The 117,922-nt window shown below is 40.8% G+C and overlaps 1 protein-coding gene across 1 annotated transcript; it reads right to left on the reverse strand.

The window, feature by feature from the left end:
- Positions 1 to 30,251: 30,251 nt before the first annotated feature.
- LOC122670935 (4-alpha-glucanotransferase DPE2) lies at positions 30,252 to 93,607 on the reverse strand. Its single transcript, XM_043867979.1, has 23 exons — positions 93,528 to 93,607; positions 93,093 to 93,489; positions 89,485 to 89,602; positions 89,303 to 89,358; positions 89,033 to 89,160; positions 88,807 to 88,930; positions 88,521 to 88,717; positions 78,174 to 78,252; positions 77,973 to 78,011; positions 76,623 to 76,742; positions 64,079 to 64,180; positions 63,787 to 63,870; positions 63,440 to 63,682; positions 63,205 to 63,330; positions 62,973 to 63,047; positions 62,794 to 62,865; positions 33,780 to 33,899; positions 33,507 to 33,604; positions 33,029 to 33,188; positions 32,831 to 32,929; positions 31,330 to 31,527; positions 31,092 to 31,185; positions 30,252 to 30,459 (listed from the first exon to the last, which is right to left on the reverse strand). The coding sequence occupies exons 2-23, from the start codon at positions 93,444 to 93,446 to the stop codon at positions 30,311 to 30,313; spliced, it is 2,835 nt and encodes a 944-aa protein (XP_043723914.1). The 5' UTR covers positions 93,447 to 93,489; positions 93,528 to 93,607; the 3' UTR covers positions 30,252 to 30,310.
- Positions 93,608 to 117,922: the final 24,315 nt, after the last annotated feature.

Below are 117,922 nucleotides of genomic sequence, written 5' to 3' on the forward strand. Positions count from 1 at the left end.
CGCCATTAATAACATCTTATCTTAATATATATATATATATATATATATATATATATATATATATATATTACAATATTAACCATTATAAACCCCATCATTATTATTTTATAAACAATTAAGGGACCATTTGTTTTCCTACTCAGTTTGTGTTGGAGAATTAATGGACCATTCGTTTCCCTATTCAATTTTGTATTTTAAAAATGAAACATCACGATCAAGATATAGAGAAAAAATAGATAATTAACTTTTCCTTTTCCATATGTATTTTTCGTTCTCCTATTTCCTCTTCTACTCGCTATTATAAAACACTTACCTCTCCTTATTTTTCAATAGTCTTACGTCTTTTACATGTCTTAATATTTTCTTTGTTCTTTTTACTGCTATGTTCAACTTTTCTCTTTCACCGTCTGTCGACGAAAAACAAGATCATCATCACCTTTTCGTTGTTCACTTTCTTCTTCACTATTATCATTGAGCCGCAAATATATTCTCTCATATTAGGTGTGACTTCCTTCATATTGTCTGTAATGACTCACAACCATTGTTTGATGTGATTGACGTATTTCTATTATTCTAAACAGCTTTCTAGAATACCAAACCCATGGCATGTGTTTATCTTTATTTTTGTTATCACGTTGCACATTTTATGAATTTATCATTTTCTGTTTTGATATGATTTTTATTTAAATTTAACCATTTGATTTTTATTTCATATATTGTTTACCAAATCCATGTCACGTGTTTATCTTTCTTTTTGTTATAACGTTGCACATGCATGTTTATGAGTTTATCACTTTCTGTTTTTATATGATTTCTATTCTATTGTGATTTTTATTTCAGATATTCTTTATTTTTTGTTTTGTTTTATTTTTTTTTAATTGAAATAGAGAACAATTTATAAAACTGTACAAAAAAGTGGAACAAAACAGAATTCTAAACTATCCTAAACTCCCCACGTTGACTTCTATTGGAGGAGACCCTTACTAATTCAACTAACTAAATAATAAAGAAATAAGAGACCCAAACCAAAAGGAGAGTACTCTCCATGGCAAGCTGGCTTGGAGAGTCATTCCTTGTCTAGAACCCTTAGAAAAATAAAGAAAAGATAACCCAAACAAAAAAGGGAACCTCCTCCCAGCCACAGGCTATGATTAGGTGTCCTAAACTATATTAATAAGTTAACCCATGAAGGTTGGATTTTTGTTATATTGGACAGCAATTAGTAAAAGAGATGTACTCCTAAAATCTAGCCACGACTTGTCAGAGACAAAAGATTCAAGAAAATTTGGAAAGTCTGGTGCACATGGTGTTGAAGCTTTCAAACTAGGCCCCACGGATTGGATAAAAGCTTTATCTAAGTAAACTACTAACAAATTAAATTATACCACCCCTATACGTCTAACCATTGGACCACAAACAAATTGAAACTTAATCTACTTCTAATATAAAAAATTATCCTATAGTTTAGGCCCATGGTTCTATAATGTTGCTAATAAAAAAAAGGTGTACCCAGTGCATGAGGCTACGGCAACTGTGGGGTCTGGGGAGGGTCATAATGTACACAGCCTTACCCCTTGCTTTGCAGAGAGGCTATTTCCAGAGACTCGAACCTGTGACCACTTGATCATAATGGAGCAACCTAACCGTCGCACCAAGGTCTAACCTCTTTTATAACGCAGCCAATAATGGATACAAATCCATGATGTTGATTTCAAAATCAAACCACATCAAACACAACTGATATTTTTTCTGAATTTGTCCCTCTTATGGGATTTTTAGCTAATAGTTTGATTTTGACCTATTCCACCTGAAACTCTTAAGCAAAGAATGCACCCATGAACCATTGGTATGTTGGGATATCTTCTTAAGTATTAATTCCTTTTCTAAAATTTCAACCAAAACAAAAGCTTTGAAATGTGGTTACTGTTAGGGTTAGGGTTTTAAGCACAAGGTTGCTTAAAGCATTACACCCTGAGTATCTAGTTTGGAATACCCAGACTGCTGTCTCCAGTTAGTATATATAGGGAAACTAGGGTTTAAGTTAGATGGGCTAATTACTAGATTGCTCCTCACAGCCTGGGCATTAACACAAGTAGGATTATATTAGAACATATGAAGGGATATTACATAAATATCCTTACAATCTCCTCCTATGTTCTACATATATCCATTACACATGTATAGGAACCATTGTTCAATCAGTAATTGAATCAATATAAATTGAATAAATTGAATATCAATAATCCAATAAATCAAATAAGAAATAAGTAAACTTCAAGAAATAAAACTAGGGTTTTAGATCAAAACTAAACCCAACAATAAATCCGAAGTTCCACATGCAAGTGGCTAAACCAAAAGAAATAATCAAAAGAAAAAGTCCTTGCAATCCATGTGACTTTACTAATCAAGTAAGTCATCCTCATCGAGATCCAGATTCAACCGTTCTCCTCCATCTTCGTCATTCTCTGTAATTTGTCAAATATAAATTTCATAAGATATTATGAATTCAATCATTTGCACAATAGTATCTAGTTCAACAATAAGAACTTAGTACATTTCATATATGGCTGAAGATAAATCAAAAAACAATAAGCATCATCATCAAGTATCTTTACAAGAACTCGATCCTATATAGTCTCTATCATAAGGACTATACCATGTTTTCATTTGGAATACTGCGTTCGTCATATCAATCATAGATTTATGTTGTATCATCAAATTTGGAATGGTACACCATACTATGAAAGACATGTCATCAAATTTGGAATGACATAAAGACTAGCACAATATCATTGAAACATATCAGACATTTTCCATATTCCTTTGTGGAATAACAACGTAAGGAGACTTCATATGAAAATTTACTACACCATAAAGTTTGGAATGGTTTCATATACGCCCATACTTAGTAACCTAACTAAGTTATCTGAAACATATAAACTGTCCCGAATGCTTACCAAGGCTAGATGAGATTCGAATAATTCAAAATAATACTGGGTTAGGTTAGGACCTGACTAAATGGTCTTTAACCCCATCTCTCCTGTAGTTTTGAATGTTCGATCTTTGTTCAATCCCTTTGTAAGGACATCTGCCGTATTATCCTTCGATCTCACATCAATCAAAGTGATAATCCCTTGTTCTGTTCTATAATTCAGCATGGCCTATTTCAACCTGATGTGTCTCCTCTTACCATTAAAGAGTGAGTTATTCACAATCGTCTTTGTTACTTGATTATCACAGAATATAGCTATAGAGTTTAACTTAAAACTCCTCAATGGAATATCCATGATCAGATCCTTTATCCACTCTGCTTCATCTCCCGCAGAAACTAGAGCATAAAGTTTCGATTCCATAGATGACAAAGCAATACTAGTCTGTCTCTTGGATTTTCATGCTACAGCTGCTCCTCCTAGTGTAAATACACAACCACTGGTGGATCCGCTGTCTCCTAAATCTGAGCACCAAGATGCATCAAAATATCCTTTCAAAGTTGGAGGATGTCCAGTATAACATAAAGCATAACCTTGAGTACCCTTAAGGTATCTCATCAGCCTCGATAGGGCATCCCAATGCTCTTTTCCAGGATTACTAGTGAAACGACTCAGCATGCCTACCGTAAAGGCTATGTCTAACCTAGTGTAACTCATTGCATACATGAGACTACCAATCAGTTTAGAATAATCTAACTGATTCACGGTGTCACCTGTGTTAGGTTTTAACCGTTTGTTATAGTCATAGGGTGTCTCAATCGGTTTACAATCACTATATCCCCAACTAGAAAGTAGCTTCTCAATGTAATGAGTTTGACTAAGGGTGATCCCTTGCTCACTGAAGCTTACTCTCATCCCAAGAATGGTGTCTACCACACCAAGATCTTTCATATCGAATTCTTTGGACAAGGTTTCTTTAATGTCACTCACTACAGAGAGATCAGAACCAAGAGTCAACATGTCGTCTACATACAAGCAAATAATCGCGACCTTGTTTGACTCAGACAAAAAATAAAGGCACTTATCCGAGTTGCTGATTTGAAAACCAAGGCTCTTTACTATCTTGTCAAACTTCTCATGCCACAATTTAGGTGCTTGTTTAAGACCATAGAGAAATTTGTTTAATTTACAAACTCTTTTTTCAGAACCTTCCATGACAAACCCTTCAGGTTGGTTCATGTAGATTTCTTCTGTTAGGTCTCCATTAAGGAAAGCCATTTTTACATCCATTTGATGCACAACATAATGCTCAATAAATGCTATGGCAAGAAGAATCCTTATTGTTGCCAAATGGCAGACCGGGGAGTAGATGTCAAAATAATCTATCCCTCTCACCTATTTATAGCTCTTAGCTACTAATCGTGCTTTATACCTGATTATAGACCCATCCGGATTAAGTTTCTTCTTCAGTACCCATTTACACCCTATTGTCTTGGCCCCTCTAGGCAGATCAATAAGGTGCCAGGTCTCATTCTGCATTAAAGAGCTCATTTTCTCATCAATGGCTTCTTTCCATAACAGTGAGTCCCTAGATCTCATCGCTTCCTTATAGGTGGATGGATCAGCCTCTAAATGGTAGGTCACAAAATCCTCATCAAAATTCTTGGGTACTCGATCTCTAGTAAATACTCTTCTAGATTCTGATTCAAGGAGCATTGTGGGAGTAGTGTCAGAAACAATTGGTTCAGATTCTAAAGGTGATTCTGTAACCACTTCAGTCAAACCAGGCAAGGTCAGGCCTTTATCTCTAAGGAATTTATCCTCAAAGAATATAACATTCCTAGATTCTATCACCACATTGGTTGATAGATCCAAAAATCGGTCTGCAGTACTGTCTCCTGCACAACCTAGATATACACAAGTGTTTGTTCTAGTTCCCACCTTAGGTCTCCTAGGGTCTTGTATCCTAACATAAGCTATACAGCCCCAAACTTTAAGAGTGTCATATCTACAGGGATGATTATGCCATAGTTCATAAGGTGTAAAAGTCAATTTTGAACGTGGTAGTCTATTTAGAATGTGATTTGCAGTCAACATTGCTTCTTCCCAATAGCAAGAGGGCATGCCAACTGTCAATAACATGGAGTTTAACATCTCTGTTAACATCCTGTTCTTTCTTTTAGCTATGCCATTTGATTGAGGTGAGTAAGGAGCAGTAGTTTCAAGGATTATGCCTGCAGAGGCACAGAATTCCTTGAACTCTGTCAATTTGTATTCTCCTCCTCTATCACTTCTAAATATTTTAATTTTCAAGTTCAACTGATTTTCTACCCTATTCTTAAAAATTTTAAAATTTTCAAATGCTTCATCTTTAGATTTTAACAGATATAAATGACAATATCTAAAAAAATCGTCTATAAATGTTATCAAATACTTCCGACCTCCTCTAGTTGTGTAGCTTTTAAAGTCACAAATGTCAGAATGTATAAGTTCAAGAAGTTGAGTGCTCCTAGAAATCGGTCTGAACGGTTTTCTAGTTATTTTGGTTTGAGCACACACTTCACATCTGTTAAATCTAATTGAAGTGTCTAATGATAAATTATGAGTTTTAGCTAGTTTGAGCATTTTCCTATAGTTCACATGTCCTAACCTACAATGTAGTATTTTGGGATCAAGTGAATTATGGTTAATCTGGTTTATTGTCTCATTAGCTAAACTCAACCTAAACATACCATTCAAATTATAAGCACATCCAAAATAAAAGGAGTTAACAGACAATGTTACTCTACCACTACTAAAAGTAATAGATATGCCAGCATCAAACAAAATTCCAATGAAAATTAAATTCTTTTCAAAACCAGGAAAGATTTTAACATTTTTCAAAGTTAATATTTTACCTGATGATAGAACCAAGTTCGCTGTCCCTTGTTGAGCCACTTCCACGACGTCTCCATTTGCAACGTGATGACAGTCTCTGCTACTTGAACAACATCAGTGAGGGCAGGTCCTTGCTATTGCAAACATGACAAGTCGCTCCAGAGTCTAACCACCAATTTGAAGATGTACTAGTCAACCCCTTATCCTTGCCAAGCATGGCAACAAAGTTAGTAGGCTCAGTCTTGTCCACCAGCATGTGAATTTCCTTCTGTGGTGTGTCAGTGTTCCCTTTCTTAGGACCCCTACACTCAGATGCATAGTGACCCCACTTTCCACAGTTGCGGCACTTGCCCCTCTTTTTAAAATTAGTCTTTTTGACCTCCAACTATTGGGGTTCTTTCTTAGGTGGCTTGGACTGCCTAGGATATTTCTTGGGTTGTGAAACCAAATTGGCAGATGCATGTTATTGTTTCACCATCTCCAAGTTATTCCTGGCTCTGTTCTCATCTTCGATTCTAATGAACCGTTTGAGATCATCCAGCCCCACTTGTGTTTTCTTTCTGTGCATCTCAGTTTTAAAGGAATGCCAAGTAGAGGGTAACTTAAAGATAATTGCACCCACTAAGAATGCATCAACAACAGGGATGCTTTCTTGGTTTAATTTTGTTCTCAAGTTCTCAAAATCTGTTACTTGTGGAAGTATCTCCTTATCTTCTTGAAACTTGAAGTCCATAAACTTGTCAACCAAGTGAGTTTTTGATAGGTCCTCCTCCTTTTTGAATTGGGCTTCTAGGTTTTCCCAAATCTCTTTTGTAGTCTCATATTTACTATAGGTCTCTACCAGCCTATCTGACAGGCAGTTCAATAGGTAGTCTTTGCAAAAGTCCTCATCACTTATCCATTGGGCTTCAGTCAGGTCCGTACAATCAAAAAATTTATTTACTACAGTGTAGAAAATATTGAGGTGCTTCAGTGCAAACTGAGTCCTCCTTTTCCAAGAACTGAACTCAGAGCCACTAAAGCTTTCCAATTTGATCATCTCAATTGGAACAGTGTGTTTCTCCATATTTATGTGATTTGTTTATATGCCCAAGCAAAAATTAAAATAAAAATAAATACTTCAAAGAACAATCACACCTGATATGAAGAACCCTGGATTTAGATGACGGAGGAAAGGATGGCGGCGGTGCAGCGACGTCGACAGTCGTGGTGGGCACCCTAGTGCTGGCAGGCACGGGTCTCTGGCTGCTGTTTGGTGACGACTGACACTGATCGCAACCCATAGGTAGTGACCGATCTAAAAAATAAATCAAAAGTTAAAGCCTTTTGTCTTCTTCTACTTCTTTTCTTTTTTTTTTTTTAATAGTCAAATCAAGGAAGTAGAAAAGAGCTTTGAAAAATAGAAACTCCCTGCCAAAAGGTAAACTCCAAAACTTCTTTTGATTTGGTTTTTTTTTTTTTTTTTTTCAAACCAATCAAATCAAAATGGATTAATTGCTTTTGTCTTTGTAATCAAACAACCAAATAAAAAACCTTTGATAAAGGTTCTCTGCCAAGGTCTGCAAACGTTGCAGCTTTGTTTTAAAACCAAATCAAAGCAAAACTTTGAGAAACGAAAGCCGTGACACACGTTCGAACAAAATCGTGAAGACAGATCTCCAAGCTTGATTGATCGTTTGATAAAGAATTACCTCTCAAACTGGAACCGTGATGCGAGAGCTTTGATCGATGTCATCTTTGATAAAATAGTAACCGTGATCAGATTCCGTGATCACCAAAAGGTCGATCAAATAAAAACTCTAAAGTCGATCAGAAAATCAGAATTGAGACAAAGTCGAATGTGAATCCAAAATCTAAAGCCGATCTTGATCGCAGAGAAATGAAAATCCCAATGCTTTAAGATTGTTAGGGTTAGGGTTTTAAGCACAAGGTTGCTTAAAGCATTACACCCTGAGTATCTAGTTTGGAATACCCAAGCTGCTGCCTCCAGCTAGTATATATAGGGAAACTAGGGTTTAGGTCAGATGGGCTAATTACTAGATTGCCCCTCACAACCTGGACATTAACACAAGTAGGATTATATTAGAACATATGAAGGGATATTACATAAATACCCTTATAGTTATATCTAGGCAAGAGAAATGTTGTATAGGTATGGTAGTGGTTGCTAAGATCATTATCATCGTGACAAATGTTGTTGCTTGCACAAATTCAAAGTTCCAAAAGGATTACACAAAATAAGGGGACTTTTATCATGTGATGTAGCTTCAATGCCTTAATTGGGTTATTCCTTTGAGAAAGCTCAATGATACCGACTGGATGACTTTTGTCAGTTATTCTAGGGCTGGGTCTCATTCATGTATAGACTGTACAGTTGTTATGTCACATATTTTCTTTTGAAGGATACTATTATCTTGTATACCGTTATTTGGAACAAGGTTTGGAATTTGGACTGCTGATAATACAAAGTGGGCCACCAAATTTGACAAATTAAAAGACTGATCCAATGGTTCACCAATATATCCAATGGTTGGAATGACCAGGTCAGCCTCTATTTGGCAGGAAATAGATCTACCCAGAAAGCTTGGATATATGGACCACCAACCTGAATTTTCCAGAGCAGATATAGTTAGTCACCAAGGATGTAGAAGCTACAATAGGACTTGTGAGGGACAGTTAACAAAATCTTGTTGTGCAGACATTCAGAAAATTGATTTTTAAATTTGCTTCCAAATGTTTGTTTTTGTTTTATGTTTTAGAGTCTGGATCACAGTTTTAGAAACAAGATAGCAGTGACGGAAAAGCTAATGAATAACAAGAGCTAATTACAGGCTAATTCTGCCATGTGGAGGCTATTTTGACCAAGATTATTCACTGGTAAAATTTCATGGACTATGTCAACTATAGTCTCAACCATATTTATTAAACTATTTCGCATTGTATTAGCAACCATGTTGAGGCTTATTTCAAAACAGAGAAAGCTATTGTTTTAGTTCACGATATTGGATCTCAAAACATAATTCAAGAACTGTTAACAAATTGGGAAACCCACCTTATATGATCGGTATATTTATTTTATTTATTTTTCTTTTTTACACTTTATGATATTCTTGTTTTCTTGATATATCCTGCTAGTTAGTACTTTTACTTTTACAATCATCTACTGATATTTTTTCATAAACTATCTATTTCTTTTTTACATTAATCATATGATGGTCATAGGTCTCATGTAGAAGGACGACTATTCTGCATAGTAAAAATAAAGAAATTAATTTCAAATTTCCTTGTTGTTGTACAATAAACAAATTAATTTCTAATTAATCTGTGTAGGAAAAATGTCAAATTTACTCTACATTAATCAATTAAAGCCGTACAAAAAAGATTGGAAACTGAAGCTGATAGTATTGCAAAAGTACATCACATATTATGACAACCTAAAAGGATCAGGAAAAGTACAAAAGATTATTTTCATGGACAATGAGGTATGTTCATTTAATATGTAAAAATAAAAATTTGGACACATTCCAAAAAAAAAAATTCATGTTAAATTAATTGATTAAAACTTTGATTTTTTTGCAGGGAATAAAAATATAAGGTGTAATGTTCAATGAAATTTTAGAAAGATTTGACAGCACACTTGAACAGAAAAAGACATACTACAAATCAGATGAAGTCATAAAAAAAGTTAATCCAAATTTCAACAACATACACAAAGAGTTTGAGTTGACATTCACCAAATTCACAAAGATAGAAGAGGCTGATGAAATGATAAATCCAAACATTTTTCTGCACAACTTCAAGAAGTTGAGTGAAGTACATAAAGCGGATAATAAGGAAGAAACTATATTTGGTAAGTTATTATATTCAAACTATGAATAATAATACAAATTTATTTCAAATTTAAAAAAGAATATCTAATATTATTAAAGTAATTGAATTTTATTGTGCAGATGTTATTAGAGTGATCACAAATGTTCAAAAGGTCATCCCCATTGCAACAAGAAAAGGAAAATGAGAGATATATATTACAAGCATAGAGTAAGATTACAAAATATTATAAATTTTTATAAATTATATTACCAAAAAAAGACTAACAATATTATTTTTAATCTTGAATAATAGTATGGATTAAATGATGCTGACATTATGGGGGAACTACGCAACAAATGAAGGGGAAAAACAGAAAGAAATTGTATTACAAAAGCCCGTGGTTGCTTTCATGTCGATTAAAATATCGACATATAAAAGTAAATCTATTACATATTCAATTTACTTACTGTTGCACAAAGAATGTTGCCGGAGGAAAATCGTCAAGCAATGCAACTCTCAAGCTAGCCCTAGGTTAGGATGAATATGGAAAATGAAGATTGCTCTATAGTATTTCTTGATTTCTTTATTGATAGAAGAATGATCAGCTCTCTTTACATGAGCAACAGGGCTCTTATTTATGCAAGTTCATGCCCAAACCCTTTCCTATTCCATCTTTTCGATATGCCAAAGGACCTTTCCTTTCTGATGAGGTGGTCCCTACATGCTCGAATTAGGAAAACCTTACAAGAATCGAGATTCTCCCCTCAAATCTGGGGATCCTTCTGGAATTTGGCACGTGAAATACGGTTATCAGGGTATACCCACTTAGAAGTTTACAACTGTCTTTGCTGACGTGTCTAGGCTGGTATAACTGTCTTGAGCGTAATTTTCCAGACTTCTGGCTGGGAACCGATTTTTTTGTAGCCCAAGCAGGGCCACGTGTAAAGCAGGGATTGGATATACAAAAGTGGTGTATCATTTGCCCCCTAATCCCCTTATCTGGAATGAGTTATGGGGAGGATTATTGAATCATCTCAGGTGAAGGCTCCTTGGTTTGTATGCTCGGTCGCTCTTTAATCTTCATTGATTTATCATCTCCTGATAATGATCGGTTTTAGTATCCGACCGTGCTGAGTACCGATCATTAGCCATTTTTCCTATGAATTGCTTTTCTCCTTTGGACGACGTTATCCTCCTAGGGCATTTTATGATCGCGTCGCCAATCGCCAATGTTTGTATGTGGGTCTGAAATATCTTTTAGTTTTCACACCTTTTGAGGGAAGTTTGATGGAATGTCATAAAGTTCAAATTTAAACTTTCTTGCTTTCCCGGTGTTTTCCTTGTAGAGGTAGCTTTTTTCACTTTCGAAACATGTGTCTTTTTTTCTTCTTCTTCTTCTTCTTTACATCTCGACCATTCAAGCAAAATGGATGGTTGGATTAGGGGCTTTGTTTCATTGCCCCCAAGAGTATAAAGCGTTCTAACTTCCCTTGTCTTTCCTTTCTCATCGTCTTCAAGTTTTCTTGCTAAAAAACCAATTGAGTTTTTGAAGCCATCTCGCTCAGTGCCTCTTCTTTTCTTCAACCGCATCCCTTTTTGCTCAAGTAAGTTTTCCCCTTCTCTTTCCTCTTTATTTCTTCATTCGCTTTGCTTTTCTGTTTAGTCGAAGAGATGGGGAAATCTAAGAAAACTTCAGCCTCTGGGCCTGATCGAGAGGTGGACTCCTTGTTAAAAGAGGCTGAGCATTTGTTCCATGGGGAAGGGGTGAGAAGTAATCGAGGGGCTCCTCCCCGATCGTCCATGGAGGGTGTCGTAACTTCTAGGGTTCCCATTTTAATTCCTCGAAGTACCTCTAGTGCTTCTGCCAGTACTTCCAGTCGTGCCTCCACCAGTAAATCATCGGCTTCCCGTGGAAAAAGGGGTTATCGTGTTCGTCAACCCTAATTTGATTCCTCCATAGGGAAAGGGATGGACGAGATCCCCTCGGCATTGATAGTGTACAACCTGGTGGAGATCCGAGAAGTTTATTCGATCCCAGAATCTGTAGACCTTAGAGTCCCTTCTCCCGAGGATAGGCTGAATGATGCACCTCCCAACGAGGTCGGCCTTATCTTAGATGCTTTTGAGGCTGGGCTCCGTTACCCCCTTCCTACCTTTATCTCTTATCTTCTTAAGTATTATGGGGTTTCCCCCAGCCAACTGGTCCCTAACTGCTGGAGATGTATAGGATCCTTCATAGTTAGATGTTCTCAGTTAAGCAGACGTCCCTCTCCCGCTCTGTTCATTAGGTGCTTCATCTTGACCTCAAATAGTGCTTACCCTGGGTGGTATTACTTTCGTCAGTGCGACATTCCTATCATGGGTAAGATCCCGACTGCCATTCAAGGTTAGAAACAAAGATTCTTGTGGGCTTCATATACGGGGCCTAAGTGTCCTACTACATGGGGCTACTCGAACACCTTTGCTCGAAACAGAACCCCCTGTCTTGACGCCGAGGATCTGTTCACTTTGGAAAGGATGGTGACCGAACGAGAGCGTGTGGAAGTGGATGCTCTTAACGCTCTAGACATGAATGACTTGGAGAGGGGTGAGCGCCCCTAGAATTTGCCTCTTCCTGTCTCCTTCCCGTGGACCTTTACTTTGTACTAACCTTCTCTGTCATGTTTGTTGCAGTGGAGTTTACTTTGGTCTCTCTTACCAGTTTTATGGAGACGGAGAATCTTCAAGTCGCTGGAGATACTGTTCTTTCTCCCAAGATAAAGGCAAGAAGAGAAAGGAGAGCCTAACCGACCATAAGAAGGATCTACCGAGGAAGGAACCCAAGAAGAATGTCCCTCCTCCATCTTCCCAGGGTCTCAAAACTCAGGGGCAACATTCAAGCAAGAAGAGGACATCTTCTTCCTCTGATCATTCAGCACGGGAGCAGAGCTCTCTTACAATCTTCGAGGATTCCCCATCCTTGGAAGTTGCTGGGAAGGATAAGGGGAAGGAGAAGATAAGCCTGGATGTGTTCGTCCCCAAGTGGTTGGTTCGTACCAACCAAAAAGTGATCGGCGATGTGGGAGCCGCCGAGCATCTGGTGTTAAACTGCATTCCTCCAATTGATCAGGATTTGCTCTCGGATATGGATGATGACACACTGGAGAGTTCCACCCTTGCACGGGTTTATGAGGTGACACTTTTTCTCTTCATAGAACTCGATTTTCAGGTGATCTTTGCTAATCTTTCCTTGTTCCAAGCTTTGACTTTTGCTTTCGGGTTGGTGGAGCGCAAGAGAAAGATAGCTTCAGTGTATAGTGAGCTGGAGAAGGAGTGCATTGAGCTGAAGAGAACCAGCCTTGATAGGAATGAACGGATTCATCTCCTGGCCACCTAGGTGAAAGAACTAACGGTGGGGAAGAAGGCCGCGGAGAAGGCTCACGCTGATGCGGATGCAAAGCTTGCTGTGGTTGAGGAGCGTGTGGATACTCTCCTCTCTTCTTATGAGAAGGTTAAGGAAAAACTGCGTGAGAAGGAGCAGCTGATCAAGGACCAAAAGAAAGAAATCGCCGGCTTGAAGTCCAAACTTGAGAATTCTAGTGCCAAGGTCGTGGAAGATTATCTCTACTAGGAGGCCAACACTAAGGAGCATCTAAAGACGGCCTCAAAGGTTTATCTGCAAGTGTCTCATTCCATCTGGGAGCAAGTGAAGGAAAAGCAGCCTGACTTTGATTTTGATAACATATCTAAGGTGCAATACATGCTCACTTCGTTAAAATTGGGTGCTTATGACCCCACTTCGTCTAGGGGTCAATTGGTGATTCCCCAGCCGCGTCCTTCTTCTGTGGCTCCCCCTGTGGTTAGTGTTGAGGTTGGGGGATCAACTTCTTCGGCAGGCGTGGTGGAGACCGAGAACGTTGCTTCTGAGCAAACCGAGGCAGCTGCAAGGATTCCTAAGCAAGTCACCGAGTAGGGTACTGAGCTGGGAGAGGAGAATCCTTCGTCGGTATCGGCGGAGGGTGTAGTTTCCAACCCGAATGGGCAGAATCCAATGGATGCTTCTGCAGTTTAGCTCTTCCCCTTTTTCTTTCTGATTTTTTGTCACGTTCTTTTTTGTCTTTTGTTCTCTCCAAAAATGTAACTCTCCTCCGGGGCTTCCAATAAAGAATAATTACTTTCTCATTACTTTATGCACCTCTTATCCTGTGTTGATTTCTTTAATTTTGCATCATCCGACCATAACCTTTGTACATTGTCTATAAGGTTATCCTCTCATGCCCAGTAGCACACAATCTGATGCTGCGAAGCTAGAAAAGGAGTTACCAAGCTCAGATAACGACATATGCAAAAGCTAATGTCGTCCTGTAGAAGTGCAATTCTCATCTTGAGAATGAATTGATCTATTCTCAGTCTCTTGAAAGTTGGGAGAGAGATTTGTTGGAAAGACTGGAGTTTGCTCGAGACATTGTAGATAACGTCGCTGACTATCTCTGGGTGGAGAAGTATGTTGCTGCCAACTTTACTATCGAGCACCTTGTGAAGTCGGCGGTCTTCCAACGCTTTAGTGCTTGTATGATAAGATAAGGGAAGCTCCCCCCCCCCCACTTTAAATGGGGGAAGATTAAGTTGGAGTTTAATCCTTGAATTCCTGTACGGGAGGTGGTGTTGGATCCATCTTCCATCTTGATTCCTTTCTTTCCTCCTCCCCAGAATGTTCCAGGACCTTTGCTCCCTAATCCTCCACGCCCTAAGCGTGTGTATTTGTAGCCAATTTCATTGTATCTCAGGCAGCGACTACTGTCATATTTTATTTATGGAATCTTCATTTTGCTCGGTACTTTTTTGGTTCATACTGCTTAGTCTTTCTGTCTTAGATGAAAGGTTATCTCCTTTTTATAGTGCTCGTCCTACTTTTTGGCAAAAAAATTACCTTCATGACGAATATCTTTTTCCAGGGGATTTTGTTTGTAATTTCCAACGTGGAACATTTATTGCTTATGCCATACTCAACGCTTCTTTTACTGAGCCATAAATGGAACTTAAGTAGGAGCCGAATCATTGCCTCCGTAGTTGGACTCTTTCACATTTTTTAAAGAGTATAAGTGCAATGGGGCTTGGCCACGTGGCTCGTAATTATTCCTCTTAAATTTGGTGGTTGCTTTTTTTATATTCCTCTCTTGATCTGGACCGTCGATTTCTCTTTAAATAATGCCTCTGCTCTCTACTTCTGTTGTTCATGGCGAAGCCATGAGTTCTTTCTGTAGATGTTCTTTCTGCATCTCTGTTGAAGCTCTTATACTTCTCTGGTACTTCGGTTGTCGTTGCCTTTATGGCTATACAGGATGCATATATTAGGAGGCTGATTTTTCAGTAGGTGACATTGTTTTCGACTCCGATCTTCAATCGACATTGGCCCTTATAGCTTCGATCCTCAATCGACACATAGTGCCCTTTGGGGTTCTAGGCTTTTGGGCTGTCTTTCTGTGTAGCGTGCCCTTGCCAACGCTTGGTGAGGTTATGTTATTGCTGAGAGGATGAGAGTCTTGAGGGGGCTGTTTTCTGCCGTCCCTAACCTCTTCAAAATTTGAGGTATTGAGGTTTTGCAATCGAGAACCTAAACCGGTGCACTGGAGAACCTAAACCGGTGCCTTGTTCGTCGTCTTCATCCTTGTCATCTTTGGCAGGTTTAGGAGACCGGCAATGGAGTCATTTAGGCTTTGAAGGAGCTCATAGATGCCGGGATGGTGATTCCCATTTGGTGAAGCAGTCCTCCAAGGGCTTCTCGGGGTCACTTTGGGACAAGTCGTATTGCATCATGAATGTTGGGGTTGATCATGATCGACCTGGCATTCTAGTTATGGCTACACCTGTTTCACATTTCTCATCCCCTGGTTCATTCACGCCTCAATGCTCTTCCCTGGTGGATCAAGACAAGGCATATCGGGCTTGTGGGTTCTCATGACCATTGTCTTCATTAAAAAAATGCCCCTATCGGGCTTGTGGTTATGGCTACACCTATTGCACCATAGGGGCGTTTCCCCAATGCTTTTCTAATGACCAATGTCTTCATTAGAAAAAGGCTCCTATGGTGCAACTCACCATTATGGTTAGATGACCATGATTTTCATTGGGGAAACACCCCTATGGTGTAACTCACGATTATGGTCGGATAACCATGATCTTTATTGGGGAAACGCTCCTTTGTTACAACTCACCATTATGGTTGGATGACCATTATCTTCATTGGGTAAACGCCCTTATGGTGTAACTCACCATTATGGTCGGATGACCATGATCTTCATTGGAGAAACGCCCTTATGGTGCAACTCACCATTATGGTCAGATGACTATGACCTTCATTGGGGAAACGCCCCTATGATGCAACTCACTATTATGGTCGAATGACCATTGTCTTCATTGAGGAAACGCCCCTATGGTGCAACTCACCATTATGGTCGGATGACCATTGTCCTCACTGGGGAAACGCTCCTATGGTGCAACTCACCATTATGGTCGGATGACCATTGTCCTCATTGGGGAAACGCTTCTATGGTGCAACTCACCATTATTGTTGAATGACCATGATCTTCATTGGAGAAACGCCCCTATGGTGCAACTCACCATTATGGTCAGATGACCATGATCTTCATTGGGGAAATGCCCATATGGTGCAACTCACCATTATGGTCCGACAACTATGATCTTCATTGGGGAAACGCCCCTATGGTGCAATTCACCATTATGGTAGGATAACCATTGTCTTCATTGGGGAAACGCCCCTATAGTGTAACTCACCATTATGGTCGTATGACCATTGTCCTCATTAGGGAAACACCCCTATGGTGCAACTCACCATTATGGTCGACTGACCATGATCTTCCTTAGGGAAATGTCCCTATGGTTCAAATCACCATTATGATCGGATGACCATGATCTTCATTGGGTAAACGTCCCTATGGTGTAACTGACCATTATGGTCGAATGACCATAATCTTCATTGGGAAAATGCCCCTATGGTGTAACTCACCGTTATGGTCGGATGACCATGATCTTCATTGGGAAAACGCCCCTATGGTGTAACTCACCATTATGGTCGGATGACCATGATCTTCATTGGGGAAACGCCCCTATGGTGCAACTTGCTATTATGGTCGGATAACCATTGTCTTCATTGGGGAAACGTCTCTATGGTGCAACTTACCATTATGGTCAGATGACCATTGTCCTCAGTGGGGAAACGCCCCTATGGTGCAACTTGCTATTATGGTCGGATGACCATTGTCTTCATTGGGGAAACGTCTCTATGGTGCAACTTACCATTATGGTCAGATGACCATTGTCCTCATTGGGGAAACGCCCCTATGGTGCAACTCACCATTATGGTCAGATGACCATGATCTTTATTAGGGAAACGCCCCTATGGTGCATGATCTTCATTAGAGAAATGCCCCTATGGTGCAACTCACCATTATGGTCGGATGACCATTGTCTTCATTGGGGAAACACCCCTATGGTGCAACTCACCATTATAGTCGGATGACCATTGTCCTCATTGGGGAAACACCCCTATAGTGCAACTCACCATTATGGTCGAATGACCATGATCTTCCTTGGGGAAACACCCCTATGGTGCAACTCACCATTATAGTCGGATGACCATGATCTTCAATGGAAAAATACCCCTATGGTGCAACTCATTATTATGGTCGGATGACCATTGAATTTTTGGCACATCGTTAATAATAACATGTGAAATTTGCTTAGAAGAATGATTACAAAGTTTTGATTGCAAGAATAAACCATTGCTATAGTTTGATGAGTAAGCATTGATATGTTTATTAGTCATAGTCACTTGAAACTTTTGGAACAATCTCAATTTTGATTCAAAACAAATGGGAACTGACCTCATTGATAAAAATTTTGTAAATTTTTTTGCATTCCAAGACCGTGGTATGGGTACTCCCTCCAAAGTCTCCAAATGAAAAGCCCTCGGTGCCACTTGTTTGGAGATTGTGTATGGTCCTTCCTAATTGGGCGCTAACTTTCCCATGGATCTCGGGTCAGAGGCTTCTACCTTGCAAAGTACCAATTCTCCTCGGTGAAATTTTCTTGGTTTCAATTTTGCATTATAATGGTGTGCCATCCGCTGTTGATGAGCAGTGTTCTTTACCCGAGCTGTTTCTCGAATTTCTTCCAACAGATCCAGATTAGCTCTTAACTCTTCATCATTAGCTTCTGGATTGTATAATTGCACCCTCATTGATGTTTCCCCTATCTCCACGGGATTACTACCTCGGTTTCATATGCTTGCATGAAGGGTGTTTCACCTGTTGCAATTCTTGTTATTGTTCGGCATGCCCACAAAATGCTGGGCAATTCCTTTGCCCATAATCCTTTGGCTGTTTACAACTTCTTTTTTATTTCGTCTAGTAGGATTTTATTCATGGCCTCTACCATTGGATTGCGGGTGCGCTATTAAGGTCTTTTGCAGCTGAATTTCATATTGATCACTGAATTCTTTGAATTTTTGCTCAAATTGCTTTGGAATTCCATATCTGTATATGACGGAGTGGAGGAAGAATCTCCATATCTTCGCAGCTGAAATTACTGCTAAAGCTTCTGCCTCTACCCATTTGGTAAAGTAATCCACGACCACAACCACAAATTGTCTACCTCCTGATGCCTTTGGGAAGGGACCTAGAAAATCCATCCCCCACCATACAAAAGGTAAGGGACTGGAGATTGAAGTGAGCTCTGTGGCTGGCTGACGCGTGATCGATGCAAACGTTTGGCATCTGATGCATTTGCACACAAAACTTATTGCTTCCTTCTGTAGGTATGTCCAAAAGTATCCCTGCCTAATGACTTTGTGAGCCAGTGCTATGCCCCCCAAGTGTTGTCCGCAAATGCTTGTGTTTATTTCCCTTAGAATGTGTTCTGCTTCGGATGGCCTTAGACATTTCAAGTAGGGCATGGCATACTCTTTCTTGTAAAGCACTCCCCCAATCATCGTGTACCGTGCTGCTCTCATTCTTATCTTTTTGGCTTCTTCCTTGTCCATTGGAATTGTGTCCCTTTGGAGATAAGCTATGAGGGGGTCCATCCAGCAGGGTTCAATCTTAATGGGTAGTATGTCTTCGATTTCTTCTATACTTGGCGCACCGAGCACGTCTATGTATACAGTTCTACCCAAATCTTGAAATTCTGAGGTGGCTAGCCTAAAAAGCGTGTCTACCGAGGCGTTCTGTGCTCGGGGTACCTATAATATTTGAAAGCTGGTGAACTCATCAATTAAGTTGTGCACTTTTCCCAGATATTATGCCATGTGCGGTTCTTTCGCCTCGTATTCTGCATTAACTTGATTGACCACCAACTAGGAATTGCTATGCACGGTGATGTTCTTTACTACCAAACTCTTCGCCAGATTCAGACCTGCAATTAGGGCTTCATATTGTACTCCGGTGTTTGTGGTTTAGAATTCAAATCTCAGCGCGTACTACACTAAGAATCCCCCTGGGCTTGTCAATATTAAGCCAGCGGCACATCCGTTAGCATTAGATGAACCGTCCACGAACAAAGTTTAGGTTTTTGTTACCTCCCTAGCTTCAGCCTCTGGTGCTATCTCCTCATCTGGTAAGGTGCATTCGATGACAAAGTCTGCAAGGACCTGAGCCTTAATGGCAGTGTGAGGTTTATACTAAATGTCAAATTCTCCCAGCTCCATCGACTATTCTACTAGTCTCCCAGAATGGTCGCGCTTGGCTAGGATTTTCTTTAGAGGATAGTTTATTATTACTTCTATGGTATAGGCTTGAAAATAAGGTCTTAACTTCTGAGAAGCCGTTATCAGAGCATAGGCGTACTTCTCCACATTGCTGTATCTAGTTTCTACATCTAGGAGCACCTTGCTGACATAGTAAATTGGTCTCTGTACCCGTCCATCTTCTCAGATCAAAACTACGGTTACCGCCACCGCAGTAATAGCCAAATAGAGCTGGAGAGTATCCCCTGGTTTCGGCTTGGTCAAGAGTGGTGGTTGGGCCAAATATCTCTTCAATTTTGTGAATGCTTTCTGGCATTCTTCCGTCCACTCGAAAGTGAGTCTAGTTCCCTTGGTTTGTACCTCCCGTGCTCAGTTTTTTAATGCTTTGAAGAAGAGTAGGCAGCGGTCATCGAAAGTCGAGATAAACCTTCCTAGCTCCGCTACTCTCCTTGTCAACTTTTGCAAGTCCTTGACTCTGTCTAGTGGATGCATCTCTAGTATAGCCTTGATTTTAGCTGGATTAGCCTCTATTCCTCTTCTTGAGACCATGAACCGGAGGAACTTCCCTAAGGTGACACCAAAGGTGCATTTTGTAGGATTCAACTTCATTTTACTTTCCCTTAAGACCTGGAATGCCTCATCTAGGTCGGAGATATGGTGTTCTGCCTTCAAACTTTTTACCAACATATCATCCACATACACTTCCATATTGCGCCCTATTTGACCTTTGAAGATGTGGTTTACTAGTTGTTGATAGGTGGCTCCTACATTTTTCAATACGAAGGGCATACAGGTATAACAGTACGTATCCCTCCCAGCAATGAAGGAAGTTTTTAGAATATTAGGCTTGTAAATTTTAATGTGATTATATCCTGAATAGGCGTCCATGAAACTCAACATTTCAGGGCTGGCCGTTGTATCTATCAGTAAATCAATTCGAGGCAAAGGGTAGTAGTCTTTAGGGTATGTTTTATTCAAATCAGTAAAATCAATACACATCCGCCATTTGCTATTAGGCTTTGGCACCATTACAACATTGGAAAGCTATTTTGGATAGATGGCCTCTTCTATGAAGCCTGCTTCTAACAGCTTGGCTACCTCTTCAATCACTTTCTCTTGTCACTCTGGGGTGAAAGTCCCCTTCTTCTGAAAAACTGGCTTAGATGTAAGGTCCACGCTGAGCCTATGCTCGGTTAATTCCTGATCTACCCCAGGCATGTCAGATGCCGACCATGTAAATATATCAGCGTTGGCTCTCAAGAAATTCACGAGGGCACTCGTCTGCTTGCCACTCAGACTCGCCCCAATTTGCACGGTACGTTTTGCATCACCTTCAACAATCTCAAGGGGGACCAAATCCTCCGCTGGCTCTGTTCTTTTATGCTTGGTGGTATCCCGGTTGTTGTCCAAGTTGATTAAGAGCATTTGTGGCTCCTTACCTTGGCTCTTAGATACCCTCATAGCATCTCCTGGCAGTTATCTAACTTCCTCTACACTCTCCCACTCCTTGATCGGTTGGGAACTTCATTACCAGGTGGGGGGTGGAGACCACAGCTTGTACGGCGTTAAGACCTGGTCGTCCCAGTATCCCGTTGTGGGTAAAATTTACCTTCACCACCAAAGAGTTCATCTTCACTGTGGCGAGCTTGGGCTCTGTCCCTACCGTCACCAATAGTTTGATTGACCCTTCTACGTGCACCGGGGCTCCATTGAATCCAAACAAGGGGGACTTAACTCTTTTCAGCATCTCGGGTTTCAAAAGCATTTTCTCGAACGCATCGTATTGTAAGATATCAACCGAGCTCCCATTATCCACAAGGATCCTTCCTACCGTGCAATTGGCAATAGTCATCTTAATTACCAGAGCATCATTGTGAGGAGACTGTATGTCAGATAGATCTTCGTCTGATAATTTAATCTGATGCTCGGTCCTCCTCCTCTTGTCTGGCACTTCTATTTGGAATACGCTCTGAGCATGGTTTTTTCTAGAGTTGGAGGACTCGCCTCCTAGCCCTGGGCCCCCATATATTGTGGCAATTTCCCTCATAGGGCATTCTCGGCATGTTGTTTCCCTCTTGTATGGTCTTCTCTATCCAACTAAGCTGGTGATTTGGGCTTCGACTTGGGGTCCCGGGCGCGGTAGTCTTGTCTCCTATCATGGCCATCTTTCTTGATGAACGGCCTAGACGGCCTCTTTGGATGAGCACTTCTATCTCGTCCTTCAGTTTCCTACAGTCCTCGATGTCGTGGTCATGGTCTTGGTGAAATCGGTAGTATTTATTCTTATTGCGCTCGTGTGCGGGTTTCACCATCTTAGCTAGACAGCGCAAGGTCACCTGATCCTTTATCTCGTTTAAGATATAGGCTCAATTGTGCGTGAGAGCCATGTAAATAGGTTCTGGGTCTGTGTCGCTCTTGGCCACCCACGCCTTCTTGTCATCTCTCTTCTTCCTTCCCTCCTTCTCATCTCTGCCACGCTTTGAACCGCTCTTCCCGACCTGGACGTCTTTCTTTTCTTGACCTTTCTTCTTGGGTTTATCTTCTTTTTCTTGCTCGACCGCCAGAACTTCAGCCAGATTGATATATTTCTCATAGCATGAGAAAAGTTCATACGTACATATCTCCTGGTGCATCCATGATCAGGGATTTCTTTAACTCGACATCTCGGATACTGTTGCGCAACGCCTGAAACTTCACCATCTGATCTAGGTTTCGCACCTCCAGGGCCTCCTTATTGAATCTTGTAAGAAAGTTTCTGATTGACTCATCGGGGCGTTGCTTTATGGCCAGCAGATTGGCATCAATCTTCTTGTGGACCCTACTGCTCATAAAGTGGGCCAGAAAGGCCCACCCCAGATCCACAAAATTGGAGAGAGAGCGCAGCTGAAGGAGCGAGAACCATTGTCTCGTCGCCCCCTTTAGGGTGGAGGGGAACGCTCTACACATTAAGGGCTTAAAGGTTTCCAAGTGATCTTCTGGATCCATCGTGCCTGCATACTGCTCTATAGTCGACATCTTGAACCCCTTCGGCAGAGGTTCCGAGCGAATCTCGTCTGTAAACGCTAGATCAATAGTGAAGTAGAAGTCATGCTTAGGGGTGAGGTTCTTTCCCCTCATGACCTCTTGGATCTGATCCTGCAGTTCCAGTACCTTGTCGTTCAGAGCTTGCTCCACTTTGGTCATCTGGAAATCCTGATTCTTGTCATTCCCTAGCACTTCTTTGTCCTTCTGCTTGGCATTATTCTTGTTGCTGTGGTTCTCGCTATGCTCTAGGGAATGAGTTCTTTCTCTATCTCGCGACGGGTGTGGGGGTATCTGGATCCCCTATAAGAAATCACGCTATAGCTCCACCATCTAGTCCATCTTCTCCTACCAACGAGCCTGCAGTGCGTCAAACTGCTCCACTGTTACGTACCGCGGTGGGTCTCCCGAGAGTCTTGGATGGGATTCCTCCTGCTGTGATTCATTCACCTCGAGGATTGGATCCTGTGCCGCCTGGCGAGAGCCTGCTGGTTCGCCTAATGCTCCTCCCTGACCAATGGGGGGAGTTGCAGTTGGAGCAGCGGCTGCGACGGCGGTCCTTGTGACCTTTGACTGATTTCTGGTATTAGTCATGGTGGGATCTTCGCAGGTCTCTGTTCTTCGCTTCCCACAGACGACGTAAAAAATGTTGCACAAAAAATGTTGCCGGCGGAAAATCCTCAAGCAATGCAACTCTCAAGCTAGCGCTGGGCTAGGATGAATATTGAAAGCGAAGATTGGTCTATAGTGTTTCTTGATTTCTCTATTGATAGAAGAATGAGCTCTCTTTACATAAGCAATGGGGCTCTAATTTATACAAGTTCATGCCCAATCCCTTTCCTATTCCATCTTTTCGATTTGCCAGAGGACCTTTCCTTTCTGGTGAGGTGGTCCCTACATGCTCGAATTAGGAAAACCTTACAAGAATCGAGATTCTCCTCCTCAAATCTGGGGGTCCTTCCGGATTTGGCATGTGAAATACGGTTATCAGGGTATACCCACTTGAAAGTTTACAACTATCTTTACTGACGTGTCTAGGCTGGTATAACTGTCTTGAGCGTGATTTTCCAAACTTCTGGTTGGGAACTGGTTTTCTTGTAGCCCAAGCGGGGCCACGTGTAAAGTAGGGACTGGATATACAAAAGTGGTGTATCACTTACTATTATTTTTAAATGTAAATAATACTAAATTATAATTTCAAATTTCAGGTACATCACCATTATCTACAACTGGATCGACAACAATTGAAATAAATTCAAAAATTCCAGAGGCGGAAGAATTTAAAATATGGTAAAGCTATACTTCTTATATATTAAATTAATATATAATTACAAATAAATTTAAAAAACTAACATCACGTTTGCAATTGTGCAGGTCAACAATAAATATTGAAATGAAGAAAACCAATCCTATGATAGCAAAATATGTGAAATTCAAAGAAGCTGAGCATATCAAAATAAAAAATCTCACTGAACAAGAATACCTTCAATTCAGGTACAAAAAAAAATTATAACTTTTAAATTATTAAATAAAAATATTAAATTCGAAACTTATTTAACAATCAAATTTTTTTTTTGGCAGAAACAATATTACTATATCAAAGGCATAATATTAAGTTTCCGCAGTAGGACAGATACCTTTTTTTATCTGTGCAATTGGTAGGACAGCCGTGTAAGCCTTCAGTCACTGAGATTTCAAATCTAGAGGTAAAGCGTACTCTGGAAACTTTACGTAAGGCAGAGTTTGGTTTTTCGCTCTTTATGGTCGAGATCCGGATTACTCTATGATTAGAACTAAACAGCTAAGTAAGGTAATTGAGCTTAAGTAATAGAGCTAGGTTAGGGAACTGTAGCTCACTCGTTTCACTCCAGTAGTTGTGTCGAGTGAAGGCTAACGAAGTGAAAGTAACAGTAGTTGTTGCTTGGCATGGTCAGTGAGTTAGCGAAGCGAAGCTGTTGTTCAGGAGGAGGGGATTTGGGCTAATTTTATATGGAAGAAGTTTCTTTATAATCTACACCCAAGTGCAACGGAGGTCGGTCTTACTGATGAGCACATTTATGTGTGAAATCTTAGGGCATAAAGCATACATTTTACCGCATTGGACAGAGTTACTTTGGTGCTTTCTTATGCTTTTAAGGTTTTGAGCTATTTTGGGCTATTCTGGACTATCGGGAGCTACATGTCCCAAGTTACACGTAAAGTTATCATTTTTCTTTCCATGGCTGTAAAGAGGACTAAATTTGGAGCAAGTTGGACGTGACGGAACGCAAGTACGCATTCATCTAGCCCACCGTACAGTTGATTATTCTTTTCAGCCCAAGAAAGGATAATAGGTCAGAAAGGAGCCGTAGTGCAAGTCCATAGTCAGTCTACCACTGCCCAAGGACATTTTTTACATTGTAGAAGATATTTCTAAGCAATGGTGGAGATCTACTGCAAGTACAGGGTCGTTTTGGCAATTTTGCATTCGAAGAGAGAGAAGGACTACTACCCACATGGAGGGACCCACATTGCCATTAGATTCCCTTAATTTTGAAGGCCCACAAGGTGTCCATGATTTTTATGGGCTGCATTTAAAGCCCCACGATTTTTAGAGGACACATTGGGGATTTTGTTATTTGGTTGAGTGGAATCCTAGTCATCACTCTCTCTCTCTCCTTCAACTTTTCAAGGCCATTCTTGGAATTTCACTTGGGATAGATTTATTTTGAAAGATATTTTCTCATCTATGGAAGGTTGAAAAATCAAAGATGCTTTGATTTTATTACTTGAAGAAGATATCTACAAAGAAAAGGAAGCACAAGTTAGAATTAGAAATTTACTTTTCTAGAAATAGAAGGTTTATGTAAACAATATTCTTTTCTCTCCCTCTTTTTATCTTTTTCTTTTTTCTTGGGATTCAAGGCAATGTAAAGGAGGAAGGAGAAGAGAATATTCTCTTTTCTTAGGGAATATTTCTCCTACACTTCCCTCTTCTCTCTTCTCCCCTTTCCCTTATAAATATTCCCTACCTCTCTTGTAAATTTGGCTCATTCACTTTGTGAAATTTCTTCTCTTCTTCTCCTTCTAATTTGTGATTTTTGGCTTTTCTAAGTTCTAGTTTGTTTTTTTATTTATTTTCATTTAATGGTTATAATAGGTTTAGTTTATACTTTAATTTCAATTTAAGTCTTCAATTGGGTTGTAATTTCTTAATTCTAGTTTAGGTTTTAAGCCTTCTAGTCTAAGTTCTTAAGTTGATGACAAGACTTGAAGATTTAGAAGAGGAGGCCATGGTAAGTTTATGCAAGTATTCAAGCTTTTCAATTACATTCATGCAAGCACATCCAGGTTTTACTATCTAAACTCTCAATCTCATTCTCCATCTCCTCTATCTCTCTCTATCTTCTTCTTCTTCTCCCTCTATTTCTTTTATTTTAATTTTATATGGTTGTGGTTTGTGGATGCATTTTTATTCCCTTATTTCTTTTTATGTGGTTAGTATGTGTGGCTGCATTTTTATTCCTTTCAATTCGCTTTAGTTTGATAGGTTAGATGCTCATTTGTTAGGACGCCGATTTAATCCCTTAATTTTGTTAGATGCTTATGAGTTAGGATGCATTGATTTTCGTTAGTTTAATTAGTTTAATTTAACACTTTAATTTGGTTCACTTTGCATTACTTTTAAGTTAGTTAAATAGAGTGGCGTATATCTCCTCATGTTCGACCTGTAGCTACGATTGACCCGTACGCTTGCGGTTTTATTTTAACTTAATCAAGTTTTTGGCGCCGTTGCTGGGGAGATTATTGTCCATTTTATTTATCTGATTTTTAAGTAGTTCGAAGTGTTTTAGTTTATTATTTTCTCTTCTTTTTCTAAAAAAAAAATCAGTTTTTGAAAACCTCTTCTTGTTTATCTTCTGTTTCAAATAGTGTGCGCTCAATCTAAAGTCCATCATATGCTTCAACCCTCCATCTTTTGGTGTCCCTCATAGGATTAAGTTACCTATGACGCTACATCTTGACTTGGTTGGGTGGATTGGCATGTGACTTATCCTTGGAGGTGACCACTCTTGATAACAGGAAAGTGACATAGTGAGAGCGTTGGAAACATAAACGTATAGTAGACCTCCACTCTACATCAGAATCCATTTGGAGTCGACCGTAGGTGGCTATAGAAGACTATACGGGTTCCCTTGCTGTCAACCTATATGGCATCCTTATAGCTTTTGAACCATTGTTTCGATTTTTGAGGGATAGATGCACTATCTGCCTTGGGCTCCCTCTTGTTTTTAGTACTTTTTCTTAAGTCTTTTATTTTTCTTCAATTTTTCTAAAGGAGACCTCATATCTATTTAGGTGGCTATGGTGTGGACTCGTGATTCATCTAATCGTCTTATTAGAATACCACCTTCTCCATTACCCTTAACCCCACCTTTGACTATGGGTGACCAATAACCCAAGACTCTTAAGGTTAGGTTTTACCCTACTAAGGCTGCACAACCTTCTTGCATCAACTTACCACCTATTACAGGAATCAATTATGAACTCAAGACCAACTTCATTAGCATGCTACCCCACTTCCATGGGATGGCCAATGAAAATGCATATCTCTTCCTTAGGAATTCGAGGAGGTCTGTGGTCTAATTAAGGTCCAGAATTTGACTGATGATGCAGTTAGGCTTAGGTTTATACCCTTTGCCCTGAAAGACCATGCTAAGAAATGGCTCTATGGACTGCCTATAAATTCCATTAATACATGGGATGAGTTCATCATTGTCTTTTTGAGAAAATTCTTCCCTCTTCACAAAACCAATAAGCTTAAGAGTGACATCCTCCAGTTCAGGCAGAAACCACATGAGTCCTTTTCTAAATTCATGGAAAGACTTAAGGACCTCCTCTTAGAATACCCTCACCATGGTTTCGATTTGTGGTAGCTATGCCAAATTATTTATGAGGGTATTGATTATCAGACCAAGCAACTTGTAGAGTCCATGTGTCCTGCAGGTTTTACTTCTTTTTCTGAAAAAAATGATGCATGGACATTCTTAACCAACTTGGCTGATAAGACTAGGGAATGAGAATCTTCCCAAAAGACTGAAAGGACCACTAAGGGGTATCTCATTGAGGGTATGCCAACCAAGGAGGCCAAACTTGACAGCCTCATAAAAAGGTTGAAGTCCATAGTTCTTAAAGAGTCTATACCGGTTAACTAGGTCAACCAGGTGACAATATGCAGTTGGTGCCAAACACCTGGACATATTTTGGAGGAATGCCCCAACACCTTGGTGAGCAATTCCAATACTGAGAATGTAAGTGCTCTCTACCAAAATAACCCATATAGCAATACTTACAATCCAGGATGGAGAAATCACCCCAATTTCTCCTGGAATCAAGGGAACCAAGCAGGCACATCCAACTTTAACCATCAAGGCCAGCTTGGTGTCCAAATGCCCAACTATACACCACAAAGCCAAAGAATGTCTCCTAACCCCTTTCCCCCTCGTCCTCATCTAGGACCTTCTGTGAATTCTGCTAGGCCTCCTCTCCTTGCACCCTATCAGCCACCCCTAGGGTTCATCAATACAGGAGAGGCACCAAGAATAGGTGAGATTGAGAAAAGAATGACCGTTATGGAGAAGCAACTCACCCAACTTATCACAATTTTTCCTGAGAGAGAAACAGGGAAGTTACCTAGCCAACCTGAACCAAATCCTAAGCATCAGGTTTTTATTCAACAAGGTACCCAAGTTCCTCCACTCAACCCGGTACAAGGCCAACAGCTTCAAGGGCCCTCCAGCCAGGTTAATGTTGTCTATGCTTTAAGGAGTGGCCGTGAGTATCAACAGGCTAGTATACCTCAGTCTTTACCATCTCATACTCCTATTGACTCTCCCCCTTCTGAAGAGGCCATTGAAGTGCCTACTATTCCTGGTTCGTCTGATGAACCTGAAGAGATCCCAGATGATTTGGTTAAGGAAACCAAAGATGATTCTGTTGAGAAAGTAAAAGAGACAACCCCTGAAAGAGTTTATACCCCACCTGCCCCTTTCCCAAATAGGTTGGTTAGCAAGAACTCTCCTTTTGTGGAAAAAATTTTAGATGTTTTTAAACTGGTTCAGGTGAATATCCCCTTGTTGGATGCTATTGCCCAGATCCCCGCTTATGCTAAAGTCCTCAAAGACTTATCCACCCAAAAGCGGCCCACCAATGTGCCCAAAAAGGTATTCTTGGCTGCTAACATTAGTTCTCTCATCTCACAGCCAGTAGCAGCCAAGTATGAGGATCCTGGAAGCCCCACCATCTCTTGAACTATAGGCAATACCACTATTGATCATGCCTTATTGGACCTTGGTGCAAGTGTGAATCTCTTACCCTTTCATGTCTACCAACAACTGGGATTGGGAGAACTGAAATCGACCAAAATTATTCTTCAACTTGCAGATCGATCGGTTAAAGTTCCTAAGGGAATGATTGAGGATGTCCTGTTGAAGGTTGAGGAATTTATTTTTCCTGTGAATTTTATTGTTTTAGATACCCAATCTACTGCCAACTTCAAGGACCAAATCCCTATCATCTTGGGTAAACCATTCCTAGCTACCAGTAATGCTTTAATCAATTGTAGGAATAGTCTCATGAAATTATCTTTTAACAATACTTCTGTTGACTTCAATGTGTTTAGGTTGGGCAAATAGCCTGATATGGATGAAGATGTGCATATGCTTCAACGATTTTTTTATGATATTGATACGTTCTTTGAGATTGATTTTGATTCGGGATTTCAAAAATGTATGCAGGAATTGGAGGGTATTGATGATACCCCCTTATCTGAGGTCTGGAGCATCCAACTACCTTTGGAGCCCCTTGGACCCCTATCCACCTCCATTCCCAAATCCTCTATTATTGAGCCTCCCACATTAGAGTTGAAGGCATTGCCCTCCACCCTCAAGTATGTCTTCCTAGGGCCAGATCATACTCTCCCTGTTATTATTGCTTCTGATTTAACTTCTATTCAGAAAGAAGAGTTGATTAAACTTTTGAAATTATTTCTCTAATATAATAAAACTTATTCTGCAAATTAGTATATGTTAAAATCCTTAAAGCAAAATTGAAAACAGTTGTTATATTTTATATTTTACTAACCTTAAGTTACAACATAATAATTTATCGAAACAAATCGTTCCGGACAGGTATCAGTGGAGATGGAGATCGGTATCGATTCCTAGCCGATCCTGTATCGATGGATCTATACAGACAAGGGTAAAAATATAATTTTTTTAAAAAAGAAAACAATGGTAAACCTAACTGATCCTGACCGACACAGATCGTTATCTACTGAGGCCGATACTGATTCCTGACCAATCCCATATCGATGGCTTAGTACGGACAAGGATAAAAATATTTAAAAAATAATAATTTTTTTGAAAGAAAATAGGGTAATCTAACCAATAAATTTTTTTTAATCATTCAAGAATACACAATTGACCTGGAATGCGTTCCAAGAATGAAACCAAACACAGCATAAATCTTCCATTAGACAGAGACCATAACATAGCCCACATTTTAAGTTCCATGATCCACCTTAATAAAGGGGCCCACCAGATGTTATACATTCATCTTAATATTTATCAGCCTTGGGAGGTCCAGCAATATGATCCCTCACTTAAACGAAAAAAACAAAAGGCAAAAGAAATTATTTCCACATGGTATGCTTTCCTGTTAAAATGCCACAGATCCAGATTTCTATTTGACCGTAAAATTTGAAATCAAATAGTTCGGAATCACATGACTTCACTCCTACCCATATAGCAAGGAAATGTCCTAAAGGGGATGGGATGGACACATGCAAGAAGTAAATCATACATTTATGACCGATCATGAATTCTATGTTTTTCTCGGAGCTTACAGCATTAAGTCTTCTTCCGTGGAATTCTATTTAACTGGGCTGCTGCTACACTTGCCCATTAGTGACCTGCTGCTTCTTTGAACCCTCAGCTCGTCCAATAGAAGGATGTGATCTCCCACTACCATGCACAAGATCCGATATGATCTGTTCAAGCTCCTTATCTTTCAGCAAGGATTCCAAATTCACATGCACACCTGTATGATAATAGATAACATGAGAAGGGGGAAAAGCAAAAGAGAGAAAAAAGAATCGAGTCCCAAAACAGAATCAAAATGCAGATAGCAGATCTTCAATACTTGTTTAGACAATTTGCAGGATGCAATAACTCATTTAAGTTCGAACATAATCTTTGTTGCATGATTCAGGTACAAATGTAACAGAGCTCCATAATTGTTCAGGCAAATCTAATGTGTTCTCTCACATTTTCCCATGTTCCTATAACCTGTAGGCTGTGTTCGGTTGTCAAGAGAATGCAAGGAGTGTGTGAAAGTGAAGTGTAAGCCAATGAAAGAACGTAGGATATCAAGGTGAAGCGAAGAGAAAGAAAGTGAGACATTTGAACAAATTCTCAGAACAGTCACCCACATGGAAAATGTGAGAAAGTTATTAAAAAATGTACTTTTCACACATTATCTGAGTCTCTTGTATTTTCTAAACAAAACAGACAGCTGTAATATCCAAAAAACAACATATTAAATTTCAGAGTTCCTTACATACTTTAGCAGGGCATGCCCAAAATAGAGAGATTCTACATAAAAGGATTGAAAAATTTTACAAGTATGCATATGACATTCTAAAATGAATCAAATGTACAATATTTACGTACGATATCTCCAGTAATGTTTGGGATTTGTAGGATCATTAATTGTTTCCTCTGGTGCAGGTCGTGTCGTGTATTCTTCTTTCAGTGCTAACAAGTCCTGACCAGTTAAAAAGAAAATGAAGAAGTTATAAGACAAGTGTAAGGCCTGAACTCTGTAATCAATCTATCCATGCCTACCCATTTGTACCGTCCAAGTGACAAATGGAGGGAAACCTAACTGCAATAAATGGGTTACCCCTACCTGGAGAGGTAAAATTGCCCACATTGATGGAGCTTCAACATGCTGTCGAAGGATGAAGTGTGCAACATCAGGAACACATTGACTAGGTGGAACATCATCAGACCCCACAACAGTCTTATAAAATCGACGTCTTCTTTCCTCATCTTCTTCCCACCAAGCACGCAGTGTGGAGCAGTCATGGCATGATGGAGCACATACCTAGAATTCAAACAGCCAACACAATTTCAATGCCTTCAGAAGAAAATTCTCTAAAGAATTACATAGATGTACTGTATGAACCAAATTAGGAAGTCAAATGAGAAATATGAAGTAACTCAACACCCATATTGTGATATCAGGAACATTAGAACTGAGAGACTTAGTGACTAGGAAGATCTGGAAGGTGATCTTCTGGATTGTGTTTCAAATATGGTTCACATTGAAAACTGGGCTGCTATCAAGTCACTGGAAATGATGGCATGATTTAAGTAGTCATTTCTGATCCAATAGATAAAAGAGTTGTGGGTGAATGCTGTGCATACAAGGACTTCTACTAGTGAAAGATAACTTGTTCTGTCAAATACGCTTTGTTCAGAACAAACCATAACTTAATGTGAAAACCAGGTTGAATAAAGACAAAATGGAACTGTTGGATCTGGCTAGTGGGAGGATTTTAATGATTGTCAAGGAGGGTAGGAAGTACAAAGGACTGGGTGGTCACAGAAAACATTGGATTGACAGCTCTTTGCTGCCGATTCAGTTCGACTTAAGAGTAATTACGACTTCTCCATCTCTTTTAAGAAGATCAAAATAGCATATACTTAGTGGATGCAACTGCTCATCCTTAAGTGTGGATTCATAACTCTGATTAGGCTCAATTTGGACCATGAGAGTCTACACAGCGAGGAATTGCCCCAATTTACTTTAGAAAACACAGACAACAGTGCATTATACAAATTACATCCTCCAACTTCACGTTTCAATTCCCATGAACAACAACAGGAATCAGGATCTCCACCTAGAATTGTGGATTTTGATTTCTATGAGATGCAGGAATTAGTTGCCTTCTTGGAAACCTAATCTGCTAGCCGGACAACTCATCATTAAAAAATTCAGTGCCAAAACAGACCAATTCAGAACTGTTTGGACTCTTAAGATCAAAACTGAACCATAAAGCTAAGGAAAATAACACAACAATGGAATACTCTTATATTGAACATAACATGGATACACAATAAACTAATTATTTTTATATAGGGACTGGGAATGAGTTCAGATCCAATACTGTAGCAGTGGAAATATCTCCAATGCCAACTTTATCACAAGCACTAGTGTGTAAATTCAATGGATTATACAGAGGTTCTACTATTAAAGTGTATTTAATAGAGGAATGGATAAAGCACAAAGGAGCGATATCCCTACTTCCTGAGAAATAAAGGAACTCCAAAATTATGCCTATCTTTCACCTTCCCTCCAAGGGGATCCATGGACAACAGAGAGGGCCATGAATATAGGGGCTTACCGTCATAGAACTGTATTGAGAAGGAATACCAAACTCCAGACCAGGTTCACTTGGCATACGTTGAATCCGAAGACCTATTAACCCCAATTCTTGCATAACCTGGATTAAAGTTCCCATGTCATAATTCAGTAACCATGTGCATATTATTTATGTGTAGAGTGTAGGAAGATAAAATATACAGAATAAAAGAGAACATACAGGATGTACACAAGAAGGAATTAAACCAAGATCTTCACCACAGGCCAACATATCCGACGAGTTCAAAAGGACAGGCAGAGTCTTCCGTGCATTTTGGCTCCAGAGAGTTTCTTGCCGATAGAAATAGTAATCATAGTATAATCTTTTCAATACATTTTTACTGTATCAAAGAACAGCCAATGAGAGACCTTTTACAGAAAGTTGATAAAGGTAGTGGTGCTCCATATTCCCTCAATATGAAAGAAATATATAAAGAAATACCAAAAAATATTATAATTGGGGGAGAAATGCATGCACATATGCCTTTTAAATTATGAAAACATTAGACCACATCATTTGGCGAACCCCTTTAGTTGGGATAAGGCTTTGTTGTTGTTGTTGTTGTTGTTGTGATTAGACCACATCACCAGATTAAATAACGGTTTCAGAAATGAAAGTCAATAACCTAGAATTGAAATAAATTCTATGATTCAAATACCTGTGATCATCTAGATCTTTAAAACTTGAAGTATCTTCAAGATTAAAACGAGGATAAAATTTCCTTGAATCTTCTGGGTCTCTGATTAGAACAATGTTCTGCGAAGTCAATCAAATAAATACATATTTCAAAATCTATGACCATTCATAACAAGTGAATGAAATATTCCATCAGGAAAGACCCTTGAAAAGCAACCATAATAAATCAGGAGCAACTCAAAAATCCACAAGGAAAGACCATAAGTTTACAGTCAACCCTGACAATATACTCTACCTGCAGAAGATCAAAGAGATCACGTCGTATTTTATCTTCTCCCTCCGACCACAAGGACCTTTCAGCATGTGATCTAAGTTTTGAAGCAATCTTTTTCTCTGTGTTGCAGTCCTCCTTGAACTATAATTAGAACTCCAAAATTTCAATTCAGTGTTTAAGAACCAAGCTCGATTACTAAATGATCCATATAAAAGTAAAATTACTAACAACAATATACCATTGAAGTCTAAATGAAATTCATAGAGGCTCCATCCGATTGGATGTGAAATGATGAAAACTGAAAAGAAATGTAAAAATTTAAAAAGAAAACACTAATAGTGTAACAGAAAATAGTTACATTTAGTGGTTGAAAAGTTAACTGTAATTTCCACATTCTCATACTTAACTCTAAGCAATTTGGTTGAAATTCGGCTACCCTACTAAGTAAATCGTTGAGTTAGTTACACAAATTTTATTGGCAATGGTTTGAAAATGTTTCCATCTTAGTTCTGTTTCAAGATTACATTATTGCACAAATATTCCATGATTTGCATCCACCAAGACACAGCCAGAGGAGAGTGGCAATGTGGAATTCAAGAGGCAGTACAATAAGGTTAAAAGAAAAATAATGAAGCAATAGAAAAACAAATATCAAGTTGCAGTAAGCCCAGACCAATAAAAAGGTCGTACCCAGTGCACAAGGCTCCCGCCGCTGCGGGGTCTGGGAAGGGTCATAATGTACGCAGCATTACCCCTGCTTTTGCAGAGAGGCTGTTTCCTCAAACCCGTGACCACTTGATCACCATCGAGCAACCTTACCGTTGCAGCAAGGCCCGCCCTCTAGTAAGCCCAGACCAATAACCAAGATAAAATAGCACTAAGAAAGAAAAACCTGAGAATTTTAGGGATCACTGTTTACATCTGAATTGGAATATCAAAGTAGACCCAGGCAAGGTGAAGGCGGTTCTCGAATGGGAAAATCCATAGAGTGCCACTGAGATTCGAAGTTTCTTAGGTTTGGCCGGTTACTACCGACAGTTTATTGAAAATTTCTCATGAATTTTGGCACCTATGACAAAACTTACAAAGAAGGGAGCCAAGTTTGAATGGAATGAAGCATGCGAGAAGAGTTTTCAGGAATTGCAAAATCGTTTGGTAATAGCTCCAGTTCTGACTATTTCGGATGGCACTTGAGGAATGGTGGTATACACCGACACATCCAGAACAAGATTGGGTGGCATCCTGATGCAGAGAGGTAAAGTAGTCCCCTATGCCTCCAGACAATTAAAAGAGCACGAGAAGAACTACCCCACACATGACTTAGAATTGGCGGTCGTAGTTTTTGCATTGAAGATATGGCGGCATTACCTATATAGTGAAAAGAGTGAAATCTTCAACGATCATAAAAGTCTGAAGTATTTCTTCACCCAGAAGGAGTTGAACATGAGATAGAGGCGGTGGTTGGAATTGGTGAAAGACTACGATTGTGAAATATGTCTTTGGCAGTCTCCTTGCCCATAAACCTTCTTCCAATCTCAGGCTTCATTGAGAAAAGAAGCCAAGCCATTACAAGAGAATTCTCAGTGTCCCATTTGGAGTACCCTTGCTCGGTAGGGAGAGGGGCCTTAATGCTACCATTTATGTACCCCATCTTCCCTCTACACCAAAGAATAAATTTCATGGATCGGGATCGAGACCAATCCAAATAGTTGTGGTTCTCAAGCTTGGCAATAGGAAGTTGGATATTGGGGCTCTCAAAGGAAGAAGAGAGAGATGGAGCTGTTTCCACAAGGGGCAGGGGTGTTTCAACATTTTTTTCACCCATATTTGATCACAAATCAGCCACTTACAAGGAGGGAAGAGTAGCACTTCAAGCAAACAGGTTTGTCCCAAAACAGTAGGCACAAAACAGGGCAAACAATAGCCAAAAAAGGCTTGAAACACTTGTAGATCTTCAGAAAATAATCAAATAGCAGCGGAGTAAAAATGAGTAATGCTCCTTACCCAAACACGATGCAAATGAACCATAAAAAGTGGCCAAACAAGGCTCCATTGAAGAGCAGGTGCAAACAAAACTCGGTCGGAAATTCAGGGGCGAATAGCCAAGCCGAGATGCAATCCTGATGAATGGATGCTTGCAGAAGGTTGGAGAGAAGTAAAGGAGATCAAAGAGGACCCCCAGACGAAACTAGAGCACCAAGAAGCACTCCATTTGGATTCCAAACGAGAGAGAAACAAAATGGAGAAGATGACCTAACCAGTCCTTCGAACAGCAGCAACAACAGGTGAATGAAACCCTTCTTCACCCTCCAAACTTCCTTCGAACACTTGCAAAAAGCAGGATCAATGCTCTGATACCATGTTAGCTTTTAGAGTAGGAGGAGAAGAGAAGAGAGTTCAAGAGAGAAGCCACGGTTTTGGTATTGTGTGTGTTGTCTCAAACTAGAGACAAAACAGGTTTATATTCCAAAGAATAAATAATTATAGAGAGGCCTCTGGCCTTATACAAATAACATGAGAAATATAAAAACATGGGGATATGTACAAGTATACCCCTGAAACTAAACTACCATTCTCAACAGATTGTGTATGCTTTGGCATCGAAGTATAGGCCATCCTTCTTTTGTTGTTATGAAAAAACAATTGCCCCATTTGTTTTCTTCTATTTCTTCTTCCCATTTATTTCAGTGTGAACCATGTTTGTTTGCTTAACATTGTCGTTCTTCTTATCCTTATGGTAATAGTGTTAAGAATAGGAGTTTCAGGGGTATTCTTGTACATAACCCCATGTATTTTATGTTTTTTCTGTTATTTGTATAAGGCCAGGGGCCTCTGTGTAATTTCTAATTCTTTTCATTATAAGCAAGTTTGTCTCTAGTTTGAGACATAACAGATTAAGCACCAAACCGTGTTTGCTCCTCTCTTCTCTCTTCTTCTCCTTCTTCTTCCTTTCTAAAACTGAACATGGTATCAGAGCATCTTGCTCCTGGAGTTTGAAAGTGATAGAAGGCGGCTTGGAAGGTGAAGAGCAAATCCTTTTCCTCATTTCTTGTTGGTCTTTGAAGGAAAACCTAGAATACCTTCTCAGATCTGTTTCTCTAGAGCAACCAAGTGCTCTAGTTTCATTTGGAAGACCTCTTCCTTCCCCTTATATCCCCTCAAGCCTCTTGGAAGCTGCTGAAGGTCAAAACTGCATTTCGGCCAGGCCATTTCTGCTATTTTTTCCGCCAGCCAGAGTTGTTGATTCAACAGAGCACTTCAATAGAGCTTGGATTGGGAGGTTTTTTTTTTTACTATCGTTTTTTGGTAAGGAAGGTTATTCCTTTTTACTCCGCTGCTGTTTGATGATTGTGTGAAGTTCTACAAGCTATTTCAAGATTTTTGGTCTAGTTTGCCTCTGTTTTTTGCTGCTGTTTCTTCGGAACCAACTGTTTTTGCTTGTGGTGCTATTGTTTGCTCCTCCCAAGTATTTGTTTTGAAGTCACAATAGGTGAAAAAACTGAGACAGCTGAAATCCCAACTGTTGCAGCAGCCTTGCCTTTAACCCCCTCATATGAGAATCCAAATGTTCAACTCCCCATTGTCAAGCTTGACAATCATAATTACTTAGATTGGTCACAGTCTATGAAGCTCATTCTTTGGAGTAGGGGGAAGTTGGGATATATATCTAGGAGCTTTAAGGCCCCTTCCTCCACTGATCCAAGTTACTCCAAATGGGAAACCGAGAACTCCCTTGTGATGACTTGGCTTATTTTTTCGATGAAGCCGGAGATTGAAAGAAGGTTTATGAGCAAGGAGACTGTCAAAGACATTTGGGATTAGTGTTGCTCGTATTTTCGATAGAGTGGGGGATTCTACAAAGGTTTATCAACTTCTCTAACAGGTTGTTAGCCTGCGCCAGGGAGACAAAAGTATCTCTGAGTACTATAGTCTTGTTGTGGGACTTTGGGAGGAGTATGATCACTACAGAGACCTCCAGCTGTGTCCTGTTGATGAGCCTAAAGTGCATCAGTTGTTTGAGAAGGAGAGAGTCTTGTTCCTTCTTGGAGGTCTTAACCCTGAATTTGAACCCTTAAGGGTGCAGATCCTTGGCCGACCAAGTCTTCCCTCCTTGGAGGAGGTGTGTGGTTATTTACAGAGTGAGGAGACCCGTAGGGGTGCTATGGAGACCACTCCCATTGTTGAGCGCTCTGCTCTAGTTTCTTCCACTCCACAGGACCGTCCTCCCTTCACTAAGGGAGCCGGTAAAGGTCGTTTTTCCTGTGACTATTGTGGCAAGTCTGGGCATAAGAAGGAGTTTTGCTGGGATCTTCATGAGAAACCATCCTCTACTGCATCTGGAGGCCAGAGCGGACAGAAGAAGAATGGGCCCAAGGCCCATGTTGGGGTTCATGAGTCTAATCCATCCTCCCTCTCCAAGGAAGACATAGCTGCTTTTCGTCGGATTGTAGCTCACTTGGATGGTTCTTCCTCTACTGCTACCACTACTTCCACTGCTCTACAGGTCTCTACCTCTTCTGGCACCACTCCATGGGTCATTGACTCAGGGGCCACAGACCATATAACTGGTAGGTCTCAACTTTTTAATTCCTACTCTGTTTGTTCTGGGAAAGATAAGGTAAAAATTGCTAATGGTTCTCTTTCTTCCATCTCGGGTAAGGGAGATGTCCAAGTTACTCCATTTATCCCTTTGAAGTCTGTCTTTCATGTTCCCAACTTTGCTACTAATCTTCTTTCCGTTAGCCAATTGACTAAATCTTTGAACTGCTTTGTCACCTTTTTTCCTACCCATTGTCTCTTTCAGGATTTGGTGACGAAGAGGGTGATTGGCAGTGGACGTGAGGCTGATGGATTATATGTTCTAGACACTTGTGCTTCCCCTGTGGCGAAAGCTCAATCTTATGTGTGTGGGCAACATGGCGGACGTACACAGGAGGATATTTTGCTTTGGCATCAGCGTTTGGGACACCCTTCCTTTTTTGTTATGAGGAAACTGTTGCCACATTTATTTACCTCTTTTCCTGTCAATCATGTTTTTCATTGTGAACCTTGTCTTTTTGCAAAAAGTTGTAAGACAGTTTATCCATCTTCTAATAATAGATCTATTTCACCTTTTCACATTGTTCACACTGATGTTTGGGGTCCTTCCCCCGTTACTTCTTTACGTGGCTTCCGTTACTTTGTCTCCTTTATTGATGACTTCTCTCGGGTTACTTGGGTTTATCTCTTGAAACAAAAGAGTAATGTCTACGCTGCGTTTAAAAATTTTTATGAGTTGGTGTATACCCAGTTTCAAACTCGTATTCAGATTGTCCGTTCAGATAAAGGTGGAGAGTATATGTATGGTGGTTTGGAGTCCTTTTTTTCTGACCATGGCATTATCCATCAGGTGGCTTGTGTTGATACTCCTCAACAAAATGGGGTTGCTGAAAGAAAAAGCCGCCACCTGCTGGAAGTGGCCCGATCCCTTTGGTTTAAAATGCCTGTTCCAAAAACCTTTTGGTCCGATGCCTTACTCACTGCTGTTTTTCTTATCAATAATATGCCCTCCAGTGTCTTGAATTTTAGAGTCCCTCTTGAGGTATTACCCTCACTTTCTTCTTCTTTTTCCCTTCCCCCAAGGGTCTTTGGTTGCATCTGCTATGTCCATATTAGCAAATCTGCCCGCACTAAATTGGGTCCTAAGTCCTTGAAGTGCCCCTTTCTTAGGTATTCCTCTACCTCCAAAGGATACTCATGTTATCACCCTCCTACCCATCGGTGGCTTATCTCCAAAGATGTCCATTTCTTTGAAACCATCCCATATTTTCAGTCACCTCTTCAGGGGGAGTGTTCATCTCTTGGTGGTGAGGTGGAAGAGGTTCCTGAGTTTGTTTCCTTTCCTTCCTCCTCTCTTGTTCCTATTTTCCCATTTCAGATTGACAAGGGAAAGAAAAGTTCTGAGGATACTGTTGTTGAGGGGGAGTCTCCGAGTGCACAGGTGAACAGAGAACAGGGGGAGCTACTGGTGTATACAAAGGACAAGAGAAACCCTTCTTCATGGCTTCCTATAAAGAAGACCTGCCAAAATCCTTCTTCGTCTCCTCATCCTGAGCCTCCATCCATTGAGACAGGCATACCTTCCTCTACTCTTACATCCTCAGACTTAGATCTTCCTATTGCTCACCGCAAGGGAACTCGGGCTTGTACTAATCCCATTGCCAAGTTTGTCTCCTATGATTCTATCTCCTCTACAGGTGTTGCCTTCACTGTGGCTATCTCCTCCATCTCTATTCCTAAGAATGTAACAGAGGCTATGGCTGATCCAAAATGGAGAGAAGCAATGAATACAGAGATGGTGGCCCTTGAGAAGAATCACACTTGGGATCTTGTTGAACTCCCAAAGGGGAGAGTTCCTGTTGGATGCAGATCGGTATTCACAGTCAAGTTCAAGTCTGATGGTACTGTAGAAAGATATAAGGCAAGACTGGTTGCCAAGGGCTATACCCAGGTGTATGGCATTGATTATCAGGAAACCTTTGCTCCAGTGGCCAAGCATAACTCCATTCGGGTACTCCTCTCAATGGCTGCAAATCTTGATTGGTCATTGTACCAGCTTGATGTAAGGAATGCATTCTTACATGGTGACTTAAAAGAAGAGGTCTACATGCACTCTCCTCCTAGGTTCAAGCATCCTAGTGGCAATGGAAAAGTGTGTCGTCTTAGGAAGGCTCTTTATGGCCTTAAACAATCTCCTAAGGCTTGGTTTGAGAGGTTTAGATAAGCTATCCTACAGAATGGATATACCCAAAGTCAAGTCGATCACACTTTGTTTATACAAAGGAAGGGCAGCACTATTACAGCTCTTATTGTATATGTTGATGACATTGTGGTCACGGGAAACAGCGAGGCTGAAATCTCAAAGCTTAAACTTTACTTGGCTCGGCAGTTTGAGATCAAAGATCTTGGTCCATTGAAGTATTTTATGGGGATTGAAGTTTTAAGATCCAAGCAAGGGATCAATGTTTGTCAGAGGAAGTTTGTCCTTGATCTACTTACAGAGACAGGGTACTTAGGATGTAAACCAGTCTCCTCCCCTATTGATCAGAACCACAAACTAGGGGAAGATTGTGGTGAACCTCTTGTGGATGCTGAAAAATATCAGAGATCAGTAGGCAAGCTAATCTATCTTTCCCTTACCCGACCTGACATAGCCTATGCTATTGGAGTGGTAAATCAGTTTATGCATGCACCCAAAAGGGGACATCTTGATGCAGTTTATAGGATCCTCAGATATTTAAAGTCATGTCCTGGAAAAGGTCTTCTCTTCTCTAGAAATGGTCACTTGAGGATTGAAGCATACACTGATGCTGACTGGGCTGGATCTATTTCTGTCGAAGATCCACTTCAGGATACTGTACTTTTGTTGGTGGAAATTTGGTTACTTAGAGAAGTAAGAAGCAACTTGTGGTGGCTAGGTCGAGCGTTGAGGCAGAATTTAGAGCCGTGGCTCACGAAGTATGTGAAATATTGTGGCTGAAGAGACTGTTAAACCTATGAGTTTATATTGTGACAACAAGGCAGCCATAAGTATTGCCCACAACCCAATGCAACATGACAGGACAAAGCATGTTGAGGTTGATAGACATTTTATCAAGGAAAAGATTGAGTCAAAGACCATCTGCACTCCTTTTGTGAAGACAAATGAATAAGTGGCCGACATCTTCACCAAAGGACTTAGCACTCATCACTTTGACTGTTTGTTGAACAAGCTGGGCATGTATGACATATACCACCCAGCTTGAGGGGGAGTGTTAAGAATAGGAGTTTCAAGGGTATTCTTGTACATAACCCCATGTATTTTATGTTTCTTTTGTTATTTGTATAAGGTCAGGGGCCTCTGTGTAATTTCTAATTCTTTTCAATATAAGCAAGTTTGTCTCTAGTTTGAGACATAACAGATTAAGCACCAAACCGTGTTTGCTCCTCTCTTCTTCTCTCTTCTTCTCCTTCTTCTTCCTTTCTAAAACTGAACAAATAGATCCACTATTCCTTTTCATATTGTGTATATTGATGTTTGGGGACTTTCTCCCACTACCACTTTATTTAGCTATCATTATTTTGTCTCTTTTGTTGATGATTGTTCTCACACTATATGGACTTTTTTGCTGAAAAAGTAAGGTCTATGATGCTTTCAAGAATTTCTATCAAATGATTTGCACTCAATTTGATAGTAAGATTAAAATATTGCTTTCTGATAAAAGGGGGGTTACATTTATGGAGGACTCCAACACTTTTTTACCAATAATGGCATTATCCATTAACTTGTTTGTGTTGATACAGCCTAACAGAATGGGGTAGCTGAAAGGAAAAAAATCGCCATTTATTGGAAGTCACTAAGAGTGCTATTTGGCATGCATGTCCATCAAACCTTTTGGTTTAATGCCCTTCATATTGCCGCCTTCATAATCAACAGTGTCTAGTCAACTTTTATCCTTAACAAAGGTTGACAAAGAAAATGAACTACTTTTATACACAAGAAGGGAAAGAAGACCTGCCAAGAATCCTCATCTTAAGCCGCACCTTTCCGAGTTGAGTAATACTCCTCTTCCAATGAGTTAGATTTTCCCATTGTTGTTTGAAAAGGAACTAGAGCTTGTACTAATCCCATAGCCAAGTTTGTTTCCTCTGATGAAATCTCTTCTATAGGTGTTGCCTTCTCAGTTGCGCTTTCCTCAACTCATATTCCCAAAAATGTCACTAAGGCCATGTCAAACCCAAAGTGGAAGGCAGCTATAAGTGAGGAAATGATGGTCTTTGAGAAGAGCTGTACCTGGAAGCTTGTTGATCTTCCAATGGGGATATAAGGACAGATGGGTTTACTCATGGGTCCCGGTTAGATACAGATGGGTTTACTCAATCAAGTACCGGTCAGATGGCACTATTGAGAGATATAAGGACAGGTTGGTGGCCAAAGGATATAGTCACAAATGTACAGAATTGACTATCAAGAGACATTTTCCCCTATAGCCAAACATAGTTCAATAAGAGCCCTCTTATCATTAGCAGCCAATCGAGACTGGCCACTGTATCAGTTGGATGTGAAGAATGGATTCCTACATAGTGACTTAGAAGAAGTGTACATGAAGATCCCTCCAGGCTTCAAGTTTCCCACTGCTAAAGGGAATGCATGTCATCTTATGAAAGCTACATATGGCCTCAAACAGCCCCCAAAAGCTTGGTTCGAGAGGACTCGACAAGCTATACTAAAGAATGGATACACTCAAAGTCAGGCTGACCAAACTATATTTACCCAACGAAGTAATGATACCATCACATCTCTAATCGTTTATGTGGAAGACATTGTGGTGACTGGAAATGATTAGGAAGAGACAAAGAGACTGAAGTCTTACTTAGCTCAACCATTTGAGATTAAGAACCTTGGACCCTTGAAATATTTCTTGGGAATTAAATTTTCAAGGTCACAGAATAGAATAAATATTTGTCAAAGGAAGTTTGTGTTGGATTTTTTGAAGAAGACCGTATTGTTGGGCTGTAAACCGGACTCTCCCATTAATCAAAACAACAATTTAGGTGATGACTGTGTACAACCCTTAATCAATGCAGGGAAGTATTAAAGCTTAGTGGGAAAGTTGATCTATCTATTACTGACTTGCTCTGATATTGTTTACGCTATTGGGGTTGTGAGTCAGTTTATGCATGCTCCTAAGAGAGGGCATTTGGATGTTGTGTATCGCATCCTCTAAGTATTTGAAATCCAGCCCAAGAAAAAGGTTGTTGTACACTAGAAAATCATTTGAGGATTGAAGGCTACACTGATGCTGATTGGGTCGGATATGTTTCTGACAGAAGGTCTACATCAAGATATTGCACACTTGTAGGTAGTAACCTAGTTACATGGAGAAGCAAAAAATAATTTGTTGTGGCTAGATCAAGTGCAGAGGCAGAATTAAGAGCCATGGCTCATGGAGTTTGCGAGCTTCTATGGTTGAAAAGGTTAATTCAAGAATTGGGGTTTGACAATGAGGGCCCCATGAGGTTGTATTTTGACAACAAGGTTGCTATAAATTTAGCTCACAATCCTATGCAACACAAACGTACAAAGCACATTGAGGTTGATCAGCATTTTATTAAAGAAAAAATTGACTATGGGTACATCCACACTCTTCTTGTTAAGACATGAGACCAGTTGGCTGATATCTTCACCAAAGGAATTAACTCTCTCCAGTTCAGTACCCTCTTGAGCAAGCTGGGATGTATGACATTATTCTCCAGCTTGAGGGGGAGTGTTTGAGTTCATTTAGTAAGGGTATCATGGTTACTTTGTAAAATAGCCGTGTTATTTTTACCTTCTTAGGTATTCTTATGTTAGTGTGGGGGTATTAATGTAATTACATGTTATTTGAAGTAAGTAAATATAGGGGAAAGAAATCGATTCACTCCCCAAGTGTTCCTTCCGTCTCTCTCCATCCTCTTTTTTCTCTTGTTATTTTCCCTTCATTACTTTGAACTGGTTTTAAGGAAACCAGACATTCCACCCACAAGGAGTTGTGGTGGAATCAAACCAAGCCCAACTTGAACTGAACCAGTCCAGCATTATCTTCCTTACAGCTCTCAAAACCTTAGAAACCAAAGATCCATCCCCCTCTCATTAGTTTCAACTTTTGCTTTAGAGAGATTACTTAGTTGAGTTGAAAAAATAGGTCTAGATTCGAGGAGCTACAAGAAAAATGAATAGGTGTAAAATGATCCACAGAGAAGACAGAAAAAGATATGTATGGCTTTGTGTTAACAACAAATATAACTGCAAGGAGAGTTGAATAGGAAAACAGAATCATGTAGGTACTCCATTAGTTGGGATAAGGCTTTTAAATGAGTTGAGCAATACTTCAAAACCTTGACCACCACCCATATCCCTTTCTTGGGTGGGGGGGGGGGGGGAGGAAAGAAAAAGAAAAACTAGACCTACTCAAGTATGTGACTCAGTTGCATATGAAATTCCATCCTTCACAATCAAGAATACGAGAAAGAAAATTGTTGAACTGCTTCCTCTAAAAGGCCGACCTTATAGGAAAGGGAGGAAATGATATGTATATCATACATTACAGGAGCTCTAACACGGTGGACTATCCAAAGGTGGACAAGGGTGGATAAATAATTTAACACCTGCCCACTCCCAGCCTCCCAGGGGGAATCGATGTTGAGTTGTTAGAAGTTATATGATAAGGCTAGTTCCCAAACTAGCCTTTTGTCTAGTTGCCCTATTGTGTATTTTCTCCTTTTTTACCTTTTCTTATCTTTTACCTCCCTAGGGAGGTGTATGTAATGTTCTTAACTCTATTAGTGAAGTAATATAGGTGTGGAGAGATCTCTCTCACACACAACCCATTACAATCGATCTCTTCTCCTCTCTACTCTCTTGTCTACATCTTCTTCTTCTTTCTTCTTCATCTTCCTCTCCTTCTATCACCCACATTCACAACCTAAAACTCAACTTGGTATCAGAGCACTCTCAGGTTTGAGAATCGTATCCCTTTTTTTTCTGCTCTTCTCGTCCTCCCTTTGGAATCCCTTCAACCCTAGGATTCCAAAGAGGAGACCTCTATGTAAACAAACTGTGAAGGAGCATGGAATAGGTTTCTTACAATCTATTTAGATGATTGAAACCTATCTCTGAGCTCTATCAAAGTACCCTTGCAGATATGAAGCTGTTTTGAAGTTTTGGAGCTTCCTCTAAAGTTACCGCCAGCTCCTCTTTGCAGATCTTGTATCTCCTCTTCTCGGCCTATGTTTGGCACTTGGAATGGCTGCTTAGAATTGTACAAGGGTGCTGGTTAGTCCCCATCTGCTCCCCTTTGATGAATGAGGACCTTATTAGAGCATAGCTCTTTTTCGTGGAGCCTCCCTTCTGCCCAGGTAAAATCGTGACTGCTGCTACCTCTGTTTCTTGCATTTGGAGTGCCATGGGTACCTTTATTTGAAGTCTTGGAGCTTGTTTAAGCTGGTTTTGTTTCTTGGAAAGGGTTTGGGTGAAGTTTGGTTAAGCTCGTACCTGTTTTTATTCCTTGCTGGAATTTTTGGGTTGAGTGTGTACTCCCCCACCTTATTTGGATACCTAAGTTTAGGGTCAAGTGCCATTTCCCTTACAATATGGTTGATTCAGCTGATTCACAGCCCACCCCAACAGCTCCTCGGTTTATGAGAGCACACATCTACAGATTTCCTTTGTGAAGCTTGATGGCACTAATTACTCGGACTAGTCACACTCTGTGAAGCTTTCCCTTAGGAGCAAAGGGAAACTTGGGTACATTACAGGTGTTATTAAAGCCCCAGAGCCTAGTTCACCTACCTATGAGAAATGGTCGACCGACAATTCTACAGTCATGACATGGTTAATCTTCTCCATGAAGCCCGAGATTGGGAGAAGGTTTATAAGAAAAGAAACTGCCAAGGCAATCTGGGACAGTGTCTCCGAGACCTTTGATGGAGTGGGTGACTCTACCAAGGTCTATCAGCTTCACCAAAAAATTAACTTAATGCGTAGGGTGACAGGACCAATTCTGAGTACCATAATGCTTTTCTTAGTCTTTTGGAAGAGTATGACCACTACAAGGATCTTCAATTGACCAACCCAGAGGATGAAGCAAAGGTGTATCGGACTCTTGGAAAGGAGTGTGTCTTTACTTTACTTGGTGGTCTGAACCCTGACTATGAACCAATCAGGCTCCAGATTTTAGGCTGGTCCCCCCTTCCATCTCTTAGTGAGGTCTGTAGTTACTTACAGAGTGAGGAGACTCGGCGTGTTGCTATGGAACCAACACCAGCATCATCTCTTGGGCGGTCAGCTCTCAATTCAAGTTCTTTCTGAGACACCCATGGAGGTGGTAGAGGCCAAGGGCCTAACCGTGAGGAAGATAGAGCAGCAGAGACAGTTGGTATCAGTGGAGTTGGTATAGACAGGTTTAAATGTAATCATTGTGGGAGGACTAGACACACCAAGGATAGGTGTTGGTCTCTTCATGGTCGTCCTCCTGGCACACGAGGTCGTGGTGGCTGTAGAGGGGGAGCTAGAGCACACTCTTTGATGACTGAGGCAGATGCTACACAGGATGACTCCACTTTAGCAGATGCAGTGTTTCGCAGGGTCATGTCACATCTGAGCACATCTCCTGCACCCACAGTGGCCAGCTCTTCTTCATCCTCAGCTTTGCAGGTCTCCACCTTAGCTTCTACTGCAGCCTAATCTTGAGTCATTGACTTTGGTGCCACTGACCACATAACTGGTACGCCCCGTTATTATGATTCCTATGTCATTTGCTCCGGTAAGGATAAGGATAAGGTTAAGGTAGCTGACGGCTCCCTTCCTCCATATCTAGTAAGGGTAGTATCCCTGTTACATCATCTATTTCCCTTACTTCCATTCTTCATGTCCCTAACCTTACACTTAATCTTTTATTTGTGAGTCATTTGACTAAATCTCTGAACTGTAGTGTCACCTTTTTTCCTTCTCACTGTCTTTTTTAGGATTTGATGACAAATGGGATTATTGACAGTGGACGTGAGGAGCAAGGCCTTTACCTTTTTTAACCTTTTTTGCCCACAGCTCAGTCCTATGTGTGTGGACGTAATGATAGTAGTTTTGTGGATTCTGTTATGTTATGGCATCGTCATCTTGGCCATCCATCTTTTGTTGTAATGAGGAAACAATTACCTCACTTATTTTCTTCTGTTGCTTCTCCTCATGTTTTTCAATGTGAACCATGTATGTTTGTCAAACACTGTCGTTCATCATATCCATATCATGGCAATAGAACTGCCGCTCCTTTCCATATTGTGCATACTGATGTTTGGGGACCTTCCCCTACTACCTCTTTATTTGGCTATCGTTACTTTATGTCATTTGTTGATGATTTTTCTCATGCTACTTGGACTGTTCTTATGAAACATAAAAGTAATGTTTGTGATACATTTAAGAACTTTTATCAGATGATTCTTACTCAGTTTGATACTCGAATCAAAATTGTTCGGTCTGATAAAGGGGGAGAATACATGTTTGGTGGCCTCCAAACCTTCTTTACTAATAATGGCATTATCCATCAGCTAGCGTGTGTTGACACACCCCTAACAAAATGGGGTTGCTGAGAGGAAAATCGTCATTTATTGGAAGTCACCCGTAGTCTCTTGTTTGGCATGCATGTTCCCAAGACCTTCTGGTCTGCAGCACTTCTCACTGCTTCCTTTCTCATCAATTGCATGCCTACCAAAGATTTCAAATCTCCCTTGGACATCTTATCTCCCCAGGTTTTTGCTTTCTCTCTTCCTCCTAAAGTCTTTGGCTATGTTTGTTATGTGCATGTTAACAAATCCGCTCGCACTAAAGTTGATCCCAAAGCTCTCAAATGTCTCTTTCTTGGGTACTCTTCTACTATTAAAGGTTACAAGTACTATCATCCTTCATCTCGCCGGTGCCTTATCTCCAAAGATGTCACCTTCCTTGAATCTGTCCCTTTCTTTGCACCTTCTCAGCATCCTCTTCAAGGGGAGAATTGTGGACGTGAACAGGCTACTGATTTCCTTCCTTCTCCTCTACCTATCTCTCCTTTTATGCTTGACATTAGAAAACACAGAACTGTGGATGTGGTTGATACTGATGATCAATCAAGTGTGAATACAGAATTGGTTGTTGAAAGTGGTTCTGGTAATGAGAAAGGTAATGAGAAGGATTACCACATTTGGTACAAAAGAGGTAAAAGCTTGAAGAATAAAAAGACCTACCAAGAATCCTCTTTAGATCCATATCCTGAGATTCATTCTCGTCCATCAGGTGACATCCCTTCTACTCAATCTGATTTAGACCTTCCTATTGCTGTTAGAAAAGGGAAAAGAGTTTGTACTAATCCTATAGCCCTTTTTGTTTTCTATGATGCTCTTTTTCCTACAGGTCTTGCCTTTATTGCTGCCCTCTCTACTATTTCTATTCCCAAGAATGTTATTGATGCTATGTCTGACCCAAAGTAGAGACAAGCTATGTCTGAGGAGATGATGGCACTTGAGAAGAATGGTACTTGGCAATTGGTGGATCTTCCCAGGGGACATGTCCCAGTTGGATGCAGATGGGTCTACACAATCAAGTATAAATTTGATGGTACTGTTGAGAGATACAAAGCAAGGTTGGTGGCCAAGGGGTACAATCAAGTCTATGGAATTGACTATCAGGAGACATTTGCTTCTGTGGCTAAGCACAACTCTATAAGAGTTCTTTTATCATTGGCTACCAATAAAGATTGGCCATTATATCAATTGGATGTGAAGAATGCCTTTCTTCATGGCGACTTGGAAGAGGAAGTGTACATGCAAACCCCATCAGGCTTCAAAATGTCAGCTGAAGAGAAAGTGTGCCTCCTCAAGAAGGCACTATATGGCCTCAAACAGTCACCAAAGGTATGGTTTGAGCACTTCCGGCAGGCTTTGAAGAATGGATATTCCCAGAGCCAAGCTGACCACACACTCTCTTTACCAAGCGGCGCAATGGTACCATCACAGCCCTCATTGTCTATGTTGATGATATTGAGGTCACTGGAGATGATACAACTGAGATAGATAAACTGAAAAACTACTTGGCTCAACAGTTTGAAATCAAAGATCTGGGTCCCTTGAAGTACTTCTTAGGAATTGAAGTATTAAGGACCAAGAGAGGAATCAACATATGTCAACGGACAACATATGTCAACGAAAATTTGTTCTTGATTTGTTGACAGAGACAAGGATGTTAGGCTGCAAACCAGCAAATTCTCCTATTGAGCAGAATCACAAACTAGGAGAAGATTGTGGTCCTTCTCTTGTTGATGCGGGAAAATACCAAAGGCTGGTGGGGAAGCTTATCTATCTTTCTATGATACGCCCAGATATCTCTTATACAGTGGGAGTGGTGAGCCAATTCATGCATGCCCCCAAGAGTGGCCACTTGGATGCTGTGTATCGCATTCTTAGATATTTGAAGTCTTCTCCAAGGACAGGACTGTTGTATGCAAGGCACAATCACTTGAGAGTGGAAGATTTCATTAATGCCGATTGGGCTGGATCCATTACAGACAGGAGATCTACGTCCGACTATGATACCTTTGTGGGAGGTAATTTGGTTACATGGAGAAGCAAAAAACAGCATGTTGTAGCCAAATCCAATGCAGAGGCAGAATTTAAAGCTATGGCTCATGGAGTGTGTGAACTCCTATGATTGAAAAGACTTGTTCAGGAACTGGGATTTGACACTAAAGGCCCTATGAGACTACTGTGACAACAAGGCTGCCATTAGTACTGCCCACAATCCAGTGCAACATGACAAGACCAACCACATTGAAGTAGATCTTTATCAAGGAAAAGATAGACTGGTTGTATTTGTACTCCTTTTTGTGAAGACTGGTGATCAACTGGCGGATATCTTCACCAAGGCTCTTAACTCTATTCAGTTTGGTACTCTCCTATGCAAGCTGGGAATGCATGACATTTATTCTCCAGCTGGAGGGGGAGTGTTAGAGTTGTCAGAAGTTATGTGATAAGCGTAGTTTGGGAACTAGCCTTTTGTCTAGTTGCCCTATTGTGTATTTTCTCCTTTTTTACCTTTTCTTATCTTTTACCTCCCTAGGGAGGTATATGTAATATTCTTAACTCTATTAGTGAAGTAATATAGGTGTGGAGAGATCTATCTCACACACAACCCATTACAATCGATCTCTTCTCTTCTCTACTCTCTTGTCTACATCTTCTTCTTTCTCCTTCATCTTCCTCTCCTTCTATCACCAACATTCACAACCTAAAACTCAACTCTCGATACCGTGACCCCTGCCTACTCTGATACAATGTTAGAAGAGAGGATAAAATATGAAATGGCTTGAGTAAATTCATCCTCGCACTCAGCCCCTTCATTTATAACATTCACTTATAAGGCAAAATTACACTACTATCCCTGTATGGCCGACTATGCTTATAACAGGGAATAAACAAAAAAAAAAACCCCAAATACCCTTATCGGGTTACATAACTCAACACTCCCCCTCAAGTTGGTGCATAGATATCACACATGCCCAACTTGACTAGACTAGGATGAAATAACTTTCCACTTAACCCATTAGTGAATACATCTGCAAGTTGATCATCAGATTTCACAAAAGGTATACAAATCTGCCCACTTTCTAGCTTCTCCTTGATGAAGTGTCTGTTGATCTCCATATGCTTGGTACAATCATGTTGCACTGGATTATGAGCAATATTGATCGCAGCTTTGTTGTCACAGTACAACATCATTGGACGATGAACAGAACCACCAATATCCTGGAGTAAGCTCTGAAGCCACAATAGCTCACATATGCCCTGGGCCATGGCATGGAATTCTGCTTCAGCGCTGGACCTAGCCACCACATTTTGCTTTTTACTTCGCCAAGTGACAAGGTTACCTCCTACAAAGGTACAATAGCTTAAAGTGGATTTCCTGTCAGGGTTACCACCCTAGTCAGCATCTGTGTAAGCCTCAACGTAAAGATGATCATGTGGAGATAGGAGAATCCCTTTCCCTAGAGCTGACTTCAAGTAGTGGAGAATACGAAGAACAGCAGCCATATGGATGGAGTAGGGATCATGCATGAACTGACTGACTAAGCTAACTGCAAATGCAATGTCTGGTCTAGTGTGGGAGAGATAGATTAGTTTTCCCACCAACCGTTGATAGCGCCCCTTATCAACAAGATCACCATCCTTCTCTTGTAGACGAGTAGTAGCCTCGAAAGGGGTGTCACATGGGTCACATCCGAACAAACTAGTCTCTGAGAGTAAGTCCAGAACATATTTTCTTTGGGAGAGAAAGATGCCTTTAGGAGAACGGGCAACTTCAATCCCAAGGAAGTACCTGAGCTGTCCTAGATCTTTTATTTCAAATTCTCGTCCCAAGAATGTCTTCCGGTGAGAAACTTCATCTGCATTACTATCAGTCACCACTATGTCATCGACATAGACTATGAGAAGAGTGACCTTATCTCCATTTCTCTTGATGAACAAGTTGTGATCAGCATTGCTTTGTTTGTATCCTACAGAGATTGCTTTATGGAACCTGCCAAACCAAACCCGAGGAGCTTGTTTCATCCCATATAATGCCTTCTTCAGTCTGCAAACCTTCCCATGAGTCTTGTCATAAGAAAAACCTAGAGGAACCTCCATATAAACTTCCTCCTCCAACTTTATATGAAGGAATGCATATTTCACATCCAATTGCTGCAAATCCTAGCCAAGATTGACAGCATATGATAGCAAAATCTGAACAGTGTTTAATTTTGCCACTGGGGCAAATGTCTCCTGATAATCAATCCCATAGGTCTGAGTAAAGCCCTTGGCCACCAGCCTGGCCTTATATCTATCCACTGTTCCATCAGGCTTCTATTTGACAACAAACAACCATTTGCAACCCACTGTTTTCTTTTCCGAAGGAAGAACCACCAAGTCCCACATCTCATTTTTGGATAAGGCCATCATCTCTTCCAACATGGTTGCTTTCCACTTTGGATCTGCCATTGCCTCCTGCCATTTTTGAGGAATAGAAACAGAGGAAAGAGAGGACACAAATGCACAATAGGAATGAGACAAAGCATCATAGGAGACAAAATTGGTGATGGGATGTTGGGTGCAAGATCTAATGCCTTTACGGACAGCAATAGATAAATCAAGAGAGGGAACCTTACCAGGTAATGCAGCGGAATCTGGATCTGGATCAAGTTCTGATGGTTGGAGAAGTGGTACAATAGTGGTAGTCTCAACTTGCTCTTTGTGCTTCTGGGTGTAAACTTGATCAACAGGAATTTGATTCACAGGTCTGCGCTCCCCCTGAATAGGAAGCAAACTAGAGATTGAAGTTGGAGGCTCTGGAGAAGAAGGCTCCCCCTGAATAGGAGTTGCTAGATGAGCAGGCACATCTTCAAATACTAGATCATGCTGTCCCTGAAGAGGTTGCTGAGAATAATATGCCAGGGATTCATGGAAGACAATGTCCATGGTAACAAACGTAAGCCGAGAAGGTGGATGATAACATTTGTATCCTTTCTAGGTGGCGGAGTAGCCCAAAAATAGACACCGAATGCTTCGAGGATCGAGCTTACCAATGAAGATGATTGTTGCGAACATAGCAAACACAACCAAAAATTTGTGGGGGGACCATAAAAGAGGAAGAGCTTTGAAGAAGGTCAACAAGAGTACGCCCATCAAGTATAGAGGTAGGCATACGGTGAGGATAGCATCACTCCAATATTGAGGAGGTACCTGCCGTGCAAACATAATGGCCCGAGCCACTTCCAAAAGGTGCCGATTTTTCCTTTCGGCAACTCCATTCTTGGCAGGGGTGTCTACACAACTGGTCTGATGCAGGATGCCATTCTCAGCCAAATAGGTTTGGAACTGACCTTCCATGTATTCTCTGCCATTATTATTCCGCAGAATTTTTAATGTGGCAATGAATTGGGTCTGAATCATACGATAGAATAGCTGGAAACATCGAAAGACCTCGCTTTTGTGCAACATCATATGCACCCAAGTGGTCCTAGTAAAGCAGTCAATAAAGGAAACAAACCATCTATGGCCAAAAATAGAAACATAACGGGCAGGGCCCCACACACCAGTATCAACTAAAGCAAATGGAGAAGTACTTCTGTTATTTATTGGAGAGTAATTAGAACGAGTCTGCTTAGCCAAAACACAGGCTTCACATAAAAACTCATCCTTGTTACAACATTTAACTAACTGAGGAAACTAAAAACCTAAAGTTCGAAAAGGAGGGTGACCAAGCCGAAAATGCCATAGATGGAGATCCGAAGAAGTTACAGAATGTAACTAATGAGCTGAGGATGAAACTGATGGTAGACAAGTCTGACCCGTGTCAAGTATGTAGAGACCACTATGTACCTTACCACCCCTAATCATGTGTCCTTTCACCAGATCCTGTATGATACAATGAGAGGGAAGGAAAGTTATTTTGTATTTCAAATCTCTGGTTAGACTACTAATGGAAAGGAGATTAGTAGGAAAAGAAGGAACATGCAAAACAGAATTTAGTGTGATGGTAGGAGATCAATGAATGGAACCCTTTCCATGAATAGGAGAAAGGGAACCATTAGCCGCTCGAACAGTATCTTTTCCAGAACAAGGAGAATAATGATGAAATACATGGGAGGAATCAGTCATGTGGTCAATAGCACCGGAGTCTATTATCCAAAGACTGGAGACAGTCGATGCATAATGACTACCGACCAGAATACCAGAGGCAAAGTAAGAACCAGAAGAGGCAGCAGGTGCAGATGCCGTAGAAGGTGCAGGGAATGTGTCTAGAGCATGCGACGGAGGGCTAGTAGCTCATCCGGAGTAAAACCAGTGTCAGTAGAGGGGACTGTAGCAGTAGGAGCAGCAGCTTCAGTCAGATTTGCCTTCGGTTTGAGCTTCCCCCGGCCTTGTTTCGCCTAAAAAATCTGTAGGCTTCCCATGTAACTTCCAACACTGAGCCTTGGTGTGATAAGGTTGTTGCAGTATTCACACTTGACTGACTCCTTGGAGGCAGCATTACCAAAATCAGTAATGGTAATGGGAGTGGGGCTAGAAATAGTCTGCAGGGCAGACCTAGCAACAGTAGGAGCACGAAACATCGCATCCCGACGAGTCTCCTCTGTATGACCATGGCAAAGGACTACTTTAGTGTAGGAAAGGGAGACTGGTTCAGCATTTGCATTCTAATAGGGTCATACTCCACATTCAGACCTGCTAAGAAGTCATACACACAGATACTGTCGACATGTTTACGGTAGGCAGCAATATTAGTAGGTGTAGAGGGCTGATAGTCGAAGTAATGATCCAATTGTTGCCACAAGCTTTTGAGATCAGCATAGTATGCAAAGACAGACAACTCCTTCTGAGTGAGGTCATGGGCCTTCTTGCAAATCTCATACACCTGAGCAACATTCCCAACATGTCCATAAGTCTCCTTGGCGGCACTCCAGATCTGATGGGCTGTCTCTAGAAGCAAGATATTGTCGGACAGATCTGGTTGCATAGATTGGAGCAAGTAAGACATCACCATAGCATCATGTGACATCCACTTCTCTTGGGGAGAACCTTTTTCAGCCGGCATGGTGTTAGTTCCATGGATATGGCCAGTAAGGCCACGACTAGCAATGGTCAAGTAAGTAGTCCGAGACCACTTGAGGTAATTTGTCCCATCGAGCTTGATAGGAGCAGCAAGGGGAAGCAACTCTATCCGGAACTGTCCATCAAGCCCAGAAGTTGCAGAAGAGGAGTCTGAACCTGTCATGATGATTCAAGGAAATGCTCCAACAAAAGGCAGCAACACAAAAAATTAATTGTTGAAAATGGCAACAGCAATATCCCCAAGAGATCTTCAAGGAAATAGGCTGAAAACTTGATGGCATACTCTTCAATGATGATGGAAGAAGTCCTCAAAATTTCACACCAATCTAACAAGGAGAACTATAAGAGGCAATTCATCAAACACCTGTTGAGCAGCCTTGTATGTTGAAATCGATTCAAAGAAAGGGAAATCTGAAAGAAACTCAAACAAGTGGTTGGAAGGGATAGGGAGTGATTCTCTAAGGTGAAATACACTCCCCAAAAAGAACCAGCAACTGAAAGGAAGAAAAAAACCTCCAAACCCAAAAAATCGATAAGTTTCAGGGTTTTGAAAAAACCTGAAAGTGAAGATCGATTAGGAAAAAAGGCTTTCCAGAGAAGGATAAGGCCTACGGATGGATAGATGGATGCTGCAAAAAGGATGCAGATGAAGGTCCAAAAGGGGGGGAGAACAATGTATAAAGAGTAGAGGCTTTGTTCTTCAAGAATCTTGGAAAAGCTTCAATACCGCAGGGAAGAAGACAGCATCTATCGGGTAGAAAAAAGGTTTAAATCATGAAAAAGGAGGTAGGTTTGAGGGCAGCAACTAGACTGCAAGATCACCTCATTAGTGCTGCCCCAAGGTGAAGGAGAAGAACTATCGAAGGAAGGGGAGGAGAAAGAAGAGACGATAGAAGGAGGCTGGGGTTTGGAAACTTGGATCAGAATAGGGTTAGCTCTGATACCATGTTGAACCGCTTCCTCTAAAAGGCCGACCTTGTAGGAAAGGGAGGAAACGATATGTATATCATACATTATAGGAGCTCTAACACGGCGGAGTATCCAAAGGGGGACACGGTGTTAGAGTTATGTGTGTAAGGGTAGTTCTGTCATAGTCATATTATAAGGCATGACTTAGTTGTTATTTACCCTTTCTTTTATTTCTACTTTCCTCCCTAGGGAGGCTTATGTAATTTTCAGAAGTTTATTAATGAAGTTATCATGTGTGTTGAGAATCACTCAACACACATAACTGATTATTCTCCCAACTCTTCTTCTTCTTCTTCCTCTCTTCTCTTCTCCCCTTCTTCTCCTTATTGTTTGTTGTAAATCTCTTCTCTCTCACTAGAATCGATCCATCTTCAAGTTCTAACTTGGTATCAGAGACAGCACATCTGGTTTGAGAGGCGATTGAACTAGTTTGCTGTCCTCACCTCTCTTTGGAACCCTAGAAAGGTAGAGGGTTCCATTAGAGGCTGTACTATGTGAGATACTACACATATTTCATTCTTTGGAGTTGTATTCTTCAAACCAAATCCATATGGAGTGATGTTAGGAGCTGCTGAAGTGGATTGAAGCTTGAGATGATGCATACATAGCTACCGCCAGCTTGTGGAGAGTTCTGTTCGATTCTCGCTCATCCCTCCATCTTTTTGAATGAGACCTAGTGCATTTGAATTGCCTAGAGGTCCTCTATCAGACCCCTAACCTCTCGGTTATTGAGAGGAGTGCTGCTTGGCTGAAATCTGCTGTGAAGATATTGAAGCTACCCAGTTTTTTCCGCCAGCCATGGGTTGTTTGCACTTCGATTCTGTCTTTGGCAGACTAGTTTGCCTTGAAACTAGGTTTGTTTGAGTCGCATGTGAGTGCTTATTGAAGCTCTTAAAGCCTGGTCCTTGAAAGGGGAAGATTGGAGAGTTGTGCTCCTTTTTTTTCTGCTGTACAGGTATCGGCAGCTCTGTTTCTGCTTCTTATTTGATCCTTTTTTTGAAGATTGATGCATTGGATGGTTGTTTGTTGCTGAGAATGGAGTGTTTGCACCTTGTTACACTTGTTGGGTGTTATGAACTGAAGTTCCTTGGGTGTTTGAAGGCTTTGGTTTAAATTATGCTTGTTTTTTGCTCTCTGTATGCCTGCTGTTTTTTAGGCTTTGCCCCAGCCTAGTTGCTTTGGTTGGTTTAGAACCATTTGTGTGCTGGTTTACCTCCTTTGTTTGGGTTGAGTGTACTCCCCAGTTGAGCAGCATACTAGTTTGACTGTTGAAGTGCCTTCATATGATGTCTATTGTGTCTGGGGCTGATTCTGAAGTCAATGGACCCATTTCGGCTAGTGGTCTCCCCACTATGGCTTCCTTTGACAATCCCAATACCCAAATATCTGTTGTGAAATTGGACACTACCAACTACTTGGATTGGTCCCGTTCTGTGAAGTTGTCCTTACGCAGTAGGGGAAAGTTGGGATACATTACTGGGTCTATCAAGGCTCCTGCTATCTGGGGCAGTGCCTCCAAGGTTTATGATAGAGTTGGTGATGCAACAAAAGTGTATCAAATCCTTCAAAAAATCATCCATATGAAACAGGGTGATAGGAGCATATCTGATTACTACGATACTGTTATCAGCTTGTGGGAGGAGTATGATCACTATAACAATCTCCACCTATCCAATTCTGAGGATGAGGCAATGGTCTACAGGAGTCGTGAAAAGGAAAGGGTCCTTATTTTGCTAGGTGGTCTTAACCCAGAATATGAGCCTCTTCGCTTGCAAATCCTAGGGAGATCTCCCTTTCCATCTCTAGATGATGTGTGCAGCTACTTGCAAAGTGAGGAAACCAAGAGAACAACTATGGATATTACACCATCCACAGAGAGATCTGCTCTTGTTTCGAGTTCCCATAAAGACTGGAAAAGTGGGGGGAAAGGCCAAGGGCCAACTCGTGGAGATCACCGTGAAAGATTTAAATGTGATCATTGTGGAAAACTTGGACACACCAAGAACAGGTGCTGGGATCTTCATGGGCAACCCCCTGGCATGCGTGGTGGTTCATCTAGTGCCCGTGGAGGCAAGCGAGGGGGAGTTAGGGCTCACTCTGTGACATCTGAGCCTGAGCCATTTGGACCCCAGCCGGCTCCTGATTCCCTCTCACAGGATGATATTGCAACCCTCCATTGGCTGATGCCTCACCTTGGAGGGTCAGCTGCTGGTTCTACCTCCTCAGCTCTGTAGGTCTCATCTGCTCCTCCTACTGCACCCACCTGGATTATTAACTCTGGAGCCTCTAATCACATGACTGGTATGTCACAATATTATGATTCCTACTCCATTTGCTCTGGCCGGGACAAGGTAATGGTTGCCGATGGTTCCCTTCCTTCTGTCTCTAGTAAGGGTAATGTGCGAGTTACTCCCTCTATTTCCCTTGAATCTGTCCTTCATGTTCCTGATTTTGCTACTAACCTATTATCAGTGAGTCACCTAACCAAATCCTTAAATTGTTGTATCACTTTCTTTCCTTCCTATTGTGTTTTTCAGGATTTGGAGACAAAGAGGGTTATTGGCAGTGGGACTGAAAAAGGAGGACTCTACCTTCTTGAACCACGGTTACCTGCTCAATCTACTACTGCAGCTTATGTTTGTGGTCGTAGTGACCGTAGTACTTTGGAGTCTGTAATGCTTTGGCATGAACGTTTGGATCATCCCTCTTTTGTTGTTTTGAGGAGACAATTACCCTACTTGTTTACTTCTTTTCCTTCCTCTTAGGTTTCTCAGTGTGAATCATGTATTTTTGCTAAACATTGTCGTACATCTTATCCTTATCGTGGTATTAGATCTACTGCACCTTTTTCTCTTGTTCATACTGATGTTTGGGGGCCTTCTCCTACTACTTCTTTATCTGGATTTCGTTACTTTGTTTCATTTGTGAATGACTATTCTAGGTCTACTTGGACTGTTTTGTTGAAACAAAAGAGTGATGTTTGTGATGCTTTTAAGGATTTCTATCAACTTATCCGTACTTAGTTTGGTACTCGAATCCAAATTGTTAGGTCTGATAAGGGGGGTGAGTACATGTATAGGGGGCTCCAACAGTTCTTTACTAATAATGGCATCATCCATCAACTGACTTGTGTTGATATCCCCAGCAAAATGGGGTGACTGAGCGAAAAAACCGCCATTTGCTGGAAATCACCAGGTGTCTTCTCTTTGGTATGCATGTGCCTAAGACTTTCTGGTCTGATGCACTTCTTACCGCTGCCTTTCTTATTAACCGGATGCCAACTCTACTTCTTGGCTCCAAATCCCCCTGGCTCTTCTTTCTCCTCAATCCTCAGTTTTCTTCTTGCCTCCAAAAGTCTTTGGTTGTGTTTGTTATGTTCATGTCAACAAATCAGCCCGCACCAAGTTTGATCCCAAAGCTCTCAAGTGCATCTTCTTGGGCTACTCTGATTTAACCAAAGGGTATAAGTGCTACCATCCTCCTTCCCGAAGGCGGCTTCTCTTCAAAGATGTCACCTTCTTTGAGTCTATCCCTTACTTTTCTTCCCCTCAACATCCTGTTTAGGGGGAGAGTAATAGAAGTGAACAGGATATTGATGTCATTCCTTTTCTATCTCCCTTGCCTACCTCCACTTCCCCATTCCTATTTGATGTTGGAAAATACAAAGAAGTGGATGTTGTTGATGCTGATGGTGTTGTTGATATTGACGCTAGTAGTGGTGGTGATGCTAGCAGGAAAAAAGAATACATGGGAATAAGATTCAAAGATGTTGTATTCACAAGAGGTGAATGCTTGTTGAAGGGAAAAGGAAAGCAACCCTGGTATGCGTTGAAGGGAAAGCAACCTTGCCAAAACCCTTCTTTGGATCCACATCCTCAGTCTCATCCTCCTCAGTCAGGTAATTCTTCTCCTTCTGAATTAGATCTTCCCATTGCTATGAGAAAGGGGAAGTGAACCTGTACTAACCCCAAAGCCCAATTTGTTTCCTATGACTCTATTTCTCCTACAGGTATTGCCTTTTCCACTGCCCTTGAGTCTTCTTCCATTCCCAAAAATGTCACAGAGGCCTTATCCGATCCAAAATAGATGCAAGCAATATCTAAGGAAATGGTGGCTCTAAAGAAGAACAATACTTGGACACTAGTTGATCTTCCCAGGGGGAGAACTCCAGTTGGATGCAGATGGGTTTATACAATCAAGTATAGATCCGATGGTACAGTGGAAAGATACAAAGCTAGGCTGGTTGCAAAAGGGTATAGTCAGGTGTATGGCATTGACTACCAGGAGACTTTTGCCCCTGTAGCCAAGCATAACTCAATTAGGGTTCTTCTTTCAATGGTTGCCAATAAAGATTGGCCAATGTACCAATTAGATGTTGTGAATGCCGGATCGAACTGAGAGGGGGGGTGAATCAGTTCCCTTAAATTTAACGACTTCTTCTGCAAACCACACAGTCGCTTACAGTCTCACCTCGCACCACTAGAAGTGGCCAGGTCTACCAAGACTGTAAACCCACTCTGCAAAACAGGGATTAATCTCCAACAAATAAAAGTAGACACAGACACGATTTACGTGGTTCACCTCACAGTATGTGAAGGCTACGTCCACGGAGCAATACCCCTCAGGGTTTCGTATATACCCAATACTCAACAACAGTACAATTAGCCGCCCCTACGGCTAGGATACCCCTTACCCTGCTTCAACCTCTCACCTCAATGAGGGCAAGGACTTCAATCCCCAATATAAAATGGCCTCAGCCTTACAATCAATCAACCCAATAATTAGATTTCAATCCCAAACCTAAACCTTAACAGATTACACAGAGACAATGGTTTGTGAACACGTTTACCTTCTCAAAGGAAAACTCCAACTCCAAAAGAATGTTATAAGATCTTCAACATTGCAAATCAAGCACTCGAATCCATCGCTAACGACCAAACCGATGTTTTTTTACGATTTCCTTCGCGCCTATGCTCTCGAATCACATCGGAATGGTAGAAGACGACTTCTCCTCGACTTCCTTCTGCACTAGGGCTCCAGAGATGCATTTTCGGTCCTTTAACGAGAATATATATATAATTCCAAAAGATACCCTTCGGACCAATGAGAAAGAAGCAAGAAAACGCAAGCCCAAAAATTCTCCACTGCCAACTGAATACTGTCTTTACAACCACACTACTGCCAAATCCTTGTTGCCAACAATGACAGCACTACCAAGAGCACCAACAAATGTGAAGAATGCATTTCTTCATGGAGATTTAGCAGAAGAAGTGTACATGCAGCCTCCACCTGGTTTTAAGTGTCCCTCAGCTAAAGGGAAAGTGTGTCTCTTGAAGAAAGCTCTCTATGGCCTCAAGCAGTCTCCTAAGGTCTAGTTTGAGAGATTTAGACAAGCCATCCTGAAGAATGGGTATTATCAGAGTCAAGTTGACCACACCTTGTTTATCAAGAGAGGTAATGGTACAGTTACAGCTCTCATTGTCTATGTTGATGACATTGTGGTAACTGGGAATGATGTTGCGGAGATAAACAACTTGTAAGTCTAATTTGGCTAAACAGTTTGAGATCAAAGACCTTGGACTCTTGAAATACTTCTTAGGTATTGAAGTATCTAGATCAAGGAAAGGAATCAACATCTACTAAAGGAAATCTGTCTTGGATCTTTTGAAAGAGACAGGCATGATAGGATGCAAACCAGCAACTTCCCCCATTGATCCGAATCATAAGCTTGGTGATGAATGTGGTTCTTCTCTTATAGATGCAAGCAAGTACCAAAGATTAATTGGGAAACTAATCTATCTCTCCTTGACTCAACCAAACATCTCTTATGCAGTTGGAGTGGTGAGTCAGTTCATGCATGCTCCCAGGAGTGGACATCTGGATGCGGTGTATCGCATCATTAGATACTTGAAATCCTGTCCAGGAAAAGGCCTTCTATTTGCTAAGCATGACAATTTGTAGATTGAAGGCTACACAGATGCTGATTGGGCTGGTTCAGTCTCTGACAGGAGATCTACTTCTGGGTACTGTACCTTTGTGGGTGGTAATCTAGTTACCTGGAGGAGCAAGAAACAACCAGTTGTAGCTAGATCCAGTGCGGAGGCTGAGTTTAGGATCATGGCTCATGGAGTGTGTGAGCTTATATGGCTAAAAAGACCTCTTCAAGACTTCGAGTTTTGAAACTGAAGAGCCAATGAGACTTTATTGTGACAACAAAGCTGCTCTAAGCATTGCCCATAATCCGGTTCAGCATGATCGAACCAAAAATATTGAGGTTGATCGACACTTCATCAAAGAGAAGCTGGATTCTGGGTGCATTTGCACTCCTTTTGTGAAGATAGGTGATCAAGTAGCAGATATCTTCACCAAGGGTCTCAGTCCTAGTCTATTTAGTACCTTATTGTGCAAGCTAGGAATGTATGATATCTATTCTCCAGCTTGAGGGGAAGTGTTAGAGTTATGTGTATAAGGGTAGTTCTGTCATTGTCATATTATAAGGCATGACTTAGTTGTTATTTACTCTTTCTTTTATTTCTTCTTTCCTCCCTAGGGAGGCTTATGTAATTTCCAGAAGTTTATTAATGAAGTTATTATGTGTGTTGAGAATCACTCAACACACATAACCGATTACTCTCCCAACTCTTCTTCTTCTTCTTCCTCTCTTCTCTTCTCCCCTTCTTCTCCTTATTGTTTGCTGTAAATCTCTTCTCTCTCACTAGAATCGATCCATCTTCAAGTTCTAACTCACGGGTGGATAAATAATTTAACAAAAATATTAACCTTTCCCATAGTTTACAACTATTCAAAGAAAGGTAGCAATTACTCAGAAAAGACTAAATATGGATCAGCGAACAGAATAAAATCAAGAAAACCCATTAGGAACAATGATCATCACCTCATAGCCATTCTTCTGATACTCATTCAGAAAGATTGAAGCAAAAGTCATCCAAGAAGCTCCAAACTTATCCTAAAACACAAAAGACAAAACAATATCTAAGAAAAAACAGCAAACAAAGTAGTTTCATGCAACTTCAAAGGAATCAATGTTAACAAAGATCAAGATATAACATAAACCTGTAAAATTTGTTGATGGATATAGGGACGGCTCAAGCGATCAAAGTCCCATATGCCCTCTTTCTCAAGCTCTTCCTGCAGATGAATGTATAGTGGTGCATGGTTCAACCAAGAGAAACTGAAGAGCAATAGGTTGGAAACTTTCCATGCCTCAAAATTTTGATAATCTAGACCAGCCTACCATTTCATAAACAAATTAATGATTTCAGCCAAAAAAAAGGTCTGACTATACCTGACTTAGAGGGATAGATGGTCGAAATTTTCCAACAAGTCCTGTGAGTGCATGCTCTGGAAGCTCCCAGATTCGGAAGAAACCCAAGATATGATCTATTCTGTATGCTGTGAAGTATTTAGCCATCTGTCAGCCACACCAGAAAGATGCCTACTGAATGAATGTGTCCTTCAATGGAATGGAAAATCCAATCACATTGTCAATTACAGTAGGGTAAAAGGGAATGAAGCAGAACCTGGGTCAAACGAGCACGCCACCAAGCATAGTTGTCTTTTGACATTTCCTCCCAATTGTAAGTGGGGAAACCCCAATTTTGTCCACTTTTGTCAAAATAGTCTGGAGGTGCTCCAGTAGATGTGTTCATGCGAAACAAATTTGGATAAACCCATGTATCAACACTATGCCTGTCCACACCAATGGGCAAATCTCCCTTCAAGATCACTCTTTTCTTTCTAGCATATTCTGCTGATTCTGACAACTGCCATGTAAAAAAGTTAAACAGTATAACACAATGCTTGCTTTGTGGTCTGCATATCAGTGCTACAAGCCTACAACACATTGGATTAGGTAGACATATCTTACTTGCTGATGTAAATGGAACTGAATGTAATAATGGAAGCAGATAATGTCATAGTGCACACTATCCTTTGAAACAATCTTCTCCAGCTGAAAACACAAGAAAAATGCTATTAAAGCCCTGGAGTTTAATATACTAGACTAGCATATCAAAAAATCTTTAGAAATCTATTCAAATTGCTATGCAGGATTCCCCAAATCAACATTGGAGAACATACACGAATCAGGTTGCATGTAGTCATGTACTTATAGTGAGAATTTCTCAATTCAATTCAAACAATAGCATATGTTAAACTACCTTTTCTTTTGAATACTGAGAAAAACGACCCCATTGACTGTGATCTGATGTTTCAAAGAAGTCACGCAAGAAACAAAAAGCCGCATAAGGTTTTAACCAGTCCTGTCACCAAAAGAATGTCAACAGACAAAGTCAGAAACAAATCACAGGAGAACTCAAGAACGCAACTACAAAAGTTTACCAATACAAGACATCAGATGCCCCAATCACTGGAATTATGTTGCGTGAGACCAACATGGGAGTTTGGCTGGCAAATAGAGACCTTACAAATGCAAAAAAAAAAATCTTCATGGTTTAATTATTATACTGTTTACCAACTTGCTGGAACTCAATTATTGGATAGTTTATTTATTATTGTAGGTTTAAAGAACTCAATTATTTGATAGCTTTTAATAATTATCAAAATCCAATGGAAGTATGGAACTTAATAAGGTGTAGAGAATTTCCAGCAGTAAAAATCTATATATTTGATTGCTAAACTAGCGAATGATTTCCCAAAATCAAAGCGTGATTTGTTATGATATTTTCTGCAACTGCTCTATAAACACTACCGCTCACAAATTTCCTTCAATTCTATCAAAAGCTACCCAATCATACCAGACTATTCTAACTAAACCTTATACCAGTGGCAGCATTAGAAGTAGTTTCTCCATAAACGAGGCTTTTAACCTTTATTACTGGGGAAAATTTCACGGACACCCATGTAAGTATATCAAATATCACGGACACCCCAAACATTGTCAAAATATCAACCTTCCTCCTGACGTTAAGCACAGTTAGCACCCAAAGTTGAAATGTCCATTTTACCCACTTAGTTATTTAAATAAAAAACTCTCATTGCATCTTCTACCCCTCTTCTTCCCTAATCTTACCGTTGGAGCATCTTCTTACCGTTGGAGAAGTGCTGCAAAATCATTTTGGGCGACCATCACCTGTGCCAACTCCAGCTCCGGCGATAATCAACTGCGGCAACTCCATCTCCGGCGACCATAACCCTGCGGGTTACTCTGATGGCAATGAGTATGACCGTCAATGTGAGCATGAATCCAAGCAGAGCTGCTTAGTGCTTCCACCTAGGAATTACAGAGTTCCTCTCAGGTGGCCTACTGGAAGAGACGTCATATGGAGTGCAAATGTGAAAATTACTGCGCAAGAAGTTCTTTCCTCAAGAAGTTTGACTAAAAAGTTGGTGCAGTTTTCTTCTTATCCAATTCCTACAAAATTAACCTTTTCCCCACTCATATTATCCATCTTACAAAGAGATGTGTTTTCCAAGGGTTTTCATTAGACTTTTCAAACATTAGGGATCGAAGAAGCTATCGCTGCAATTGAAGAAAAGGATCGATAGGGTAAGGAAATTAAAAAGAAACAGAAAGCCAAGTGCAGCAGGTTAAGTACGATGTGTTGAGCTAAGCCAGAAACTTCAACGACCCTGCAGTAAGAGGTGGATTTCTATCGTAGAAAGTCTTTCGTTTTGTTTTTTTACAGATTAGAAGATAAGGAAAAAAAAAATAAGAAAATAGAGATGGCAGCAGGGGAAAGATGATTGCTGGTTCGGTTTTGGGTTAGGTGGATTATAAAAGGGATAGAAGGTTGAAGGAGCAGGGTGGGGGAGGAGTTGCAGGAAAAGGGTTGCAAGAGGAGAAAGAAGAAGAAGAAGCCCCCTTCCCTGTTCTTGCTTCTTCCGCCATCAGATCGAAGACGATGAAGAGAATGATTTGTATTTGGGGTTTTAACCTTAAGGGTATTATGGGAAGTTCATCCTGTGGTAAGGGTAATTTCGTCATTATAAAAGAGTTAACAGCGACTTAACTGCACAGACCTAACGGAATGGACTAAGTTGAAATAAAATCATAAAGTAAGGGGTGTCTGATATTTTGACAATGTTTGGGGTGTTCGTGATATTTGATATACTTATAGGGGGTGTCCGTGAAATTTTCCCTTATTACTGAGATCTTATCAATCCTCAGTCTCAACCATCCCCTTAGTTATTATTCTATGTTGAATCCTTTGGAACTACTCTAGAACTGAAATTCATCTCTAGTCAAATATTTCACAGTTCACCCTTTATTCAAAACCTGAATACTTTGATCTAGAGTTTATTACTTATAAAATTCTCTGGTATGTATCAAACCCAACCCTGTTGATCTAAAACTTTAACTTGCATTACAGTCTATGTACTCTTTGGTTAACATTCACACACTACGCATCCAAGTCTAAAATCAGTGAATTAATGATGCAGCAGGTCCTCCATGTGTGACGAACAAGGGAGAAAAGAAGGCTTAATGCCTTGCCATCGCTCCATAGAGGCTTGTGATACAGTTCAGAAGAACAAGAAAGCCAGCAACAAACCAGGCCTTTGGTAGGGTCAAAGTGGGACAAGAATGGACAAAAAGGCTTAATTTTGAGTGCCCAATGGGTTATGGGCCATGGTTGTCTATTTTTGGGTTTTCTATTGTAATAGACTAATTCTGTAAGCCCAAATATGAGGGATTTGAGGCCTTTACGGGATAGTATTAGTTTCTATGTTTATAAGTAGTATTCTTTATTTTAGTAGTGTTTCTAGAAGGGTTGGATAGATATACTACAATCCAGCCATAGTGTTTATTCTATTAAGTTCTATAAGAGTTTATTTAGTGGAAAATTTAGGTTATAAGAGATTTCTCCTTCCATTCACAGGGGGTTTCCTAATTTGCTTATTTCATTGAAGTTATAAATAAGAATAGGAGATCACACAACCCCGAACGATTTGAGAAAAAAATTAGCCATGAACTTGTCTGAGTTCTGTGAGAGACAGTGAATGGTCCTGTAGGATTCAGAACTGTTCTACCGTGGGATGCAGTAGGGAAACCTTGGTGGGATGCCAAGGTTGGAATCGGTGAGATTCTTTCTCCACAGTTAGGTGAGAGGCCTAACATATCCGTCCCTTCCTTCCATCTTCTTATTTTCTTCTAGTTTCTATTCCTTTAATCTAACCTTACTTTGTTCCTTAGTTGCTATTTTCATTCCCCGACTTTCTATTTTGTTACACTTGCTATTTCTACAAATTTTTTGTTGTTTCCCTGTGGTTACTAATTCTGAATTCCAGTTTCAGCAAGTTACAAATTTGGCTCCTACTGTGCTCAAATCTTTGGATCTGGTTCAAACTTTAAGGGTTATTCTCCTTCCCTGTTAGCCCACTCAACCAGAATTCTAGCCACATCAGACTTGTCTTTTCTCTGTTTAATTAAATCTCAGTTTCTGGCTTTGGTTTATACGTCCAACAATTCTGGATTTACATGACGTTTTCTAACCCAAATCCTTAGGTGATTTAAATACCCCATTACCTCGTTTCTACTTTCTTTTCAGTTTTATATATGAATTAAGGCCAGTTATTTTTTTTATTCCAGTTGATGTTTTAAGTTCAGAAGTTTCATTTACAATTGGCATTTTGTCTTTAAATGTCACATGGAAGTTGTGATTGGATTAAGAGTTCCTATACCAAGTTGTATATTGTATTCTTAGATTTAGCTCTATATAAAAGTATGTACCTAGCACTTTAGAGGCCACAAATTTTTTGAATAAAACAATATAGTTTTTTTTTTCCATAGTAATGTGGATTCATGCTGTCAGAGATGGATTTCTTAGTAACTTGGGTAGATTTCCAGTCGTGCTCTTCTCTTCTTAATTCTCTTCATCAATTCCAGCAAACATTTTAGGAATTTCAGAAGCTATTTCACCCATCATAGCTGTAGAGAGACTTAAATTAGGGAAAGGCTTGGATAATCTTAGTGACCCCAAGCACCTCTTTATTTATAAGACTAATAAAAGAATAAACATATGTACATGAGCAATGTGGGACTAAACCACATACAAACAAACAAATAAATAAAGAGGAAAAAAGTCCAGAATACCCCCTACGGTATTCTGGCCCATATCTAACACTCCCCTCAAGTTGGAGCATATATATCATGCATGCCCAACTTGACTAAGATAGGATGAAACAGCTTGTTAGTCAGCCCCTTAGTGAACACATCCGCCAGCTGATCAGTAGACTTCACAAAGGGAACACAAATAAGGCCAGCTTCAAGTTTTTCCTTGATGAAATGTCTGTCAACCTCCACGTGTTTAGCGCGATCATGCTGGACAGGATTATGAGCAATGCTAATGGCAGCTTTATTGTCACAATAAAGCATCATTGGAAGATGGACAGCAACACCAATATCCTGTAATAATCCCTTAAGCCATAGAAGTTCACAAATGCCTTGGGCCATCGCACGAAACTCAGCTTCAGCACTGGACCTTGCCACAACATTCTGCATCAGTATAAGCTTCAACCTTGAGGTGACCATTGGGAGATAAGAGAATTCCCTTTCCTGGAGCAGACTTCAAATACCTCAAAATACGACGGACTGCATCCATATGAGAGGAATAGGGATCATGCATGAACTGGCTCACCATACTTACGGCAACTGCTATGTCAGGTCTGGTGTGAGAAAGATAGATTAGTTTGCCCAATAGCCGTTGGTAACCACCCTTGTCAGCAGGTTCACCTTCTTTCTCCCTAAGTTTTGTAGTAGCATCCATAGGAGTATCTGAAGGATGACAACCTAGCAGTCCTGTCTCAGTCAATAGATCAAGGACATATTTTCTTTGAGAAAGAAAGATGCATTTGAAGAGCGAGCCACTTCTATCCCTAGAAAATATTTTAGAGAGCCTAGATCTTTGACCTCAAACTCACGGCCAAGGAGAAGCTTCAAATCCCTGATAGCCGCATTATCATTACCAGTCACCACGATATCATCCACATAGACTATGAGTAGAGTAACCTTGTCACCAACTCGTCTGATGAACAAGGTGTGATCAGCATTGCTCTGCTTGTAACCTGCTGAAACCATAGCCTTATGAAATCTGCCGAACCAGGCCCTAGGCGACTGCTTCAACCCATAAAGAGCACATTTCAACTTACAAACTTTGCCCCTAGTCCTGTCATCAGAGAAGCCTAGTGGAATATCCATATATACCTCCTCCTCAAGCTCCCCATGGAGGAAGGCATTCTTTACATCTAACTGCTGAAGATCCCACCCAAGATTTGCAGTACAAGATGATAATACCCTGATAGTGTTGAGCTTTACCACTGGTGCAAAGGTCTCCTGGTAGTGAACTCCAAAAGTCTGAGTGAACCCCTTTGCAACCAGACGTGCCTTATACCGATCCACTGAACCATCAGCCTTCTGTTTGACCACGAAGACCCATTTACATCCCACTAGTTTTTTCCCTGGAGGAAGAGCTACAAGATCCCACGTGTTATTTTTGGGTAGTGCTCTCATTTCTTCCAACATTGCAGCCTTCCACTTTCCATCTGTATATGCTTCCTGCCAATTTTTAGGAATAGGGGCAGAAGAAAGAGAGGATACAAAAGCACGGAAAGAAGGAGAAAGAGAACTATACGAAACAAAGCGAGATATGGGATGTAAAGTGCAAGTCCTAGTACCTTTGCGATGAGCAATAGGTAGGTCGGAAGGAGAGGGATTACCAGGAGACGAAGGATCCGGGTCTGGAGCTGGCAATTGGATGAGGACTGGTGCTACAGTGGTTTGCAACTGGCCTCTGTTGGATCTGCCCCTTGTATAGGTGATGATGTTGGAGTTATCGTCGATTCTCTCCTGAAATTCACCAATAGTCCTCTGGACAGGGGTCAGCTCCCCCTGGATAGGAACATTAACAACACTATTTTCTATGGTCTCCCCCTGTAAAGGATTCCCATTAGGGGAGGGAGGAACAGCCAGAGGAAGTTGGGCATCCAAAGTAGGCTGGGCAGCAGCTGTGGGTGGTGGTAAAGTTGGCTGGGCAACAGCCGTGGGTGGTGGTAAAGTAGGCTGGACAGCAGCCTGAGGAACCTCTGGTAGAGGAATCTCAAAAGGCACATCTTCACTAGAACTCTCCCCCTGAAGAGGTGGCGAAGAATAGTAAGAAAGGGACTCATGGAAAATAATATCCATACTAACCATAGTACGGCGGGAAGGGGGATGGTAACACTTGTAACCTTTCTGGGTCGGAGAATAACCCAAGAAAATACAACGAAGTCCCCGAGGGTTAAGTTTGCCAGGAGATCTAGTATCCCTAGCATAACACACACAACCAAACACCTTGTGGGGCACAATAAAGGAGGAATGTCCCATTAAAAAATCAGAGGGGCTACGAGGTAAGAACTCTAGAAGGCAGCCGATTGATAAGATAGGCTGCAGTGAGTACCGCATCCCCCCAATATTGAGATGGGACATTCCGCGCAAATATCAAAGCCCTGGCCATCTCTAACAAGTAGCGATTCTTTCTTTCTGCTACACCATTCTGGGCAAGGGTATCAACACAACTAATTTGATGAAGTATGCCATGGTCAGCCAAATATTTTTGAAATTGGGACTCAGTATACTCTGTTCCATTATCACTTCTCAAGACTTTGAGAGTAGCCTGGAACTGAGTTTGTATCATTTTATGAAAATGCCAAAAACATGAAAAAACTTGATTTTTTTTGTGCAAAAGATACACCCAGGTATGCCGAGAATGACAATCAATAAAAGAGACAAACCAACGATGGCCAGAAATGGAAGTCTTAAGACTAGGGCCCCAAACATCAGAATGCACCAAATTAAAACAAAAAGAACTCCTTTTATTTGAAACAGGATAATTGGAACGTGTCTATTTGGCCAGAACACAAGACTCACAAAAAAAATCATCCTTAGTACGAAGGGTGACCAAACTAGGAAATAAATGAGCTAAAATCCCTAAAGGGGGGTAACCTAACCTAGAGTGCCACTGGTAGAGTTCAGAAGAGACCATGGAGTTCTGGTGTAGTGGAGAGAAGCGACAGTCATCAAGCAAGTACAGCCCACCGTGCACTTTACCCAATCCAATCGTCTTCCCAGACTCCAGATCCTGAAACACACAATGAGAAGGAAAGAAAGTGACTTTGCAGTTAAGATCACTAGTAATACTACTAATGGAAAGAAGGTTAGTAGTAAAGTTAGGAATGTGCAAAACAGAAGACAATGGAAGAGAGGAAGTGCAGTTGATGACCCCCTTTCCAGAGATGGAAGAAAGAGAACCATCAGCCACCTTAACCTTGTCTTTCCCAGAAGTGGGAGAGTATCTATAAAACAAACTAGAGGAACCGGTCATATGATCCGTAGCCCCAGAATCTATGATCCAAGGATGGGAAGCTACAGAAGCACAATGACCCCCAAATGTAATACCTGACCGGGCAAAGTGTGAACCTGAGGGAGCAGGGGAATTGGCAGTAGCTGATGTAGTAAAGGCAGCGGAAGCGGAAGACCTTAGCATACGTAGGAGTGCTGTAGATCCTCTGGGATAGACCGAGGGTCGATGCGGGGCTGCGATAATAGTCTCGATCGATGGGCCTTGGTCTTTGTCTTATTCTTGGTCTTGGCAGCCCTTTTTGCTTCAAAATCAGCTGGTTTCCCATGAAGTTTCCAGCACCTCTCTTTGGTGTGATAGGGCTTGTGACAGTGCTCACAAACAACATTCCCTGCAGCGGAATCACCAAGAGAAGCAATGCCACTAGGAGCAGGAGTGGTAGGGGCAGCAGCCTTGAGAGCTGATCTGTCAGTAATAGGAGGGTGCAACATAGCAGCCCTCCGGTTCTCCTCAAAAGATACCAAGGCATATGATTGTTCAAATGTGGGAAAAGGCTTATGGCCCAACACCTGAACACGAATCTGATCATACTCCACATTCAAACCAGCCAAAAAATCGTATACCCTAATCTTATCCACGTGCTTCTTATAGGAAGCAATATCAGCCACTGTAGTAGGGTGAAAGTCTGAGAAATGGTCCAACTGTTGCCATAGACTGCGAAGAGTAGCATAGTATTTGGACACTGAAAGTTCTCCCTGAGTGGTGTGAAGGACCTTCTTCCGGATTTCATATACTTGGGCATCATTGCCAAGCTGCCCATATGTTTCCTTGCAGGCAGCCCAAATCTGAGAGGCAATGTCCAGAAGAAGAAAGTTATGCTGTAAATCTGAAGTCATAGAGCCTATCAGATAAGACATCAGAACACCATTATTGGCAAGCCACTTGTCCTGAGCAGGTCCTGGTTCAGTAGGCATAACACAAGTGCCATTAATATGACTGGTGAGACCACAGCCTGCCATGGCAAAAGAGGCAGATCTGGACCAGAGAAGATAATTCGAGCCATCTAGTTTAATACGATTTGGTGGGAAGCTATGGTACTCTATCTTGCTGTGACCATCATTAAGTGCCTGATCTGAAGTAGCTAAAGAATTGGTCGAATCACCCATACTGACAGCAAATAAGGCCAATAATAACTTCAAAGTAAAGGCTGAATCACCTCACAAAAAATCAGAACCAGCAACACAAGAAGACCCCTATATCGATAGTGTCAGGGTTTCGAAAAAACCTGAATTGTGGAAATCGATAAAGGGACAAGTGAGGGACAGAACTTGCAGATGATTGGCTGTAACTGTAGTTGAATAACACTGTATAATGTAGAAAATATTCTGCAGAAATTCAGGTCCAAAACCCTATATCGATATTGTCAGGGGTTTTGAAAAAAACCCTGTAATGCTGACATCGATGAAGGGAATAAGGTGTCAAAAATCTGCAGAGAAGTGGCTGCAACTGAGGTCGAGGGACCCTCTATGATAGAAGAAACACCCTGAAAAAAATCAGAACCAAATGGCAGCAACAAGCAGCCCCACCCCCAAAGTCGACAATTATCAGGGTTTTGAAAAAACCCCTGAAGATGGAGATCGATTGGGAGTGGAGGATCTTCAATCAATGAGAAAAAAGGCTGGACAGATGCTGGAAAGGGTGTTGAAGAAGCTCCAATAGGTGAGAAACAGCCAGCAATAATGGCAGGGGCTGATCTCCAAAAAACTTGAAGGCTTCAATACGGCAAGTGATGTCCAGCAGCTATCGAGCAGGTATTAATTCATGAGGAAAAAAAGGAAAAAGAGGTAGGGAGGGGCAGCCACTAGATCATACGATCACCTCTTGTAGTGCTGCCCTTGTGGAAGAGGGAGAACCAAGGAGGAAAAAGCAGAAACAAAGGGGGAAAAAAAAAAAACGATGGAAGGAAAAAAAAGGGAAAAGAAATCGAAGGGGGGGGGGGGGGGGTCCCTAATTCGAAGTCGGCTTTGATACCATGTAGAGAGACTTAAATTAGGGAAAGGCTTGGATAATCTTAGTGACCCCAAGCACCTCTTTATTTATAAGACTAATAAAAGAATAAACATATGTACATGAGCAATGTGGGACTAAACCACATACAAACAAACAAATAAATAAAGAGGAAAAAAGTCCAAAATACCCCCACGGTATTCTGGCCCATACCTAACAATAGCCAATTTGAACAGGGGAGATATAAGCATGGTTTAAAGTATCGGTCCGTATCGTATCAGTTGATACACATCAGTATCGCTCGGTACCAATATGATGCGTACTGATACTATCTTTTTTTTTTAAATAATGTCTCTATTGGTATCGTATTGTGTCGGCTGATACGGCCCGATACAATACAGACCGATACTTATGATAAATACGTTAAAGGGTTCTGTGAGAGTATTGATATGTATTTGCCAATACGGCACGATACAAACTGATACAGTCGATACCAACCAATACATGTCGATACGGCCATTAAAGGCCTTTGTGACTATCAGACTATGATTTTGTTTTTGAGATCTGAGATTGAAGGAGATTTCACAAAAAAAGGTAGGTTTCAGAGACTCCCCATAACAATCATCTCACCGAAACATTACTCCTCTCAACCCACATAGGATGCACTCCCCATTTTTTAGTTAAAAACATATTCCTCGAAGATTTCGACCCCTTATGAATATCCGCTCTACACATTTCTTCGACATTTCCTTAATATCTCTGATAAGACAAGGCATAGTCTTCGATTTATTTCTGAAAAGACGGAAATTTCTTTCCATCCAAATGTGAGCAATCGTCGCACAAAAAGCCAACTTAGCAATACATCCAATTGAATCTCCCTTGACTGTCTTGGCAATCCACTTTACTTCCACAAGAATACCGGGCCCAGGCCTTTTTGGAGGAGAACGTAAACTTTTTTTTTTTTTTGGTGAATAAATAATTAATTCATTACCAAAGGAAAAGAAAAGGGGGGGGGAGAGAGAGAGCGTATAAGGGCACAAGGCCACAAACAAATTACAAGGCCCACCTGAGAGGAGGCTAAGCCTATAAAATCCAAAGCCCAAATGGCAAAACCCAGAAAAGAAAGCCAAGAAACATAAAGCCCACAAGAAAATGCAAAAGCCCACAAGAGCTTAGAAGCCCAACTAAAAGAGAGGGGCATCCAAGTCATTTCCATGTAGGAAACCACAAACCCTAAGCTAACTATCTCATCTCATCATGGACCAGCCGCCGAGACAAAACGGAGCATCATCGGAGCCAAAGAAACAGCCGCTACAGAGGGGCGTTGGCCTTGTGGAGGACCACGGCCAAGCTTGAAGCAGGCCAAGCGAAGTGACAGCCACATCGGAGAAGCACTGGCCTTGCAGAGGGCAACAGTGAAGCGGCTGCCGGCCGAGCATAGGTTGCAGATTGTAGACTATACAGCTGGAAGAAGCACGACGTTAGCCGAACGAGTCAGGCGAATCAGACAGAAGACTGACCGAGAAGAGCTTGCGGCCAAGCAGCTGCAGTCCAAGGGGCTGGCGACGAGCGGCAACTGAGAGCTCCGGTGATGAAGAACGTCTAGCGAGAGAGAGAGAGAAAGCAAGCAGGGCTAGACTACTAGCACTTCGCGGGACCAAACGAGGAGACCAAGCTCAAAAATCCAAAGAAGGGAAGAAAGAGGAGGAAGAAAGGAAAGGAGAGGAGTCAAAGAAGAAGGGGAAAGGAGGAAGAAAGGAAGGGCGAGAGGGGGGAGCAGCCGCCTAGCCGTGAGGCCAGGCCGCTCCTCAGCGGCGACGCAGGAGTTTCTGGTTTCTTTTTTCTTTCGTCAGCGATCCTTTCTAAAAAGTAATTTTCCAACCCTTGACTTCTTACTCAGTGGGCTACCCAGAGAACATAAACTTAGGTTTCAAAAAAACTTGATCTTTGTGTTTAAATCATGGTTTTTAATCCTACTTTTAGCTATAAATCAATAGATTTAGGTAAAACTAAATTGATGCATCAAACTTGATCATTTGCAAGGATTTGTACTCAAATCGATGAAAGTATTGTCTCGTTATACGTTGTTCTCCATTCTAGTGTTTATGCATGATACATGTTATATATAGCTTATTTATATTATTTTTTTGGTCCAAAAGTGTATTTTCATGTGTATCTTGACCATTTCCATGCGTTATTTGTAGCAGACGATATGTATCTCCGATTCAGCTTGACGGAGCTAAAAGAGGTAGGGGCAGACCTAAAATGACTATTGGAGAAGTGGTAAGAAAGGAGATGCATGTGGTAGGGCTCGATCCTAGTATGACCGCAGATAGAGTTGTTTGGAGGACAAAGACCCGTATAGCCGACCCCTTGTAGGGGATTGTTCCCAGGATGCTGCTTTGACTACTGCTTCGACTTATACCTTTACTTATTTTCTTCTAACTCCCTTTTACTCCTTTTATTTCTCTTATTTCCATTACTGTCATAGCATCTATCGGATCCATGTAGCCGACCCCATTTAGTTGGGATAAGGTTATGGTTGTTGTTGATATGTATCTCCGATATGATATGATATGTCTCTTAACATCACCCTTCCGATACGATACCTGATTCCGATACTTTAAACCTTGGATATAAGTTTTCAAAAGTAGCTTAAATTCTACTCTGAATTTCACTCTGCAAATTCTGTGTATATCTTCATCTGAAACTTGAGTTCTCTTTTAATCTATGATCTGTTGTATTTCTCTAAGATTCTGTATTCTATTTTTCAGTTGATTCAATCAAATAACTATCAATTTACAGTTATGATACTAGTTTTACCGTCAATTGCAACCTTGCCTTGATATTTTGTCCAGATCCCTGTTAGGCTTAATTCACACCAAGCTAAATAATTGAATCAATTTTGATTGTGGAACAAGGTCTGATTAGTCCATCTGGACTTGCAGCTTTGATTTAATATCTGTCTGATCAACACTTTTTTAAGATATTGAAGTTCTTTTCCAAAACCATACCTGTATCTAATTTCTGAGATTTCTGTTAGTCTTTCCGAATGTTATCTGGATTCTAATTAGTTATTCTGAATACTAGTCAAATTCTATCATTCGTATTCCATTTGGGAGTGTTATATTGTTGTCCAAAAGAGAAGTTGGAAATTGGAATCTCCATTCGGCTATTCCTACGTTAGGAAATCTGTTTCCTACATTAATAGAGGATGAATGAAGTATTAAAAGCCATAAACAGGTCATACAAAAAAAAATTGAAAGAATTAAACAAAAAATTGATTTTTTAACAGTAATACAACCGCTGTGAAATAGAATATAAACTGAAACTGTTAAGGGATTTAAATGCAAAAGATGATCTTGGTTAGAATACTCTGATAATGGCATAAAGAGGGACTTACTTCATTCTCAGAGAAAAATTTCTCAAAGGAACTGGAAGTAAGTACAGAGTCCTTCTCTAAGGTGAATATCTTCTTGGCTATTGAAAGTTTAGTAGCCATGGTTGCTTCATAATCAACATCCTGCACAAGTGCAACACTGAATAAACCATTACTACAAACATGGATGAATGAAATAGACATTAGATAGTCGGGTAATCAATAATCATCATGTTCACAAAAGGTTGGTGAGCTTTGCAACGTTCACTAGGTGTCATGTAGTAACTCGTAAGTACCAGTAGACATGGGTGGGTCCATCCGTCCATTTTCTAAAGATCATGCATTGAAGTTAATGGTCAAGTTTCAGCACAGTAAGTATCTAATAGGGAATAAAATAATTGAAAGTTTTTACCACAACTTTCAATTATAATATTCTACAACTTTGATGCACTTTTAACGTACATAGAATGCTCATCTAGGGTTCAAATTCAACCAATAAGAGGAGTGAGGGGTCCCCTATATCATGGAACACCCCAATGTGGAGTCATCTGTGTTGAAACTTCATGAAGTCTGCTCACCTTTGCAAACATTATCAGGAGACCAAAAAAACTTCCCCTAGTATCAAAAGTGTTAATGTTTCACCAAATAACCAAATTAGTTTTCTTGCAGGCATGAGCAAAGAGAAGATTCCACATTTGTCTTCTAATTCAAGCCTGGTCCTTTGTTGGAGATTCTTGTACATCTCTGTGCCTTAAATGAAGTATCGCAAAAGAGACGCAACAACAACAATAAACTCAGCCTTATCCCAATTTAATGGGGTCAGCTAAATGAATCCAAACAAAACAAAGTAGGGAAAACTAAAATACTGAAGGTATATTTTCCTAGAGAAAAAGAACTCTGTCCGGGAGTGTGGCCTACGCCAGCACTCCCATGAGTCTATCTCTCTCTTCCCTATATGAAAAGACACCTCTGCCCCCTTGTTTTAAGGAGGAGAAAGATAGACACATGGGAGTGCTGGCGTAGGCCACACTCCCGGACAGAAAACTACTTCCCATTTTCCTATTACCACGTCTAACAGATATGGCTGTAGATAGGATAACGACACAGGAAATAGTCAAGATAAAGCTTCTCTAGTTCTTTGATTGGTTGATCAATTGATTTGCTCCGAAGCATCCACAAAACAGGTTTCACAATATCTCTCCAATCTTGAAAATCATCAAATTTGAGGAAGGCAAAAGGCATTTACAAATTCAAATATTTCATTGGAAGTGTTTCCAACAATTATTCCATTATAAGATTTGAAATATGGCACAAAATTAAGTAACCAGTGAGCTTCTAAGCCTTTCAACGATGGCATGGGCTAGACAGCATTACCTTTCCATCAAGCTGTTCTTTTGCCTTCAAGATCTCTTTCTGCAAACAGACGAGTGATTCAAGAGTCAGTCCTCAAGGTGTAAGAAATCCACAGAAAAAGAGGGAGAAAAAAGATTTAGAATTATGCAGATTTTTGGGATTAAACTGAAATAAAAAGCACAAGTTCTTTATAATTAACCATGAGACAAAAAATATAATCACCTTAATATCCCCAGGTACATTTTCTGAAAGCGCCTGTACTCTCAGATATAATGGATGCAAGGCAAATACAGAGAGAGAACTGCAAGACAGAAATTATGGAGCAGAGAAAAATGATTGAGCTTACAAATTGATATTTAATAATGTAACTTTGATTTCCATGTGAATTGAAGTCCATGAAAAACCATGACCAATGAAAAACAGGCATACTAGAAAGCCCATAATATTTCATCATCTTCTCAATTATTCGATGTATGCTTCAGAAGTAAGCAATTTTTTGCCAAATGAGGTGCGGGTGGTGGTGTAGATAAGCACTAAAACAAACAGGATAGTCATAGTGATGTAGACCAATTAAAGAATAAGACAAGATGGTCCAGCCAGCCCATCAAGCCCAGTCCAATCAGCCAGCAGCCAGACTTACAGGCCCACCTTTTGGTCCACCATTGTGGGCCAGAAGTAGGCCCATCACTACTTTATTCATGTCTTGAGTGGGAGGATTATGAGAGGATCTTGATTCTTCCATGGACTGGGCTGAGTCCTATAAAAAAATGTTGGAAAAGGAATTCGATTATGAATCGGAGTCCAATTCCCACTAAGAAAACTCAGGGGTAATTTGGTAATTACCCCATCACTTAATACTAGGGTTTTGCACTATATAAAGATACATTGTGAAAAACCCTGCTACAGGCTCTCATCACATTACATTGGTTTTCCATCTCCAGTTTCCTTTTTTACCAGTCTGTGATCAGGCTTTTGGCAAAAACCCAATTGATTGTAGAGGACCTTCCATTCAAGGGAACGCAAAATTGTACGTGTGCGTGGGACTCATTGCGAAAGGGCTAAGATTGCATGGAGGCTTTACGTTTGTGAAGTTTCAAGTAAATTTCGAAACCCTAAGTTTCGTTATGAAATTTGAATGGTCTATGTTAGCATTATTATGGAGTTCTTTTTTTCTTTAGTTCAAGTTAGATCTTCTTTCTTTACTTATTTGTATAATCCAGCTTGAGGGGGAGTGTTGGAATATGTACTCCAGAATACCGTAGGGATATTCTGGTCCTTTTAGGGTAGTTTTTATGTTATTAAGTTTAAGTCAGCTATGTGGGTTTTAGTCCCACATCGCCTATTTCAGTCTCTTGTAACTTTCCTCTCTATTATAAATAGAGGGGCTTACCTATCAATGAGTCTAAGCAATTATTCTCTCATTCTCTCTTTTCTAGCCCATGATTCTACCAACATGGTATCAGAGCAGGTCTGATCTAGGTTAGAAAACGAGAAAAAACCCTACTCCATCTCTTCAATCGATCTCTCCCTTCTTCTCTTTTTCTCGGCTTCTCCTTCTTCTGTTTTTTTTCTTCTCATCCTTGTAAGGGGACAGCACTAATGAGGTAAATACAATATCCAATGATTTAGTTGCTGCCCTCCTCCAGTATATCTATTTTTTTCCATTAAAAACTGCTGGAACCATCTCTGCAATTTGGAGTTTCCCAGAATTCTTTGGAGATCAGAATCTTATTATCATAGAAGGCTGACCTTCCACCATTGGAGCTCCCTTTGCTATCTTTTCCAGCACCTTACTACCCTATTCCAACAGTTTATCCCATCGATTGTAACGATTCCAATTCGCTTCCGCTGAATCGTACCTGCGATTCTAACAGTGGCATCAGAGCCTCGCTTCCGTATGGGAGTCCTTCGAATTTATTTCGGCATTGTGCATTTGATCCATTAATTTTTATTTCACTAAAAGAAAAAGACCAAGGTGCAGGGAGGCCAGCAGGCCCACCCACAAGTCCGCAACACATGGTGCTTTCATGCACCAGAGAAGCTACAACCCTATTCAAATTTCAAACCTAGACTGAATTTTTGGGGTTTGTACACTGTTTACGAAACAATGGTCATACATACACTTAAATAAATAAAGCAATCATGGCATGAACAGTGTTTTATGAAACATGACTACTTGGTTCACACAAGCCCAAGCCCGCATGTGTTGGAATCAGGATCTAGACCCCTGTAACCGTCTTTCTTTCTCCATGTGCGGCTGGCCATGGCCGGCTGCTGCTGGACTTGGCCGGCAGCAGCAGGTCATGGCATGACCGACTGCTAATAAAACAAAAACAAAAAATAAAAAAAACTGCAAAAGTTGCAGTCATGGGCAAGGAAGGAGGTAGAGTTTTTTTTTTTTTTTTTTCAAACCCCACTGGTGTATTTACCTGTTTGCCCTTTCACTAAAGTGAAAAAGGCTAGAAGCACTTAAATCTCTTGAGCCTTCACTAAGTAGAGCCTGAACGAGCTCAAGTAGTGTTATGGAGTTGTTCTTTTATGTTGGGTTTTAAAAACCCTTATGGAGATAAGTGCATGACAAATTCTTTAATGCTAAATTTGATTTAATGTTAAGATCTTGTTTGATAGGCATGGAACATTTTTGTACATGAGATGTACATGTGTTGTACGATGACATAAGTATTTACTAGAAGTTAGTAAATTGGACATGTGGTTTTTATAATTGTTATTTTCCCACATTAATGGAATAAAATTGAAAGGAACAAATACATAATGTGCATGGTGGTTATGGGATTTAAAATTAATCATGAGATGAATTATGTGGATGGCATGGCATGCATGTGGTGATGTTTGTAATTTTCTCCTTTCTTTCTTTCCTCCTTCTCTCTTTATGTAAAAGTTGTAATTCCCCTCAGGCAGTCCAATTGGTGGGCTGATTTCCTGAGTTTTATTTATTTAAAGAGAATGTAATAAATAGGATTAGATTTTAATTTTATTTGATCGTGATCATGGATCGATGCCTGTTCGATGATGCTGATCGAGAGAAGATTGGAGGATGTGATTGCTTTCTTGAAGAGTTCAAGGCCTTTTGATTATTTCCTTGTGAATTGTAATAGTTATGGAGGATGTAATTTTAATTGCATTTACATTTGCATTATTACATTAATAATATTGTTTGGAAGTGAAATTTGAAGCTATGATTACTTCCACCCATCATACAATCAAAGTGAATTCGTATTGGATGCGAACTCATGTTGATTGTAGATGTAATCCCATAACCACTAGTTCCTTTTATTTTCATGTGATGGATGGATAGATGACCATATTATAGTGATGATTGTATGCATTCCCGTTTTTCCTCTTTTTAAAGCAAGTGCGATATGGGAAACCCTAATTGGTGGGATTCCCATGGTCTCCCTTAGTCGGTGGGTGTAGAAATCCTGTTGACCTACTCTTGTAGATGCCGATAGGATAATGCTTCGGTAGTTTAATAAGATGATCTGCATTCAACTCCTATGTGATAGGTAGAGGATATGGTCAGTGGGAGATACATTGCTATAGTGGGCATTAAACCCACGATGCCATGATTCACTCTAAGACAGAAGGTATGCACTTGACTTAAGAGTGTGTTAGCCGATAGGAATGGACATGACACTCAGGTGGCCAAAAATCATTGGAAATCTACATGACGGACAGAATAGTCCACTCAACCAACATGTATGTGAACTCTGATAGGCTAAGTCATGTGCATAAGGGTTAGTTTGTTCCAATGCATACCTCAAAGCTTGGAGGGAAATTTAAGGTGTGAGTGACCATTGATATCAGATTCGCCCCTTCCTTTCAATGGTATTAGATCGTGCTAATTCGTTATTTTGTACATCGTGTAAATTTGCTACAATGTCTTCCCAAATCAATTATACTAACCTTATTAAAGACCACACTTTAACTGGCGCAAACCTACATACACGCCTAGAGCGAACTGCAATACATTACAAATGATCCTCCTGATCGTGATCCTAAAGACCCTACTACAAGCATAGCCCATGATGAGTAGATGCGTGAAAATTCTATTATCAAGATATGGTTATGAAACAGTGTTGAACTTGTTATTGCCTCCAATGTGCTGTTTCACACACTTTCTAAGGATGTCTGGAATGACTTATGTGAAAGCTTCTCTCAAGAAAGGAATATCTCCCGTATATATGATCACTATGAGAAACTCTTTACCTTCCAACAAGGAGATAAAACCTTGAAGAAGTATTTTGCCAGTTATAAGGGCATGGTTGAAGAACTGCAAATACATCAGCCTTTGACTACCAATCTGGATCAATTAAAACAACAAAGAGCTGAGTTTCATGTTGCAAAATTCCTTGCTGGACTACATCCTGATTACCAATCTGTGAAGAGTCAGTTGCTCACAGGGGAGAAGGTTCCTTCTCTCAATGAAATTTTTTTTTATATTACCGTATGGCTAATCCATCCAAGTTTGACAATGCACCCAAGGACACCTCAGCCTTTGTTGCAACTTACAAGTCGTGGACGAGAATGTGGTCGTGGTCATGGCCGTGGCCGTGGCCGTGGCACTAGTAGACGAGGTCCAAGCCATCAAAATGTTGACAAATCTTCCCGCCAGTGCTCTTATTGTGGCAAACCAAACCATACAGTAGATACCTATTTGGCCAAGCATGGAAAACCTGACTGGGCGAATGAACTAGCCAATGCTGCCATGACTGACACTACTACTGAGAAACCTACCAGTGAAATGACCCAGAGTACTACAACTTCATCATTTGTGTCTCGTTATAATTACAACCAGCTAGTCAAAAGCCTCCAACAACTTGAAGTTGCATCTGCCTCCACCTCTACCGCCACTTTAGCCTATAATGGTAACTCTGCTTTTTATCCTTCTACTTCATGGCTTATTGATTCAGATGCTTCATGTTACATAACTGGTATGAAACACATGACTGGTAAGGCAAGTTTATTCTCTTCCATAAATCATGTTCAAACCTTTTCCAATGTTATCCTTGCTAACGGATCCTCTACTCAGGTAGCTGCTCATGGAACTGTCTCTCCAACATCCTCCATAACCTTCTCTTCTGTTCTTCATGTTCCTAAATTACCTTTAAGCCTTAAGTCTCTTAACTGGTCGGTAACTTTCTATCATTCTTATTGTGTTTTTCAGGACCTTCACACAAAGAAGATAATTGGTGGAGGGCTTGAGCATGATGGGTTGTATTATCTAGATGGCACCGGACCTTCCACTATTGCTATATCTACTACCATACCATTCTACCATGCAATGGCATCTACGCCTTGGTCACCCCTCTCTACATAAACTCCAATTAATGGTTCCTAGTTGCAAGTCCACATCTCATCTTGACTATAAGGCTTGTGCATTGGGCAAACATCATCGCGCCTCTTTTTCTACTCATACAATACCTAGAAGTTCTTCATTGTTTTTTTTAATTTATTCTGACATTTGGGGTCCGTGTCGAATCCATAATAGATTAGGATTTTCTTATTGTGCTAGTTTTGTGGACGATTATTCCCTTTCCACTGGGGTTTATTTGTTGAAGGACCGAACTCAATTTCCTACTGTATTTCAAAATTTATATCAAGAAATACAAAATCAATTTGGCACATCGATAAAAAAAATTTCGTTCTGATAATGCTCTTGAGTACACTCAAACTGAGATTTCTGATTTTTGCCTCACCCATGATATTATTCACCAAACCAGTTGCTCATACACTCCACAACAAAATTGGAGTGGTCGAACGCAAAAATTGGCACTTACTAGAAGTTGTCCAATCTATTATGCTTCAAATGAATGTCCCTCAACGTTTTTTATGTGATGCTGTCCTTACTGCCTGTTATCTTATTAATCGTATGCCGTCCTTAGTTTTAAATAATAAAGTTCCCTTTTCTATTCTTTATCCTAAGTCCTTTTATTTCCTTCTCCACCAAGTGTTTTTGGTTGCGTGTGTTTCGTTCACATTCTTCACCCCACCATTGATAAACTGTCCCCTCGATCTATTGAATGTATCTTTCTTAGTTAACTCGTACTCAAAAAGGATATAAATGTTTTGATCCCATTTCTAGTAAATAGTTTATCAGTGCTGACGTCAAATTTTTTGAAAATACTCCTTATTTTTCTCGTACTTCTGTACCATCCACAATTAACAATGATGATCTTCTAGGTCCACCAATACCTGTCACCATTGCCATCCCCTCACCAATGTAAGTCTATCACTGTCGTCGCTGTGGACCACCGACCTTACCATCTACCACTACTCCTCTACCAGCCTCCACTGTCCCCACCACTGAACCTGGTCCATCTCACCCTGCTTCTGCTATTCCAGTCTTGCCATCTATTACAGCGGATGCCGATCATCCTGACACTCAATCTGACTCTGATGTTGAGGGCTTCATCAACCTACCCATTGCTATCTGTAAACGTACTCATTCTTGTACTCAAAAACCCCACAAATCTTTAATTGTTTATCCTATTGAACAGTTTGTTTTTATTTCTCATCTTCCTTCCCACTATCACCCACTTGCTTCTGTTTTATCTACTAATTTTATACCTAAAACCCATCATGAGGCATTCTCTCACCCTGGTTGGAAGGCTCCCATGGATACCGAGATGGATGCTTTATTATCTTGAAATACTTAAACTCTGGTTTCATTACCTCTTAGGAAGGATTTTGTTAAGTATCAATGGGTTTATACTATCAAATACAATCTAGATGGCTTTGTTGAGCGGCTTAAAGCCCGCTTGGTCGCTAAAGGCTATACTCAAACATATGGTATAGATTACTTTGAGACTTTCTCTCCGATTGCTTGTCTGAATTCTGTTCGTATACTTATTTCTCTGGCTGTTAATTTTGATTGGTCCTTGTATCAAATGGATATAAAATGCCTTCCTCTATGGGGATCTTCAAGAGGAGGTTTATATAGAGCAACCTCTAGCGTATGTTGCTCAGGGGGAGAATTCTATCAAGGTTTGCAAGCTTCGTAAGGCAATTTAAGTTCAGCTCCATTGTCACTCAAGTTGGGTTCTCACAGTGTTATTCTGACCATTCTGATTTTGTTCGCCGACAGAGTTCAAAAGTGGTGGTAATGGTAGTCTATGTGGATGACATCATTGTCACTCAAGTTGGATTCTCACAGTGCTCTTCTGACCATTCTGGTTTTGTTCGCCGTCAGAGTTCAATAGTGGTGGTAATGATAGTCTATGTGGATGACATCATTATTTCTGGTAATGATGCTTCTGGTATTGCTCAAGTTAAATCATATCTTCATTAGCATTTTCAGATGAAAGACTTGGGTGTTCTCAAATATTTCCTTGGTGTTGAAGTTTTGCGAAGCAAGAAAGGTGTTAGTTTATCTCAAAGAAAATATGTCCATGATCTTCTGACTGACACTGGAATACTTGCTTCCAAACCAATAGATACTCCCATGGACCCCCATCAAAAACTTGGGTCCATTGAGAGTGAGGATTTTTTATCGGTATCGAAGATTAGTTGGAAAACTTATTTATCTTACTGTCACTCGTCCAGATATATCCTTTTTCGTTGGAGTTATTAGTCAATCTATGCAATGTCCAAAGAATTTTCACTAGGATGTTGCTTTCCGTGTGTTCCGATATCTAAAAAGTGCTCCTGGTAAAGGTCTTATTTATCGACCTAATCAGAATGCTAATCTGGTTGGGTTTTCTAATGCTGATTAGGCTAGTGGTGATGGTGATCGGAGTTCTACTACTGGTTATTGTACCTTTTTGGGTGGTAATTTGGTCACCTGGAAAAGCAAGAAACAAACCACCATTGCTCGATCGAGTGCTGAAGCTGAATACCAAGTGACGGCACATAGTACAACTGAGTTGATGTGGGTAAAATCTTTACTCCAGGAGTTGGGATTTCCCATCACTCAATCTATACAGATTTTTTGTGATAATCAAGTCGCTATCTATATTGCCGGTAATCCTGTATTTCATGAGAGAACCAAGCACATTGAGGTTGATTGTCACTTGTTCTGGATGTTGTTATAAAGAAGTTAATTGCTACTCAATTTGTCTTTGCTACCAATCAACTAGGTGATATGTTTACAGAGCCGTTGTTTGGACCTGCGTTTCGTCGGAGTTGTTCCGGGTCTAGGTGATTTGTAAGCTCCAGCTTGAGGGGGAGTGTTGAAGTATATCAAGTTCCTAGGAGAAGGATAAATCTCTATTAGAATATTCTCTTATTCTAGTCAAGATTCCCCTCCTTAAGAGTCTCTCCTATTTTGTGTTAAGTTATATTCCTAGTCCTAGTTGGAGTTTCTAGTTCTAGTTTCCTAGTTTAGTGCTAAGTTTATTTTTTTCACCCGAATATTCTCTGGGACCCGGGCCAGCCCCTAAAATTTTATTAATGTCATCCAAAAGAATAATAATTACAATGGGGGCACATGCCCGCCTTACCCCAACCCAATATAGACAAGATTGACACTCCACCACTCAAAACCAAGAGACTCACTACCCCACCCAGCCTGTACAAGCTATTTCCTTAAGACCGGCAAACCAATAGCATTCTCACGTGTTATTCTCCGAAGGCCAAAAGGAAGATTATCCTCCCCTTGAAATTCCGCATCCACCGCCGCGTCGCATGCCAAGTTCGCCAACCAGTCCGCTGCTTTGTTACCTTCTCTGAACGTAAAAGAAATCAAAGGTTTTAACAATCTTACCAGCTCCGCTGTTTCCTGGAACCAATACCAGACCTTCCAACACCCACACCTTCCCTTGGCAATGCTTTGAATTGTAGCCATCGAATCCGAATTGACCACGACACCTGTCACATCCAGCCTGGCGCAAAGCTTCAGCCCATCGCCCAAAGCCCTAAGCTCGGCAATGGAGTTTGTACACTCCCCATAAAACTTTGAAAACGCAGCAATAACCACGCCCTCGTTATCCCTAATGATACCCCCGCCACCACCCATACCCGGGTTCCCTTTGAAGGCGCCATCAACATTAAGCTTCACCATATCAAAGGGGGGACACCAGTACACAGGTTTAGGCTGCCTCCTAATGGGGGGATGATGCGAAATACCAAAGTAGCTAAGGATGAGAGATTTCTTCAAAGATGGGCCTTTTGCACACATAGAATAGGAAGAAACCTCACCAATCCAACGTCTAATGGCTTCTACAATCGAACTCGCCGGACAAGATTTTTCTCCATACCTTCTATTATTTCGTTCTTTCCACAGCTCCCAAACAATAAAGGAGGGAAGCAGTCCAGTAATAAACCCGCTCCTGCTCTTACCATTAGCATGCCCCTGCCAGACAAGTATCTTCTCCGTCACTCCCTGAAGAGGAACGTCCTCCACCTCAAGCAGACGAGAAAAAAATGACCACACCTTAGAGGCAGTCCCCCAACCCCACACCAAACAATGGGAAGCCGACTCACACCTAGGAGTTCCATAGTTTAGTGCTAAGTTCTTTTTCTATTTTCCTATTGTAATTTGGAGTCCTAATCTGATTAGGAGTTAGTCCTAATATGATTAGGGGTTCCCCCCTTTAATGTAACAATTGAGTATAAATAGATAAAAGGTGAGGGAGACTGTCATATTCGACAGTTCTCTTCTCTTCACCATCTCTCCTAACCTCTTCTTCTCCTCTTTCTCGGTTCTGGTTCTCAAATAAGTGTTCTTGTTACAACAACCATCGATTCAGCCCTTGGATCACCATCAAACTTTGGGGTACTATTCCTCTACCCTAGCAGTCCATTCGACCAGAACTTGGGCTTAATCTGATTCCTGGTTCCTTACCCATCAGTCCTCTTATATTGCTGGAATTTATATCCCACAATCCTACTTGTGGGTTGGGTTGACTACTTGCTGTTTTAGTAAGTCTGCCCCTATTAGGGGTACAATGGAGAACACGAGGAAACCTCCAAGAGTCCTTCAAGGGCTGGAGTGGTACAAATGGATCTCAAAATCCTTAAAAAAAATTGATTGCTTCTCCCACCACCAATTTTATAGTCTATCTGGAAGGAAAGAATAAATTGGTTTATAGTAATCAGATGGAACCAACTGAAAAGGGCGGGAGCCAAGGCCAAGGTTTAGTATTTTTTCGGTTTTATTCTCATAAAGAATTCAAAACAACTCTGTACAGGATATATGCAGAGATTGGGAAAGGTTCATTAATTGATTTATATTTTTTATTTTTAATCTAGTAAATAGCTTGTCCAGGGCTTCCCCTTAAATAAAATCATACTGTCTTATCAGGAGGGGGGGAAGCCCATAAAACTCAACAGCAAGAGTAACTATCTGATCATAAGAATCTTGATTAGAGATGCCTCATAAACATTAAATTAGTATCTAACTGTTATAACAAATTAAAAGGACAAATGAATATCTTATGATTAAAGATTTCCTTTCGATTTCCTTAGGGGGAAAAATGAATATGTAACCAAACCAGAGCAGAAAATATGGAGATTTCCTTTCATTTTCTTAGGGGGAAAAATGAATATGTAACCAAACCAGAGCAGAAAACATGGATTTCAGTTACATAAATTTCTTGGAGAACACTATACCTGTAAGGATATGAGTCCCACCACATTCCATGCACAGATGTATCATTGATTGGCAAAAGTTGAACCAAATGGAACCCTGACTCAACTGCCCAGTCAACAAGCAACTTCAAGTCAAGAAATTCTCCAACTCCAAGATCATCTTCTGACCTGACAGAAAACATTGGAATTGCAACGCCAGCACCCCTCCATGGCATTTCCTGAAAGATGGTTAGAGCCTACTTGACACTATTCCATGAAAATTTGTGGTTTATTTCTTTCAAATATTTGATTTCATTCTTTAGTTTACCCGAAAGACACCATCAGATAGGCAAATGTATCTTGGTGGAATTTTTGAGCCAACAGAGAGCTCCCGATTTGAACCCATTTCCAGTGAAGTATTTCCTGTCTGGCTATTTTGACAGTACCTATATGTGAAACTATGGTTAAGGCAAACCAAGAGAGAGAGAGAGAGAGAGAGAGAGCATAACCAATATCATATCTAAAATGTAGAATGAAGTAAACCAAAAGGATATTTTATTGGGAATTCATCCTTCTGTATCTCACAATCCGCTTGCCAAAACGATTCACCAGCATAGCAAAGTTTAAGTCCATCTTTAATTTTCCACTGTCCTAACCGGGGGGAGCTACCTATCACATAAACCTACCAAAATGTGCCAAAGGAAGAGTTCAAATTACAAAAACTATGTAAAAGGATCCATAAATTATCAAAGTATGCATGTCAAAAATATCATAGTATATGACAATGAAAATTGAAACAACTGAATTGGTGACAAGGGACTTACTGATGTGCCTTTTTCTATCTTTGGGCAGCTAATTTTAAAATGAACGAGAACAGAATCTGTTTATATCAATAAGCAATTACAAAAACCAAATCATCCACCAAATGAAATCATCAAAGTACAAGTCTTCAAGTAGAATTAAAGACATGGAAACGAAAACTTAAAAAGCTTTAACAGAGATATACCTCCTGGTTCAAGGTTCTTCTGGAAGGGTAAAAGGAGTGTTTCTGAATCCAAATCCCAACTATCTTGAAATATGACATTCTTGAAAGCACTTCTGAAAAAGAGAGTTTCTGAAGCAGGCTGCTTACAGAAACCAAGTACAGAATAGCGATGTTATAATGTATAAATTCCATCAATTAAAGGAAATTCGATTCAACTCAACCGCATTAAGAAAAAATCAACTGTAATAATACTAGTCATTTTTTATCAAAAAAAAAAAAAAAACTTGCGCATATAGATGGAAAACATATAAAAGAAGGGCTCTTACAAATAAAACGACGTTGATGTTACACTTATCAACAAAAGGTTGTCATACCTTGCATGTGGCCGACTTGGATGGGCAAGGTTGAATGCATCTAATACAGAACCCAGCACCCATCTTACTGGCCAAATTTCAGCTAGAATCAAGGACTGGAGGGGTAAAAAGCGAAGTTTGAAGTTTCATAAAAGGGAAAATGTTCTCTGTTGGGAGGGGGGGGCGCAGGCCACGCCTAGACACAGTGGGGGGCAAAATGACCACCCCGCCCCCATGAAAGGCGGAAATTCCGCCCCTCGAGATGCCAGTGCACTCGCATGGCCCCTGCGCTCCCCCACAGAGAACGTTCTCCCTTCATAAAATTACAAAAATTCCATTTCACTAAAATGGAACTAAGTGGCATTTCTATATATGTCAAGTTTGAACGCATTTTTTAATTATTACCAGTGTTTTTAAAATCTCTTTCTGATTCAGGTCGATCATAGGAGCAACCAGATGTTTTTCTCAACCCAGACACCATATGACATCATCCTAACTGCCCAAAAATGGTGGGACAGCACGGACAACCAGCGGTGACAACCAGCAGGTGTCCCGAGCATCCAGACCAGTATCCCAAATGTCCCTTTAAAACACTCATTACAAGGAACTCCCCCTACTTGTTTTGGGCTAAAGCTTAACCAGTGCAATGGGGTATGGGTTCCTCTATCACATGGAGCCACCCATGAGTATTGATGTAGCAAGTCCCAACAAATAAGAAACATGACGACTAGTTGTTGCTCATCATATAAGAAATAGCAAACTTACTAATATGTTTCTTTTTGTCATGAATAAAATATGTTAAAATTTCAAAGAGACAAAAATATCAGAATGCCTCAGATATGCATTTTACAATAAGGAGCAAGGTTTAAAGTATCGGTAGCGTGTATCGTATCGGTCAGATGATTTTAAGAGATGTATCGTATTGTATCGTATCGTATCATATCGTATCATATCAGAGATACGTATAGAAGATACGCATGGAAATGGTCAAGATACATATGGAAAAACACTTTTGGAACAAAAAACAATATAAATAAGTAATATGTAACAAGTGTCATGCATAAACACTAAAATAGAGAATAATGTATAACCAGACAATTGCATTAAATTAAAATTGTTATGAAAGATGAGGTTCTTACATGTTGTAATAGTATATAGCCATGAAGAGTGTTGGATGATGTTGTAGCACTCTTTGATTCGTTTTGAAGTCCAAAAGTGTGAAAAACCAAGATTAAATGCAAGATGTTAGACTTTAGGTTGAGAGTTTTCCTCCATTTTTACGTCAGAACAATAGTTGTATTGAGTCTGTGAGTGAAAAGGGCTTTTTTATGGAATGTATCGACTGTATCAATGGTATCAGTATGTATCGGAATGTATCGAGCCGTATCGGCCGATACATATCGATACGTATTAATGTACCCACGAATCCATTTATCAATCGTATCGATGGTATCGATAAGTATCGATCGTGTCGTCCTGTATCGGCCAATACAATTTGATATGATTCAATATAGTATTTAGAAAGAAAAAAAAAAGAGGCGTATCGGTGCCAATCGATACCGATACAAATTGGCCGATACGATACGATAAGGACCGATACTTTAAACCCTGATAAGGAGAACGATTACCTTTTAAAAGTTAACAATTGAATCAAAAACCAGAGGCACCAATTTATCTTGGCATGATTTTGTGGAAGAAGATGAAGGTGTACGGTGGTTAAAGGCAAAACACTTTCAGCCATGTCTAGAGGCTAGAGCATTCCATGGCTAACGACTTCACAACTGGTGTTGTAGCTACTCTGACTCACCCGTCAAAGGCAGTTTCCATCCCACTGTATCCAATCTAAAAGCTTGAACTATTGGGTGGAGGGACTCACAGGTATATGAGGAGACAGAAGATCTCAGGAGATATGGGACTATTCCCAACACTCCCCCTCACATGTAGGTTGGACAAAACTGTGTACACGTGCACAGATGAATGGAGACAGGTCTAGAACACTGCACCAGGACTAGAGAAAACCCGCTCTATTACGATGTAAATATCCAATCCAAATGCTCGAACTATTGGGTGGAGGGACTCATAGGTATATGAGGGGACTGAAAATCTCAGGGTCTCTCAACGCCCACCACAGTGCAATGACCTTAGAACCACTTCACCCAAAAGCATCCCAGGTTAATCCAAGAAGCATAACATTTACAACCTCCTGGATCACCTTTTATCCATCACTTAAGCTATGTTCCCAGGTACCTCCAGATCATTTTTCTTCTCCAAGCAACCCTTTTAATTGCAGAAAGCATAAACAATCTACCCTGCTGATTAAAGAATCTAAAAATAGCTACCTGACACATCTTAAGTATTACAATCTTTAGTACTTCTCTTTATTAGCAAGAACTATGACCTATCTTTCACACACACATATATTCAATTCTTTAAAGCAGATGAAAATTCTTAACCATGTTGCACTTTGATCACCAACATGAAATTAATATCCCTATACGATTGTGCAAGAATTAACAGATGAGTTCCTGGTCCCTCTCTCTCTTTCTTCATCTTCTTCCAATGCATGTGTAATGAGAATCATTTAAAATCCATCAGAAGCACAAACAGAGAATCCAATGCAAGAAACAGAAGAGATTACTCTAAATTCAGTCCACACTAGACCTGATATGATCTAGTACTCCTGCAATTAATATCCAAAGTTACCAGCACTGCAGACGGAACCAATTTCATTTTCCTAGTTGTAGCTGACCACCACATAAATCAATTGCTATTTGAATGTAAAATGGAGTTCATTTATTTATATCTTACTGACTTCCAGTAACATGAACAGATGAGTTCCTTGCCCACTTTCCTTTTGTCACTTCATCTTCTTCTAGTGCATGTGTAATGAGATCATTAAAACTTTATCAGAGAGCCCAAACACAAACATAATGCAAGAAACAGAAGAGAGAATTCTAAAATCAGTTCACACTAAACTTCAATATGATTTATTAAGTGTTCCTGCTACTAATATCCAAAGGGTACCAGAACTGCGGCGAAACCAATTTCCTAGACGTAGCTGACAACAGGAATCAACGGCTAATTTAAAAGCAAAATAAAGTTCGATTATATATCTTTAAAGGCTTCCAGAATCAGGACAAGAAATGAGCATCGAATCTGCTCTACAGTGTTAGGGAAGGCGCAGAATTTCTGAAGAAGATTACAATTAACAAACAAGTAATATGTGTGTGTGGGAGGGGGAGAGAAAAGGACAAATAAAGAAGATGAGAACTGGACCTGCCAGAGATCACGAAGCTCCACCACCTCTCCACCGTCAATCCCTTCAGGAAGTTTCAATGGGCGTTTCTTTCCATCCTCGCATCTCAGAACATTTCTATTATCGTCCACCAAATAATAACTGTACTCACATCCGAACCCGCTTGGAACCCCTATTCTTCCGCTCCATATGAGCTCCCCACCTTCTTGAAAAGGGCTCAAAAGCAGACCCTTCTTCACATTCCATGAACCAAGCACAGGTTCGGAGCCGCAGACTAGCAAGCTCTGACCCCATTGAGTGTAGTAAGGTAATCTGAAGCTCAAATTCACCGTTTTAAAGGACTTCTTCCCCGACAACACACCCAGATTCACCATTTTTGCAGAAAATGAACTACACCCAGATGAAAACTATCAAATCCACGTATCCAAAAAAAAAAAATGTATATGTATCAAATCTGGCAAAATCCAACTGAAATTAGATCAAAATTTTGAAGCGGAATCTAAAGTGAAGGTACCAAACCAATTGCAACTGCAACAGAAGCCTACTTTCTAGATATGACGAATATCTGACCAAGAGATTGATATAAATCAATTATAATGAGAAACCAACCAACTATTGACCATTCTCTGACAAAACAAAATGAACAGCTTGAAGAACTGAATGGACAGAAAACTAGTAAGAAACCACGGTTTCTGAAGGAAACAAAGCAAGCTGAGGTAAAACCCAGCTGAAATAAATCGTATTTTTCTCCCTTTATGGAATTAAAAGTGAGATATTTTTTCGTCTATGCACAAATGCCGATTCGTTTGGAGGAAGAAACAAAATGAATCCTCAAGTGGGCTTCTGTTGGCGAACTAACAAAAGTAACGTGTCGATCAAACCTCTTTTGGGATTGAATGGAAGAGGAGCGGCGAAGTCTCTATCGATCTATGTGATTATTTTCAGTGCCATTCTGTCCCTGAAGCCCGTGAAGTTTCTGAATTCGCGGGTTGCCCGTCTCATGAGAGAGTGACAGTTGGAGGGAGCTGACATTGTTTTCTAGTCTCAAGTAACGAGTCACACCTTTGACAAAAAAAAAAAAAAAGGGTTTTTTACGATTACTATCCCAAAAACTTTTATATCTATAATTATTCTCCCAAAAACTTTCAAACAACTGCTTTCCTCCCCCTGATGCATACTAATCACTAAATGACCCCACCGTTACAGACCCGTAACAGAAGGGATTAGTAGTGATACTGTATCGTTGTCACGGAATTTCTAAGACCAAAATGCCCTTCGTCCAAAGTGAAATATAATTCAGTATATTTCACCACAAATAGAATTACAATGATACCCTTTTACATCATCTTCAACCTAAATCACCCATTTCAATCTTTCCTCCACCACCACCACCACCACTACCACCGCTGCCACCGCCTTTGTTCTCAAATCAATTAAAACACATAAAATCCAATGGCCTAAAAACCCCTCAAGCGTATAACTAAAATTCCCTCACTACGGCTGCCCTGCTCACCCTGCTTCGAAGCCTCAACGACATCGCCTCTCTTCTTTCTATTCTCACTGTTTGGGTTTATTATTGGATTTGAGTCATTCTTTGTTATAGGCATTAATGCTTCATAGCAAACCTACACCAACCCACCACCTGCAACCCAACAATCTGATAGGATTACTCTTCTCCCAGGCAGCCCTCAAACCCACCCATCTCACACTCTCAGGCTACATCACCGTCCATCCAAGCTCTGTTCTACTAGGTTTTTGAAGCTCAATCTCAACCATCCAAGAGCCCTCTCCTTCTCGGGCTTAATAGAGGTAGGGCTTAGCAATCAATCAATCAATCACCTACCCCCATTTCCTCTTATTTTTCTTCTTCTCCTTCTCCTTCCTTTATAATTCATTAATTCATCCATTCCTGTTTCCTTCTACTATTTAATACCCTTTTCTTTCCTCTGTATTTCCACTTTTATGTATTAGGTCCTGGTTGTTCATCAATAGGATATGGTGTTGCTGTTGAATTGGGCCCTATTCGTGTTAAAAGAATTGGAGTTGGACTTGAGTTCATTTTGTCCTTGCAGAAGTACAGAGGTCTCGCATTAGGGTTTTTTCTTCCAAATTTTGTATTTCTTTTATAATGGGGATTTATCATACTAGAATCTTCAGATTCTTTTCTATTTTTGATGCTGTAGAAGCAAATTTGTTATTCGTTGAATCTCCAGTGGGAGTTGGGTTCTCACTTGCAAAACAACCTAAAAGATTACTGCACTGCAATTTCCTCAAAGTTGCAAAGACAAGCGATAAAACCACTATGGATACGGGTTTCTGTTAACCCTTCACAATTCTAGCGTTGGGTTTGGCAGCGAAGTCAGCGATGTTATCGACAATGAGGCGGGATTGCAGAGAAGAAGAAGAAGAAGAAGAAGAAGAAGAAGAAGAAGAGAAGAAGAAGAAAGAAGAATCCTTTTAATCAAAAGGGTAAAAGGGTCTATTTACATGGACCTAGGGTTATATGAAGGGCATTTTGGTCCTAGAAATTCCATAACAACGGCACAGTATCACTACTAACCCCCTCCGTTATGGGTCTGTAACGGTGGGAGTCACTTACTGATTAGTATACAACAGGGGAGGGTAGCAGTTGTTTGAAAGTTTTTTGGGAGGAGTAATAGTAGATATGAAAGTTTTTGGGGTGATAATTATAAAAAACCCAAAAAAATAAGTAACGAGTCACACTGAGATTCTTTCCAGTACATTGGCGGTGCATAGTCCTAGATCCAGCCCTTTAGAACTCTTTTATACACAAATTAGCCTTATCAAAAAAAAAAAACCTTATACACAAATTAGTGAAATTACTAAATAAGGGAGTCCATTGGTACTGATACATCCAAGATTCACCGGACCAATCAGTGGCTGCCACGCGTCACAGAGTGACCCGCTCCAGAACCAAGGAGAACCAACCGGGGGTCCCACCCGGGGGCCGCCAGCACCCAAGTGTGGCCTACACCCAGGCACGACCTCTCACTCAGGCGCGGCCTGCACCCAGGCGCAGCATCGTGGACACAGACGTGATGTACATGGACACCGGGGCCACTCGTCTATGACCCAATCGTGTCACTACAGACTCATGTCACCACCAGGACTCTAGGCCACCGCTTAGAAGTCACGTCACCCAGACGGATTCAAGCACCAATGACGTTATCACCACACGCGGGTGTCTATCCGCCAAGGATCTTGATACCACCAGGACACTCCCTCCCGTGGGGAGATGGCCAATCAGGATAGAGCCCCGTTACCCAGGGCCTCTATCCACTCAACAGCACACTCGCCATCAAACTGGGACTCTCCACACCGCCATACACTACTATAAAAGGCAACGTACACAACCCCATTGCGGGACATAAAAACTCATATTGAATAATCACTATTCATCTGTTTGCTCAGGAGATCTAATTTTGGCATCGGAGAGCCCTAGGCCGGAACCACACCGGTTCTCTCTGTTGACCCCTTGGTCCACTTGCAGGTAACGGCACTCGCAGGACAGCTCGACGATTTCTTGGCGCAATAGTGTAGACGCTGAATTTTGGCACCTTGGAAGTGTGACTCGGCGATGATGATTAAAGCTCGACTGGCTTGCGTGGTGACCAAATGGGAGAAAATTACCAATTTACCCTTACCCCACTTTTTGTACCCTTACCCCACTTTTTTAACCATTTTAAGCCCACATGTGAAATTTCACTCCAATCTGACGCCTTTTTATCAAAATGACTATCTTACCCCTGGCCTGGTTCTCGGTATCTGGACTGCCCGATTTGGCCCAAAACACTTTGGATGACCTTATTTGGTCATATTAAGCTTTCACGAAAAGTTTTGGCTAAATCGGGTAACTTTTATGAAAATGACCATTTTGCCCCTGGCATGTTTCTTAGTACCCAAGCCACCCGATGTGACCTGAAACCATTTGGATAACTTTATTTGGTCATATTGTGCTTACACATAAAATTTCATGTAATTCCGGTATCATTTGGACCTTGATCAGTGTGAAACACCATTTACGTGCTTTCCTCAATATCCGCGCCATTTTTAGGTAAAATCTGACCATATCTACCACACGTATGGAAAGTACATGTTGAGACCTTCGCGGCGATATGTGGCGCATCAAAATCGGCCATTCGGATCAAAAGATATTGATGTTTGAATGTGGACCTTTAAAATGGAATCTCTAAAAGGAATATATAAAAAATTAAAAAAAATTAAAAAAAAAAAAAATGGGACAAACTGAGTTGACCCGAACCGGGTCAACCCAGCATGACCCGACCCAGCTAGGACTATCGGCAGGGGACAAAGCCCCACCATTTAGGCTGAGCCACACAAGGCCCATCACCCATGCCCAGCAGGCCTAGGCACACCCATGCCCAGGCTGCACAGCAAGCCTAGGCACACGCAAGCCCAGGCTGCGCAGCAAGCCTGGCCACACGCAAGCCAGCCCATCACTCCTTATCCTAGCCATTAAGGCCCCAGGGGTCTTTGAGACCTTTCCTCGAACAGTTTTTCCCCTATAAATAACAGGTCATTTGGAGGGTTTAGGGACGGAGAAAATTCATGAAAAAATTATCATTGTGAAGTTCGTTCTCCCCTCTGTCCATCCATTCCAGAGACATCTCCATATCATTCTTCCATAGACATATAAAATTCCTCAAATACCCCTTGTTCACCACTCTTGCCATTCGGAGAAAACACACTTGGAGTGGCTTTCGGTGCCTTCCGACGATAATTCCGGCCATCCAAGGATATCTAGACTGAGCCCAGACACTTCCACGCTTCAAGGGTAGGTTTTATATATCTTTATTTAGTTTCTATGTATTTCTTTTGATTTTCTTTAGTTAAAAGAGGCTGTTTTCAGTTAAAAAATCTTCAAAAATAACACAAGATTGGTAAATTTCTGAAAATTTTAGGGAAGATGTTCCCCACTGTGCTTGATGTCCATTAATTTTCTCAAGCTCCAAATCACGATTTTCGTGATATTTTTGCCCCTGTGAAGGATTTCGGATTATGTAAAATCTGAACCTGTAGGTGGGGATTTGGACAAAATCATTATGACTATATTAAATATCATGTTTTGATTAGTGGGTCTGGGCTCTGGTTTGATCCAATTCGGATCTGTGATGGGGATTTTATATTTTTCTTTGTTTTCCCTTCTTTTTAGCATTTCAAAAAATATTAAAAATAGTACAAATGCATAAAAATTCACAAAAAAATTATGGGATACATATTTCATCAGGATTGATTTTATGGGATCATTAATCACTGACATGAAAGTTTGATCATTTTCATAGGTGTTCCTTACCATGTTAGGGATGTAGATGTCATTTTTCTATTTGTTGTGAAAATCCAAGAAAATCAGAAAAAATACATTTCTAAGCATTAAATTTTGTTTTAAGTTGTTTTAGAATGTTTTCATATGCATACATGCCCACCATGAATCATAACCATGCATAAAAAGTCACTTCTGCCCTCAGGGGTATTTTGGTCATTTTACGACCAAATCATATTTAGGGCCCTGGAAAGGTTTCTATCACTTTATTTGCATGTTTTAACTTTCATAAGCATGTTTTAAGTATAAGTTTGTATTTTCATGCATATTTGCATTTTTGCCAAAAATAGGGGCATTTTGGTAATTTTACCACTTTGTAGTATTGTATATATTTTAATGATTCACATGCATGCCATTAATCATGTTTTAATCATTTCAGCATTTAAATGTGATTTCTTGCCTTTGTACATATTTTGGTCCTCTAGGGGTATTTTCATAATTTTGGCCATTTTGGCCATTTTGGCTCTACATAATCACATAACTTAGGGGTAGTAATTAGGATTAAAACATTAATTTTAATTAGCCTAATTAGGTCCATAAATTTCAACAAAGATAATCAAAACACAAAAAATAAAATAGTTTAATTAGGTGCATAATACGCATAACACAACAATATACAATAGAGTTTGGTCTAGGAAGACCGGCCGTCGGTCGGGCGGTTGCTGGTGACTAACACCTTCCCAGCCCGTAACTTGACACCTACCCAGAGATCTGGAGCAGACCATCCATTGAGTCATTGGTGTTAATTAGCGCCCTTCTCTGAAGAACGGGCACCATTTGTGGGTCCTAGACCCTGATCTAGGTGGTGACTCCCTACACCATCAACAACAATCCCCGCACCGCTCCCACACTCGGGTGCACCACGCCAGAAAGAGGTCGCGGATCGATCTTCATCCGTTGCGCCTACAAATAGATTTCTTGCTGCCCAAAAGCAAAGAAAAAAAGAGAGAAGAAAGAAAAATAAAAAAGGGGGTCTTTGGCCATGGCTAAGGACCACGATCGACAGGCCATGGGCATGGACGAGGTTCGAGGATCGTGGTTCGAGGTTTGAGGTTCGAGCAAAGAGGTGTATGTGGCCAAAGACCAATTCAAAAAATAAATAAATAAAAAGGCTACAGTCAAGGACCATAGGCGTCAAACCATGGTAGAAGTTCGAGGTTCGAGCAAAGAGGTGTCTGTGGCCAAAGACCAATTCAAAAAATAAATAAATAAAAATTGCTACAGCCAAGGACCATAGGCAACAAACCATAATCGAGGTTCGAGGAGTTTGAGAAGTTCGAGATGGTTCGAGTTCCAAGGATCGAGAATGCAACTGCTGATGCACTGTCCAGGCTAGCCAATGATGAACTCAGAAACTTGGCCAATGCAGTGTACGTGGAAATATTACATGAGCTAACATACCGGGAGAAGCAAGTTAATGAGATTGAGGAGGGGTCTAGCTAGATGGACCCCATACTCAACTACCTCCTGAACGACGTCTTACCAGAAGACAAGGCCGAGGCAAGGAAGATTAAGATGAGAGCTACAAAGTATACCGTCCTAAACGGGGTACTGTACAAGCGGGGGGCAACAATACCACTACTCCGGTGCCTAGGACCTAAGGGGGCAGAGTACGCCCTAGCAGAAGTCCATGAGGGGATATGTGGAAGCCACATGGGGGGACGAGCCCTAGCCTACAAAATCCTCCTCCAGGGACTGTACTGGCCACGAATGCAAGAGGAGGCCATACAATATGCCAAGAAGTACGAGTAATGTCAGTTGTTCGCCCTAGTACCCCATCTACCCGCCTCCAAGCTGACATCAATCCTCAACCCTATACCTTTTGCCATGTGGGGGCTGGACATCTTAGGAAACTTCACCGCAGCACCGGGAAACAGAAAGTACCTGGTCGTCGCGATTGACTACTTCACCAAGTGGGTCGAAGCTAAACCCTTGGCCAAGATAACAGAGACTGAGATGGAGAAGTTCGTTCGCGACAACGTCATCTACAGGTTTGAGGTACCACAGATCCTCGTCTCAGACAACGACAAACAATTTAACAACCCCAAATTCCAAGCATTCTGTCACAGCTACAACATCGACTATCGGCCTGTATCGGTAGCATACCCACAGGCCAATGGTCAGGTGGAGGTCATCAACAGAACACTGCTGGAAGGAGTCAAGAAAAGGCTAGAGGGAGCCAAAGGGAAATGGGTCGAAGAGCTACCAAGCGTTCTGTGGGCGTACCGAACTATAGTACGGACACCCACAAGAGAGAGCCCATTCCACCTAGCATATGGCACTGAAGCATTGGCGCCAGTAAAGGTCTGTGCCATGTCCCATAGGGTTCTGCACTTCAACAAACGTACCTATATCGACAGACTATGGGCGAACCTAGACTTTATAGATGAGGTCCGTGAGAGAGCACTACTAAGAAACGTCGCCTACCAACAACGTACTGCCAGGTACTATAATGCCAGGGTTAAGGAAAGGCTATTCCACCACGGAGATCTAGTCCTATGGAGGGCAAGTGCATCACAGCCACAGAAGGCAGGGAAGCTGTCAGCCAACTGGGAAGGGCCTTATATAGTTTCCAAGCAGATACGTCCAGGGACATACCACTTGAAAACTCCGGGGGGGCAAGAAGGTAGACTGCACCTGGAACTCACTACATCTGAAGAAGTATTATCAGTAGAAGTAACAATAGCGGAGTAACAGCACCACCAACAGTAGCAGTAGATGGCATTACAGTTTCAAGGAAACAAATTTTGGGGCATACTCGGCTTCTTTTACTACTCAACTGAGGCTTTATGCCTAAGGCATTATGCCACCAAGGTCCATGGACCACCGAGATAAGACATTTAAGGCTTTATGTCACCTCTGAGGCTTCATGCCTAAGGCTTTATGCCACCACTGAGGCTCTATGCCTAAGGCGTTATGCCACCCCCGAGGCTTCATGCCTAAGGATTTATGCCACCTCTGAGGCTTCATGCCTAAGGCTTTATGCCACCACTGAGGCTCCATGCCTAAGGCGTTATGCCACCCCCGAGGCTTCGTGCCTAAGGCTTTATGCCATCTCTGAGGCTCCATGCCTAAGGCGTTATGCCACCCCCAAGGCTTCGTGCCTAAGCCTTTATGCCACCTCTGAGGCTTCATGCCTAAGGCTTTATGCCACCACTGAGGCTTCATGCCTAAAGCTTTATGCCACCCTTGAAGCTCTATGCCTAAGGCTTTATGCCACCTCTGAGGTTTCATGCCTAAGGATTTATGCCACCTCTGAGGCTTCATGCCTAAGGCTTTATGCCACCACTGAGGCTCCATACCTAAGGCGTTATGCCACCCCTGAGGCTTCGTGCCTAAAGCTTTATGCCACCTCTGAGGCTTCATGCCTAAGGCTTTATGCCACCACTGAGGCTCTATGCCTAAGGCGTTATGCCACCCCTGAGGCTTCATGCCTAAGGCTTTATGCCACCACTGAGGCTCTGTGCCTAAGGCGTTATGCCACCATTGAGGCTTCATGCTTAAGGCATTATGCCACCATTGAGGCTTTATGCCTAAGGCGTTATGCCACCATCGAGACTTTATGTCCAAGCCGTTATGCCACCCCTGAGGTGTTATGCCACTAAGGTCCGAGGACCACCGAGACAAGGCATCCCTATGAACCGCCAACTACATGAGATTGCATAGATCAATATCAAAGAGACAAGGATCAAATCATATCAACATCTAAAGAAAGAGTCAAGTACATACAAAAGACAAAAAGAAAGCATCACAATCCAAAAGTTATCATCCAAAAAGTCAACATCCAGAAAGAACATCTATAAAATTAGGGGGCATCTAGTAGAGGAACAACCTCTGATCCAGAAGGAGACATTATATCAGCCTCAGCCGGACGAGCAACACTCTCCTCTGGTAAGACCGCACCCTCCTCTGTCACCACAACATCATCCTCAGGAGAGACACGAGCCACTACAGCAGTCTCAGGTAGCAGCGTAGTGACCTCGGGGAACCATGAGAAGTCATAATCAGGGGTCTTCTCCAGAACGCGAACTGCCAAGTCCGAGGAAGTCAAGACGCTAGGAATGGGAGCCAACTTACTCCTAGGGTCACCAACAGAAATAGAAGCTCTGAAGGCCCTACCCTACTAGGGGTGGAATCTCCAGAAACCACCTCCTCCCTTTCACTAGCAACAGGGGAAGGCAAAGAAGAAGAAGTATCTACGGGGGAAGACGACCCCGAAAAAGACTCCTCAAGGGATCCAACCACGACCGCAGTCGGATCAGAGTCGTTAGGTGATGACATGGACAAATAATGAAGCAGACTAGCTACTTGCTCAGAGCAACGATCTCCCAGACAAGAAGCTAGCAAGAAAAATGAAATGAAGGTCACCTGCAAAGTATAAACAGCAGATCCATCACAGACAAGAAGAAGAAAAGTGGAGAAGCATGAGGGTCCATCACACCCACGCCGAGGCCACCATAAGCGTGGCCTCACACCCACAGGCACAACCATCCCAGGCGCGGCCTCACTCCCCACAGGCGCGGCGACCCAGGAGCGGCCTAGCTCCCACAGGCGAGGCCACCCTAGGCGCGGCCTCACCTAGACGCAGCCCTGCATAAAAAAAAGAAAAAAAAAGAAAAAGAAAGAGAAGGGGTCGAACTTACCTCAGGGGGAAGGCGATCGCATGGGGAAGCGGGCACATGATGATGTGGCCACACCACTGGCACGATCAAATGACAGAGACCACCAGAGGCAAGGCACTCAAGCCAAGCACCACTCAAGCCCTCCAAGTAAACAAGGCACCAAGTGAGCACAAGGCAAACACAAGGACCCAAAATCAAATAAAATGGATACTAGTCTAGGTGACCCAAGGACAAGCACATGGTGGGCACCAAAAAGAGGACAAAAGATAAAAGTGCAATGGAAAGGAGAAATTCAAGAAGAGCAAAGTGGGAGACAAAAAGTAAGAAAGAGAAATGAGAAGTGAAAAAAGAGAAAGTGAAGGAGAGGAACATATATCTACAAAAAACAAAAGAAGAAAAAGTGTAGGAGGAAAGGTTTGAACCCCTAACTTCTCCTACCTCACTAATAGATTTATAGGCAAGCCTCACAAAGAAAGTTTATTCGCAGCGGACCCCTCACTATATAAAGGCATCTACTTTCTTGGACATCCTATCTCAAGAGAGTGAGGGGCAAATGATACATCCAAGATTCATCGGACCAATCAGCGGCTGCCACGTGTCACAGAGCGACCCGCTCTAGAACCAAGGAGAACCAACCGGGGGTCCCACCAGGGTGCGGCCTCACCCAGGTGCGGCCACACCCAGGCGCAGCCTACACCCAGGCGAAGCCTCTCACTCAGGCGCGACCTGCACCCAGGCGCGGCATCGTGGACGCAGACGTGATGTACACGGACACTGGGGCCACTCGTCTATGACCCAATCGTGTCACTACAGACTCATGTCACCACCAGGACTCTAGGCCACCACTTAGAAGTCACGTCACCCAGACAAAATCAAGCACCAATGACGTTATCACCACACGCGGGTATCTATCCGCCAAGGATCTTGATACCACCAGGACACTCCCTCCCGCGGGGAGATGGCCAATCAGGATAGAGCCCCGTTACCCAGGGCCTCTATCCACTCAATGGCACACTTGCCATCAAACTGGGACTCTCCACACCGCCATACACTACTATAAAAGGCAAGGTACACAACCCCATCAGGGGACATGAAAACTCATATTGAATAATCACTATTCATCTGTTTGCTTAGGAGATCTAACTTTGGCATCGGAGAGCCCTAGGCCGAAACCACACCGGCTCTCTCTGTTGACCCCTTGGTCCATTTGCAGGTGACGGCACTCGCAGGACCGCTCGACGATTTCTTGACGCAACAGGTACGGTTTCGGAATTGGGTATGATTTTGGTTCGGTGTAGGAGACAGAATGGAGAAATCAAAACCGTATGCTACTTGGAACTTGAATGCATTTTCAATGTTGAAATCGTACGTCATCGATTTAGTTCGGTTCCATCTTGATATGATTTTTTTAATGGTTTCATAAATCATATCTCATGTATAATATATCAAATACATATATAATTCACAAGAAATTTTTTGTGGGGGTAGTGTACCACCCACGCCCAGATACAGAGGGGATCCAATGACCGCCCCTCCCCATCCATGGAAGGCAGAAATCTCACCCCTCATAATGTCAACTTGTGTAGTTTCATTGGCCCCAGCACGTGTGCAGGGCCCATTCCCCCATAGAGAGGCTCATATAATATATATACGTTTTAGGACCTTTAGGCTCTCTTTGGCATAGTTTATATTTATATTTATGACCTATTTATGAAAAACCAATTATCACATGAGCTATAAACAATAATCGTTTGGTTACTATAGGTTTGGTATACTTAAATGAAAAATATATTTGGTAATTGGATCTGCTCTTGGTGAACATACATATGATATTATGTATGTATGAAATATATTATGTATAATATACTTAAATGAAAAATGTATTATGTATTATATTATTCACAATATATATATATATATATATATATAAACAAAAGTATATCTTTTATATTATAATATATATAGTAGTATATATTATATTATAAGATACTATATTATATGGTACATAATATATCATATAGCATATATATAATATAATAAATATTATTTATATTATATTATATATGTATCATATCACCCGTATCAGGCGATACGTAACGGTTTTAGTGGTTTCCTATCCCACTACCATGCTGATACTGTATCGGTGATATAGTTCAGACAAGGGGTAAAATAATCAAAAATCCTTTTTTTTTTTTAGGGAAATCAGGGGCAAATTTGTCTGACATGATCGATCCAATACGGTATCTTCGGTTTTGCAGGTGACCCATACCCGATCTGATACCGTGCACTAAAACCATGAGAGAGAGAGAGAGGCAAAAGGCAGGTTTTGTTCTAATTTTCATTAATTTTACCATTTTACCCCCACTTAAGTAGCAATTCTGCCCATGTTCATTAATGCTACCCGCATAAACAAATATTAACAGTTTATGGAGATAAATCATAAACAACTCTCAAGCTGTTTATGAATTTATGCTTATATTGATTTCTTTTAATGAGAAATAGGTGTCATAAATCATATCAAAGACATTTATAGATGTTTATGTGTCAGATAAATATAAATTTAAACTATACCAAAGAAAACCTTAAGATATATAATTTATAATTACTATGCATGTGTATATTCTTCGTTCAATTTGGGACGAGGTAATTCAGTATAGTACAATTCATACCAAATGGTTCTGCCTAGGGGCTAGGGCTGCAATAGGGTCGGGCCTTTAAAACCCCAACTCAACCCTGAGTCCCCTTAGTTGAGCCCAGGCCCAGCTCGCCCTTGACTCAAGACTAGAAAAATCTAACTCTGACCCACCCTCAGGGTCAAACTAGGTTGACCTTGATTGGCCCTAACCATGAGGGGGAAGGGAGATGCATGGGCTGACCAAACTAAGAAGAATGAACATGAAAAAAAAGACAAGGTTGGGTTGGGCCAGACCGAGCCAGGCCAGGCTCAACTCGAGACCTCAATCCTAACCCGGTCTGATCGTAACTCAGGGTCGAAAATTCCCAACCCTGACCTGCCCTCAAGGCCAGGGTATCTCAACTTAGACCCTGTTCGGGCAAAGGGTGGACGGGCTCAGGCCGCCATGGCCAAACTTGCACCCCTAGTTCTGCCTTAGATAACAAAACCATATTGTACCTTATTCGATTCAGTTCAATACAGTTTTAAACGTCCGATTTCGATTTCAATTTCAATATTCAGTTCCAAATTGACACCCTTAAATTACGACCCAGTAAGATGATCTGAACGGTTAGATGCCAAAAAGTAGCATTTCAAGAACAATTTTTTTTTTTACCAAAAATAAAAACAAAATTTACTAACAAATTATGGATCTTGGACTTTCCAAAGTCCCATGTGAGTTGTGGTTTCTTAAATGGTCCCAGGATTTATCACATCAATACCCAAACGGTGGCTGAGTGGGTTCTTAGTTTTAAAAAGACAAAAATTAAACCAATAATTGAACATGTGATTAGAATCAGCTTATTTAATTGAAAATATAAGAGCGTGGGCCGCCATCACCATGTATTCAAATCACGGTATCAGAGATTCAGTATCAATATCAGTCCCGAACGATACGGATCAGCTGAAACAGGCTGTATCAGACGGTTTCATCTTTAAAAATAAAATAAAAAAAGGCATTAGGATACATCGCCACCATATGATCAGGTATTGGTATTTGGGATGTAATTGGATAGTCAAAAATTTGTATTTGATTCGTATTCAAATCTGTTTAGGGGTTTCCGAAAAATATCTGAATCCATTTGAAAGATAATCGGATTCGGATAATTTCATTTCGGACCAGATAATATCTGATTAATTTACTTTTTGATTGTAAAACACGATTAGTTTAATATTTTTTGTAAAAATATATGATATATTACTATATTACCCTTATTATAAACACTTTTATAAAAGATATTTTGGTAATATACCTAATCCTAAGTCCTAACCCAAACCCTAACTATGAATCGATATAGGTCAATTCGTTTACTATTCGGATAATTTATCGGATCAGATAATATCTAGATATCCGATTAACTCCCAAATTTAAATATAATATTAATTTTTAAAATTCCATCGAGTATCGAATCGGATATAGATATGTTATTTGGTAAACGGACTCAAATTCGGATAATAGTAAATCGGAGCCTAATCCAATCCGTTTACATCCCTAATTGGTATGGGGTACTAGTAATATCAATATGTATCAACTAATACGATACCGACATCTTGAAACTTGGTCACTTTTTCCCAATCTGGTTGGAAGGAAAATAAAGGAAAAGAAGGCCCTTCAGGGAGACAATTTCTTGAGTCAAACCCGTGACCACTTGGTCACAATGGAGCAAACAAGAGAATGCTACCTGGTCACATGCGGTGTGGTGCTTCTATGCCTAGACATAGGACCGTGTGAAATGACCGTCACACTTTCAGAGATTTTTGCCTTTCCATGGGAGTGCGGCGGTCATTTCGCATGGCCTTGTGTCTAGGCGCAGGAGTCGTGTGCCACACGTGACCAGATAGCGTTGTTTTTCCCTTCAATTTTACTTTATTTTTTGCATCCAAATACAAAGTTAAATTACTCCAACACCGTTCAACCTATTTAGTTGGAGATGAGCTTCTAGCTCAGTGGTCGACCTCCACCCAATGGGAGTGGTATAAGTCCAGGAGTCGTGGGTTCGACTAAATAGATTATAATAAGTGTGGCCTTAATGCCTTATGCCCCCTTGCTGGACCCTAGTGGGTCCCTAATTTGGCCCTTCGTGGGTCTCTCTCGGGCTCCAATGTGGCCCTAGCAAAAAAAGAAAAAAAAACCTAGTTAGTTAATTTGTAGCTACTCCAACCTTACATTTAAAATTGGTAACTTCCAAGTCACACAAACTAGGAACCCTACTTAGATCTCCTTTTTCGTTTTCAAAGATAATTATCATTTGGATTTTTTATTTTTTTTTTGATAAAAATCATTTGGATATTTGAGAGGACTAGAAGAAGACTCCAAGTATAATACCTTTACAAATACATGGAAAAAAAACACATACCTTTACAAAGGGTTCTAATTTTTTTCTGTGTTAAATATTTATTAATTTGAGCCGCGGTTCACCTTTCACTATCCAGAGTTGAAGGCCTTCCAAGGCTGGGGCCATAACTACCATAACTAGGCCATAACTACCATAACTAATAAGAAAATTTATCATTGACATCAACATGTCATCTACATTTACTAGGCCTTATGAATATTAACGGTTCATGAAGAATCGTGCATTTTCCTCACCACAAAATTTTAGGCCATAATAAATTAAAAAGAATTGAATTTTTTTCACATCCAAAGTCGAAGGATTATCACTTGATTAGGTTCGGATGATATCTATAAGGTATCATATAATAGTAGGAGTATTATCGATCATTCATAAATAGGGGACATACATTTATAGTCATTGATCCATTGATTCCTTCATCCATAGTGAACGAAAATCTCCATTAAAAAAAGATGCATCTTGTTATTACCAAAATGCTAGAGTGAGAAATTGCAACTTTTTTTTGATTGCCCCTTATCTTATTTCAAATAAGTGACTAAAAGTGTCAATTTAACATAAATTACACTTTTTTTTGAGAAAAATATCCGAACTCCATTTTAGTATTTTACATTCAAATAGCAATTGATTTATGTGATGGTCGCTACAATTAGGAAAATGGAATTGGTTGCTAAAAGTAATTTAATGAGGTTAAATTCTATCATTTAACATAAATTACATATTTTTTGAGAAAATAAGTTAAATGATAGAATTTAGTCTCGTTGGAAAAAAATGTATTATATTAAAAAAGCAAATACTAATAATACTAATAATATTAAAGATACAAAATGTTTTTATCAACCTTGGTTACAACAAAATTTTCCTTCAAAATAAATGTACTATATTAAAAGAAAAAAAAGTATATGCTCTTGGGTTTTGAGTTACAAGAATGGACTGAGTTTTCCTTAGCCACGGTGAATGGGAATCCATTCACCAAGGCAGCTTCAAATGCGTGTGATGGGTATCACATAGTATTTTGTGAAACATACTAAGACCTAGGAGGGTTTGTGAACCCTAGGATGGTACCAGCTAGTGGTGTAGGGAAACTTCGTCCTACAAACCCAATTTGGTTGTAGCCAGGGGGCTCCACTGACACTATGATGCAACTATTGTTAGTTGTAGTTTATGGTCCTCGTGTTTTACTAAAATGATAAAACGGTACTACCATTGATTTTTAGACCATTTTACCCTTTGATTGGGACAGTTCCCTATATTTAACATGGGTACCGGTACCAAAGCTGCCAATCCCAAGACCGTTCCATTTAGTTCAGAGATTAAATTTAGGTCCCCATCCACGGACAAGATGGTACCAGTTCCTACTAATGTTTCCTAACAAGATGGTTATGTTAAACAAAACTAAAGGTCCATCAACTGAAACTTCCAAAAGAGAAAATATCATTCAAATACATCAAATAACAGCCATAAACTTGAACTCAAGAACATAAAATATGCCCTTTGAAAGGATACTGGCAGTTATGGTACCTCACAGATATTTTCAGTATAGGTACCAGTGAGAATCTCATCTCAGAATTGTCCCATCCAATTTATTATTTGATACCAAAATCAGATTTCATGGTCGAGTTTTATTCGGCGGTTCAGATTTTGATCCCAAATTGACACCCTTACCCAAATCCATGAACCCATCAATACATCTGATGCCAGCTGGCTTGGAGGATCAGGTTATTTGAGCATCCAAAAAAAGCCCAAATAACAATAATTGTGGGCCCAATTGCTCAACAAGCCACAGAAGTTGTTGTATAATTGTGGAAATGGAATTTTATTGTTTAGAGGGTGAAGAGACAAAGTAGAAGGCCTCACTGATATTTCTCATATGGAAGAAAACAAAGTTGTCATTTCCTAATGTCGTTGTTTGAGATGCTCACCTCTTTGTCTATGCATAAAATCCTTCTGTGAGGAGAATTCCTTTCTCCAACATCCTTTTCAAAGTATCACTTCTTGTACTTTATGACTTTATGGGTTTATGATGATTTAATAACAAACCTTAGATTTCCTAAGAAAATCACATCAACTTTACGTTAAACTGCACTATTTGATACATATAAGTATAATTCCCTGGAAATCAGAGTATCTTATGTAGAACTTGAATAGAGACACCAAAATAACTTGAAAAGGACCACATAGTCAAGGAGCCGTACAACCATCAATGACCATAAATATCTGTCATTCTATTTACAAATGATCGATAATACCCCCACTGTTCCCCTATACTCTATGGACACCTTCCGAACCCATCGGTCAAAAGATTCTTCTTTGATGTGGCTGAAGGAAATTTCAAGGAGCGTAAAGGAGGCAATCTAAGGACAACCCAAGTGAGTACAACCAGCTCTATTGTTCCCAAGGTTGATCAGTGTTTCTACTAATTCTGGTTTTAAAATCATTGATGGCCAAAATATTTTTTTTCTCTATTTGGGGTTTTGAGTAGGAGTATGTTGTATTTTTTACTTTAAACATTAAACTAAGAGTGGCTGTATCATTTACACTAATATATTCTTTCCACTAAGATGATTGTGACTTCTCAAGAAAAAAGGATGTACCCAATGCACGAGGCTCCCACCACTGTGGGATCTGGGGAGGGTCATAATGTACGCAGCCTTACCCCTGCTTTCTCAAAGAGATTGTGACTTCTTAAGACAGTTTATACAATGATAAAAACCATAAACCTCAACTTATCAAACCAATAGTGAGGTTCACTTTCCATTGGTGCTCATCCCTCCTCAAGAATTTCGTCATCTTCAGCGTCCGAGAAAAGCACAAAATTATGTGCGACAAAACTCTGTTGGTTGTCAACATAGAATTGTTGCATCAGGGAGAGAAGTCGGGTTTGTTCAGCTGTATCTATGGATTCTTTATACCGATCTTTCCAGTGATCCATAATTTCTTTATGATAAATATAATTATCATCAGGAGGAGGAGGCAAAATAGAAGAAGCCTCATTTAAAGTGCTAATAACAAGAAAAGTAGCCCGGGGAGGGTACTCAGGAGGAGGAGGTGTCTCTGATTGTTGGGCAACCAGATTTGACAAGAGAGTGAGGGTATTATCTAATTTTTTTGAAATTTTTTCATTATGGTCTAAGGTGAGATCTATTAAATAATTAAGCGCACCACTATTGCTTGTGCGATCGTCAGTGCGTGAGTACAAGTGGTCATATGGGATGAGCCGGTCATCACGAAACAAGGAGGAAAAGAAGCCATAAATCAACTAAGCAATTAAAAGATAATTTCTGGGGCTAAACCCGTTTGCAATCTTGGGAGAGACAAGGGTCCTAAACACGCACGGTTCGTCCAACCTGGTGTTCCTCAGGACATCAATCTCCTATGCAAATATATGGCCGTGAAAATCACAAGATAAATGCAAAGAAAATAAACAAAAAATAAACCAACCTCGTGTGTGTGCTAACAGGAACTCTAGATCGATGAAACGACCTTGCGAGCACTCAAAGGAGGTAACCCTTAGCGATCTATCACTTCGCATGAGATAGTCTTCGGTTGTGTGCTCATAAGTCTCAACGAAGAACAAAAATGAAATACAGAAAAGAAAATCTTCAATATATGTGCATATTCTTACAATATGTTGGCAATAAGTCTGCCTCTTTCACTCACAGTGTGAGATCGAAGATAGGATGGACGATCCGTTGTAGATCCTCTATACTATCTAGAGATCATTAACAAATGCTATACCTGTTTGGTCGTATTCTTACAGAGAAAAGAAAAAGAGCGTACTAAAGCTCGATACCAATTTACATCGGGGTCGATCCTTAGAGAAGGTATCGAAATAGAGATCGAAGAGAAAGAGAAGATCGAGAGAGGGGCGAGGCGGAACTCGAGAGCGTGAGCTAGGTCTCGCTTTCTTTGAAGAAATGAGCTGCCTTAAATAGATGGAGATTCGCACTCTGATTCCAAAATTTTATTTCAATTCGGAATAATAGCCGACGTGTGTTGACGTAGGGCGGTTGGTACTATTCAACACTATTCATGGGTCCGGATGATGTCATGGGTGACGTGAGGGGCGGCACTATTTACGCGGCGTCGGGTGGCGTGAGGGTGGTTGCACTATTCATGTGGGACCATGCCGATGTCGGGATGAGCGTTAGTCCGATCCGAGATGGACATCTTCGTCTGCGTGGACCAGAGCAAAGAGGGCTCGTTGATGAGCATGCATCGCGGCGGCTTCCTGGCGAGCAAGTTCGGCGGCGTCGGCCGCCATGGTTTTTCTTTGCCGGCAACATCGGCGAGGAGAGTGCCGAGGATGTCGAGGACGGGGAGAAAGTGTACGGAGGTCAGTCGATCGGTTGGAATGTATCGCCGACAACTTCATCCGGATTTCATAATCCATCATGGTCGGGTGACAAAGATTCAGTCGGCCGTGCGAGACAAGATAACGATGTCGTGGACAATTTGGGATGAGTGAGTCCAAGAACTTCTTTGTGTAAGGCGATCAAGAATTGTTTGTATGCGAGCTTTCGCATGTATCCGCAAATTAGCAATGTGCGAGCTTCGACTTCATCGTAACAAGAGAAGGTTCTGCTAAGGAGTAGCAGAGGCGGGCGGAGATGCCGAGCGATAGGGCTGGAAGAAGCGTTCGCGTTCGCGCCCGGAGGGTGCTGCAAATGGTGAATTCAAGTCCACGGAGAATCTCCAATTGACGACGAGCATGGGCGATCATAGTTACGATCATCATGGGCAATTGGTCGAGGACTGCAGATATCACTAGAGAAGACGGTTGGCCTACTAGTCCCCATTCAAGCAAGACAATACTCTAGGGTTCGGAGCCAGGGTAGAAAATAAGCGATCGATTATGTTGTTCAGTGTATTATATTTTTGGGAAATTCCAGATAAAATTTTGATAGCCGGTATTGGTCATGATCACAATGACGTTGTATCATTGGAAATATTTCGGGGAAGGAGTTCTTTAGTTTTTAAATATAAATGATTTTGTATGTTTTATAGAAGAGAGCATCTTTTAAATGATCTTCAATACAATCGCAATCCGAAGAAAGGCGTGTACTTTCTCGGGAAGTAACATCGTCCCAATCGGTTGTCTAACGAGAGTTGAGTACAAGAGATTGAAGGGTGGCTGCTTGGCATAGAAAGTTCCAAGAGCTTTTGAGAAGGCGGTAAGAAAGCGATGCGAAGCGGCTTTTACGGCGGCAAACTGCGTCTTCCACAAAGTATTCAACGATGGTACCATTTGGTAGGTATGCCATCGTGATGAAAGAAATCGGTGGTGTTGGAGACCGATTGACCAAAAGATGAAGGCGGAATATTAGCGCTGATTGTTGTTGTACAACTGGGAGTAGCGTGGTGGGGTATATTCCACAAATAAAAGGGATCCGATTGTCTGTTCTTGACTATTTCCGGGGAAGAAATAGGGACTAAAAAGGCGAGAAGGGGAAGGAGAAAATTCCATTGTTGTGGCGGGAATTCGAATGTAACGGGGGTAGTCCATTGGGTAGGTCTCGCATTGTTACACCGGGGTTCTCTAATGAGAATACCACCACGGGGTAGGGAGTATGCCAAGAGAAGAGGCTTGGGCTTTCTTTTTGCTCTTGCGATGTGGTGTCGCGTGAGCTTTACCTTTACCCTTATCGTGGGGATGCCGAGGATTCATGACGGTGACTGCTAAGATAATCGACCAAAAATTGTCGGACCTTTAACATGTACAATTTCATGCGATATTGATTAATAAGATTGGCCCAATTAATGGCGAGAATTAGTTTCTTTGATTTTGGTTTTAAGAAAATCACGAACCGCTTGATTATCATTCTAATAAGAAACTTTTCGGCAAAAGATAAATTTTAAACCGTTGAATGGCATTTACAATGGCAAGAATTTCTTTTTCATAAATATTATAATTTTGTTGAGAGGGTAAATTTGCCGGAGTTGTATCCGCAAATTTGTTCATCGAAGGGTTTTTAGAGGTCGTGCTTTAAGGACACAACCCCAATGTTCATTGCTAGCATCAGTCTCTAAGATCAAGAGATCACCAGCAAGAGGGAAGTAAACCGAAGGACAAGATTGGGTAATCTCGGCCTGAATGTCAAGGACTATCTGTGTGTCAGAAGAGGTCCAAGTAAAGTCAACATCTTTTTTCAATTTTAATAAAAGACTTTTTTCTTTAGTCGAGAGGTCTTTTATGTAATTGCGTCCATAGTTCAAAATTCCTAAGAATTGTTGGAGATGTTGTTTGTCACGAAGGACAGAGGGAAAATCCTTAATTTTAATTAGGATGTGATCTTGAAGTTGAAGTCCATGATCACTAAGGATTAGACCAAGAAATTCGATTCGAGTTTTTTCGAGTTCGATTTTCGTGGGAGAGAGGATTATTCCATGTGTGAGGAATAAATTACTGATGATACGAAGGTGTTCCGTATGCTCAGTAGGGGAGTCGGAGAAGACAAGAATGTCGTCGATATACGCCACACAAAAAGAGAGAGAACCAAAGATGGAGTCAATCCAACGTTGGAAAACTTGAGGGGCGTACATAATCAGAAGGGCATAACCGATCCATTGGTAATGGCGATTAAAAGGAGTAGAAAAAGGCATGAGAGGTTTGGATTCCTCAATAAGCTTAATTTGCGAAGCTTGATTTTAAGTCAAACTTATGTAAATCTTAGCCTGTTTGGCACGGTGGATAAGAACGTCTTTGCGAGGGATGAAATATCCGTCGAAGACAATATTCTGGTTTAAACGTTTATAGTTTATAACCATACGGGCTTTGCCACGTTTTATTTCCGCATAATTGCGTACCATAAAAGCGGGGCAAGAGTGAGGACTTGTTGAGGGTTCAATAAGTCGGAGAGCCAATAATTCGGAAATCTGTTTATCGAATTCTTCGATATCGGCTTTGATGTAGAGGATGGGTTTTACCCGAATAATGGTGTTGGGATTCGTTAGTTGGATAGAGCACCAACGAGGACTTTTTTCCCAATGAAGGAGGGGTTGGTCTGTGAAGTGGGAGGTGAGTTTGTCAAGAAGCCAGTGAGAGATGGCGGTGTTGACAGATTGAGACCGATCAACAGAGGTAACCTGTTGTAGGACGGAAGAACAAATCCGTTGAGGAGTAAAACTGAAATCATCACAAACAGATTTGTGAGATAGAAGCAAGGGAAGAGAAACATCACCAGAGGGATGGCGAAGTTGAACAGAATCAGAATGCAGGATGAAGGGTAGATACTTATGCATAAAGTTCGTACCAAGGATGAAATCACTATGCATAGTATTTCTCTATGAAGTCTTCTCTGAATCAGATTGCTCTGATTCTTCTACAGACTCTTCTGATTTCATCTTTATGACAGCCGAGTCACAAACCGATTCGACTCCTATTGAAATCCAACCGATTCCCTCTGCTGAAACTGACTCGGTTTCTCTTAATTATCTTCTTCGTGAAGATGTCTCTTTTGACCCTAATCTCTTCACTAAGCTTAAAAAAATTAAGCATGATGAGGTTTACAAGCTCTCCAAGCTTAACCTCTGGTCTCGACGTTTCTTTGACCAAGCATGTGGCAATTCCACTTGCTCGATCCTACAGATGATGCGTCTTTGGAGATCTCCTGTTCAATCCGGCTCAAATCCAACGATTAGTAGCCAAACATCCTCGTTTGAGATACATTCACATTGGTCTCATTCGATTGAACTCACGACACTCTTTCGCCAAGGCATCGACACTCCTGTTGTCATTGCTGTCTTTGACAAACGATTCCTCTCCGATCCAATCAATGCGGACCCATGACATCATCCGGACCCATGAGCAGTGTTGAATAGTACCGCCGCCCTACGTCGGCCACCGTCGGCGATTACTATTGCAGGAATTGAAATAAAATTTTGGAACCGTGGCCGAGCCTCTCCATCTATTTAAGGCAGCTCATTTCTTGAGAAAGAGACCTAACTCCGCCGCTCTCGAGTTCCGCCTCTCGCCCCTCTCTCTGATCTTCTCTTTCTCTTCGATCTCTATTTCGATACCTTCTCTAAGGATCGACCCCCCTGATGTAAATTGCGGGGTTGGTGCTCTATCCAACTAACGAATCCCAACACCATTATTCGGGTAAAACCCATCCTCTACATCAAAGCCGATATCGAAGAATTCGATAAACAGATTTCCGAATTATTGGCTCTCCGACTTATTGAACCCTCAACAAGTCCTCACTCTTGCCCCGCTTTTATGGTACGGAATCATGCGGAAATAAAACGTGGCAAAGCCCGTATGGTTATAAACTATAAGCGTTTAAACGAATATTGTCTTCGACGGATATTTCATCCCTCGCAAAGCGTTCTTATCCACCGTACAAAGGCTAAGATTTCTGATAAGTTTGACTTAAAATCGCCCGGCAAATTAAGCTTCTTGAGGAATCCAAACCTCTCCGACTTTTTCTACTCCTTTTAATCGCCATTACCAATGGACGATTATGCCCTTCGATTATGTACGCCCTCAAGTTTTCCAACGTTGGATTGACTCCATCTTTGGTTCTCTCTCTTTTGTGTGGCGTATATCGGCGACATTCTTGTCTTCTCCGACTCCCCTCGAGCATACGGAACACCTTCGTATCATCGTAATTTATTCCTCACACATGGAATAATCCTCTCTCCACGAAAATCGAACTCGAAAAACTCGAATCAATTTCTTGGTCTAATCCTTAGTGATCATGGACTTCAACTTCAAGATCACATCCTAATTAAAATTAAAGATTTTCCCTCTGTCCTTCGTGACAAACAACATCTCCAAAGTTCTTAGGAGTTTTGAACTATGGACGCAATTACATAAAAGACCTCTCGACTAAAGAAAAAAGTCTTTTATTAAAATTGAAAAAAGATGTTGACTTTACTTGGACCTCTTCGACACACGATAGTCCTTGACATTGGCCGAGATTACCCAATCTTGTCCTTCGGTTTACTTCCCTCTTCTTGGTGATCTCTTGATCTTAGAGACGATGCTAGCAATAAACATTGGGTGTGTCCTTAAAGCACGACCTCTAAAAACCCTTCGATGAACAAATTTGCGGATACAACTCGCAAATTTACCCGCTCAACAAAATTATAATATTTATGAAAAAGAAATTCTTGCCATTGTAAATGCCATTCAACGGTTTAGAATTTATCTTTTGCGAAAAGTTTCTTATTAGAACCTGATAATCAAGCGGTTCGTGATTTTCTTAAAACCAAAATCAAAGAAACTAATTCTCGCCGTATTAATTGGGCCAATCTTATTAATCAATATCGTATGAAATTGTACATGTTAAAAATCGACAATTTTTGGTGATTATCTTAGCAGCCGCCGTCATGAATCCTCGGCATCCCCCGATAAGGGTAAAGGTAAAGCTCACGCGACACCACATCGCAAGAGCAAAAAGAAAGCCCAAGCCTCTTCTCTTGGCATACTCCCTACCCCGTGGTGGTATTCTCATTAGAGAACCCAGTAAAATGTGATACCTACCCAATGGACTACCCCTGGTTACATTCGAATTCCGCCACAACAATGAATTTTCTCCTTCCCCTTCTCACCTTTTAGTCCCTATTTCTTCCCGGAAATAGTCAAGAACAGAGTCAGGATCCCTTTTATTTGTGGAATATACCCTGACCAGCTACTCCCAGTTGTACAACAACAATCGGCTAATATTCCGCCTTCATCTTTTGGTCGATCGGTCTCAACACCACGATTTCTTTCATCACGATGGCATACCTACCAAATGGTACCATCGTTGAATACTTTGTGGAAGACGCAGTTGCCGCCGAAAAAGCCGTTTCGCTCGCTCTTACCGCCTTCTCAAAAGCTCTTGGAACTTTCTAT

Source organism: Telopea speciosissima, chromosome 8 (genome assembly GCF_018873765.1).
Source record: "Telopea speciosissima isolate NSW1024214 ecotype Mountain lineage chromosome 8, Tspe_v1, whole genome shotgun sequence".
In the NCBI taxonomy this organism is placed as follows: domain Eukaryota; kingdom Viridiplantae; phylum Streptophyta; class Magnoliopsida; order Proteales; family Proteaceae; genus Telopea; species Telopea speciosissima.

Bases quoted from the DNA above. Each gene is read 5' to 3' on its own strand.
- LOC122670935 (XM_043867979.1), bottom strand. From the start codon at position 93,446: ATGGTGAATCTGGGTGTGTTGTCGGGGAAGAAGTCCTTTAAAACGGTG. The intron at 89,161-89,302 runs GTAAGTCCCTTG...ACATTTTGGTAG, and splicing joins AGATAGAAAAAGGCACATCA to GTTTATGTGATAGGTAGCTC. The intron at 78,253-88,520 runs GTATAGTGTTCT...TCTGTCTTGCAG, and splicing joins TGGGACTCATATCCTTACAG to TTCTCTCTCTGTATTTGCCT.